Raw genomic sequence first — 144,179 nt, forward strand, 5'->3', positions numbered from 1 at the left:
CCAGCCGTGACGGGGTACACACCATGCATACACCACGGCTATATTGCTCTAAGCCATAATACCATCACTGCTTCTCGCTAGCAAAAATCATTGGCCATGCATCGCTACGTCAAAAAGTGATGTGCGACTGATGGCTGATCCAGCCTTATCATATGCTCTGTAAGTGAGCGCCAATCTAGCAGAATGGCGCTGCTTACCCAGGATATCAGGCTGTGTATAATGGCACTAACACAGTGGCTAAGAGCACACAGAAAGTGCTGGGTTCTCACATTGCGTTATTAACACAAACACAATGTGAGAACACACCCTGATACTCACCCCTTCCTGCACCTGTCTCTAGGGCTGTGCATCTTCCTCTGCACTGCAGCCTCTAGTGACCATCACGTGCACAACAGAGGAGGATGCTGAGCCAGGAGCAAGGAGGGATCTGTGTTAAGTCGCCTACAGTAAGCTGACATCTATATAGATCGTGATATTGTTATTTTTTTTTTTTTTTGGGGGGGGGGGCAGCCTCCAACAAAATTGTCGCCCGGGGCCTCCACCAACCTTAATCCGGCCCTGGGTATAGACATAGTCACCTCTGTATGATGGTGTATAAACACAGTCACCTCTGTATGATGGTGTATAGACACTGTCACCTCTGTATGATGGGGTATAGACATAGTCACCTCTGTATGATGATGTATAAACACAGTCACCTCTGTATGATGGTGTACAGACATGGTCACCTATGTATGATGGGGTATAGACATAGTCACCTCTGTATGATGGTGTATAGACACTGTCACCTCTGTATGATGGTGTATAAACACAGTCACCTCTGTATGATGGTGTACAGACATGGTCACCTATGTATGATGGGGTATAGACACTGTCACCTCTGTATGATGATGTATAAACACAGTCACCTCTGTATGATGGTGTACAGACATGGTCACCTATGTATGATGGGGTATAGACACTGTCACCTCTGTATGATGGTGTATAAACACAGTCAGGGCCGCCATCAGGAATTTCGGGGCCCCATACAACCAAAGTGTCTGGGCCCCCCACATTAATAAAAAAAAAAAAAAATTGTGTGTTCGACCCACGCCTTGCTGGGAGGTATAATTTGGTTCAGATCAATTCTAGAGAACTGGCTCATATACTCCATTTTCCCCAGTGGCTTAAAATGTAACCTCTGTTATACAGTTATAAAATTATAGAAATTAAATGTGAACAAGGTGCAATTCAAATAGACACTTACTTGTATAGCTGCCTCTTGTGCTCTGTATGCAGTGCATTATACTCACCCTTGCAACGTACAATTTATAGCGCGTCTACAAGCCCAGCGGGGCTCATTATGATGGAGACTAAAACTTATACAAGAGTGGGGTAGGGGTTCCCCTGTATTCAGAATGCTGGTGAGTACCAGGCAATGCCCCGTTTGGGGTTATTGAATTTCGAGGGTCTGGGGGGGCTGTGTGATTTGTATATGTTCACCAATATCCCCCCCGGTATGCTCACTAACATAGAATATGTTGATAAGGCTAATATAATGAGGCTGTTCCATGTTAGTGAGCATGTACAAATCATCCCCCCCCCCAGGCAGACTAGTTTAGCTCACCCAAGCCAGTGATAGCGAATACATGGCGGTGAGAACGCTTTCTAGGAGATCCTGTTTGTGCAGCAGAGGTGTCTTTATCCTGCTCTGCATAGACCCTCGAAATTCAATAATCCCAGATGGGGCATTGCCTAGCACTCAACAGCATTCTGAATACAGGGGAACCCCTACCCCACTCTTGTATAAGTTTTAGTCTCCATCATAATGAGCCCCGCTGGGCTTGTAGACACGCTATAAATTGTACGTTGCAAGGGTGAGTATAATGCACTGCATACAGAGCCCAAGAGACAGCTATACAAGTAAGTGTCTCTTTGAATTGCACCTTGTTCACATTTAGGTTCTACAATTCTATAACTGTATAACAGAGGTTACATTTTAAGCCACTGGGGAAAATGGGATATATGAGCCAGTTCTCTAGGATTGATCTCACACACAGACACCAGCACACATGTATACAGACACCAGCACACATGTATACAGACATACAGACACCAGCACACCAGGGCACGATGAAGTTTGAACTTCTGCAACCTGGAGAAATCACCTGATATCACCTGCAGTCCTATGTAACACCACATAACACAGTGGTATCTCTGAGTACAGATAATGTAGTAGATTTCACCTCCAGTCCTATGTAACAGCACAGATAACACAGTGATATCTCTGAGTATAGATCATGTAATGTAGTAGTCACCTGCAGTCCTATGTAACAGCACAGATAACACAGCGATATCTCTGAGTACAGATAATGTAGTAGTCACCTGAAGTCCTATGTAACACCACAGATAACACAGTGATATCTCTGAGTACAGATAATGTAGTAGCTGTCACCTCGGGGCGCCCCTACTAAATGATGTTCTACAAAATAAGAAAAGTGTCATACAGGGACTCACAGGTGACGTCTTCTTTGATCTGAGGCGTTACTTTCCCTTTTCCTCTCCATCCGGCCCAGACCTCCATGATGATTCCTTCCAGATATGTTTCATCCCCTTAGAACCTGCGAGACAAACAATTTAGGCTCCGCACATTTCTAGCAACTTCCTTTCCTTTCTCCCCCCTGTAGGCTCCCAAAGTAACTGCGCTGTGTGGGATGCCCCCTGTATGTAGGATTCCCAGCTGTGCCCCCATGAGCTAATAATGCCCCTAGAGGTGGCCCCCATGAACTAATAATGCCCCCAGAGGTACCCCCATGCACTAATAATGCCCCCAGAGATGCCCCCATGAGTTAATAATGCCCCCAGAGGTGCCCCCATGAACTAATAATGCCCCCAGAGGTGCTCCCATGAACTAATAATGCCCCCAGAGGTGCCCCCATATACTAATAATGCCCCCAGAGGTGCCCCCATACACTAATAATGCCCCCAGAGGTGCCCCCATGAACTAATAATGCCCCCAGAGGTGCCCCCATATACTAATAATGCCCCCAGAGGTGCCCCCATACACTAATAATGCCCCCAGAGGTGCCCCCATATACTAATAATGCCCCCAGAGGTGCCCCCATATACTAATAATGCCCCCAGAGGTGCCCCCATATACTAATAATGCCCCCAGAGGTGCCCCCATACACTAATAATGCCCCCAGAGGTGGCCCCATACACTAATAATGCCCCCAGAGGTGCCCCCATACACTAATAATGCCCCCAGAGGTGCCCCCATACACTAATAATGCCCCCAGAGGTGCCCCCATACACTAATTATGTCCCCAGAGGTGACCCCATAAGCTAATAATGCCCCCAGAGGTGCCCCCATACACTAATAATGCCCCCAGAGGTGCCCCCATACACTAATTATGTCCCCAGAGGTGGCCCCATACACTAATAATGCCCCCAGAGGTGCCCCCATAAGCTAATAATGCCCCCAGAGGTGGCCCCATACACTAATAATGCCCCCAGAGGTGCCCCCATACACTAATAATGCCCCCAGAGGTGCCCCATACACTAATAATGCCCCCAGAGGTGCCCCCATAAGCTAATAATGCCCCCAGAGGTGCCCCCATACACTAATAATGCCCCCAGAGGTGCCCCCATACACTAATAATGCCCCCAGAGGTGCCCCCATACACTAATAATGCCCCCAGAGGTGCCCCCATACACTAATAACGCCCCCAGAGGTGCCCCTAAAAAAAAAAAACATCCTACTCACCTAATCCGCGCTGTGCAGGCAGCAACTCTTCCTCCTCCTCTTCGGGCTCCATCTTGCGAGCCGCAGGGACGGGACTTCCGGCAGACGTGATGACGTCACACCATCACGCCTGCCGGAGGGGCACATGATCACGGCCCGGCCTCCCATAGGCTGCTGGTATGAAGTGCCGGCAGCCTATGGGAGGGAATACAGGAGGAGGACGCTGACAGGTCCTTCTCCTGTATTCTGATCGCTTTAATGTTCCGCCCGCTGTGCGGGCGGAACATTAAAGCGATCAGTGCATCCCGAGAAGCAGCGCGGCCGCAGCTTTTCGGGATGCTCAAAAACAGTTGGCAAGGGGGGCCGTGCGGGCCCCCCTAGCGTAGCGGTCGGGGGGCGGCGGCCGGCGGGCCCGCCGGGCCCCCCCCCGTGTCTCTTAGGGTCCGGGCCCCATACGGCAGTACCACTTGTACTGCCCTATCGGCGGCCCTGAACACAGTCACCTCTGTATGATGGTGTATAAACACAGTCACCTCTGTATGATGATGTATAAACACTGTCACCACTGTATGATGGTGTATAAACACAGTCACCTCTGTATGATGGTGTATAAACACAGTCACCTCTGTATGATGGTGTACAGACATGGTCACCTATGTATGATGGGGTATAGACATAGTCACCTCTGTATGATGGTGTACTAACACAGGGATCAATCACCTCTGTATGATGGTGTACTAACACAGGGATCAATCACCTCTGTATGATGGTGTATAAACACAGTCACCTCTGTATGATGGTGTATAAACACAGTCACCTCTGTATGATGGTGTATAAACACAGTCACCTCTGTATGATGATGTATAAACACAGTCACCTCTGTATGATGGTGTACAGACATGGTCACCTATGTATGATGGGGTATAGACATAGTCACCTCTGTATGATGGTGTACTAACACAGGGATCAATCACCTCTGTATGATGGTGTACTAACACAGGGATCAATCACCTCTGTATGATGGTGTACTAACACAGGGATCAATCACCTCTGTATGATGGTGTACTAACACAGGGATCAATCACCTCTGTATGATGGTGTACTAACACAGGGATCAATCACCTCTGTATGATGGTGTATAAACACAGTCACCTCTGTATGATGGTGTATAAACACAGTCACCTCTGTATGATGGTGTATAAACACTGTCACGTCTGTATGATGGTGTATAAACACTGTCACGTCTGTATGATGATGTATAAACACAGTCAACTCTGTATGATGGTGTATAAACACAGTCACCTCTGTATGATGGTGTATAAACAGTCACCTCTGTATGATGGTGTACAGACATAGTCACCTCTGTATGATGGTGTATAAACACAGTCACCTCTGTATGATGGTGTATGAACACTGTCACGTCTGTATGATGGTGTATAAACACAGTCACCTCTGTATGATGGTGTACAGACATAGTCACCTCTGTATGATGGTGTACAGACATGGTCACCTCTGTATGATGGTGTACAGACACAGTCACCTCTGTATGATGGTGTGCAGACATAGTCACCTCTGTATGATGGTGTACAGACATAGTCACCTCTGTATGATGGTGTACAGACACAGTCACCTCTGTATGATGGTGTACTAACACAGGGATCAATCACCTCTGTATGATGGTGTACAGACACTGTCACCTCTGTATGATGGTGTACAGACATAGTCACCTCTATATGATGGTGTATAAACACAGTCACCTCTGTATGATGGTGTGCAGACATAGTCACCTCTGTATGATGGTGTACAGACACTGTCACCTCTGTATGATGGTGTACAGACACAGTCACCTCTGTATGATGGTGTACTAACACAGGGATCAATCACCTCTGTATGATGGTGTACAGACACAGTCACCTCTGTATGATGGTGTACTAACACAGGGATCAATCACCTCTGTATGATGGTGTACAGACATAGTCACCTCTGTATGATGGTGTACTAACACAGGGATCAATCACCTCTGTATGATGGTGTATAGACACTGTCACCTCTGTATGATGATGTTTAGACACGGATCAGTCACCTCTGTATGATGGTGTATAAAGACAGTCACCTCTGTATGATGGTGTGCAGACATAGTCACCTCTGTATGATGGTGTACAGACACGGTCACCTCTGTATGATGGTGTACAGACATAGTCACCTCTGTATGATGGTGTACAGACACGGTCACCTCTGTATGATGGTGTACAGACACGGTCACCTCTGTATGATGGTGTACAGACACGGTCACCTCTGTATGATGGTGTACAGACACGGTCACCTCTGTATGATGGTGTACAGACACGGTCACCTCTGTATGATGGTGTGCAGACATAGTCACCTCTGTATGATGGTGTACAGAGTCTGTCACCTCTGTATGATGGTGTACAGACATAGTCATCTCTGTATGATGGTGTACAGACACAGTCACCTCTGGTCTTATGCTCAGGGTAGGTCTTATTTTTGGAAAAACAAAGTAGGTGCTATTTGTCTTAAACAACCTCCTCCACAGGGCACTGTCCACACAGGTGGTGAAGTGAATAGGCTCTAAGACCTGGTGCTTGTTCTGTTTTGATGGTGAGCTCATAGAGATATATCAGCTGCTCCCTAGGATGGAATGAAGGAGGTATTTCTTTGTGTCCTGGACCCCCAAATCCCAAGTAAAATTAAAGAAACCAAAATATAGACACAACACATTGTAATCTGGTGTGAAATGGTCATAATTATATTTTAAGTCTTATGACACTGAAGAAAACATCAGACCCACATATAGTTTCCCTCTAGCACTCAGGAGAGGGAAAACCCCCCTGTGGAGGAAACCTTGAGCGAGCCATGGCTGCAGAGTTGCCCCTCCTCTGAGTTTAGAGGATACTACTAATGGTGCATTTACACAGACAGACTTATCTAACAGATCTTTGAAGCCAAAATCAGGAATAGACTAAAAAACAAAGAACAGATCATAAAGAAAACACTAAGATTTCTCCTCTTTTCTAATTCATTCCTGGCTTTGGCTTCAAAAATCTGTCAGATAAATCTCTCTGTGTAAACGCACCATAAGGGTCCATTTACACAGAAAGATTATCTGCCAAAGATTTGAAGCCAATGCCAGAAACAGACTATAAACAGATCAGGTCATAAAGGAAAGCCTGAGATTTTTCCTCTTTTCAAATCCATTCCAGGCTTTGGCTTCAAATCTTTGGCAGATAATCTGTCAGATAATATTTACCAATAGAAATGTACAGATCATGACAAATTGTGACATTTCTTTGCACAAATAATTATTTTCCAGTTTTTCAGCATATTTTATGGAAAAATGAAATCGGTCTTTGCAAAGTATAATTGGTGTCACAAACAATAAGGGCTCATGTTGGTCTGTAGGTTAAAAAATGCAAGCGCTGTGGCCTTTTGAAAAAGGTCGAGAAAATGAAAACGCAAAAATGAAAATTGGCTCAGTCCTTAAGGGGTTAATAATTTTACCAGATTTACAGACAATAACATAACAAAAATATACTCTGTTGTCAGAGAGATCTGGCTGTCATATCTAACCCCTTATTAATGGCTGGGTGGGAATACTTTTTCTCCCTTACCGATCCAGGTCTACCTCTCAAGCAGGTGGAGACTTGGTTAAAGGGGTAGTCTAAAGCAGACAACTTCTTTTTCCTGCTAGAACCTCCAGATTAAATCAAGAGCTCTATTACACGGAACGATTATTGTCCCAATACGGCCGATTATCGCTCTGTGTAATAGACACAACCATTAGCCATTGACAGCGATCATCGGCTGATCGTTGATTTAGGTTTGGACCTATAATGGTCAGGCATCAACCTTGCAACGCTACGTGTAATTGCGATGCATGGGCGGTGGCTGACTATTTGCAAACTATACATTACCTATCCATGCTCCAGGGCTGCAGCTTCAGAGCGGCCTGTCTTAGCTGCCAATCACTGACCGAGACTACTGCAGCCAGTGATTTGGCGGAGCAGCCTGTCAGCTGAGACAGGCCGCTTTGAAGCTGCAGCGCGCAGGACCCGGGAAGAAGTAGACCGCAAGAGGAACCCCTGAGCTTGGACAGGTGATTTATACAGTTTAAAGAGGACCTGTCACCCCCCGTGCCGGGGTGACAGGCTCCCGACCCCCCGTTACAGCCCCCTATACTCACCTGATCCCGCCGGGTCCCGCTTCCTGATCCGGTCGGGTCACGGAGATATGAGCGCCTGAAGTCCGGCGCGCGCGCTCACAGGAGAGTCCGATGCCCATAGAAAATGACGGAGCATCAGACTCCCCATTCATTCTCTATGACTCTCCTGTGAGCGTGCGCGCCAGGCTTCGGGTGCTCATATCTCCGTGACCCGACCGGATCAGGAAGCGGGATCAGGTGAGTATAGGGGGCTGTAACGGGGGGTCGGGAGCCTGTCACCCCGGCATGGGGGGTGACAGGTCTCCTTTAAGCCAGGGCTGGAAGGCGGTAACGATGTCCGTGCAGCCCTTGTTAAACGATTATCGGGCTGTGTAATAGGCCCAGTAAACGAGGGCCGTTCTAGTAGATGGGCGCTTGTTTACAGTTATGATCGGTCCCGTGTAATAGTATCCTAAGGGCCCTATTACACCAAATGATTGTCGACTGTACTTGGCTGATTTACCAGCCATTCCAGACCATAATCGCTTGATACAATAGTAAAGGCCCTATTCCACGGAACGATTATCGTCCGTATTCAGCCGATATCATCCGTTACGGCCAATAATCATCCCGTGGAATAGAGGGCAATGATCAGCTGACGTAGTTCATGTCGGCTGATCGTTGCAGTTGTTTGTTTTTCAACATGTGGAAAAACAAACGACTGATGCAGCAACGATCTGCTGCCGTCGATCCGTGGAATAGGAGTGGCGGCAGCAGACCGCTGCTGTATGCTATGGGCTGCCTGGACGATCTAGAGATCACCCGGGCAGCTCCCCCCAGAGTCACCCGCTTGCTGCTGCAGTGTGGAATAGCGGCGGCAGTGAGCGGGGAACGAGGAGCAAACGAGCGCTGAGAGGGCTCGTATGCTTCTCAAGTCGATCTGTGGAATAGGGCCTTTAACGTTGAACAGAATGATTGTTCTTTGTAGTATATTGTTCTTTGCAGCTGCTCCAGAGATCTCCTCCTGAATAAAACGGCCAATAAGTAGTCCTCAGTATTCATGAGAAGCAGAAAACTCTGCTCACCAGCTTATGATTGGCAGTTATCTATTCATATAGCGCGTAGGCAGTCAACTGTCAATCAGCAGCTGGGGGGAGGGGTGCGACAAGAATCCTATTCTCCAGCATATTAGGAGAATGGCTGAACAGAATGATGTAAGTAATATATTGATCTGTTCAGCATTTCTATCACTAGTTTATGCTGTCCTTTCAATATAATGAGGAGGAGAAAGAGGGAGAGGAGGACAAGCAGCTTTCAAGTCTTATGTAGCTATAGAAAAGTTGTGCCGCGCCAAGTACTTTAAAACACAATCATGATAATCAATGCAACACACTAATATAAACAGCTCACCAAGTTCGTATGTGTTGGCTGGCTTGGATCTGTAGTCCTACACGTCCGTGATCCTACGTATCCACGTTTAAAGCTGTGATCCTACGCATCCACAATGTAGTTGTAGTTGCTGGAAGTGTGCTGTTAGAACCAATGAAGTTGGTAGCTAGGTTGTTGCAATTTTGATACAAAGAGTCCTTTCCAGTAGCCAGGTGCTTGGAGAATCCTGACCGAGAATCCTTCTGTGACGTCACAGATACTACGGGTCGCTGCGTGAGGCAAAAACTTCCTCGACGTGTTTCAAAGGATACGGCCTTCTTTCTCAAGAGGATCTTGCTCACATCCACGATTCCCCTATATAGGTACGTATTCTCTTCTCAGGATTAACCCTTTCCTCTCCAGGTGATTTTTACAAGAAGGCAAACTACTCAAATTCTGCATTTAGCCCTACCGGTTGCATGCTATTAAATAAGGAGATGCATCCGCTTTCTTTTTTAGACATTTTATGGATATAGTTGCCTTCTCGTCGATCTGCTTTTACTCGCTCCAATGCCCCAAAAGTGGAACTATCAATTTGGTCATTATGGTGCTCTTTAAAATGCTGTGACAGTGGATGACCATCAAACTGTCTTTTAATATTATATATATATATGTTCGGAAATTCTTCTATGCAGCATTCTTTTCATTCTGCCTATATATAATTTATTGCAAGGGCATTTTAAAAAATATTACTATTTTTTGAGTGGAGGCAGTAACCACTAGTTGTAGCTCGCAGCAGTACAGGCACTGGTGAACAAGCGCATTGTCACTAGTGTTTTATATCAGGAGCGCAATTGTTTTATCCTTTTTTTAAAAAGCTTTCAAGTCTTGATGAATCGGGAGAGCTCCCTTCTAATTTGGAAGCACCAGAGGAGGATGCCTCTAAGAAACTTATGCAATCTGAATATGTCAATACCATAGTGAAGGCTGTAAGACAAATTATGGCAATTGAAGATACCCCCCAGCCCAGGTCAATTCAGGACATTATGTTCGAAGGTCTGGCTCCTAAACAACGTCCTGTTTTTCCAATACATCAGAGCATTAAAAAATTAATATCTAACGAGTGGTCTCATCCGGATAAAAAGTTCTTTGTGCCTCGGGCTGTAAGTTTTACCATATTATTTCCAAATATTTAGATATAATCTCCTGATGGTATTTTTTGTATTTATCTTTTTCCATTTGTTTCAGTATGAGAGAAAATATCCATTCAGCTCTGAAGAATCAGTGTCCTGGGATACAACACCTGAGATCAACCCTCCTGTAGCAAAGCTTACCTGCATGGACGCTCTTCCTTTTGAAGATTCTGCATCCGTGAGGGATCCTATGGATAAGAGAGCAGAAGCATATTTAAAAAAGAATTTGGAGGCATCCACCTCTACATTTAAGCCTCTCATTGCTACAACCTCGTCGCATGGTCTCTGGGAATATGGATGTCACAGCTCAAATACCAGTTCAAGGAGGGAGCTAGTAAAGAAGATTTGCTAGCTAAGTTCCCAACTATGGAAAACTTAGTATGCAGATGCTCTGAAGCTGTCTGCCAGATCAGCAGCCTTTTTCCAGGAGAACCGTTTGGTGTAGAGACTGGAAGGGTGATGTTACATCCAAAGCCAAGCTCTGCGCAGTCCCGTGTGAGGGGAAGCTCCTGTTTGGTTGATAAAGTGTTAGAGAAAGCCTCTGATAAGAAAAAGGGATTTGCTCTCATTTCTGCCCAGCGTACAAGACTTTCCAGAGGCAGAGGGAAGAGAGCCAGAGGAGGTGCCCAAAGGGGAAAGAAGGATTGGAGACCCCCCAAGAGAGGTAGATGGTTCATGTTCTCGGGCAATGAGGCAGCAAAGAAGCCTTCACAATAACGCCAGGTTCCTGTGAGAGGGCGATTAGCTTTATTTTGTTCAGAGTGGTGTAAGATTTCGAACAGCTCTTTTGTCTGCAATACAATAAAGCATGGCCTAAAAATATCATTCTTGTCCTCCCCAGGAGAGAGATTTTTTGTCACTAACCTTACTTCTGATCCTGAAAAATATTCTGCAATGGTGGCAGAGGTTAAATCCCTTCTAGACAAAAGAGTGTTAGTTCCTGTACTACATGGTCAGGAGGGCAGAGGGTTCTATTCCACACTATTTCTGGTCAGGAAGCCAAATGGTTACTTCCGAACAATTATAACTCTCAAACCCCTTAATCGAGTTCTCACTTATGAGAAGTTTAGAATGGAGTTGATTTCTTCGGCCATTCTCAACTTGTCTCATAACTGTTTCATGGCTACCATAGATCTCTGGGATGCATACTACCATATCCCAGTACACCTAGATCATCAAAGGTTCCTCTGGGTAGCAATGAATATCGGGGAGTCGCTGCTTCATTGTTAGTACAGTGCCATGCCCTTTGGTATTTCCCAAGCAGCCAGAATATTTACCGAAGTGATGGCACATATTAGAGAGAAAGACATAGTCATCATCCCTTACCTCGATGATTTTCTCATGGTTGGAAATTCTATTGCTTCTGTAAAATCTAACATTTTGTTTGTGGAAGAGGTGTTTACAAAACTTGGCTGGGAGGTTAATGACAAAGTCAAACATCCCTCCCAGCAGTGCGAATTTTTGGGAATATGCCTTAATTCTGCTCCTCAAAGATCATTTTTGCCAGAGAATAAGATCTCCCAGGTCATCCTTAGAGTTCAGGAATAGAGATGAGCGAATACTATTCGATCGAACAGCTATTCAATCGAATAGTACGCTATTCGAGGTATTCAACCGCGGTTGAATATTTGTGCTAAGAAGCAGTAAAAATTCGAGTTGCCCTCCCACGTCCCCTGGCACTTTTTTCCAGCCAATAAACTTGCAGGGGGTAGGGACAGGCACTAGGAGTAGGCAGGACTTAAAAAAAAAAAAACCTCTAACTGGGATTGGCTGGCTAAACCTTGTGACCTCCTGAATAAAAGAATAGTGATTTGAGATTCGTGTCACTTGCTGGTTGGAACTAGGGAGGGACAGTCTGTAAAGCAGGGAGAGGAAGGTTTTAGGTGAAGTTAGGGAGGAAGAGACCCCCAAAAGCCCATGTTAGGGCTGAAACTATAAAAACAGACATTTACAAGCTGTTGTGACACAGGCAGTCTGTGTACACTGTATAAACTGTTGTGAGACAGGCAGTGTATACACACTGTATAAGCACTCGTGAGACAGGCAGTGTGTCTACACTTTATAAGCAGTTATGAGACAGGCAATGTGTCTACACTGTAGAAGCATTTGTGAGACAGGCAGTGTGTATACACTGTATAAGCTTTTGTGAGACAGGCAGTGTGTATACTGTAATTGTGGGATAATACCTTTTATCTTGCTATCACAAATTTGCGCAGTCTGCATCCAGTGAAGGCGTGACCAGCCCTTTATTTCGATTGTTGTAAAAACTATTTTATATCCGGTATACGGCTTACGGTATACTGTAATTGTGGGATAATACCTTTTATCTTGCTGACACAAATTTGCGCAGTCTGCGTCCAGTAAAGGGGCCGACCAGCCATTTATTTCTATTGTTGTAAAAACAATTCTATAACAAGTATACGGCTGTATACACTACCGTTCAAAAGTTTGGGGTCACCCAAACAATTTTGTGTTTTCCATGAAAAGCCACACTTATTCACCACCATACGTTGTGAAATAAATAGAAAATAAAGTCAAGACATTGACAAGGTTAGAAATAATGATTTGTATTTGAAATAACATTGTTTTTACATCAAACTTTGCTTTCGTCAAAGAATCCACCTTTTGCAGCAATTACAGCATTGCACACCTTTGGCATTCTAGCTATTAATCTGTTGAGGTAAGCTGGAGAAATTGCACCCCACGCTTCTAGAAGCAGCTCCCACAAGTTGGATTGGTTGGATGGGCACTTCTGGCGTACCATACGGTCAAGCTGCTCTCACAACAGCTCAATGGGGTTCAGATCTGGTGACTGCGCTGGCCACTCCATTACCGATAGAATACCAGCTGCTGCTTCTGCTGTAAATAGTTCTTGCACAATTTGGAGGTGTGTTTAGGGTCATTGTCCTGTTGTAGGATGAAATTGGCTCCAATCAAGCTCTGTCCACTGGGTATGGCATGGCGTTGCAAAATTGAGTGATAGCCTTCCTTATTCAGAATCCCTTTTACCCTGTACAAATCTCCCACCTTACCAGCACCAAAGCAACCCCAAACCATGACATTACCTCCACCATGCTTAACAGATGGCGTCAGGCATTCTTCCAGCATCTTTTCATTTCTTCTGCGTCTCACAAACGTTCTTCTTTGTGATCCAAACACCTCAAACTTGAATTCATCCGTCCACAACACTATTTTCCAGTCTTCCTCTGTCCAATGTCTGTGTTCTTTTGCCCATCTTAATATTTTTCTTTTATTGGCCAGTCTCAGATATGGCTTTTTCTTTGCCACTCTGCCCTGAAGCCCAAAATCCTGCAGCCGCCTCTTCACTGTAGATGTTGACATTGGTGTTTTGCGGGTACTATTTAATGAAGATGCCAGTTGGGGATCTGTGAGGCGTCTGTTTCTCAAACTAGAGACTCTAATGTGCTTATCTTCTTGCTTAGTTGTGCAACGCGGCCTCCCACTTTTTTTTCTACTCTGGTTAGAGCCTGTTTGTGCTGTCCTCTGAAGGGAGTAGTACACACCGTTGTAGGAAATCTTCAATTTCTTAGCAATTTCTCGCATGGAATAGCCTTCATTTCTAAGAACAAGAATAGACTGTCGAGTTTAAGATGAAAGTTCTTTTTCTGGCCATTTTGAGCATTTAATTGACCCTACAAATGTGATGCTCCAGAAACACAATCTGCTCAAAGGAAGGTCAGTTTTGTAGCTTCTGTAACGAGCTAGACTGTTTTCAGATGTGTGAACATGATTGCACAAGGCTTTTCTAATCATCAATTAGCCTTCTGAGCCAATGAGCAAACACATTGTACCATTAGAACACTGGAGTGATAGTTGCTGGAAATGGGCCCCTATACACCTATGTAGATATTGCAGCAAAAACCAGACATTTGCAGCTAGAATAGTCATTTACCACATTAGCAATGTATATAGTGCATTTGTTTAAAGTAAAGACTAGTTTAAAGTTATCTTCATTGAAAAGTACAGTGCTTTTCCTTCAAAAATAAGGACATTTCAATGTGACCCCAAACTTTTGAACGGTAGTGTACATTGTGTGGGATAATATAGCTGTTATCTCGACTTTAGAGATTTGCGCAGTCTGCGTCCAGGGAAGGCGCTGACCAGCCCTTTATTTCTATTGTAAAAACAATTCTATATCCAGTATACGGCTGTAAATGAAATAAGTTGTCCGAGTATTTTTTCCATTATACAAAGCGGTTATATTGTGTTTGGAGTCTATAGTTGATAGTCTGTGATAGTGGCGTAATAGTGAAAGTGGATATATATATATGCAATATATTCATGTGTGCAATTCACATCACTGGCTGGGCAATATATAACTCTGCAAACAATTGTATTTCACAAGTGTACTGAATAAACAAGAAACAAACATACGCTAATATTATGCACCACCTAATACGTAGGCAAGTACCGCTAGATGAAAAGGTACACTTGTACTTTACGTTCATGCACCCAGGCATGCTTCCCCTGCTGTCCCATATGCATTCCAGAGGGTTTGGCATCATTTCCTGAGGTTTCATTGGGCACTCGGTGACCTCCTAGTGGTCGAATCTTGATTTCCAAGTCACAAGGATTTTTCTCCCATAGACTATAATGGGATTCGATATACGATCAAATAGTCGAATATCGGGAGCTATTCGAATCGAATATTTCACTATTCGCTCATCTCTATTCAGGAACTGATTAATCATCCACAATCTTCTATAAGAGGAGCTATGTCTGTTTTGGGCCTTCTCACCTCTCGCATCCCTGCCGTACAGTGGGCCCAGTACCATTCTAGAACTTTACAGTCCCAAATCCCAGAGCTGTGGAATGGTTGTAGTGAGACTCTAGACAATGTTTTTGTTTTGTCTCCTCAGACTCTAAGGTCCTTCTCCTGATGGACAAGAAGGGACAATTTAGACAAAGGGCTTCCATGGAATATTCAGGATCCGGTGACAATTACAACAGATGCGATTCCTCAAGGCTGGGGTGCTCATTTCGACTCCCTAGTTCTGCAGGGAAATTGGAGCCCGGAACAGGCAAGAGATTCACAGAACATAAGAGAATTGAGAGCGATGCTCCTGGCGTTAGCAAAAGCTCTTCCCAAAGTCCAAGGGAGGAACGTCAGAGTACTCACGGACAATGCAACCGCAGTGGCCTACTTAAATCATCAGGGGGGCAGAAGATCAAAAGATCTCATGAGGATATCCCATTTTATATTCAAACTAGCAGAGCTCCACCTCCTCTCGCTGACGGCACTTCACCTCAGAGGAGTAGACAATTACAAGGCGGACTACCTAAGCCGACACCAACTCCATCAAGGAGAATGGGAGTTAAACGAAGAAGTGTTCCTCCAGATATGTCATCTTTGGGGCTTCCCGCAGATAGATCTCTTTGCCACTCGCCAAAACAGAAAAGTCAAGAAGTTCTATTCTCTGAGCCCGTCAGACAAACACCTTGCCATAGATGCACTAGCACAACCATGGCAGACAGGCCTCCTTTACGCTTTCCCACTGATCCGTCTACTTCCTTGTGTCATCAAGAAGGTCAGACAGGAGAAAGCACATATAATTCTGATTGTGCCATTCTGGCCAAGGAGGGTGTGGTTTGCCTGGCTTCGAAAGATGTCAGTAGCGGATGCGTTGGTGCTACCAGACAGAGTAGATCTCCTGAACGACAGAATTACCCTACCCTGATCCAGCCTTCTTACCCAAAGTAGTGTCAGATTTCCACAGATCCCAGGAGGTCAACCTGCCATCATTCTGTGTTAATCCATCCAATGATAGGGAAGCCTCTTTTCACTGTCAAGATGTCAGGAGAGCGATAATTCAGTACCTGGAAGTCACTAAGGAATGGAGGTTGTGTAATAATATTCTAGTTGCCTGTCAGGGAAAGAATAAGGCCGGGTTCACACTGAGCAAAACTAGCGGAATTCCACGGCGTAATTGTCCGCCGTGGAAAGCCCTTAGTTTCCCGCTCATAATGGTAGTCTATGGGAGGCGCGCGCTGCTGTTCTCACAGCATCTCTTCGCGCTGAAGAATGAACATGTTCATTCTTCAGCGTGGACAGAGCAGGAGCGCGCGCCTCCCATAGACTACCATTATGAGAGGGAGGCTAATTGCCACGAAATTCCGCTAGTTTTGCTCAGTGTGAACCTGGCCTAAAGGCAGAGCAGCCACCTCTCAGACGATATCAAGGTGGATAAAACAAGCTATTAGGGAATGCTACAGAGTTAGCGGTAAGGAGCTACCTAATTCTCTCACAGCACATTCAACCAGACCAGTGGTTACCTCATGGGCAGAAGGGCTTCTGTGTCCATGTGTCCATAGACAAAATATGTAGAGTGGCTACTTGGAGTACCCCACATACGTTTTTTAAACATTATAGGTTACAGCTTTCCCTTTCAGAAGACCTTAGATTTGGCCGTAGAGTCCTACAGGCAGTGCCCCCCCCCCCAGGTGGTTATCCCTAGTCTAATCTCCAAGGGTGCCGTCATAGGGTGGGAAAAGACAAAACAAAATTACTAACCGGCAATTTATTTTCTTTGAGCCTATGATTGCACCCTGTCTATAACCCCCCCCCCTTACCCCAAAAAAAGGGGTATATATGTGTGTGTGTGTGTGTGTATATATATATGTATATAGTTTACGTAATACATCCAAGATAAGTTGTAGAAAAAAGCTTATGATTCTGTTTTACGTTACTGCATTTTTTCTATATGTATGTTTTGTTTAGCCTTCGCTCCTAGGTTCTTGCTGACAGACTGGTGAAAATGGGGGTCTAGGGGTGCTGTCATAGCCTCAAAGTAAAGAAATTACCGGTTAGTAATTTTGTTTTTTCTTTAGGACATAAGCAATTGTCCTTACGGTTCATGGTTGCCATGGCTACTACAGGTAGTTCCACTGATCTGATGTATTAACCCATTAATGACTGGAGATAAGCTTTACTGCAGAGGTCACTAAACACACACCTTAAAGCCACCCTAGGGTCAAAGTGTCACTGTTGCTAAAACTTTCAAAATCTAAATCAGCAATAGATGTGATATAAAGCAAGTTTGCAATTTACATTCATTAATTTTTTTTTTTAGTTATCATGGTAAACATGGCACTTCCTGTTTTTCTCAAAAAACTTAAAACAGGAAGTCTGGTGTATGTCAGGCCATCTAAGCGCTCACAGAGAGAAGGCAGTCATGTGATTGATGGATATATTGAGCTGTGACTCTCTGTACTGGCCGGAATTCCTGTGTTAAGTCTGTTTTTTACAACCAGCACAAGTCAGAAAATCTGCCTTCAGGAGACTGGACCTGGATTTCTGGTAAGTTCAGCTTTGTTTTACAACAACAAAAAATAATGAATGTATATTACAAACTTGAACGACAGGGACACTTTAAGACTCTAAGGTCACCAAATAAAAAGCTGAGAGATTACGCAGGTAGTTGTAGATGTGATATGCCCGAGACTGCCTTGTAACCAGTACATACCTTCCACCATAAGGACCAGTCACCTATGGAAGGTGAGACTGGGTTCATACTGGCCACTATAAGTGTGTATAGACATAGGGATCTGTCACACTGGACTTCTTTATCACAGCAATATTATGTGTAATCAATACTTATTAAAATGTCATAGTAATAGGGAACACATTAGGACTAGAGATGAGCGAACCTGGAGCATGCTCGAGTCGATCCGAACCCAAACTTTCGGCATTTGATTAGCGGTGGCTGCTGAAGTTTGATAAAGCCCTAAGGCTATGTGGAAAACATGGATATAGTCATTGGCTGTATCCATGTTTTCCAGACAACCTTAGAGCTTTATCCAAGTTCAGCAGCCCCCGCTAATCAAATACCGAACGTTCGGATCGACTCGAACCCGAACCCGGTTCGCTCATCTCTAATTAGGACTAAGGGGCCTATTCCATGGGCCAATCAACTATGTAAACGAGCGCCGATCTGCTAGATCACTGCTCGTTTGCTGGGCCTATTCCATGGCCCGACAATCATTAGCGAGGGCTGCAGCGACATCGTTACCGATGTCCTTGCAACCCTTGCAGCATACATTACCTCTAGCAGGGCTTCTCCTCCGCTCCGTCTACCTCCGCAGGTCCCGCGGCACAGCATCAACTCCGGAGCAGCCTGACTGAGCTGTCAGACCGCTCATCCAATCACTGGCCGCGGCGGTCCCGGCCTGTTATTAGCTGAGCGGTCTGACAGCTCAATCAGGCCGCACCGAAGCTGATGCTGCGCCGCAGGACCCGGGGAGGAAGACGGAGCAGAGGAGAAGCCCTGCTAGAAGTAATGTATGCTGCTTCTCAAATCGTTGGTCGCCCACCACGCCCGCTATTCCACTCAGCGATGTGCGGTGGGTGACCGATGATTTTAGGTTGGGACTAAATAAATGATCAGCCGATGACACGATCATTGGCAGATCGTTTTCTCTATTTCACCGAGCGATAATCGGCCTGACTCGGCCGATTATCCCTCCGTGGAATAGGCCCCTAATCAGAGCTATTATCTACTGTCATATAACCCCAGCCAGTAGAATTGTGTTATATGTTTGACACAAAAACTGCAATAGGAACAGATTATTTCAGCATAGTGAAAGGAATATGAGTTGGAGGGTCTGCAATAGAATCTTTAACTCGTTCATGACCAAAGGTCATTGATGCTCTGATGTCCAGGTCACAATGAAGCAGCGATCTCCTTCTTCGGGTGGACGGCAGATTCTGGCAAATCCTGAATCTGTTGTGATTCCGTAGTGTGCACATACCCTTATCGTTGGTGGGATGGTTTACTCTATTTGCAAATGGTAACCAAGAGTCTCATTATTTTTATGAAGATTTTTTTAGCGGTTGGGGGGCTGCTTTTAGTGATTTTCATATCTGTATTGGGTCTGTATCTTGCCATTGCATTTCTCTGTGTTTTTGTGTGTTTGCAATTTCAGCCATAGCAATCTGCTCCTGCTTAGTGTGAATGGTGTTCTAGGAGAGCTGACCAAGTTTGTCTTTTTTTTTCTGTGCTACCGCAACTAGTTCCCTAGAATAGCCCCGACTGACAAATATATTAACCATTTCCTCCAATCCATCATCAACTCTATCCTCCATACTAACAATGTGCCGAACCCTCAACAATTGCCTCAATGGTAGAGAATCCACCATGAGTTGAGTATGGCAGCTTTGGTAGTGGAGGAGAGTGTTTTTGTCAGTACTTTTAACATAGAGGTCTGTTTGCAAATGCTGATTCTTCTTAATGACCATAGTATTCAGAAATTGTAGTTGTGTAGCTAAAGAAACAATAGTAAATTTGAGAGTCATATATACTGTTAATCATCAAGCTGACTTTGAGTGCCCTCCCATATTGCAAAGACATCCCTAGGGGATGGTAATGCCATATTGTAATTTGTCTGCATGACTCCTTCACTGCTTAAAGTGACTCTGTACCCACAATCTACCCACCCCAAACCGCTTGTACCTTCAGATAGCTGCTTTTAATCCAAGATCTGTCCTGGGGTTCGTTCGGCAGGTGATGCAGTTGTTGTCCTAAAAAACAACTTTTAAAATTGCTGCCCTGTGTCAAACTGGCGTGGCCTAGAGTGTCTGTGCATTAGGCTGGATCATTAGGAATGCTCCAGGCAGATTTTCTCCTATTCCTCACCTGTGTGAGCACGGCACATGGGCTGGATCATTAAGACACCTGTGTAGTGTTCACTGTAGAGGAATAGGAAAAATCCTGCCAGTGGCATTCTTAATGATGAAGAGGGTGGGGAGGAGGGACGGAGGGGTGGTGCAAAGTTAGGGCTCAGATACTCTAGGCCACGGCAGTTTGGCACAGAGCTGCAAGTGCAAGTTGTTTTTGGGACAATAACTGCATCACCTGCCGAACGGACCCTAGAACAGATCTTGAATTAAAATCAGCTATCCGAAGGTTTGGGGGGGGGGGCAGATTGTGGGTACAGAGTCGCATTAACAGAACTAGTATTGAACAGGCCGTGCGCAGCATTATATGTGTGCTCCTACAAACGGGTGCGTTTTTTTTTTCCAGTTTGCACACTGCCATCCACTCTTCACTTTGCTATTTGATTCGATCGATGAGGCTCCACGGTCTGGATCGAATTTGAGGTTTTTTTTTACTCTATGTGAAGATTGTTGATCCAACAGTATGGAGGTAAGTATCCCTCCTCCATCTGTCAGGGACAGCGATCAAAATCCCCACAGTTATTCTGGGGGGGTCAGATCAGTCAGTGACAGGTACTTGTCCTGTCACTTACTCCCTTAAACGCCATGATCTCTATAGATTGCTGCATTTGTGGTACTTGTCCAGCTATTGTGATGCTGTTTCTTCATGACGCCAGTACTGTGACAGTACATAGGTGTTATGTTGATACCTGTTTTGTGGCCGGTTTATGTCCCTAAATGGTCGGTAACCTTTGGGAGTGTTGCGGGTCACTTGTCACGGCAACCTGGAGTGGTAGTAGACCCACCCGGGATGTCGGTACCGCCACCCACAGAGAAGGGGAAAAATAACCCAAGGTAGACAGTGGTGTGTGGGTGCAGGAAGATATGACAGAGTCCTGTGTGTTTAGTATAAAAAATAGAACACTTTACTGAATAACGTTGCAGGTAAACAGTACACTCAATACAGGTAGTGCAAATCTTGATAAACATAGCTGCTGACAATAGAGTAAGGGCCCTATTCCACCGGACGATTATCGTTCAGATTATCGTTAAATCGTTCGAATCTAAACGATAATTGTTCGGTTGAAATGCAGTTAACGATTAACGACCGAAAGAGAAATCGTTGATCGCTTTATAAGACCTGGACCTATTTTTATTGTTGCTCGTTCGCAAAACGTTCGCATTGAATAAGACATCGTTTGGTCGTTCTCAATAGATACGAACGCAATAGCGAATAAATAGCGAAGAAAAAACTATCGCAATTACGATCATAAGTAACGATTATCGTTCCATGGAAATGAGTGAACGTTTTCAGATCTTTCGCAATAGCGCTCGTTTGAGATCGTTAACGATTATGCAAACGATAAACGTCCGGTGGAATAGGGCCCTAAGAACCAGTGCTTGTAGAAGTAAGTGCTTTTGTGTCATGGGCTCGCCGCCCGACCTGCTCCCTTACTTGTGGCAGGAGGTTTCCTGCGTCCCCTCGGGCTCCGGTCCCTCCTTCCTCCCTGGGCTCCCGGCGTCTGCTCAGTACTCCACAGGGTCTCTGTCCCCCTCCGCCGGCATACGCGCCAACTCTGCTATGTCTTAAAGGGACAGGACAGGGACACTATTAGTCTGGCCATTCCCTGCCCCTAATAAAATCTGCCCCTTCCTGTTCCTTGCTGCCCGATCTATAGTGCTCGTTGCCTATCAGAGAAAACGTTACTCAGCTACTGTGATTCCTAAGTGTATCAGTCCTTTTGCTCACATTCCCCAACTCTGTTTCTGTTTGCCTCCAGCCCTGACCACGTCTCTGCCTTACGACATTGTACTTCGCCTCTCCTTGCCACCAACACAAGCAAGTCACACCAGGGGTAGTGGCCTGGGGGTCGCCTGCCGCAGCAAGCCCATCCCGCCTCGCGGCGGGCACTGGTGACGATCAGTGGCCCCTTAGACTCCGCTCCCTGGTGTGGCTTAACCTCTTAAGGACGGAGCCACTTTTCGTTTTTGCGTTTTCGTTTTTTCCTCCTTGTGTTTAAAAGGCCATAGCACTTGAATTTTTCCATCTAGAAACCCACATGAGCCCTTATTTTTTGTGTCACTAATTGTACTTTGCAATGACAGGCTGCATTTTTGCATAAAGTACACTGCGAAACCAGAAAAAAATTCAAACTGTGGTAAAATTGAACAATAAAACGCATTTCTTTTTTTTTGGGGGGGGGGGGGGTATTTGTTTGTATGCCATTCGCCCTGGGGTAAAACTGACTTGTTATGCATGTTCCTCAAGTTGTTACGATTACAACGATATACAACATGTATAACTTTTCTTGTATCTGATGGCCTGTAAAAAATTCAAACCATTGTTAACAAATATAAGTTCCTTTAAAATCGCTCCATTCCCACACTTATAACGCTTTTATCCTATCTATGTGGCTGTGTCAGGTGTCATTTTTTGCGCCATGATGTGTTCTTTCTATCGGTACCTTGATTGCGCATATACGACTTTTTGATCGCTTTTTATTAAATTTTTTCTGGATTTGATGCGACCAAAAATACGCAATTTTGCACTTTGGGATTTTTTGGCGCTTACGCCGCTTACCGTGCGAGATCAGGAATGTGATAAATGAATAGTCCGGGCGATTACGCATGCAGTGATACCAAACATGTTTATTTATTTATTTACTTTTATTTAAAACATGGGGAAAGGGGGTGATTCAAACTTTTATTAGGGGAGGGGGCTTTTTATTGATAACAACACTTTTTTTTTGTTCTACACTTATACTAGAAGCTCCCCTGGGGGACTTCTAGTATAAGTGCACTGATCTCTCTTTGAGATCTTTGCTGTATACTTATACAGCAAAGATCAATGAGATCTGCACTCGGATGCTTTCGGCTGTCGGAGCCGAGCGCATCTGAGTGCCGAGCCGGGATCAGCGCCATTTTGGCGGAGACCCCGGCTGGAGCAGGATGTGTGGATCGCTCCTCCGGGACAACCAGGCACCAGGGACGGCTGCATACAGTGATCAAATGCAGCTGTCGACTTTGACAGCTGCATCTGATTACTTTATTAGCGGGCACGGCGATCAGACCGTGCCCACTAATAGCCGCGGTCCCAGGCTACACGTGGCACCTGGGATCGCGGCGGTTCAGAGCGGGGTCACTGCGCGTGCAGGTACGTCATGCGTCCATAAGAGGTTAATACCATTGCTTGTGTAGGTTACGCGGATCCACTACCTCCAGCCGTTACATTTTGTATAGAAGGAAGAGAAGAGGCATTGCCAGAGAAGCCCTGCCCAATGTAGAATCTGTAACCAAAGAAAACAAAAGCATATGCACAAGGAGGTAGCACATCACAAAACATCTTTATTATAATATTACCACAAATACAAAAATATGAACACTAAATCAATTATGCAGGAGTATAGCAATAAGGGAGACAAACCCCAAATACCACTCTACATTAAAAACAATTAAAATGTCCACATAAGTCCTGCCGGTGTGCCAGCAAGGACTATTTAACCACACCGACCCTGGACTGTATACACAATATAAGAGTATAACCAAGCTGCCTAGGCAGAATATCTGTAACCCATAACAACACTGCAATGGTTTATAAAAAAAAATGAAAGGATAGAGATGATAACCAGTCCTAAAAGGTATGGAAAATGGGTCAGGTGGGAAGGAGTTACCTTTTTTTTTTTTTTTTTTTAGCACATCACAAAAAATCTTTATTATAATATTAACACAACACCGCAATGGTATATAAAAAAATTAAAGGATAGAGATGATAACCATATTGCTATACTCCTGCATAATTAATTTAGTGTTCATTTTTTTGTATTTGTGGTAATATTATTATAATAAAGATTTTTTGTGATGTGCTACCTCCTTGTGCATATGCTTTTGTTTTCTTTGGTTATGGGTTATTTATATGCATTGGTTTAGCACTCCATTGACCATAGTGGTGCCCACTGGTTTTATATATATACAATGTAGAATCTGTACTCTGCCAGAACTGAAGTGAAGATAAGGAGAAGCAAGTGATACTCGTACTCACGTTTAGGGTATAAACCCACACACCGTATATGCAGCGTTTTTACTGCTGCGATACGCAGCAAACTCGCAGCAAACTCGCAGCAGATTAGATCTAAATAACAGAACACAGCATCAAATCTGTACCAACAAATCTGCCGCATATTTGTTGCGTATCTGCTGCGTATACGGTGTGTGGGTTTATACCCTTAGACTATAATCGGACTGCCTTCTGCCCCCTAGTTGCGTAGAACCCGTCCTAGGTGGGTCACATGTCAGTTATCGGTGTGTAGCAGACTTTCAAGTTAACCCGGTAACCTTTGGTAGGAGTCTGCCCTGCACATTTTAGACACGTTCCTGGCATGGGCTAGGGTGATACTAGGTGGCTACTCACTTCTATTTGTATAAAAGTCTCTTGTTGCATCTGTCTCTGGTCCCTGTCAGGGACTTCATGTCCCACTGGTTTAACCTGAGTGAAAGACTTACTAGGGTGCATATACATTACCTGTGATGGGATACCACACATTTAAGAGGTTAAAGAGTCACCAACATTTTTTTTTCTTTCAACTGGTGCCAGAGATTTGTAATTTACTTCTATTAAAAAATGTCAAGTCTTCTAGTACTTAAAAGCTGCTGTATGTCCTGCTATTCATTATAGAGAGCAGAAGAGGGTTTTCTATGGGGATTTGCTACTACACTAGGCAGTTCCTGACATGGAAAGAGGTGGCAGCAGAGAGCACTGTGTCAGACAGGAGGAAATACTCCACTTCCTGCAGCACATACAGCAGCTGATAAGTCTCAAAGACTCATGATTTTTTAATAGAGTAAATTACAAATCTCTGGCACTTTCTGGCAACAGTTGATCTAAAAGAAAACATTTTTTGGTAAACAACCCCTTTAATGGCAGACAGCTGCATAATGACTGCTGCCTGTCATATTGTGCACTGCCAATTGGCACAGGGCATCAGCAATAGAAACGTATATAGCCGTATGGCTGATGTGAAGGGGTTAAAAACCATTTATAAAGTACTGAATAAGCCATTTCCATAGGGACTGAGCAGAATGAGGGTATCGCTAGCAACAACAAATGTGGAAAATGATGAGCATGAATTAGAACATTATCATGATTAAAGCAAAGCATTCCACCTCCAAAAGTGTTGAGATTTCCACTTACTGCAGAAACACTTTACATCCATGCGGTTACTAAGTTGCCAAAGTGGAATAATACAGTATAAATAATACAAAGCACAGCAACCTGTAGGCCTCAATCGTTTAGTGCAGTTCTGTTACACTGTTCTGTGTGACCAATATATTTTTATTTGTTTGTATGAGGAAACCGTTGTTGGCTACACTTTTCTATGTAGAGCAGGAATGGGGAACCTTCGGCCCTCCAGCTGTTGCAAAATTACAATTCGCTTGGGCTGTCCAGGCATGATGGGAATTGTAGTTTTGCAACATCTGGAGGGCCAAAGGTTCCCCATCCCTGATGTAGAGGAACAAAGTAAAAATATAAGTACTGTGCAATATGCTCATTTGTAAACAGTGCCCTATGTTGGAAGCTTCTGCTAGAGTCTGGTGGGGAACCTTAGGCCCTCCAGCTATTGCAAAACTACAGTTCCCATCATGCCTGGACAACATGATGGCAGAAGGTTTCCCATCTCTGTTCTAGAGGTACAAATTGGGGAGTGGCTTTCTCTGCTGCACAAAAGACTGCCCCACATAGCTTTAGTGCCTTTCTTTTATATGAGTGGGTTCAGACTGAGGAATTCTCGTGGAAAATGTCTGCGGAATTTTGTCAGCTGTCCGCCTGCACGGGCACGCGCTTTTCCGCCGGCTCCATAGACACCATTCTATGGGCTGGCGTATTCCGCGATCCGCTGAAAGAAGTGACATGACACTTCTTTCAGCATATAGCGGAGTACGCCGGCCCATAGAATAGTTTCTATGGAGCCAGCGGAAAGGCGCCCAGATGTGCGGGCGGACAGCTGACGGAATTCCGCAGACATTTTCCGCAAGAATTCCTCAGACTGAACCCACCCTATCCCTGTATTAAAGGGAACCAAGCAAGCCAAAAAATGCCCAGGAAGTTATATTTACGGTACACCATATGTACGGTTACACCAAAGGTGTAACTGACACCTCTGAACATACTCCCCGAAAATAAAGTTTGTAAATGTCCAACCCCATATACCAATTACCCTCAACTAGTCATGTGGGTTTTCATGGAACTAGTCACGGATGGAGCGCTCGAGTTGGCTGTAATCCTGCCTCTCTTTGAGTGTTGATGCCCAAAGATGGCCCCTTTGAGCGTAGTTCTCAATAAAGTAGCCTACTGCACATCACAGAGAAGCCGTTCCTGAGCGCCTGACGCACCCAGAGAGGCAGGATTACAGCCAAATCAAGTGTGCCATCTGTGGTTTGGCGCTGAGGAACACCCACATGACTAGTTGAGGGTAATTTGCATACAGCGCTAGACATTTACAAACTTTGTGGGAGATTTATCAAGTAAAACTGGCTCAGTTGCCCCTAGCAACCAATCAGATTCCACCTTTTATTCCTCACAGACTCTTTGGAACATGAAAGGTGGAATCTGATTGGTTGCTAGGGGCAACTGAGCCAGTTTCACTTTACACCATGTTTGGTGTAAATCTCCCACTTTGTTCTCAGGGGATATGTGCAGAGCTCATTGGTGTGATTTACACATTTGGATTCAGTGCAGGGGGCTTCATTACACTATACATATAGTTTCCTGGGCATTTTTGGAGTGATTGGTTCCCTTTAAACAAATAGGCCCAGATTTCTGTCTGATTTCTGTCTTGTACAGATAGCAACCAATCACAGCTCAAGAAGCTGAGCTGTGATGAGTTGCCATAGGACTGCTGTCCCAGAAAACAGCCATGTTTTTGTCTCTGATGGATAAATCTGGGCCATCATGTCTATGCGGTACATAGCTTCTCAGCCTGTTACCTATGCACAAGAAGCAGGCCCCCAGATGCCATCCAGATTCCCAAACAGAGATGTCTGCAGCATGTCACAGGGTGCAATACTCACTGGCTTTATGTCTCTCCTGGAACACAGCTATAATCTAACACCATGTGGATGTAAACTTACCATGTTCCTTTCTGGAAATAAATGTAAAAAGTCTACTTCAGGCATGTGTGATGGATGGGTAAATTGCATTTCTAAGAATTCTTACACCATGGCTAAAGCAGACACCGCATACTGTCCATGCTAAAAAACAAAACAACAAACATTAACCCCTTAAGGTCCAAGCCAATTTTCGTTTTTGCGCTTTTGCTTTTTCCATTTTATGTTTAAAAGTCCATAGCGCTTGCATTTTTTCACCTAGAGACTTATATGAGTGCTTATTTTTTGCGAAACCAATTGTACTTTGCAATTACAGGCATAATTTTTCCATAAAATATGTTGTGAAACCGGAAAAAAATCATTTGCGCTGTCAAATTGAAAAAAAAACGAATTTGTTTTGATTTCGGGGAGTTTTGCATTTTCGCCGTTCGCCCTATGGTAAAACTGACTTGTTATGCATGTTCCTCAAGTCGTTACGATTACTATGATATATAACATGTATAACTTATATTGTATCGGATGGCCTGTAAAAAATTCAAACCATTGTTAACAAATATATGTCACTTAAAATCGCTCCATTCCCAGGCTTATAGCGCTTTTATCCTTTGGTCTATGGGGCTGTGTGAGGTGTCAGTTTTTGCGCCATGATGCGTTCTTTCTACCGGTACCTTGATTGCGCATATACGACTTTTTGATCGCTTTTTATTACATTTTTTCTGGATTTGATGCGACCAAAAATGCGCAATTTTGCACTTTGGAATTTTTTTGCGCTGACGCCGTTTACCGTGCGAGATCAGGAATGTGATTAATTAATAGTTCGGGCGATTACGCGCGCGGCGATAACAAACATGTTTATTTATTTATTTATTAATTTATATTTATAAAATGGGAAAAGGGGGGTGATTTGGACTTTTATTAGAGGAGGGGATTTTTTATTAATAAAAACACTTTTTTACTTTTTTTTTTACATGGACTAGAAGCCCCCCTGGGGGACTTGTATATACACAGCAATGATCTCTCATAGAGATCAATGCTGTGTATATACACAGCAAAGATCCATGAGATCGGTGATAGATTGCTATGGCCTGCTGCAGGCCATAGCAATCTACTGCCGAGCCGGGATCAGCATCATTCCGACGCTGAGGCCCGGCACGGCCAGAAGAACGGATCTCCCCCCCGCGATCGCATCGTGGGGGGGAGATCCGACCCACTAGACACCAGGGATAGTGTGCATAAAGCACTTCAATGCAGCTGTCAGGTTTGACAGCTGCATTGAAGTGCTTAATTAGCCGGCGCGGCAACGGGATCCGCGCCGGCTAACAGAGGCACTGCCCGGCTGCACGTGTCAGCCGGGATCAGCGCCGTTCAGAGCGGGGTCCCGGCGGGACCCCGCTCTGAACACCCCCCGCGGCGCCATGACGTATTAGATACGTCATGGGTCGCTAAGGGGTTAAAGGGGAACTCCAGTGGGGAAAAAAAAAATCTTATCATCTGGTCTCAAAAAGTTATAAAAATTTGTAATTTTCTTCTATTTAAAACATCTACAGTCTTCCAGTACTTATCATCTGCTTTATGTCTTGCAGGAAGTGGTGTATTCTTTCCAGTCTTTCCAGTGCTCTCTGCTGCCATCGCTGTCTATGACAGGAACTGTCCAGAGCAGTAGCAAATTTCCATAGAAAACCTCTTCTGTTCTGAGCAGTTCCTGACATGGACAGAGGTGGCAGACTGTGATCAGTGAGCACTGTGTCAGACTGGGAAAATACAACCCTTCCTGTAGGACAAACAGCAGCTGATAAGTACTGGAAGACTAGAGATTTTTTAAATAGAAGTAAATTACAAATTTAAATATTATTATTCAATAACATTTCACTAACATATGCAATAACACTATGATCTATGGAGGGGGGCCGACATTAGTGGGTACTGGATGGTTTATTCTCTTATGCTGTGTCCATTCTGAGCCTGTGCTGCAGATTCCATTACATCTGAAGAATAGCACTGCCTGCAAAACAACAGAAACCACAATGGAACTGGATGAAACTAATTCAGTCTGGTCTGTCTGGCGCTGGTGGTCAGATACTCATGCTACCCTAAGCACTAAGTCTGAATAGAGAGCCATTAAATGGTTATTTCCAAGTTGTATTTTTTTTAAATGCTTGCTAAGCCTGGGGGGAAACAAAAAGTAACATGTACTTACCTTCCTCTTTACTCGCACCGCCACTATTTTCTCGGATCCAGTCCTCTTGTCTTCAGGGTCAGCACATGCACTGCTCGCTCAGCCAATCAACAGCTAAGACTGGATGCCTCTGCGGCCACCGATTGTCTAGGTGGGCATTGCATGCACAAACCCCAAACACAGGATCTTGTGTGATGGGACTAGCTCCATTCAGAACTGACCATAATAAGTCAGAACACCGGAGTAGAGAAGGAGCCAGGACAGGTGAGCATTGTCAGGAGGGGGCAGAGTAATATGGGCTGTATTCCCCAACCTGTGGCTCTTCAGATTACGGAAATACAACCCCATCATGGGTGCTACTGGGGAGCGCAAGGCTCGCCCCCAGTCCAAAGAGCCGGGCTGGTGCATGGGAAATGAATGGAGCAAATGAGCGCAGCACAGGCAACTTAAAAAAGAAAAATGCTACCAGGATCCCCGCATTGGCACCAATCAGCTAATGTTAAAAAAAAAATAAAAAAGAGGCACCTAAGGATACATTCTGTTTAAAATACATGGTTCCAGTGGTCCCACTCACAGCGGCTGTAGAATCCTGAAAAACATGGACACAGCTATAGGCTATGGACTGTATCCATGTTATCCAGGACTCCTCAGGGCTGTATGCAACTTCTTCAGCGGTTTGGAGTCTAAGGGTAGATGAATCCTAGAGAACTAGATAATTTCCCCAGTGGCTAAAATGTAACTTATTTCAATTATTAAAATGTATCAATATGCAATAGTGTGAGTGTTTCCCTTATTTTGAATTCCATGTAGCATTACTTCATGCCACAATGTCATTTAGTATAAATTATCAGAGGGCTGTAATATACCTTGGTGTCCCAATAGGGATCGGAGCAGAGGAGACAGTGGGCAATATGCAATGTTGAAATTAACTACACAGCATCGGATAGGCACAAAACACCTCCGCTGTGTTGGTCCCTCTGCTGTTGATGTGTAATACAGAGCTATAGTATAGGGATGGGGTTGCTGTCTGGCTAAGGAACTGATTAGACTAACCTCATAAATGGAGCAATTTGGTATACGCTCACTAACCCCTCTAACTATTCGATCACATGCCTATATGTAATGCTAGTCTGTCTCAGTGATCATCAAAAAGATCCATGCCACACTGAGTTCTCTAGGATTGATCTAAGCAGATCTATACCTCCCGGAATTGGCAAGGGTTTAATATCCTGGGAGTCTAAGGGTATGCACCCTGCGGAATAGCGGCAAATAACCCGCCGCTCGCGACCGCGCTTATCTCTGCCCGTACCATAGATTTGATTCTATGCTCAGGCGGATTCCGCCATCCGCCCAAAGAATGAACAGGTACACTCTTGCACTTACCCTTAGGCTGAGCGTTCAGTTAGTCCTGACCAGTACAGAGAGTCACAGCTCAATGTGTCCATTAGTCATATGACTGCCTTCCCTGTGAGCGCAGATGACTGAGACTTTCTGTGTTTTGTCTTTTTTTTTTTTTTTCAACCAGCACAAAACTAAAAAGTTTCAGGAGAGTGGACCTGGATACAAGTAAGTAAGTAAAAAAAAAAATGTAAATTGCAAACTTGCCTTATTTTACATCCCCTGCTGATTTAGATTTTGTAAATTATTAATGGTAGTTCAGACATGGTAAAACAGCAGCCATTCTGTGACACAGCCGCTGTCTGAGATGTTCAACAGGCCGGTACTGCAACATCACTTCTTTTTAGGGTATATTCACACGGGCGGGCTCGCAGCGGGATTCTCGCTGCGAGTTTGGCAGGTCCTGGCAGTTCCCATACACTACATACTTGCTGCGGTCTAAACGACCGCAGCGAGTATGTAATTCTGCCGCCCTTAACCCCTTCTGCTCCCCCGCTGTAAGCATACATTACCTGTCCTCGCTGCACGGGTCCGGCGTCCTGCTCTCCTGTCCGGCCAATTAGTGTGTTGCCCAGCTGCAGCCACTGATTGGCCGGACGGGAGAGCAGGACGCCGGACCCGTGCAGCAAGGACAGGTAAAGTATGCTTACAGCGGGGGAGCCGGGCGGGAGCAGAAGGGGTTAAGGGCGGCAGAATTACATACTCGCTGCGGTCGTTTAGACCGCAGCAAGTATGTAGTGTATGGGAACTGCCAGGACCTGCCGGGCTCGCAGCGAGAATCTCGCTGCGAGCCCGCCCGTGTGAATATACCCTTAATTGGAATACGGGCACATTCGGGTGTGCGCGCACTCCAATTAGCCATAGTATATAATGTAAAGTTCAGCTGGAAGCCGTATTCTACATTGCCTGCACAGTCTATTTCGTGCGGATGCTGAGTTTTCTGTTTGGCCGCATTGGAATCCCGACCAGAGTGTATATAGTGTATACACTCCGGATGGGATTCCATAGGGGTTAATGCAATTGGCCGCTGTGATTAAACAATGGCCGCTGTTGCAAACTTGCACATTGTGTGAACGTGGCCTAAAGGAGAAGTCTGGCCAAACTAAAAAACTCTTTAAAAGGGAGAGGGGTTTGGAAACATAACAAAGAATGTATACTTACCTGTCCCTGTGCCCCCTGGCAGCACCGCACCTGGTATGTCATGACCCAGGAAGAAGGGCCCACTCAGCCAGTCACTGCAGAGGTGCCTGACCCCCCTACCTTCCTGCCTTCTGCAGATTTTTCAGTTGGGCAGGACTTGTCCCTTAAAGGGGAACTCCGGATAAGAAAAACTTGTTTTCTATTACAAGTACATTAAAAGTTATATGGATGTGTCTATACAATGTATTACCGTATCTGTACGGTTCTGCCACACTTGTAGCTGATAGAAATCCAGGAAGTGAAGAATAATGGCATCTGTGCAAATCCACATTGTCTCCTGCTCCCTCTGCTCTCCCACCTTAGGAGACAAATATTCCATGCCTCTGTCTCACATTGTGTCTGTCTGCTAGACACAGCCTGATGATGCAGAGAGGGGGCAGGGCGTGATTCACCATCTCAAACTGGCCAGAAGCAGGTGTTTCAGCTTCGCTGATTGTGCAAAATTCTACAGAGAAATTAGGGCTGTGTTCACACATGTTGGAGTGTCATTGCAGTACTGCAGCATCTGCATAAAAATGATGCAGTAACACAATTAGATAATGCTAAACAGCAGAGAGGATAAGAGCCAACACTGCCAATCCCACCTGCACAAAAACAAGGCATAAACAGTATATCCCATGTAAGATAATATTGGATAAAGTCCTTTTTGTGGGAATCAACTTCAAAGATAAAAGATGCGTGTTTATAATATGTGCGTGAAGATGAAAAGGAAAAAAAAAGAAAAATTTAATTTAAAAAGTTCTTTGCTTTATTCCAATATCAGCGTTACAGGTAGAGAAGAATACAGCGCGCTATGCTGGTGGGACCACAATGAAATTATAAAGTACTGCAAATAATTCAGTAACACAATGAAACTGCAGTGTGAACACAGCCTAGATGTTCTGCAACAGCTTTGGGCGGGGAATAGGCAGGGTGGGGGACTGTGATGGAACAGCTGAGGGAAAGCATTGCATTCTGGAACCTGTAGTACTGAGTACATCTGCTCAATCAGGAAATACAGAAACACAAAACAGAACAAAAACCCCCAAAACAAATGGATTTTTGGTAGTTTCAAAACTGGGATAGATAGGTAAGTATTGTTATATGCTTCTGCAGAAGTTTCATATTTTTTTTTACTTCTACCTGGAGTTCCCCTTTAACTTATCTAAGTGATTCTGTTTTTTGTAACACAATGACCTTTATGGAGAAATTTGTATTTTTTAAAGTCTGACATTCTCTGTTTTTAATACTCAGCCAGATCCTAAACATGTTTGCACAGTAAAGATCAAAGATATGATGGAGCTGGTCTGAACATTGTCACCGTTCCTATCGCTGTCACACTGACTACTAGTGCTGTGTAAACCATTGGTCTTCAACAAAATGGCTGCCGCACCCGACTACACAGCAGAGCGTATGTTTCCCCCTAGTGACCCCTGTGTGTACGGGCGCGCACACGGAAGACGCGGCATGGGCTGCTCCCGGCTCAGGTTGATACCGCAGCTTCCTCTTCCAGAGCGGCTTTCGCTTTCCTCTGGCTGGCGGGGAAAGGATGCAGGCCCCGGGAGAAGATGATGGAGAGCTGGCCGGTCAGAGGGCGGGAGCACCGGACGACCAGGACGTGCACTATGGGGAGACGGATGGAGCCGGGGATTATGACATGGACAGCGAGCTGATGTTTGACCGCTACATCCCGTACAGGTACTGTCCGCCCGACTGCTGCTGGGGACGACATGTACCTCTCTCTCGGCTCCTATACACAGTGATACAGACAAGGCCACTAGACTGCACTGCCATGTGTGCACTTAAAGGGGTACAGACACTTAAAGGGGATATTCAGGCAAAGTTATTTTTATTTGTTGCCCAGGGAAGGGGAAAAAAACACTCCTTTGGGCACTATATATAAAAAAAAAACCTTTCCTGGGTAACATGGTCTACCACTGCTACAAATGTTGGCGAACCATCCCTAAATGGGATCTACATACAGAAGATATGTGCTTAGGGAGGGGAAGAGTTTAACCATTTGTGGGGAGGGGGGCTTGACAGGCCGAGACATAAAAGTCTTCTGCCCCGACAGCCCCTTTAGGTTCTGTCACTAGGGTCTTCAAGTAGCTCTTAGTTGTTATTATCTGCTATATCCACAGAGAACGGAAAGAATGGGCAGACGTGACGCCAGTTCCTCAGGATGATGGACCAAACCCGGTGGTGCAGATCGTCTATAGTGATAAGTGTAAGTAGACGCTGGTGCTCCGCTCAGCCAGGTGCGCGATGGGTGGTATATAGCAGATGTGGTAAGGAGGCTCCCTATGGTGGGTATAGGTAATACCTATATCCAATACCTTTATAAGAAGAGATTGGCATGCTGGAGTCCGTCTGAACTTGGAAGTCATGGCATTTGAATACCTGGGCTGAAGGAGTTAGATGCAACCCCAGGGAGTCCAAGTGTGGATGGACTCCAGCATGCTGCTCTCCAGTAATAAGGTCAGATGTAGGATGATCCTCATATAGGAGTCTCTCTCTCTCTGTACTGAGTCCACTATTATATACAATGCAAAATGAAGATTGCTGGCCAATAAAACATAGTGCACTGCTTTACTTACCCTCTAAGATGCTTCAGAACCATTGACTCACAGAAAGGAAGACCCCCACCACAGTTACTGCCTCTACTGGAAGAAAGGATCCATAGGTTTCTATGTACTTTACACATGCTATAGCTTTATAGCCTTTAGGAAACGTAACCTCATTGTGCATTTCTGTTAGTTGTACAGTCTAAATAATACTTATAAAATATCTCCTACGTATAAATTTACATTATACTCTTTAGCCAAATATTGACAGACATAATGTACGTCATGGTGATGATCTCGGGGATGCTGTGCATACATCCAGGACATGGACTATAATAGCTCTGGGTGACCCATTGTAATGATGATCTGTTCCCTAAACCTATCGCTGGTTGTATTTCTATGAAATTAGGACCTGTCAGGGACCACTGTGGTGTGTGTGTGTATATATATATATATATATAAACAGCACTTCCCAGTTTCAACTCGACACACAGGAAATACATAAGGTAATACATGTAGTATTTAAAGTTCCTATGTATGAGTAAATATTTTTTTTAAAAAAAGGCCAGTGTGTCAGCACCTCTTGGCACTTGCCCGGGTGCAGGTGTTGGCCTGGGCTGCCATGCAGTGCATCTGGAATTCTGGACAGTTTCTGGATGTGAATCCAGAGCTGTCTTATCTCTGGATGTCCCCTTAGGCTACGTGCACACAGAGCAACAGTGTCGGTATTCTTCCCCGCGGAATGGCGCCAGCCTCCCTGTCATAATGACAGTCTATGGGAGGCTCGTGCGCCTTCTCTCTCCACGCTAAAGAATGTTCATTCTTCAGCGTGGAGAGAGGAGGCGCGCGACTCTCCCATGGACTGTCATTATGACAGGGAGGCTGACACCATTCTCCACCGCGGAATTCCGCACATAGCCTTAGGGTGCTATGGGGGGCACCCGTGATAGAATTCTGGACAAATATAGGACATATCCTGTATTTTCTGGAGCTTTTCCGGTACTGGCACCCTTCAGGAAAAATCCTGAAGGATATCCGTGGCCAATAGAAACCTATGGGTTTGGAAATTTATACTTAAATTTATACATTTGCTGGATATATGAATGGGGTCAGAAGGGGATTGAGTTCAGCAAAAAGACTGCGCGGAAATTCTCTATGTGATAGATCTCACTCCAGGGCTTGACTTAGGGCGCCTTTACACAGAGAGGTTTATCTGACAGATTTTTGAAGCCAAAGCCAGGTTCAGACTATAACCAGAGAACATGTTATAAAGGAAAGACTGAGACTTCTCCTCTTTTTAAATCCATTCCTGGCTTTGGCTTTAAAAATCTGTCAGATCTTTCTGTGTAAAGGCACCCTAACATCTTAGACTGTTCACTACTGCTCTATAATGCCATAGGAAAACAGGATCCTCGTCTGTGTGCAGTGTTTGGGAGACATCACTCAGACAACGCTTCACACTCTTGCTCAGGGGCCTCGAAGAGTAAGGCTGCATTCCCACGTTCCGTGATCCTGACTGATCACGGATGTGAAATGCATGTACCGGAGCCCCCCACGCCCGGACAGCATCTGTAATTAGATGCTGGGAGCGGGGGAGACTGTATTCATAAGCGCCGCGCTGTAATGAATCAGCCGCGCGGTGCTGTTACTACAGCGCGGCGCTTATGAATACAGTCTCCCCTGCTCCCAGCATCTAATTACAGATGCTGTCTGGCCACAGGGGGACTCCGGTACCGGCATTCCACGTCCGTGATCCGTCAGGATCACGGAACGTGGGAATGCAGCCTTACCCATGGATCATGCAGAACAGAAATCTGATGAAATATGCTATAGGTTATTTAATGGCCAGAAACTTTTATTGTCTATAGAATGGTTGGCTGTCATATATTTCAGCACAGGGATAATGATTTTTACCTTTATCTTTCTAGTCCGCGACGTATATGACTACTTTCGCGCTGTTCTTCAGCGAGATGAGCGGAGTGAAAGAGCTTTTAAGCTTACAGCTGATGCCATTGAACTAAATGCTGCAAACTATACGGTGTGGTGAGTAACACACTAATATTTGCCAGAGCCTTGTCTGACATTCTCCCACCAGGTTGTCCTACCTTTTTGTGTTATAGAAATAGACCATCGCTTGGTCCCTTAAGGCCGTATTAGATGTTCCGATCACTATAGTAAACAAGCGCCGATTATTGTACAGCAAGAGCTGTGTGTGTGTGTGTGTGTGTGTGTATATATATATATATATATATATATATATATATATATATATATATATATATATATATAGTTAGTGATGCCCGTGCAGCCCTTGCTTTAAAAGTCAAGTTCATACATTACCCTCTCCATACTCCCTGGGGTTCTCTTCGCTTCTCCCTGCAGCCCCGGTGCAACTTCAGAGACGGTCTCTGAAATGATAGGTTGATCTTGTCCCAGGCAAGTGATTGTCTGAGCAGCCTGTCACTTCAGTTGCACTGGGGCTGCGGGGAGAAGTTTAGAGAACTCCAGGGAGCATGGAGAGGTAATAAATAAACGCTATTATTTTCTTCACGGATTCATCAGCCATAGGCCGCACATCACTATTACAGATAGGGATGCACGGTCGATGGCCCATGAGGTCGTCATCTTTGATCGCTTGTTTTGCAAGCGTCCTCTGCAAATGTAGCTCTGCCCACTCTACCCCTAGGCAGGAATAGAGGAGGTGTTACCGCATGTGTATGTCTGTAGGGTAACATGGTGGCTCAGTGACTTGTAGTGCTTAAAATTAGACATAAATAAATCACAGACAGGGCAGTCATGTGACCCATCCTCAGAAACAAGAGCTGGAAATAAATATTTAAAATGATATAAAACATAAACCCACAGGAGTCTATCTAATGCACAGTTTGATATGAAAACACTGAGACATAAGGCCCTATGGTTATGCTAATGTGCAGTTTATTAGGGCAAAAAAGATATCTGCACATGTGATGCCGGTTCAAGAAATCTTTCTGGAAGGTTGTTAATAGCAGATAAACTAGCTTTCTAAGTATTTAAGGGACCTAGCTGGCTAACGCCTCAGAATGCAAATCTGCTATTCATTGTGAGTCCGGCTTCTCTAACCTCTAGCGATCAGTTGTCATTTTTCTGATCTAGAAACAAAATATAAGACAGCCCTCCATAGCGTAATTCAGACAGGGCTGAAGTGGTGAAAGTAAGCACATAGAACTCTCACCTGAGTAGGTTGTGCTGATGTAAGGCACAACTCTTACTGATAGCATGTGAATGAACCGCAGCCACTCCCAACTAATCCCCACAGGGATTAAAGACAGTCAGTATCCTCCTCCACTCCAAGGCGGGTAAAACAGGCGCAGGTCCAAGAGATAATAGTGATATAAAATATCATAATATGCCAGCGACACAACGCGTTTCGAGACCGGTCTGGTCTCTTTAATATTAGACACTTGATAAAGAGACCAGACCGGTCTCGAAATGCGTTGTCGCTGGTATAATTCTTTAAATAAATGTTATGATATTTTATATCACTATTACCTCTTGGACCTGCGCCTGTTTTACTCACCTTGGCGTGGAGGAGGATACTGACGATTTTTCTGATCTAGGCAGCTGATGCAGAAAAAATGCAGTACTGTGCCTTGCTAAAGCGTTCCCCTTGCTGTTTTTCCTGTTTTGCTGCATTACAACCTGGAATTAAAATAAATTTTGGGGTTTTCACCATTGAGTTATACAACAGGCTAACCACTTTAACCCATTCAGGACCATGGAGGCAAATGTACGTCCATTTTTGAGGTGTTGTTCCTGCTCATGGATGTACAGTTGCATATGTGGATGAAACAGGCGCAAGCTGTCGGTTATAGCCGGGCACCTGATACAACTGCCGGGACCTGAGCAGTGCCCTGAACCTGGCAATTAATCCTATAGGGAAAAAATTCTCCCTCTGTTAAACAGCAGAACTGAAGTGATCGCAGAGTCCCGATGGTTACTATGACACCTGGAGGCCTCCCAGTGTCATAGCTATGGAAGTAAATTTGGCACAATTCCACAGTGGAGAGCTCCCGCAGAATCCTGCCTGCCTCAGTGTCAAACGGCGTCTCGATGGGAAGGCTCGCGAGCCTGCGCTCAAAAAATTGACATCAATTCTTTGGGCATAAAGCGGAGGCGCATGAGCCTTCCCATAGAGTCTCTGTTTGACACTAAGGCAGGCAGGATTATGCCGCGGAATTACACCGAATTTACTGATTGTGAACTGGCCCTAAGGCAGAATTTGGTTAGCTATGCCTTTGACAGGCACAATACAATGCAATGGAGATCAGCACTGCAATGTGTTATGCCTGTCATCAGCAATCAGATAGGGAAGTCCCAAGGTGAGACTTTAAAATAAAATGTAAAAAAAAAAACACTATAAAGCGAAATAAACACAATCCTCATATCCCCCAATGCAAATAATGTAGAAAAAAAACGTTCACATATTTAGTATTGCTGTTTGTGTGATGACGCTGTCAATAATTTTATCACATAATTTAACCTGCATGGTGACCGCAGAAAATTAAAAGTTAGAAAAATGCTTGAAATTTTTTCCCGTGTATTTGGGAAGTCCACACATGTTGCACATGATGATCGGCGCACACAATTTTCATTTTTTTAAAGAAGAGGACAGCAGCCATTATTTTATAATGGAGTGTACAGCTTGTCCTGTGATCAGCTACTTAATCTCTACTGTGCATCTTTGGAGTGTTGTCATTGTGCTCCCACCCCAGTATTGTGTAGTAACCATTGTATTGATGTATGTTTTGTATCTCAGGCATTACAGAAGAATACTTTTGCAATCACTAAAGAAAGATTTGAGAGAGGAAATGAACTATATAACAGCAATAATAGAGGACCAGCCAAAAAACTATCAAGTCTGGTAAGAGGAAATTTTACTATATCAAGTTCTGTAGTGATTGTTTGTGTTCCGCCATGTTCTATTCAACATCTTTCATCTGTGCATGTACTAGTTATAGAAGATAAACTTGTTAGTATCATAACTACTGAGTTAGATTACTGTGGCAAGTATTGGATAAATCTGTTGGCAACAAAAGTACAATATCTGTGTTTATTATCGGTCGTAGAGACGTAATGACATCAAGAAGACCCAAGTTGTATAGGCTGGTGTTGATAAAAAAAAATGCTCCAAAGTAAGATGCCCATACCTCGCTCAAACAGCAGAGCAGCATGCTGTTACTTTATAAAACAAAATCCCAGAAACCCAACAGATCCCCATTACCACATGGCGACATGTGACATTTAGATGTGTCCCAGTGCTTTAGTAACTCTATGAAGTGAGCACAGAAGCTAAGCTCCTTCATAGACAGTAAGTATGGACTGCTATCAGCAGCTGGTACTCCCAATCAGTGGTGGACATCAGCGATCACACTGATCAGTCATTTAACCCCCTAACCCCTTGAAGAGATGTAAAAAATAAAATGTATTTCTACTTAAAAATCTCCAGTCTTCCAGTACTTATAAGCTGCTGTATATCCTACAGGAAGTGGTGTATTCTAACTGTTTGTTAGTAGAACCTGAGCATAGGGCATTTGATTAGTGGTAGCTGCTGAAATTAGATGCAGCCCTAAGGCTGCCTAACCTAAAAGCGTTGATACAGCCATAGTCATGTTTCAGGCAGCCTTATGCTATGTTTACACAGAGAGATTTATCTGACAGACTTTTTAAGCCAAAGCCAGGAACAAACTATAAACAGGGGACTGGTCATAATGGAAAGATTATGATTTCTCCTCTTAAATCCATTCCTCGCTTTGGCTTCCAAAATCTGTCAGATAAATCTGTCTGTGTAAACGCACCCTTAGGGTCCATTTACACAGAAAGATTATCTGCCAAAGATTTGAAGCCAAAGCCAGGAATGGATTTTAAAAGGGGAGAAATCTCAGGCTTTCCTTTATGACCTCATCTCTGTTTATAGTCTGTTTCTGGCTTTGGCTTCAAATCTTTGGCAAATAATCTGTCAGATAATTTTTCTGTGTAAATGGACCCTTAGGGCTTTATCCAACTTCAGCAGCTGCCGCTAATCAAATGCCGCATGCTCAGCTTTGGACAAACTCAAGCATGCTCGAAGTTCAATCAACTCAGTTCAGCTTTTCTCCATCCATGCCTGGTTATGGGCTTCCCTTGTCTCCTGGTGGCGGTATTCGGGTAAAAAAAAAACATATTACAGCAGCATGGTGTCAAAGGGGCAGAACCTAGAGCATGCATGTCCTAGCCCTGCCGAAGATGAAGATCCAGCCCAGAGACGTGCCGACAAAGAAAAAAGGAAGGGGGGTGAGGCGCTGCAGGCCTAAGGCACAAATGCTCTAGGCCCCACTTACTTGACACAGCGCCACCAGAATAAAATTTTATCTGACTACCATTACCAGGAGACAATGGAAAGCCCAGGACCATGCATGGATTGAGAAAACCTACTGGGCTGTACCTAAAGTTTGGGAGCAGTGTCCGGCAATGCAGATTCAAAAATGTTTGATTTTTTTGTAGCTGCATTGCCAATAACTGCGTTGTGGCAAGCATTTTTTACAATACATTTAAAATGAGAGAAAATAGAAAACTACACCATGTGTACCCAAACAGCGTAGGCCTATAGCGCTTTGTGCTGAATAATTACAGTAATACATTGTGTTTGTTACTTTTCTTTAAAGCCACTATTTCACCTTTTAGGCATCACAGAAGAGTTCTGGTCGAATTGCTGAAAGATCCCTCAGAAGAACTTGATTTTGTTGCAGATATCCTAAACCAGGACTCCAAGAATTATCACGCCTGGCAGCACAGGCAATGGGTCATTCAGGTATTGTACCTTTCAGAGCTGGAACATTGGCTATTTTAGTTTATTTTGTGAGGCTATTTTTTATTAGGTTATTCTCATCTCTAATAGCTATACTTGCAGGACTTGTCGTTACAAACTTTCTTTCTCCTAAATGTATTTGCAAAAAATCATTGTTGTAAGTGTTACTGTCATTATAAAAAAAAAAAAAAAAAACTTTTGACACGTCAAAAATTTTTATTGGTCCAGGTCTGAGTGTTCAGACTCTTACCTATCATGTCCGCTCCCTGGTCTATGTCAACGAAAAGAGTCTGGCTCATAGACCTTAAGTCCGACTCCTCAAATGACACAGCAGGGAGCAGACAGTGCAGCAGCATGATCTTCTCCCCACTCATTCTTACAATCAGTAAGGGCCTAAATCAAAATTTTGACATGTGTCTGACATGTCAAAAGTTTTTTTTAACAGTAACACTTGAAATGGAAATGATCAGCAGGTTAGACAACGCTAACCTGCTAATCTCCCCATAGTGCACAGGGTGCTGAGGAAGAAGGTAATCTCTTACCATCATCCTCTGTGTTGTTTCCCAGCAGTTTGCAGTTTAAGGCTATGTTCACACTACGTATAGAGACCGGACGTTCCGTGACCCGGCCGGATGATCTTTCGGCCGCAGGGTTCTGATGTGGGTGCATCAGCGCGCCCGCATCAGAACCTCCTATAGCACACAGTGAAGCAAGCGGCCGGAGCCGCTCGCTTCACTGTGTGAACTAACAGGTCTTTCTGTGGCCGGAATTCACTGAATTGCGGCCGCAGAAAACTGACATGTCAGTTGTTTGCGGCGGCGTATGGGATCCCGACCGGAGCGTGTACGATGTGTGTACGCTCCGGCTGGGATCCCATAGCTTAATAGGCTGTGTTCCGCTGCACTAAAACTACGGCCGTTGTTGCCATTGGCAACAACGGCCGTAGTTTTACGTAGTGTGAACATAGCCTAATTCAGCACATAGTAAGACCGTTTGAAGCACTGATCCGTCCTGCTCCACTGATAATCATTAGAGGCGGCGTGCCAGCCAGTGGGAGATCGGTGCTCTGGGGATGGTAGTCCCACCTCCAGTGCACCAAACAGCGTTACTAGCTTTGGGATTAAACTACAAACTGCACAGAAATGGCGCTGAGGATGAAGGTAAGAGAATAGGGAGCTATCAGCAGGTTAACTTCATCTAACCTGTTGATAGTTCCCTTTAACTTGATGAGTCGTGCAAGTTAAGCTATGTATGTTGAGATGAGACTACCTCTTTAATGTCTTGTGACTCTCTTTGGGGGGTTTCTGTCTACTAGACATGGTTAGTCTATAGTAATGACTCTTCAGAAAGTCTTATTTGTTTTGTTTTTTTAATGTTTTATAGGAGTTCAATTTATGGGACGGTGAATTGCAGTACGTTGACCTGTTATTGGCACGAGATCTTCGAAACAACTCTGCATGGAACCAAAGATACTTTATTATTTCTAATACGTCTGGGTATAGCAATCCCCAAATCCTAGAACGAGAGGTTCAGTGAGTGATATATGTATTCTTACTTAGTATGGTGTGTTTAGGCCTTCACTTCTAAGTTTGTTTTAAGACCATTTTATGTGTTCTTGCTCCTTCCAAGTGATCGGCCCATGTAGAAATGTTAGCCATAAGCTGATAAACAGGTGCTGTGCGGCCAGTAATGATGGGTTTAAATGATTGCATGATTGATCACTGAAGTTGACACTTGTTGTCTGCCGTGCACAGACTCTTGTAAAAGGGCCCTTACAGAACTGTGTTTATTGCCCTTCACCAATACATATCTGTTAGATCTTGTAGTTTCCATTCTGGTCACTAAAACTTAAGGCCCTATTACAAGGGCCGATGTTGAGGAGGAAATGAGCGCCGACCCGTCAGATCAGCATGTGCTTCCTCCTTGTTTCCTGCTCGCTATCTGTGCTATTACACAGGAACTTGGGGGAGGTGATGCCAGGACAATCTTAAGATCGTCCGGCTGGCCCATGGGAGAGAGCGGCAGCCTGCTGCCGCAGCTGCTCCTGTTACGTGGTGCAACGCATAGCAGACAGTTGCTGTGCTGGTTGTTTTGTTTCAGTATGTTAAAAGAGAACAGGCAGCCGAGATCATGCATGTCAGCTGATCGTGACCTTTCAACAAGCCCTATTACACCAAGCGATTATAGGCCGCAATGGTCGGTAATTGGCCAAGCTGAGATTTCATGCTCTGTAAGGGTACGTTCACACGTACCGGAGCTGCAGCTTATTTTCTGCTGCGGATCCGCAGCAGATTTCATCTAAATAACTGAACACAGCATCAAATCTGCACCATCAAATCTGCTGCGGATCCTGTAGATGTGAACACACCCTAAAGATCATTTCCTAGCAGTGTCCTCCTTGTCATAGACAGTAGTACAGTTACAGGTGACACCAGTATGTAGGTAACATGGAGAAGAGTACAGTGACGGGTGACACCAGTATATAGATAAAACAGACAGGAGTACAGTGACTGGTGACTTTGGTATATAGATAGCACAGGACAACTGTAATAGGTGACACCAGTATGTAGATGACACAGGAGTACAGTGACAGGGGACTCCAGTATATACATGAGGTACAATAGTTGTTGCTCACAGCTCAGCACCTCCTCCCTGCAGAATGACCTCTTTACAGGTAACTGAGCATGCCCAGAAGCCTTTCATTCCTCTATATGGGACAGGTCCTGTCTATTGTGCCCTATGGTCCATGGGGCTTGCTGTAAAGCATATCTCTAAGTGCTGTTAAAATAGCTTACGCATGATGGAAGCCCCCCATAATGATGTACAAAATTTTAATTAAAGAAAGAAACAGAAAAAAAAAACTCATTTCAGTGGATGGTTCTGATCTAAAAATGAAAATCTGGGTCATGATTTACCTTAAGGGTACAAACCCACTTGCCGGATCCGCAGCGAGTCCTCTCGCTGCGGATCCCGGCCCTATTCTTTCAATGGCAGCCAAAATTGCAGCAGGGATGTACATTCCTGCTGCGAGTTTGTCCCCAGCCCACCCCGTTAACCCCCCCGGCCGCCGGAGCATATACTTTACATGATCCCGGCTCCGGCTTGCTTCGGCGGTTCCCGGTGTCTTCAGCAAGCCGTGGCCGGGATCAGGTAAAGTATATGCTCGCTCCAGCCGCCCACCCACAGCCTCAGCCGCCCTTCCTCCTCCCACCCCCGCAGCCCCTGCAGACCCGGCCGCCCGATCGCCTGCAGCCCTGGTATTGCAGACATATTTATATAAAAGGTACCATGTGTCTCCTTGACCTGACGGCTATCTAACAGTGGCAGCAGTTTGGAAAGTGAATTACAGCTGACAGATTCCATTTAAGAAATAACATTGCTCTGGAGACGTTTATTTACTCAAATATATAGATAAGATTTATAGATTTTTTTATAGTTTTTAGTAACATCTGTTTAGTATAGTTTTATAGTATTGGTCTGTCAGACTAATTTATTTTTAACCATTGCTTTTCCTTATTCTACCAGGTATGCTTTAGCCATGATCAAGGTTGCTCCTCATAATGAGAGTGCTTGGAACTATTTGCGAGGGTAAGATCGGTACTGTTGTTGGAATTTTTATATGGGGTATGGTTATTACTTTTTGCTTATTTTTAAATTAAGTATTAATTAGTATTGCTGTTAGAGCCTCTTCCATGAATAACTGCAGTCTCCTTAACCCCTTCATGTCAGCCATACGGCTGTATACATTTCAGCTGCTGATTCCCTGTGCAGTTGGATGGGAGGGAGATAAATATTTTTTTCACCAAATACCTAAGGAAGGAGGTAAATGGTGATGGCTAGCATCACCACTGCTATAGCCACCGTTACTTTCAAGACAAGCTTGTCTTGGAAGTGACAGCTTACTCTGCCAATCACTGGCTGCGGCACCGTTCCATCTTAGGCAGTGATTGGTTGAGTGGGCTGTCACTTCCAAGACAAGCTCATCTCAGAAGTAACTACAGACAGTGGGGGACACTGACGACCAGATCAGGACACTGGGGAAGTAAGCATATAATGACAGAACTGCTAACACACAGTTTTGTGTCCTCAGCAGAAAGCTCAGAACTAGGGGAAGAAGACTGAAAAGATAACAACAAGGATGGAATGAATTGTTAGTCTCCAGTAGAAGGGATCATTTAACATGTATTTTACATGAGTGGAATACCCCTTTAACCTCTTAAGGGTTACTCCCCTCCCCCTACACTATGGCAAAGAAGGAAGATCAGATAGTCATCCTGGTCCCCGTAGGGGTTCCCAGTCAAGTACACTTGCATTCAGGCTTAGCTGAGAGACACAGGCTGGTCTCCTGGAATATAATCCTAACCTTGTGGCTTGCTGTCGGTCTGGGTTCCTTTTGTGGCATTCGGGGGGGTTATGTGGTCTGGCAGGCCTTGAATAGGACTCTGGGCTCCTTCTCCTGTTCTGTTGGGCCTAAATACCCCCAAAAGTGGAGCTCATTTTGCTCCCCAAGGTTTCAGACTCAATCCTAGCCCTAATTGTCTTTGAAGGTGGGTTATCCAGGATTAGAAATAGCATATCTTGCAAAAACAGCGCCACACCTGTCCCGAGGTTGTGTGTGGCATTACTATTCATCTCCATTTACTTTAATGGTGTACCACAATACTGTAATACCACACCCAGACTGGAGACAAGAGTTGGGCTGTTTCTGAAGGAAAGCAGCTATGTTTTTGTGAGCATGGATAATTGCAGCCTAACACTCTATACATAGCACTAGAGAGACAAGTCATTTTAATCTATTGTTATTATTCAAGCCTAATATGTAACCTAATATGTAATTTTTTTTAGAATACTGCAAGACCGAGGCATGTCAGATTACCCAAACCTGTTGGAGCAAATCCAGTCTTTGCAGCAAACACACAACTCTCCATTTCTTGTGGCCTTTCTAATAGATTTATATGATGACATGTTAGAGAAAAAATGTGACCGCACAGAGGAAATCTTGAAAGAAGCACTGGAGGTTTGTATAATTTTTTTATTGCTATTTTCTATACCAGCTGACTTGGGTATGATATGGTATACATACACCTCAGTTATTGCCTTGGTAAATGGGTAAAGAAATGGACATCATGAGACATAGAGCTAAACAACCTCCCTCCAACCAGGGTAAGTTAGGGATCCAAAAAAGGATGTAATAATGTTGTTTAAAATTTATTAATAATTAAAAAATTCATGGCGACACAACGCGTTTCCAAACCGAACTGGTTTCTTTCTCAAGTGTCATTTCTCAAGTTAACCCTTGACAAAGCCATGCGAAACGCACGTAGGGTGAGTAGGTGAGTGGGACTGGGTTCAATATATGCATCCTCCTTGGCTAATCTATTGGTAATACGTGTTGGTGATTTCACCTGTCTGTGGTATGTATTTTAGCACTCATTCGGCAATTCATTTGGCACTGCGCCTATTTACATTTTCTCTCTGCCACTTAGTCAAACTATTTGTAATACTTTTTTCTGCCATCTAGTGGAGGTTGCCTATATTGCAACACCTATTTATTTTCCTTCTAGCATTCTAGTTGTATGTGCAATATATGACTATGAAATACTTATGTATGTCTACTCACTAATTTCTTTTCTGTATGGTTCTGTTTCATGTCCCTCCTTGCTTTAATGAATTTTTATTAAAGTATTTGAATAAAGAATATAAATATATTTACTTTGGATTGTCCTGCATTTCTTTGATTCCTTTGTGGATCAGTTTGTTGTTTTGTTAAATCTTTGAGTGTGGAGTGTAGGTGAATAGCTGATATGAGCTATCTTCAGCATACCTTCCGACTCTAACCTCATAAAAATAATTTATTAACCAATTCTTACTATTTTAAGATAGGGTCCATTCTCTGCCCAACCTTAGGGAGACCTTCAACTCCTGTATACTGCACACCCACCGTGCTTATTCATTTTCTATGGAACCACTGAACATTTCTGAGTTCAGTGCTTGGAAACATTTGGCGGCCCCTAAGGAATGACTGTAGTGCAGGCTGTAGTGGATGCTCCATTTATTGCAGAATAATTGTGTCTTTCCAATCAAGTTATATAGATTTATTTACTTCAATTGCTATATGTCCTGCAGGAAGTTGTGTATTCTTTCCAGTCAAATACAGCGCTCTCTTCTGCCACCTCTGTCCATGTCACAAACTGTCCAGCAAGTGCCCACAGAAAACCTCTCCTGCTCTGGACAGTTCTTGACATGGACAGGTGGCAGCAGAGAGCACAGTGTCACTGTGTTCCTGCAGGACATACAGCAGCTGAAGATTTTAGATTTTTTTTTATTAGAAGTAATTTACAATGCTATGTAACTTTTACACCATTTGACTTGAAGAAGGAAAAAAAAAACACCAGACTTCCCCTTTTAACCCCTAGACGATCCTGGATGGACAGTTATGCACTGGAAGTCTGTCCTGGGTGTTCATAGCAGGTGGGGGCCAGCTGCAGTGAGTAGCTGGGTCCCTCACCATTAATGACAGGCTGCAGTCTGCCATTAACCCCTTAAATGCGGCGTGTAACTGACAGGGGCAATTGACAATTGTCATTGTGAACGCCAAACTGCATAAAGGAAAAGAGGGGAAAAAGTGCCATGATTTTTTTTTTTTTGTTACATTATATATAAAAAAAAAAATAAAAAGTGATCAAAATGTCTGAGCTACACAAATTTGGTATTAATATAAACTAGAGACCATGACACAAAAAATGCCACCCCATACAGCCCCATAGGTGAAAATTTAAAACCGTTATAAGAGTCACAATTGAACCATCTTATTAATAATTAATTTAAAAAAAAAAAGAATTCATAAAAAAAATATATAACATAAGAGAATCTGTGTAAACCTGCATGTGGTTGTGATCGGGACTGACCTATAGAATAATGGTATCCTGTCGCTTTTACCATATAGTGCATTACGTAGACACAGGAACACCCCAAAAGTTACCATATCACATTCTTTTTTACACCAATTTCTATTATTATAAATAATTTGGGGTTCCATCATACATGTTATGGTAGAATGAAAGGTGTCATTACAAAGTACAACTATTCCTGAAAAAAACTAACCCTTACATGGCCCTGTAGATAGAAAACTGAAAGTGCTGGAGCTCTTAGAAGGGGAGGAGGAAAAAACAAAAACCCAAGAATGAAAATTTGTACGGTTCACTGGGTCACTTTGGCCTTGGTCTTCAAAGGGTTAATATCCAGGTCTGTGTTCATTCATTAATTTTTTTTTGTACAGTATTACCACTGGAGAGGAGTTCAATTCCAGAATGCTGGAGTTAGATCATTCTGCATTTGATTACAGCTGTCTGGTGAGGTTGGATGTTATCCAAGGGAGTCTGGGAAAACATGGATACAGCCATAGGACTCCCTAGGTCTGCATCCAACTTCTTCAGTCACCGTTATTCATATCCTGAGGGATCGGAATTAGGTTTGCTCCGGTTTGCTGAACTACCTCTTTAATTTTTAAATTTATTTTACTTACATATTTTGTAGTATTATTTTTAATTTTTATTAGTACTATTGTGGGTTATAAGTAATTTTGTTTAAACATTTTTTTTAAATGTTTTTTTTTTTTTATAGCTCTGTGAGATTCAGGCGGCAGAGAAGGACACAATTAGAAAAGAATATTGGCGATACATCAGCCGGTCCCTACAGACAAGATACGACACAAATCTGACACGGAAAGAAGAGTGTAATTCTGTGGAAAATGACATGCAATGAAACGGATTGGGTTAATATTTACTTGTGTATTTAACATAGCTTCATATTTTTACAAATACATAAAACTAAAGTGTCAGCAGTAGAGATGAGCGAACCGGGTTCGAGTCGATCCGAACCCGAACGATCGGCATTTGAATAGCTGGGTCTGCTGAACTTGGATAAAGCTCTAAGGTTGTCTGGAAAACATGGATACAGCCAATGACTATATCCATGATTTCCACATAGCCTTAGGGCTTTATCCAACTTCAGCAGCCACCGCTAATCAAATGCCGAAAGTTGGGGTTCGGATCGACTCGAGCATGCTCCAGGTTCGCTCATCTCTAGTCAGCAGTTTATATTCCTAACTCTTACATGACTCCCTGTAACTTTATTTTTAAAGCTGACCAAGTTCTATTAACTATTTGGACTATGTGTAAGCAGCACACATTGCTCATTGTGACCATCAGCATTGCGTCGCACTGTGGCTTCAAGCTTCTATACAAGTGAACATTTTTCCTTTGAAAAGCTGCCACATAAAAGCCTATACTAGTATATAGTAGTATTAATGGTGAACAAGTGCATGTAAATAACAGGTATCTAATAAATAACTTACAAAGGGATAAATGCTTTTATGGTGTGTTCTCTAAATGTGATACTTTTGCTGCGGTTGCCTCTATAATAATTGTAAGTTATCCTCCCCCCTCCCCCCCAAATCGATGATGTTGTGAGCTGGTTATCGCTTTGATCATGACCTGGATCACATGATCGATGCTGCTTTTTCATGAACTTTGCAGCACATCAGTTTGCTTCTTATTCGAAGTAAATAGAGACAGCAATTTGTGCTGTAAACATACCATATTTGTCACTTTATAAGTTACACCAGACTATTAGATGCACCCCTATTTTAGACAACTTAAAACGGGAAAAAATAGTTCATGCTAATGAAACTTCCCTAATGGTCTAAGGCAGTGAAGGGGTCAAAGAAATTACTGGGCCACTCACCGTGACAGTACATTATACCCACACATACACAGCTCTGCTGCATGAATCATACACACCCAGCTCTGCTACATAGACACACAAACCTCTGCTACATCACCATACACACACACACCTGCTACATCACCATATACAATCAGCTATGTTACGTTGACGCACACACGTTTTTAACACAGATTGTCCCTACTTACAGTGAGCATGTTCCCAGTCATGTGACATCCATGAAAGGTCCTGCAGAAAAGCTCTGTTTTTGATAAGTTGAGAAGCCATGAGGCTTTTACATATAGGAATCTGGAGGTGATGCACACCACATCCAGATTCCTCTCCTGTCCCGCACTGATCTCACAGAGAAGGGAGAGGACTGTGATAGCTACACGGCTCATCCAGCAACCAGGCACAGTGCTGAATCAGGGATATTAGGGAAACAGTCAGGGCGGTCTGATGGTGTTGGGCCACTCTGTCTCCAAATTATAAGACGCAAGCACTTTTTAGATATTTTCTTGCTGAAAAAGTGCATCTTCTAAAACGAAATACTGTAACGCTGCAAGTTTCAGAGAATGAAAAAAAAAGCTAACTATATTAGATTGTAAACCAGAGAGGAAGCCACATAATATTACTTTTACTGGTATTGGCTCTTTAAATATACAGTAGTCGTTGGCACCGATACAAATAGCCGAGCACATGGTTGGCTATTTACATCATTGCTATAGACTTTGCATTGAGTAGCAGGACACATGCTTTACTCCAATCCATTTGAACTCCTGCTAGCCTTGGTTTTGTGGCTAGGTGGGATATGGTTTCTAGGGTTTTGATCCACATCATGACTGACAGCTGTGACTGTTGCCAAAAAGACCAGATGATTATTTCTCCTGACAGAAGAAAAATCACATTTCTAGATAACACCCAAAAAACTTGACTGGACTTTAATTTGTAAAAAAAATAATGTACTTGATTGTAGCCTTTTTTCTTTTCTTTTTCTTGGAATAAACTAAAAATGTGCACTGGTGTTCTAGTCCTATATGTATCCACACTGATGGGAGACCAAATTGGAGCAGATAAAGAACATTTTCCCTGATGGGAATAGAGGGAAGTTTCTCCCTCTATTCTACACTATAGGTGCTGCAATTGGCCTCATCGCAGCACCTATAGGGTTAACCGCCTAGTGCGGATCGCGGCGGGTGCCCGGCTCTCAATGACAGCCGGGACCTGCTCCGGCCATTTCATCCTAAGACGTTGCTGTATGTCCTTTAGCGGTAACTCGCCACAAAAAGGATGTACGGTTACATCTTGAAGGGCTTAAAGGGGTACTCCGCTGAGGAGAAACTACCTGACTCATCAATGGTTCTAATAATAAGCTGTAAGGCCCCCTTCACATGTCCGTGGTCATTGTTACAGTCAGGAAACACTGATTAGGAGGCTTCAGGAAACATCAGTGTTTCTTGACTGAAAAAAAAAAAACATATTCTTTCCCCTAGCTTCTCCTTCACTTTTCTGGTGCTGCGTGCGCACTTGCCTGGGTTGCCATGCTATGCATTCAAGACATGTTCTGGATTTGCATCTGGGGCAGTCTGAAATTCTAGATGCTTCCATAGAGGTTTTTTTGAGGCATCTGTGCCGGAATTCTAAACAAATATAGGACATGTCCTGTATTTTCAGGAAAAATCTTGATGGGTGTCCATGCGCAATAGAACCCAAGGGGTCCTTATAAGGAAATCTGGATAAATTACCTGGACATGTGAATGGGGCCTAAGATGTCGTCTTTAACATCCACCAATAACATCCCATTTGCTGAGTGATCTCCCAGCCCATGGGGGGTAGAAAAAAAGACACATCCTTTCCCCTATACTGCTCAAGTGCCGTATCAATATGAACAAGAGTGGACAGCAGCGTGATGTGGTGTATGATCTTGAAAATCAGCCACCATTTGGAAAACGTCAGAATGGATGAATGGAGTGGTGGAGAAACCCGGGAGAAGTATCAAAATGACCCCTTAAGTCAGCCAGAAGGGTGGCAGCGTGCTGTAGCTAGCAGTCCCCTAGTAAGCATGTTACCTTTTGGTAATTTATCTGTGCAGTGGATTGTGCACAATCCTACAGAATCAATGTTTTTTGTGCCACACTCTGGAATAGCTCACTGCTACTTCCTCCTCTTCATGAATAATCAATGCTGCACTTCCTCCTGCTCGCTCAGCTGTCATAAAGTGTCTCTGATTGCAGATCAGTCCCCTGTAGGCAGTTTATGTCTAAAAGAAACATCCCAGGTATAGTTTAATCTCTGAACCCAGATGTGTTGGGGCTATGGTCAAGAGGTAAGTCACTTTTCTACAAACCTGCCAGCGGTTCACTCTTGGGTTCAAATCCCCCAAAGGAAATGAAATATAGGTCATTGTTTATTTATGGTTTTCTCATTATTGTATCATTTTTAAGGCTATGTTCCCACACAGTATTTTGCAACCAAAACCAGGAGTGGATTGATAACACAGAAAGGCTTGAAATTGAGTGGATGGTCGTCATTTAATGGCAAATAACGGCCATTATTTCAAAACAACGACTGTTTTAAAATAACAGCCATCCACTCTATTTCAACAGGGATTTGAACCAAAGAATGACCTTCTGGCAGGTCTCTAGACAGGTGAGTTATCCATAGACTCCAGCACACAGCTCCAACACACTTTGGGTCCTATTCCACGGGCCGGGGAGGGCCCGATCAACGATGTAAGCAAGCGGCGATCTGCTAGATCGCCGCTTATTTACTGGGCCTATTCCACGGCCCGATGATCGTTGAGCGAGGGCTGCAAGGACATTGTTACCGATGTCCTTGCAGCATCATACATTACCTGTCCAGGCTTCTTCTCTGCGCTGTCTTCCTCCCCGGATCCCCCGCGCTCTATCTTCCGAATGGCCGGTCAACTGACAGGCCACACTCAGCCAATCACAGGCCGCGGCAGTCCCGGACTGTGATTGGCTGAGCGCTCCGTCAGCTGACCGGCCATTCTGAAGATAGAGCGCGCGGGACCCGGGGATGAAGACAGAGCGGAGATGTATGATGATGCTGCTGCTGGTCAAAACGTCGGTCGCCCGCCGCTCACCGCAACAAGATCATCGGCTGATCGTTCTCTCTATCTCACCGAACGATAATCGGCCGAATCGGGCCAAATGGGCCTGATCCGGCCGATTATCGTTACTGTGGAATAGGGCCCCTTGGGTCAGAGATTCAACTACATCTGAGTATTTCTTTAAGACATAACCTGCCTACATAGGATTGATCTGCAGTCAGAGACACTGGCTGACAGCAGAGAGAGCAGGAGGCTGGGCAGCATTGATTATTCATGAAGAGGAGGAAGGAGCTGTGAGGTGTGGCACAAACAACCCTTTGACACTTCATTACATTAGGATTGTGCATAATCCACTGCATGGGCTAATTACCAAAACTGCACAGTGTAATTAAAGATTAAGGCTGGATTTAAAGGGCTTGTCTGGCAATTTTTAATAGATTGCTACTGGTATATAGAAAACAGTAAACACTGCAGACAGCTGAGGATCAGTAGGGAAAAATAAAGTGCAATAGTGCGCAGTGAAATTAGATGTTTTGGGTGGCAGGAGTGCTGGGGGAGAGGAGTAGGCAGGGTGGGAGGACTCTGATGAGCAGAGAGAAAGCAGTGCATTCTGTGACTTTTATTACTGAGTAACTGCTTAACCAAAAAGTACAGCCACAAAATACAGAACTAAGATCTCCAAAACTAATAGATTTTGGTGGTTTCAGAAGTGGGGGAGACAAGTAATGATTTATGCTTCTGTGGTGTGCTTATTTCTTAACCTGATGTCAGAGTACCTCTTTACTATTATGTAACACTGCTGGTTCCTACATCAGGACAGGAATTTGCAGTTTTAGGGCCCTTGCATCCTGAGTAAAATAGGCAGAATTTACCGCTTGTCATTCTGCCTGTCCTGTTGCTTTAAAAGGATTTCTCATGCGCGTCTGCTCGCTGCACAAAAAAACATCTTTATTCTTTGATCGGAGAGCAGAGGCGCATGAGAAATCCTATTGAAGCAATAGGACAGGCAGAATGACAAGCTGAATCCGCTGCACGGACTCCACTCGTAAATTCTGCCTCTTTTATTCAGTGTGCAAGGGCCCTTATATACAATACTAGCCGAATTGGAACAATGAAACCGACCATCACACTGTTTGCAAACTCCTGAGCCCACGTACAGTACGTTACTAGCAGGTCACACAGAAACCAGCTTCATGCATGTTATGCCAGGCGACAAGATGGTCTAACCCAGTGCTTCTCAATTCCAGTCCTCAGGCCTCACCAACAGGTCATGTTTTGAGGATTTCCTTAGTATTTCACAGGTGATATAATTATTCTTAGTGCATCAGGTATTATCCCAGGTGTTCTTTGTATGGGATATTCTCAAAACATGACCTGTTGGTGAGGCCTGAGGACCGGAATTGAGAAGCATTGGTCTAACCCACAAAACAGACACAGCATGGAAGTGAGGTGCGGAACAACAACAGAAGGAAACGCTGATCTTGGACAGAAATTTTCTTGTGAGGCGTAACGGGTGGAGTTCAGCAAGGCTGTGGGTGGGAATGTGATGTGAGTTACTTCACTAAAAACAGCATATATATAACATCCTTGATCTGATTACATCATTAATGGCATCATCGCTGACATCATCGGCATCAACATTAATTGATCTGATTGTCATTGATCCGATTCCATTATCGATGACATTGATGACATCATCTATCTAATGACATAATGAATTCAATGACATCATTGATGATATCATCGCTGACATCATTGATCACATCATTAATCCAATTACATCATCGATCTGATGACATCATTGATACCATCGATTTGATGATATCATCGATGACATCTTATCCGATTACATCATCAATCCGATTATATCATCGATAAAATCATCCATGCGATAACATCATCAATGACATTATCAATCTGATGACATGTTCAATGACATTGTCAATCCAATGACATCAGTGATAACATCATTGGTCCGATGACATCAATTACATCATTGATCTGATGACATTATCAATTACATCACTGATTAAATCATCGAACTGATGACATCGTTGATTACATCATTGATCGGATGGTTTTTGGCATCAGGAAAATGCTGATGTATGGACAGAGGAGGCAGATCAGTGCTAGAAGGGATAGAGAAATAAATACACTGTTGCTTGGTGCTGGTGTTGGGAGTGGAATCACAGTTGGAGGCTGCAGTGATGGCAAAGTGAACATTTCAGACTATGTGAGGGCAACATGGAGTGACTGGTTGGGGTCCTGGTGCTACTGAGCTGAACATTACTGTATCCTTTTTCTAGTACCCTATGGGGGTCTCAGTAACCAATTTTACATTGACTTCCATTTTTAAAAAGAAGTATCAAAACGCATCAGTTTTTTTAACATACACAAAAATGTGGTTGACCACATTTCACACTATGTGCAGTTTTGATGAGATTTTTTTTTTCCAGAGAAATATTGCCCGTCCACATTTGCAGGGACCCACTGTTAGATAGGTGACACAGACACATAATGGCTTAATGATTTTTTTTGTGGCACGGATCATGTCCCCAAAACGGATCTGTAACACCTACAGATGTGCGTATGAACTGTATGTAAGGAATGATGTGCAAAAGGGGCCAAAATGTCACATGATTCATCCAAATATAACAAACTTTTAAGATCCAGCTTTCACCACATGATGGAATAATGTGCAAGTGTGGGTCTATGATACAGCGAGAAATCAGACACTTTATAGAGCAACATAAAGAGATTATTAATGCCAATTTAATTCCTAGGTCAGAACGAGGGACAGAGGGACTTGTCCCAGAAGTAGGGACTGTCCCTCAAAAAGAGGGACACTTGGTAGGTATGCAGCATTACAGCATTCACAGCCCCTACCCCAGCAGAACTTCGCATCACAGCCAGCCCCTGTCCCTGCAGAACATCACAGCCACAGGCCCTATCCTTGCAGAACCACAGCCAGCCCCTGTCCCTGCAGAACATCACAGCCACAGGCCCTATCCTTGCAGAACCACAGCCAGCCCCTGTCCCTGCAGAACATCACAGCCACAGGCCCTATCCTTGCAGAACCACAGCCAGCCCCTGTCCCTGCAGAACATCACAGCCACAGGCCCTATCCTTGCAGAACCACAGCCAGCCCCTGTCCCTGCAGAACATCACAGCCACAGGCCCTATGCTTGCAGAACCACAGCCAGCCCCTGTCCCTGCAGAACATCACAGCCACAGGCCCTATCCTTGTAGAACCACAGCCAGCCCCTGTCCCTGCAGAACATCACAGCCACAGGACCTATCCTTGCAGAACCACAGCCAGCCCCTGCAGAACATCACAGCCACAGGCCCTATCCTTGCAGAACCACAGCCAGCCCCTGTCCCTGCAGAACATCACAGCCACAGGACCTATCCTTGCAGAACCACAGCCAGCCCCTGTCCCTGCAGAACATCACAGCCACAGGACCTATCCTTGCAGAACCACAGCCAGCCCCTGTGCCTGCAGAACATCACAGCCACAGGACCTATCCTTGCAGAACCACAGCCAGCCCCTGTCCCTGCAGAACATCACAGCCACAGGACCTATCCTTGCAGAACCACAGCCAGCCCCTGTCCCTGCAGAACATCACAGCCACAGGACCTATCCTTGCAGAACCACAGCCAGCCCCTGTCCCTGCAGAACATCACAGCCACAGGACCTATCCTTGCAGAACCACAGCCAGCCCCTGTCCCTGCAGATCACAGCCACATGACCTATCCTTGCAGAACCACAGCCAGCCCCTGTCCCTGCAGAACATCACAGCCACAGGTCCTTTCCTTGCAGAACCACAGCCAGCCCCTGTCCCTGCAGAACATCACAGCCACAGGACCTATCCTTGCAGAACCACAGCCAGCCCCTGTCCCTGCAGAACATCACAGCCACAGGCCCTATCCTTGCAGAACCTGGCATCACAGCCAACCCCTGTCCCTGCAGAATATTGCATAAAAGTGCAGCCACAGACTCTGTGCAGAACATTACATTACAGGACACCCAGACAGTGGATCATGGTAAACTACACAGAATCCTTGGTAAGGGTACAAACACACACACCGTATATGCAGCGTATTTACTGCTGCGATACGCAGCAGATACGCAGCAGATTAGATCTAAATAACTGAACACAGCATCAAATCTGCACCATCAAATCTGCTGCAGATCTGCTGCGTATCTGCTGCATATACAGTGTGTGTGTTTGTACCCTAAGGGTACAAACACACACGGCTTATACGCTGCGTATTTACTGCTGCGATACGCAGCAGATACGCAGCAGATTAGATCTAAATAACTGAACACAGCATCAAATCTGCTGCGTATCTGCTGTGTGTGTTTGTACCCTTAGGGTACAAACACACACAGCAGATACGCAGCAGATAAGCAGCAGATACGCAGCAGATTTGAGGCTATGTTCAGTTATTTAGATCTAATCTGCTGCGTATCTGCTGCGTATCGCAGCAGTAAATACGCAGCGTATAAGCCATGTGTGTTTGTACCCTAAAAGAAATTCCCAGGAACAGAGCATAATGCTCCAACATCTAACCACAGTGACCGACTCCTCTGCTAGGATAGCCGGGGAACACAACTAGCAGTTGTGTAGCTCCGCCCACACAAGAGGCTGGTCACATGGGCATGACGTCATCGCAGGTCCTTTACACCTAGCTCTGGCAACTCCATTCCAGTCTCCACCCTTTCACCTGGTGCAGTAAGACTCGTTGATTATACGGAAGTGGAGGTACAGGAGCCCGCGAGGGTCAGCTCACAAGGACGTATGTGTGTACTGCGCTGTACACTGGCACCTATAAGCGTGTGTTCTCACTGCCCAGTACATTGTGCGATTCCGGGGACTGACCTGAAGTGAGTCCATCTGACAGCCCAGCTGCATGTGACGCCTGTGGCCGGGGTCACGTCTGTTATAGTGAGAGGTGTATTCCTTATTAACCAGGGCGCAGCCTGTCTGATGCTGGAGGAGTAGTAGTAGTAGTAGTAGTTACCTCTGTGTCTGATGATGATGATGGAGTAGTAGTTACCTCTGTGTCTGATGATGATGGAGTAGTAGCAGCCTCTGTGTCTGATTATGGAGTAGTAGTAGCCTCTGTGTCTGATGATGGAGTAGTAGTAGTTACCTCTGTGTCTGATGATGTAGTAGTAGTAGCCCCTGTGTCTGATGATGATGATGGAGTAGTAGTTACCTCTGTGTCTGATGATGATGGAGTAGTAGTAGCCTCTGTGTCTGATGATGGAGTAGTAGTAGTAGTAGCCTCTGTGTCTTATGATGATGATGGAGTAGTAGTAGCCCCTGTGTCTGATGATGATGGAGTAATAGTAGCCCCTGTGTCTGATGATGGAGTAGTAGTAGCCTCTGTGTCTGATGATGATGGAGTAGTAGTAGCAGCCTCTGTGTCTGATGATGTAGTAGTAGCCTCTGTGTCTGATGATGATGATGGAGTAGTAGTAGCCTCTGTGTCTGATGATGATGATGGAGTAGTAGTAGCCCCTGTGTCTGATGATGGAGTAGTAGTAGCCTCTGTGTCTGATGATGATGGAGTAGTAGCAGTAGCCTCTGTGTCTGATGATGATGGAGTAGTAGTAGCAGCCTCTGTGTCTGATGATGTAGTAGTAGCCTCTGTGTCTGATGATGATGATGGAGTAGTAGTAGCCTCTGTGTCTGATGATGATGGAGTAGTAGTAGCCTCTGTGTCTGATGATGTAGTAGTAGTAGTAGCCTCTGTGTCTGATGATGTAGTAGTAGCCTCTGTGTCTGATGATGGAGTAGTAGTAGTAGTAGCCTCTGTGTCTGATGATGGAGTAGTAGTAGTAGCCTCTGTGTCTGATGATGATGGAGTAGTAGTAGTAGTAGTAGCCTCTGTGTCTGATGATGGAGTAGTAGTAGTAGCCTCTGTGTCTGATGATGGAGTAGTAGTAGCAGCCTCTGTGTCTGATGATGTAGTAGTAGCCTCTGTGTCTGATGATGTAGTAGTAGCCTCTGTGTCTGATGATGTAGTAGTAGCCTCTGTGTCTGATGATGTAGTAGTAGCCTCTGTGTCTGATGATGTAGTAGTAGCCTCTGTGTCTGATGATGATGTAGTAGTAGTAGCCTCTGTGTCTGATGATGTAGTAGTAGTAGCCTCTGGCTCTGATCATGGAGTAGTAGTAGCAGCCTCTGGCTCTGATGATGGAGTAGTAGTAGCCTCTGGGTCTGATGCTGGAGGAGTAGTAGTAGCCTCTGGGTCTGATCATGGAGTAGTAGGAAGAGCAGCAATTTATAGAGTGCCATATACATTTCTCAGAATGAGCACTTCTTCTTCCATTGTGTTTTTAATTTTTTTTTTTTTTTCCCTCTTCCAGGATGTAAGAAGATCTTCTGTGGCCGAGTAGAATGGATAAAAGATTTCATGGTAGTAAAAAGAACAGCAATTGGAATTGTCTCCTGCTGCTGATAATCCTGCTCCTATTCACAGTAGTGTTCATCAATGTACTGCTCTATGTGTATCTGGAGCACATGTATGTGTCCACCAGTTACCCATATGCAGACCCTAGTAGTTGTCCTCAAGGATACTTCAAACTTGGGAAGATGAAGAACTGCTCTGCCTGGCTGACCTGTGAGGGCATAAAAAAGGAAGTCCGCCGACTAAAGCTTGTGGGAGAAGGAGCTGTGAAAAAGGTGATGGGCTTCACAATAAACTATGTTTTAGAGATTGATGTCTTGGTTTGAAAGGCGACAGAAAATGTTTTACATATATGGCTGGGGGCATGTTACACATAAAGGAGGTGTCGCACCCACCCGGCAAAAACTGTCTACTTAGCCAATCACAATGGTGACCTACCACAGGCTGAGCGGGCAGACCCTTCTAAGTGTATATGAGAGGCTTAACTGGAGGGCCTGTTGCACATCTTTCGTGAGCATCTTTTTTTAAGGGGTTATTAAAGGGTAATTTTTTTTTCTTTCAAACCAGCTGGTGTTAAAGTTATATAGTTTTGTAATTTATTTCCATTTAAAAATCTCCAGTCTTCCAGTACTTATCAGCTGCTGTATGTCCTGCATGAAGTTCTGCATTTTTTACGATCTGAGACAGTGCTCTCTGCTGCCAACTGTGTCCATGTTTTCTATGGGGATTTGCTACTGCTCTGGACAGTTTCTGTCACAGACAGAGACAACTGTGTCAGACTGGAAAGAATACACTCTACTAATAAACAGAATACACCACTTCCTGCAGGACATGCAGCAGCTGATAAGTACTGGAAGACTTGAGATGTTTAAATAAAAAAATATTACAAATCTATATAAAACTTGAAGAAAACAGTTGAAATCCAGGCACAGAAAGTCCAGAAGAGCAACATGCAAATGGAGTATGGCGGTGTTAGTGTGCAGACCTGGATTGACAGTCCATGCAGTGTATATAAAATGGACAAATCAATATTGAAGTGATTTATTTGCCCATGTAAAGAGGGGTATTTGCAGTTGCAGTGAAAATTTTGCATTAAAAATATAATTTTTACGCATTTTATTACCAGTGGCTGAAGAAGTTGGATGCAGCCCTAGGGAGTCCTGGAAAACATGGATGCAGTCATAGGACTATGGCTGTATCCATGTTTTCCAGGCAACCTTAGGACTACATCGATCTTCTTCAGCCACGTTTGGGTTCAGATGAACCAAAGCGTGCTCGAGGTTTGCTCATCTCCAGTTGACAGTTTTTGTTAACGGTCCTTTTTAGGATATATATATATATATGGCTTAGACGTTTATTAGAAAATTTTTCACGTCATGTACAGTAACAGTGGTGACAATCAGATACACTAGGAGGAGCAACAATCAGGTACAGCAAAAGGAGAGGGGCAACTATAGGTACAGAAATGAGGGATAATGGAGATGATCAAGTTCAGCAGAAGAGGACAGGGTTGACTCTTCGATACAGCAACAGTGAACAGGGAACAATCAGGGTAGGAAGGGGTTAATATGTGTTTGTGCTTATGTTAAGGGTCTTTTACACGGCCAGATTATTGGCCGGGATTGTTGCTAAAAACGCTTCTATGACTGTGTAAAAGTGACAGCGATCAGCTGGGGAGTGGGAAAACGTCCAATCCTCAGCTTATTGTTTAAAACATGCTTCAAAACTTATCGTTATCGGCCACACATCTCAGTGTGTAAACAGGGGAAGTGACGGCAAACTGGCAGCATGGATGAAATAATGATGGGGGGGCAACAGCCCTAAACAGTTGAATGTGCATGGATACCTGGCTCTGCTAGGTCTTATCTGGCTAGTCCAGTGTTTTGAGACTCGTAACTGTGGTTCCACAAACATTTTTGCATGCTACTAGATGACGTCACCCAGAATTAAAGTGTCACTGTTATAACTTTCAAAATCTAAATCAACAGTAGATTTGAAATAAAGCAAGTTTGCAATATACATTCATTATTTATTTATTTATTTTTTATATAATGCTGTAAAACAAAGTTGAACTTACCAAAAATCCAGGTCCAGTCTCCTGAAGGCAGATTTCCTGACTTGTGCTGGTTGTAAAAAACAGACTAAACAGGAATTCTGGCCAGTACAGAGAGTCACGGCTCACTGTGTCTGTTAATTACAAGACTGTCTTCTCTCTGTGAGCGCTCAAATGGCCTGGGATACACAGGACTTCCTGTTTCCTGTTTTTTGAGAAAGAGTCAAAACAGGAAGTGCCATGTTTTCCATGATAACTAAAAAAAAAAAAAAATGAATGTAAATTATAATCTTGCTTTATATCACATCTACTGCTGATTTAGATTTTGAAAGTGACACTTTAAACTGTTGCAGCACAATTCATTCATGTACATGGGGCTGTGCTAACAGGCAGCGAGCCCGGATGTAGTACAGTACGTGTACCCCTTGCGCCAAGGGGTAAATTAGCAGGTAAAGAAATGACTGCTGTATGATTACTGTAATAACAATATGAGGCTTTTATCTTAAGTAGTGCTGTTTTTTTTCCATTTTAGGTTTATTTGTCAGAGTGGAAAGAAAAGAAAGTGGCTCTGTCTCAGCTCACAACACCTGATCTCCGAGATGACTTTTTACATGGATTACGGATGTTGCAGTCCCTACAGAGCAGACACGTAGTTACTCTGGTGGGTTATTGTGAGGACAGTAACAGTATAGTAACAGAGTATCACCCTTTAGGGTCTTTGAAAAATTTGGATAACACCTTTAACCTTCCTCAATACATAAACTTTAACACTTGGCAAAATCGCCTAGGACTGGCCATAGACTATGTAAGTATTATTCGCTACCTGCATAATAGTCCCCTTGGAGTACTGGTTATGTGCGACTCCAATGATTTGGACAAAGTACTATCTCAATACCTGCTAACAAGTGATTTCCACTTGGTGGCCAATGATTTGGATGCCCTACCGCAGGTCGATAAAGAGAAAGGAGTTTTAGTGAAATGTGGCCCACGAGAAGTTAGTGGAGACTTTGTTGCTCCAGAACAGCTGTGGCCCTATGGGCCTGATAAGGAGTTCAGCAATGACCTTATGCCTCCATACGATGAGAAGACTGATATATGGAAGATCCCGGCAGTGACAGATTATCTCCTGGGTCACGTGGACGGCAGTGACATTGTTCGCTTTCACTTGTTTGATATCCATGCAGAGTGTAAGAAGAAGAAGCCAGCAGAGAGACCGTCAGCGCAGACCATCCTGGACACATACAGAAGAGTTATGACTTCACTGATAAAGGAGTTGTCTGCGGCAGATTCTAGAGAAATGTTATAGAGGGTTCGAATACCACTTTTTAACTTCAGTGTTGTTATATTGTCCTTAAAGTGGTTATCCAGTGCTACAAAAACATGGCCACTTTCTTCCAGAGACAGCACCACTCTTGTCTCCAGTTTGGGTGCAGGTTTTGCAACTCCTTTCTATTAAAGTGAATGCTTAATTTTAAACCATACCTGAACTGGAGACAAGAGTGGTGCTGTCTCTGGAAGAAAGTGGCCAAGGCTGGATAATCCTTTAAGGGTACGTTCACACGTACTGGATCCGCAGCGGATTTCTCGAATTAGCAGCGAGACCTGCTGCAGATCCTGTACTGTGAAGCTGAATGGGTCTGTTGTGTCTATGGTACCCGGCCCCGCAGCCCTGGCCTCGAGCATACATTACCTGCTCGGCGCCGTGGCTGTGTGCGATGCTTCACTCCCCATCAGCTAATCAGTGATTGCGGAGCCGGGAGCCTCGCACACAGCCGCGGGGTCAAAGGAGCCGGGGCTGCATGCGGCCGGCAATGGGGGGGTTAAAGGGGCCGGGTCCTACACAGCTTCACAGTACAGGATCCGCTGTGGGTCTCGCTGCGGATCCAGTACGTGTGAACGTACCCTCAGGGTACGTTCACACTTACTGGATCTGCAGCTGATTTTCTGCTGTGGATCCGCACAGATATGCAGCAGATTTTATTTAATTAACTAAACACAGCATCAAATCTGCTGCAGATCTGCTGTGGATCCTGTAGGTGTGAATGCACCCTTAAGGAGGGTTTGTTCCTTATTGTTCTACATGTTCTAGCCAGCAATCTGTTCTGTAGGGTTGTGGAAAAAAATTCAAATGTCTTGTCTACCAGGTGTGTATACTGTTCACAATAAATAGGACTGATGCAGTGTCCCAGAACAGAAGATTTGCTCTTGATTGTATGTTTCCTGACTGACTGTTCCTGTTCTGGAAAGATAGTGCCACTGCAAACTGGTTATGTTATGTCACCCCCTCAGTATTCAAGTCTGATATTTCATCTATTCTGGTCTATCTATTCATTTACCTGATGTTCAATGGTGTGATAATGTAATGGGCTTGGTGTCACGTGACTTTCCCCGGCTGCCATAGTAACCCCAATAGCCGTCGAGCTTTGGCTGGGGTTAGTTTGGTCACTTCCTGTCCACCTCAGTCCTCCCTCTACCTTCAAGAGGGAAGGGTGTGTTTTTCTGCTGCTCCTCAGAGACCTTCTCTCCACCTTCAGGGGAGAAGGACGTGTGCTCTGCTGCTCCTGAGTGAGAAGGCCGCAACTCCGCGGTACCCGCTCCAGTGCTGTTCAGAAGTACTCTGGTCCAGTCGGGACCTTCCTGATTCTCAAGATTCTCCTATTCAGTAAAGATCTGGGTGTCGTTCTTCAGTTACTACTCCTCTCATCCTCCTCCTCATGAACGGCAAGTATTCAGTTCAGTCCATTCCGCCCAGTATCATTCTCTGGCACTACTACTCCCATCATTCAGTTTCTCCTTGTTCAAAGTAACGCTATCACCACAGCCTACTGCAGCATCACCTATTTCTCAAGTTATATTCAAATCTGCCTCAATCCTGGTTGCACCCAGAGAGACTTTTGCTGTTGACTACCACCGTTATAATAAACGTACAACTACCGTTGTTTCTGAAACCTGGCATTGGTCTAGTTATTGGTGCCTTGACTAAGGACAACGAAGAATTGCTCAGGCCCCACATGGTCAGGTTCCCGTGGGTTAGTCAGCTCCCCTCGTGCCAATACCGTGACCTAACATCTAGCAACTGGCTACCCAGGTCCTACCCAGTACTACCACCTACTACCACCCTCAGCAGTAGGCCCCAGCGCACTGAAAACATAGGCTGGAGACATCACCTACTGCACTGTTTATCAGCGACATCAGCATTATTAAAACAAAACCTGCTCAGATGTTGATAGGGGAACTATCAGCAGGTTAGAGTGGCTGGCCCGCCACTCTCTAATTGTAATCAATGGAGCAAGCCGGATCGGCAATATGAGGGCAGGCAGTGCTCCTAATGGGTGCCCCAATGCTCTTAAAGGGGAACTCCAGGTAGAGGTTACAAAAATGAAACTTCTGCAGGAGCATATAGCATTACTTACCTATCTATTCCAGTTTTGAAACTACCAAAAATCTATTTGTTTTGTGGGGGGGGGGGTTTGCTCTGTATTGTGTTTCTGTCTTTCCTGGTTTAGCATTTGCCAGAATGCAATTCTTTCCCTCAGCTGACCATCACAGCCCCCACCCATCCCAATCAGTAAAATTAGTGCTGCACCTGCTTCTGGTCGGACAGAGATGGTGAATCACTCGGGGATTGGGTTATCCTGGGTCCTCCTGTGACATCATGCCCCACCATCTGTCTGTATCATCAGAAAACACACACAATGTGAGACAGAGGCATGGAAGATTTGTCTCCTAAGGTGGGAGAGCAGTGGGAGCAGGAGACTATGTGGATTGGCACAGAGGCCATTTTTTTTCACTTTCTGGATTTCTATCAGCTACCAGTGTGGCAGAACTGTACAGATACGGTAATACATTGTATAGACACATCTATATAACTTTTAATGTACTTTTATTAGAAAACAAAGTTTTTCTTATCCGGAGTTCCCCTTTAATGGTCTTATCGGACCATGGAGCAAACTACTAACTGCATCGGAATGGCGCAGAGGATTAGGAAAGAGACATACCTTCCTCCTCGGCATCTCCTGTGCAGTAGGTTAGATTCGGCTAACCTGCTGATAGTTCCTCTTCGAAGAGTCACTGTTTTGAATTTTATTTTAAGAAATCAACAGGGGTTGTGATCAGAAAGCAGTTTTGCAATATACTCAGTGTTATATACATTGCCACTAGATGACTCCCGTCACTGCGCATGTGTACAGCTCCTGGGCTTCCACATTTAGTAGCAGAGAATCCTGGGGATGCTCGCATTGTGTGGTCAGCTCTCCTGTCACACAGCACCAAAACATCTGTTAACACACAGTGACATTATACTGACTGAATTATTACATACAGAGCATTGTCTCCAGGTAAGCTGCAGGGCAGATAACATAATTAGCAAATGTTAATAATATAATTAGCCTAAGGTAATTTCCCACAGTTAATATACAACCTGCATGATAAACAGGTGTCTTTCCTTGTGTGAGTGAGCAAAGGACTGGGACTTCCTGTGTTTGGTCTCTTTGTTTGAACAGAGAAAAGACCAAATAATGGTATGGAGCAGTTTGACAGGAAGGGATACAGTTAGTGGTGAAACATAGAAGATTGCCGGCAGAAAAAGACCTCTTTGTCCATCTACTCTGCCCTTTTAGCATTTCCCTTCTTATTATCTTAGGATAGATATGTGTTTATCCCAGGCATGTTAAAATTATGTTATTGTAGACTTACCAACCACATCTGCTGGAAGTTTGTTCCAAGCATCTACTACACTTTCAGTAAAGTAATATCTTCTCACGTTGCTTCTGATCTTTCCCCCAACTAACCTCTCATTGTGTCTTCTTGTTTTTGAGTTAAGTTTTTTAACAAAGAAAATGAAAAAAATACTACTTGTGATCACAACCACTGGTGATTTCTAAAAAAATAAAAAAATAAAATTGTCTTCGGATAAACAGATTTACAAGCTTTAATCGCTCCGGGTCGAAGTGATCAGACCTGTACCGATCGCGAGAACGAGCGGGAAGAGGACCGCTTCCTGCTCTGTGTCAGTGAAAGAGTTGGGCTACACAGACCTACATTAGGAGCCAAACTTATTACGTGACATGGAGCGAATTATGACACTGTCACTTTAAGCATCTCTAGAAGCTGCTGCTGAGCAGCTTCTAGTGATGCACCGCTTGCTTTGATGATCTGCCCACTCACTGTAACACAGGATAAGCAGGCTAAACATTAAAGTGAACAGAATGGAGGGGCATGACTTGTCAGCATCTTGCTCCCCCATTCAATGTCATAGGCTGCAAGCACTTCCTGCTTCCTATGGGACCCTGGAACATTAACTTTCCAGCAGGTGCAGTGATATGACGTCATCCAGTATTATGAATCTTATGGACTATGGAGTGCTCAGCAGTTGTGGAGGACACAGCAGAGAAGAACATTATTTTTATTGAGGGCACAGCAGAGGGGGCATTATTACTATGAAGGACATGGTAGGGGCATTATTACTATGAGGGGCACAGCATGGGGGAGAATTATTACTATGAAGGGCACAGCAAAGGGGGGCATTATTACTATGGAGGACACAGCAGAGAAGGACATTATTTTTATGGAGGGCACAGCATTATTACTATGAAGGGGCACATCATGGGAACATTATTACTATATTGAGGGCACAGCAGTGGCCATTATCACTATATGGGGCACAGGAGGGAACATTTTTACTATAGTGAGGGCACAGCAGTGGGCATTATTACTACATGGGGGTACAGTAGGGAACATTATTACCATTGTTTGGCAGTCTATAGGAGGGAGAAAGGGAAGGAAGTTGCTGGAAAAGTGCAGAGCCTAAGATGTTTGGCAGGTTCTGAAGAGAAGAAAAGGGAAAGTGACACTTCAAATCAAAGAAGACGTCACCTGTGGTAGGGGTGCACCGTGGTAAATTTTTTTCCCAAAGGGTAGGCAGAGGTGGAAAAGGTTTGGAAACTCTGCTCTAAAGGCTTTTTCAAACATGAAAAGGCCCGGTTATAGGTTCAACTGGTGGTATTTACAAGGAGTGGCATACAGAAACAAAATTGTAAAACAGAATTGTAAAGTGCTGCGGAATCTGTTGGCGCTATATAAATAAAAATTATTATTATTAATATTATTATGGTGAGAATGGAAAATCAGCCCTCAAGACAGATTGCCATGGCACAGCAGCTGGCTAATATAACAGAAGAGCAGAGCTTTACTGGAGCTGTGGGATATGAACATGTTCACTAGTAGCGGCATCATAAGTGCCTCAATACTGAGCAGGAGCTCCACCTCTGGGCCAAATATTGATGGTAGTCCTAATGGGAAAACCAATGTAACAGCAATATGCCAAGCTTATTTATGGACTGAGTGAAGACTCACTCTACAGCGTCTTGCCCTGTAGTTGCCCCTCTGTCACCCACTTTTGCCGGGCGAGCGATAACTCAGTGAGCAGCAGATTGCTTTCCATGTTGTCGATGGATCTCAGTGACGCAAGCCGCTCATGTAGATCCGTAATCTGGTCTTCCAAAAGGGCAACGTGCACAAATCTTGCACAACAAACAGGCACCCTCAAAAGACTTCAAGGATGGCATACATTGAGCAAGATGTACATTGGACACCATTGTCAAACATGGAGCACATTTTTACCAATGGGGATATCAGGGATACTAAACACAACAAACAGGAGCAGACAGACAGTAAATAACTGCAATTGACTAAACTCACTGAATCTAAGGTCCCTAAATCTTAAGATAAACACTTTAGATATAAGAAAAAAAAACATTGCTTTCTTTGCTTTGCTGCTGGTGACTCTTCTGCAAGTCACATGCATAGGGAAAGCACCAGCTGCTTTACTGGTAGGAGCCAATCCACACTATATAGGACTTCTCCTCCCCTATTGCTATATAGAGGACTGGTTGGTACAAGTCACCTGTCCACTTCTTCAGCAAATTGGTTAAATAGACTTACGTGATTGGTTCTTGGCAAACATAATAATGACACAGACTTCTCCACCTTTAGGGGAGGAGCAGCTGTGTAGTAGGCGGTCACTTGGTCTTCACTGATTGGTTGGCTCGGTCACCCTCCCATGGTGTCAGGCTTGTGATTGGCTGCTGTGCGTTCCCCGGCTGCCGCAGCGCTGGGTAGATCCTGAGAATTTTAAGGAGGAGCTGGGATGACAGTCGTGGGGCAGGGGAGGGATGTGCCCATAGCTGCGGCATACACAGCCCGGCCCTGTGTGCTGATGTCAGGCGGGGTGGTCGGGGCTGAGGACCGGCTGTGTGTATGATACACGGGGCTGGGGTGGAGGTGCTCTCACCGGGAAAACTCTGGAACAGAGGGAGGAAGTAAGAAAACGGAGGGGGAGGTGGAAGAAGAGGTGGAAGAAGCGCAACAGCGAGGAAAGCTGCGGGGACAGCGGGAGGAGGATGGAGCTGCCCATCTGTGCCCCTGCCCGCTGCCTGTGCCTGGTGTCCGCACTCAGCCTCATCCTGCTGGTCACCTCCACCAGCTGCAGCAGCCAGGGGGCAGACAGTAAGTGCTGAGCCCATAGACCAGACTAGCTGCTGTATATCAGAGATAGGGCCATCATACACTGACCCCATAGACCAGACTAGCTGCTGTATATCAGAGATAGGGCCATCATACACTGATCCCATAGACTAGCTGCTGTATATCAGAGATAGGGCCATCATACACTGACCCCATAGACTAGCTGCTGTATATCAGAGATAGGGCCATCATACACTGATCCCATAGACTAGCTGCTGTATATCAGAGATAGGGCCATCATACACTGACCCCATAGACCAGACTAGCTGCTGTATATCAGAGATAGGGCCATCATACACTGATCCCATAGACCAGACTAGCTGCTGTATATCAGAGATAGGGCCATCATACACTGATCCCATAGACCAGACTAGCTGCTGTATATCAGAGATAGGGCCATCATACACTGATCCCATAGACTAGCTGCTGTATATCAGAGATAGGGCCATCATACACTGACCCCATAGACTAGCTGCTGTATATCAGAGATAGGGCCATCATACACTGATCCCATAGACTAGCTGCTGTATATCAGAGATAGGGCCATCATACACTGATCCCATAGACTAGCTGCTGTATATCAGAGATAGGGCCATCATACACTGATCCCATAGACTAGACTAGCTGCTGTATATTAGAGATAGGGCCATCATACACTGATCCCATAGACCAGACTAGCTGCTGTATATCAGAGATAGGGCCATCATACACTGAGCCCATAGACCAGACTAGCTGCTGTATATCAGAGATAGGGCCATCATACACTGAGCCCATAGACTAGCTGCTGTATATCAGAGATAGGGCCATCATACACTGAGCCCATAGACTAGCTGCTGTATATCAGAGATAGGGCCATCATACACTGAGCCCATAGACTAGCTGCTGTATATCAGAGATAGGGCCATCATACACTGATACCATAGACCAGACTAGCTGCTGTATATCAGAGATAGGGCCATCATACACTGATCCCATAGACTAGACTAGCTGCTGTATATCAGAGATAGGGCCATCATACACTGATCCCATAGACTAGCTGCTGTATATCAGAGATAGGGCCATCATACACTGATCCCATAGACTAGACTAGCTGCTGTATATCAGAGATAGGGCCATCATACACTGATCTCATAGACTAGCTGCTGTATATCAGAGATAGGGCCATCATACACTGATCCCATAGACTAGCTGCTGTATATCAGAGATAGGGCCATCATACACTGATCCCATAGACCAGACTAGCTGCTGTATATCAGAGATAGGGCCATCATACACTGATCCCATAGACCAGACTAGATGCTGTATATCAGAGATAGGGCCATCATACACTGATCCCATAGACCAGACTAGCTGCTGTATATCAGAGATAGGGCCATCATACACTGATCCCATAGACCAGACTAGCTGCTGTATATCAGAGATAGGGCCATCATACACTGATCCCATAGACCAGACTAGCTGCTGTATATCAGAGATAGGGCCATCATACACTGATCCCATAGACCAGATTAGCTGCTGTATATCAGAGATAGGGCCATCATACACTGATACCATAGACCAGACTAGCTGCTGTATATCAGAGATAGGGCCATCATACACTGATACCATAGACTAGCTGCTGTATATCAGAGATAGGGCCATCATACACTGATCCCATAGACTAGACTAGCTGCTGTATATCAGAGATAGGGCCATCATACACTGATCCCATAGACTAGCTGCTGTATATCAGAGATAGGGCCATCATACACTAATCCCATAGACTAGCTGCTGTATATCAGAGATAGGGCCATCATACACTGATCCCATAGACCAGATTAGCTGCTGTATATCAGAGATAGGGCCATCATACACTGATCCCATAGACCAGACTAGCTGCTGTATATCAGAGATAGGGCCATCATACACTGATACCATAGACCAGACTAGCTGCTGTATATCAGAGATAGGGCCATCATACACTGATACCATAGACCAGACTAGCTGCTGTATATCAGAGATAGGGCCATCATACACTGATACCATAGACCAGACTAGCTGCTGTATATCAGAGATAGGGCCATCATACACTGATACCATAGACCAGACTAGCTGCTGTATATCAGAGATAGGGCCATCATACACTGATACCATAGACCAGACTAGCTGCTGTATATCAGAGATAGGGCCATCATACACTGATACCATAGACCAGACTAGCTGCTGTATATCAGAGATAGGGCCATCATACACTGATACCATAGACCAGACTAGCTGCTGTATATCAGAGATAGGGCCATCATACACTGATACCATAGACCAGACTAGCTGCTGTATATCAGAGATAGGGCCATCATACACTGATACCATAGACCAGACTAGCTGCTGTATATCAGAGATAGGGCCATCATACACTGATACCATAGACCAGACTAGCTGCTGTATATCAGAGATAGGGCCATCATACACTGATACCATAGACCAGACTAGCTGCTGTATATTAGAGATAGGGCCATCATACACTGATCCCATAGACTAGCTGCTGTATATCAGAGATAGGGCCATCATACACTGATCCCATAGACCAGACTAGCTGCTGTATATCAGATATAGGGCCATCATAGACTGGTCCCATAGACTAGCTGCTATAGGGCCATCATAGACTGATCCCATAGACTACACATAGCTGCTATATACCGGAGATAGGGCCATCATACACTGATCCCATAGACTACACATAGCTGCTATATACCGGAGATAGGGCCGTTTTACACTGATCCCATAGACTAGCTGCTATATACCGGAGATAGGGCCATCATAGACTAGACTAGATGCTATATACCGGAGATAGGGCTGTCATAGACTAGGCATCACTGGTATATAGTGGAGATAGGGCCATCATAGACTGATCCCATAGACTACGCATCACTGGTATATAGTGGAGATAGGGCCATCATAGACTGATCCCATAGACTAGTCATCGCTGGTATATAGTGGAGATAGGGCCATCACACTGACTTAAGCTTATTGTGAGTAATAGTCCAGGTGTGACACTACCTATTATATATAGATTAATATTGGTCATCAAGACCAGGATTAGCACTACCCACTTTACATAGACTGACATTTGGCATCTAGACCAGGATTGGCACTACCCACTATACATAGACTGATATTGGAGGGCTAGTCCAGGATTGGCACTACCCACTATAAATAGACTGATATTGGAGGGCTAATCCAGGATTGGCACTACCCACTATACATAGACTGATATTGGGCGTCTAGTCCAGGTTTGGTACTATCCACTATACATAGACTGGTATTGGAGGGCTAATCCAGGATTGGAACTACCCACTATACATAGACTGATATTGGGTGTCTAGTCCAGGTTTGGCACTACCCACTATACATAGACTGGTATTGGAGGGCTAGTCCAGGATTGGCACTACTCACTATACATAGACAGATACTGGGCGTCTAGTCCAGGTTTGGCACTACCCAGTATACATAGACTGGTATTGGAGGGCTAGTCCAGGATTGGCACTACTCACTATACATGGACTGATACTGGGCATATAGTCCAGACTTAGTACACGCTGTCTCTGCTTTGGTAACAGTTTGTTGTCCCACAGAAGCATAAGCATTGTATCAGTGGTTACATGTCTATGTACAGGACATTGTGATATTCCCATTGTCATGGTGCTTGAACCTGGAACGTGACCATTAGAAGGTGTTTTCTTAGAAGGTGTAATTCATTACTTCCCTGTACAAATATTGTGTTCCCCATTCTGATAAATACTTTCTGTTCTGTAGCAAAACAAGTTGTTGAACAGATCAAGAAGTTTCAATACAGGGTCCACTTGCCCTTATTCACATCCATCAGAGGTCCAGTGCCCCTTTATCAGTGGAGGCTGTGGTATTACATGTGAGCAGAGCCACCCTCGCCTTTAGCTGTCCATAGACATAAGAATACTATGACCTCTCCGTTAGCTGCTTGTTCAGTTTTCTAACAGACACATTTTGGCGTGGCCTAAAAGTAAACCAAAGTCCCCCCCTCAATGAATACATTTTTATTTACATTAAATGTTGTTTTTGCATATTAAACCATTAAAGTACTGTCACCCCCCCTTACTCTCGCTTCATTTTATCGGTGGGCAATGTCACCTAGGCAGGGCTTTATGTCAGTTAGGCCCCCATCTCCCGGCTGTGAAGCCCCACCTAGGTGACACTGTCCACTGATTAAATTATGCAATTTTAGAACAAAAAAAGACAGTAAGAGGGTGACAGTATTACAACTCAGCTCCATTCACTTTAATGGAGCAAGGCTGCAAAACCCACACCCAAACTTGTTTCTGCAAGAAAGTAGGCAAGTTTTTCTAAAACCTAGATAATCCCTTTAAGGCCACATTCCTGCATTGTGATTCCCGAAAGTAGAAGTCCGAAACCATGACCCTATGCAGTTATCAAAAGCTGCACAATGTTGAAACGGAGATGTGAGTTCTATTTTTTGTTTAGTTTTAAAAGGGAATCTGATAGATGCAGTTTGCATTTCAAACTGCTGACACTGTTAGATAGCTGTTGGGTCAAGGAGACACATGGTACCTTTCATATTTCCAGCTGTGCTTCCAGAACATAGAGAAATGCTTTTATTCTCTGGTACAAAGAGGCAGAGAGGTTTTCCCAGGCTCCTGATCTGTGAGGGCTGTAACACCTCCTCCCCTCCCATCTCTGACCCTGATTGGAGCTCAGTTTGCAGCTGATTGTCAGTCCAGCAGGGTAAAGTATGGGAGGCAGGAGGTGTTACAGCCCTCAGCAAATCAGGAGCTTGGGAAAACCTCTCTGTACCAGAGAATAAAAGCATTTCTCTACATTCTGAAAACACAGCTGGATATATGAAAGGTACCATGTGTCTCCTTGGCCCAACAGCTGCTGTATCTAACAGTGTCAGCAGTTTGGAACCTGAATTGCAGCTGACAGATTCCCCTTAATTGTCAAAGACCTTGTATGTGTACAGACACACGAGTTATAATAAAACCACTATGAATAACATTGATTATCTGGTGACCATGGTGTCACGAGGAATGATATATTAGCAACTGGTGATAAGTCAGTTCTTGAAGATGATGCGTTGGAAGCAGGAAAAATGTACAGAAAAATGTAAAGATCTGGACGGCATTGGCATCGGCTGAATTGTGATTGGAAGACAAATGGGTCAGAACATTTTCAGAACAGCAGGTGTTTGTTAATATCTTTATATTGTCACGATTTAGTCATTTTTGTATGTGTTTCTGATTGTAGACTTTTCTAAAAGACCGGCTAATCTAAAAATGGACCAGGCGTTTCTGCTGATAACCAATGGGTTACCCAGTGAGAAGATTGTTGTTTACTGGCGTTCTGACCAGTGTTACCAGGTATGGCCAGTCTTTGACCTCTGTGAGTAGTATTAAAGACTAAGGGCCCTTTTACGCTGCATGACCCGAGAAGAGAATGAGCTTTAAATGCTGGACCGTTCATTTGCCCCATTAGGGTGGGTTCATACTGAGGAATTCTCGCGGATAAAGTCTGCGGAATTCCACAGTATGTCCGCGCGCGGCCGACATATCACTTCTTTCGCCGGATAGCGGAATACGCCGGCCCATAGTATGGTGTCTATGGAGCCAGCGGAATGGCGCGAGGCCGTGCGCGTGGACATACTGTGGAATTCCGCAAACATTATCCGCGGGAATTCCTCAGTGTGAACCCACCCTTAAAGAAGTACTCCGTTGAATTTTTTTTCTCCTTAAATTATATGGTGTCAGAAAGTTATATAGATTTGTAATTAACTTATTTTTAAAAGTCTGGCGTTTTTTAAAAAACTTCAGCCTGTAGGGGAGGGGGGAAATTTATTTCAAGTAACAACTTCTCCCTATGCCCACAGGGAGCGGTGGGAGCGGAGTGGCCACAGGACCGCTGCCAAGCTCCGGGATCTCTGAGGTGTCCATGTCATGACTCCGCTGATGGACTGGCCACTTGTAGCGCAACAAAAAGTCACAGTGTATGCCCAGTCTTAAAGTGACTCTGTACCCACAATCTGTCCCCCCAAAACCACTTGTACCTTCGCATAGCTGCTCTTAATCCAAGATCTGTCCTGGGGTCCGTTCGGCAGGTGATGCAGTTATTGTCCTAAAAAACAACTTTTAAACTTACAGCCCCGTGCCCAACGGGAGTATCTGTGCCCTATTTTTGCACCACCCCTCCGTCCCTCCCAGTGGCGGATTATAATGTGGGCGGTTTGGGCGGCCGCCCGGGGCCCGAGGCTCCGGGGGGGGCCCATGCCGCGCTGCCCACATTATAATGCACTCTTGTGACCGCAAGCATTGTTTCGCTTGCGGTCACAAGAGTCTCCGGCTGCCTCCGGCTGATGCGCTGCCCTTTATAGATGGTCCCCCCCCAGTCAGTAAATAACACAAAAATAACAAAATATAACTCACCTACCCTGCGTTCCCCCGTCGATCCTCTCTCCTTCTGCAGTCTCCGGCTGAGCGCGGCTGCAGGGGGTGTCCCGTCCTCTCCCCGGCAGCGCGCGCATCACACAGCTCCTAGTGCCGCCTGGGGCCCTGACTTCCGGTACTGGGAGCGCACGTACCGGAAGTCAGGTCCCAGGCGGCACTAGGAGTTGTGTGATGCGCGCGCTGCCGGGGAGAGGACGGGACACCCCCGGCAGCCGCGCTCAGCCGGAGACTGCAGAAGGAGAGAGGATCGACGGGGGAACGCAGGGTAGGTGAGTTGTATTTTGTTATTTTTGTGTTATTTACTGACTGGGGGGAGGGACCATCTATAAAGGGGGGAAAGAGGGGGACCATCTATAAAGGGAGGGGGGAGAGGGGGATCATCTATAAGGGAGGGGGAGAGGGGGACCATTTATAAAGGGAGGGGGGGAGAGGGGGACCATCTATAAGGGAGAGGGGGACCATCTATAAAGGCAGGGGGGAGAGGGGGACCATCTATAAAGGCAGGGGGAGAGGGGGACCATCTATAAGGGGGGGGGGCAGAGGGGGACCATCTATAAGGGGGGGGCAGAGGGGGACCATCTATAAGGGGGGGGGCAGAGGGGGACCATCTATAAGGAAGGGGGGAGAGGGGGACCATCTATAAAGGGGGGAAAGAGGGGGACCATCTATAAGGGAGGGGGGAGAGGGGGACCATCTATAAGGGGGGAAAGAGGGGGACCATCTATAGAGGGGGACCATCTATAGAGGGGGAAAGAGGGGGACAATCTATAGAGGGGGAAAGAGGGAGACCATCTATAAAGGGGGACCATCTCCTATAGGATTTGCACCCTCCTCTCCTGACATCCTCTGTGCTGCTGGGACCTTCCCTATAGATCAGCACCCTCCTCTCCTGACATCCTCTGTGCTGCTGGGCGCTACGACCTCCCCTATAAGACCAGCACCCTCCTCTCCTGACACTCCTCTGTGCTGCTCGGACCTCTCCTGTAGATTAGCACCCTCCTCTCCTGACATCCTCTGTGCTGCTGTGACCTCCCCTATAGATCAGCACCCTCTTCTCCTGACATCCTCTGTGCTGCTCGGACCTCTCCTATAAGATCAGCACCCTCCTCTCCTGACATCCTCTGTGCTGCTGTGACCTTGGGGCAACATCAGGGGACCAGGTGAGGTGGCAATATGTTTATTGGGGGCAGTGGAGGTGGGGTGGGCAATGCTTACTGGGGGTAGCAGCAAGGGACCAAACATTATGTTTATTGGGGCCAGCGGGGAGGCAGGCAGTGTTTATTCGGGACAGTGGGGGGGGGGGGGCGCAGTAGCAGATTATAATGTGGGCGAATTGACTGGGGGGGCAGGTTGGGTGGACAGCCCGGGGCCCAGGGTACATTTAATCCGCCACTGGTCCCTCCTCCCCACCCTCTTCATCATTAGGAATGCCACTGGAACATTTTCTCCTGTCTGAACATTGCACAGGTGCCCTAACGATCCAGCCCATGTGCTGGGCTGACACAGCTGATGAATAGGAGACAATCTGCCTGGAGCATTCCTAATGATGAGGAGTGTGGGGAGGAGGGACAGAGAGGTTGTTCCAGCCTAATGCATACACAATCTAGGCCACGGCTGTTTGGCACAGGGCTGCAAGTTTAAAAGTTGTTTTTTAGGACAATAACTGTATCACCTGCCGAACGGACCCCAGGACAGATCTTGGATTAAAAGCAGCTATCAGAAGGTACAAGTGGTTTGGGGGGGGGGTGTCAGATTGTGGGTACAGAGTCGCTTTAAAGGGGTTGTCTGACTTTATAACATTAATATTCTACCCACAGGAGAGGCCAACACATATGCAGCAAACGGTGCTGGAAGCTCAGCGCTGTGTGTTGTTTGGGTTACTGCAGCTTGGGCACCTTAAAGTTGGGTCTGTTTGCCTCAGTCACCTATTCCAGTATTCTATTAAGAATATGAACTATGGTCTGTTAGTTAAGTGTGTGTGTGTGTGTGTGTGTGTGTGTGTGTGTTAACATTAAGTTTTCCAGTTGTTTAATTTAATGTTTATAATATTGGAAAGCTAAATATTTTAAACTATTAAAAAAAATGGACTGTGATTGTTTTGTTTTGTCGAAATATTAGAAGTATTCAGCATTATGATGTTTCTAATATGTGCTTCCCTCCTTCTGACAGTGCCTGTATCAAACTCTAGCTATATCAGATCCACGGATAGAACATGCTAGTGATGTAGCTGTAGTAGATACTCGACACCCAATCACTCTGCAGATTAATACAACCTCAGGGAACACAGAGCTCTGTCGGTAAGTTTTTGATACCTTATTTCCCTCATTACTATTTTGTTGTATATAATTCCTTTTTTATCTTATGAAATTTTTTGTATTAAAATTTTTGATCTGTGACTGGACCTAGTGATTTTTAGGTCCTCCAAAGTCTCTGTAGGATCTGCCCTGTCAGACAGTCATTGGCTGTAGTGGTGTTCTGCGTCAGTCAATGATTGGGCATTTCCTGCTGAGACTGCGCATATTGAAAGCAGGAATACACTGGGGACTGAAAACTGCTGGGGGGAAAGGGGTTGGTGATTATCATTTATTTTTAGCCTGTTAACCCAAACAACCTTTAAAGGGAACCTGTCACCCCCCGTGCCAGGGTGAAAGCCAACCGACCCCCTGCTAGAGCCCCGGATACTTACCCCATCTCACCAAGTCCCGCTCCTGGAGCCGGTCCCGGGACGGAGATATCCTTGTCGGAAGCCCGGCGCACGCTGCATAGATGACTGCAATTAAATTCCACAGTGTGAACAACAAAGCGGAAATCCCATTGAACACAATGAGATATTGCCCTGTACATATTTTACAGGCAGAATTTCAAGCGGAATCTGCATCAAATTCCTGTTTGAACGTACCCTAACTTCGAGGTGATACAACAATGAAAACTGAAAGGATTGACTTTTTAAATAAAGGGTGACTAAAGCTCTCTTGATGTCTCCCTATACCCAAATGGAGAGAAAAAACTATTAATAAAGATTGATAGATCGGGGAGAAGACTTTAGGCACCACCCTGACCACTCATGGTTCGAGTAGCAGAAAAATGACCACAGGTTCCTTTTAAAGGGCTTAGCCCAAAATTACAAGTTAGCCTCTACCCCAGTGTCCAACCTCCACCAATTCAAAGAACGGCAGTCAGTTGTCTGCTGAATTAATACATTGTATTAAAGGGGTACTCCAACATGTAACAACCTGGGTTTAGAAAGTTATTCAGATTTTGTAAATTAATTGTATTTAAATATCTCCAGTCCTACAGTACTTATCAGCTGCTGTATGCCCCGCAGGAAGTGATGTTTTCTTTCCAGCCTGACACAGTGCTCTTTGCTGCCACCTCTGTCCATGACAGAAACTGTCCAGAGCAGGAGAGGTTTTCTATGGACATTTGCTACTGCTTTGGACAGTTCCTGACATCGACAGAGGGGGCAGCAGACTGGAAAGAATACACCGCTTCCTGGAGGGCATACAGCAGCTGATAAGTACTGGAAGACTGGAGATTTTTAAATTCATGTTAATTACAAATCTCTATAACTTTCTGACAGTAGTAGATTTGAAAGAAAATATTTTTTGCTGGAGTTTCCCTTTCATTTCAGGAACTGGGGCCCTATAAGCACAGATTGAAATAGGCTTCCTCATTCCAGTGCTTTGTTTCGCCACCTAGTACAGAAGGGATATACATGCTTGTTTCCCTCTCAGCGTTTGACAGTCATACAAAGGATGTAATCGATGCATTTACTCTGGAGAGGGGAGTAAGGTTTCACCACCTAGTAGTAACAACAATGTAATCCCATGGTCCACCTCTATTACATGTATACTGTTGAGTATCAGTCTCAACCCACGAATGTCTGAAAATAAAGCTTGAAGGGGTTTTCCAGACTGGAGGGCTTTTTTCAATATGTCAGAAGGGGGGTTGGATGAAAGCAACCACATTCCCTTACCTCACTGGTTCCAGCCATGGGTCCCGCATCGTGCTGCTCTGGTCTCCCGTCCCCGGCCACTTCCTGGTCTATGATGACAGTTTGAGACGCAAAGTTTCAAGCCCGCTTAGTCATTTAGCACCTATAGCGGGGTCCCACCTCTGCTGCTGAATAGAACAGAGGGCTTGAAACGTCGCATCATTGACCAGGAAGTGGTTGAGGGCCGGAGACCAGAGCAGCAGGATGCAGGACCCACCACTGGGACCAAGAAGATAAGTGTATGTTGTTGCTTTCATCCACCCCTTCCCCAGCAATAGTGAAAAAAGCCCTCCCACCCAGAGTACCCCTTTAATGCATACCTGATTAAACAGCAGTCAAATTGCATTGTATGCTATTATATCACCTGCAGAGACTGTAACCTCATTGCTTGTATGGCATGTAATTAGTCTTTTATTACTTTTATTAGCGATTGTGACCTCTATCTGAACTCGGAATCATGTCTGTAAAATATTCTTGGTCACAGTTGTCATGTTTCTTTCTTCTCTTCAGCATTCACTACAGGTTTAGAGAATTTGGAAACTACTCTTTGTGGGTAAAGACCAACCATTCTGCCACCAAAGACGTAACATGTGACATAATAATTAATCAGAACCCGGCTTACACTAACCTCCGTAAGTTCTTTTCAAAGGGGAGCTCTGGTGATTTTTTTTTTTTTTTTTTTATTTCAAATCAACTGAAGTCAGAAAAGATATACAGATTTGTAAATTACTTTTATTAAAAAATCTCAAGTCTTCCAGTAGTCATCAGCTGCTTTATGTCCTGCAGGAAGTTGTGTATCCTTTCCAGTCTGACACAGTGCTCTCTGCTGACATCTCTGATCGTGACAGGAACTGTCCAGAGCAGGAGAAGTTTTCTATGGGGATTTGCTTCTGCTCAGGACCGTTCCTGACATGGACAGAGGTGGCAGCAGAGAGCACTGTGTCAGACTGGGAAGGATACACCACTTCCTGCAGGACATACAGCAGCTGATAAGTACTGTGACATTTGATTTAAGATTTGAATTCCCCTTTAAGTCTCTAATGCACATATGTGTTTTATTAGTTCTAATAATCTCTGTTATTTTCCCTTTTTCTCTGCAGCCATCATCATCGCCTTCTTTATATATGTTGCCATCTTTATATGTCTGTCCTTGGGGTCGTTCTTGTTACGGTAAGCGGATATCGGAAAATTACTCTGGAAGATGATTACTATTTTTAGCTTGTATAATCTTTCTGTTATGTACTTGTTGGGTCTTGATGCTTTATAAAATCTGCCTTAAATTATTATATTCTCTCTGCTTTCAAATGTGTCAGCTGTAAGCATGGCTTTCTTCTCAAGGAGATTCCCCCCCTTCCTCCGACCAATGGATTTTAGTCACTGGAATAGCCCTTTAAGCATCTTACATCTAGAGGCAGACTTCAGAGCATGACTTGTTGTTATCATCATGAAAACAATACAGCATTGGATACATCACATTAGATTAACAGAACTTGCAATAAAACAGGAACTTGTTATAATAATGTCAGCATTTATTCTTCCTTTTTTATGCAGCTGGACCAACCATCATCATCATCATCATCATCATTATTATTATATTTGTTATGCAAAACCAACTTGTTAAATCACATTGTCTTTGAACTGTATTTGGTTTTTAATACATCTTACATAAATGTATTCATTTATGCTGTGGCTGGGATGTATACAGCCTGCACATGTTGGTCTCCCCTTTCCGCTGGCTTTTGTAATGGGCCTTTCCTGTTTCAGCGTATTAACTGGGTCCTTCCTGGTGTGATGAAATACTGTAGCCTGGATGTGTTCAATGCTACTGCTTCTCATATCACTGATGCTATGGGTGGAGAGTTGGAGCTACATTCCCCTCCTAACTGCTTGGTATTAAAGCGTACCTGTCGTAAAAAAAAAAAAAAATTAAGAAACAAACAGGAATTATGATTGCAAGCAGTTTTGCAATATACTTTTTTTTTTTTAACAAAGTTTTCTAGATTTAAATAAATGGTATACATATGATCAAATTGTGCTCCATGCCTCCTCTATGCTGATATTTCGTCTTCTTTGTGTTAAAAAAAAAAAAAAAAAACGAACACAGGAAGTCCCAGTCCTTTGTGCACTCTTACAAGGAAAGACACCTGTTTATAATGCAGGTTGTATATCAACTTGGGCCAATTGCCGTAGGCTAATTATATTATTAACTTTTATTAATTATATTATCAGTTAGGTAGCTTATCAAGAGACAATGCTCTTTGTTATGTAACAATTCATTCAGTATAATTTCACGTTTACAGAGGTTTTGGTGCTGAGTGAGAGGAGAATTGACCATACAATGCGAGCACTCCCAGGATTCTCTGCTACTGAATGTGGACACGCAGCAGCTGTACACATGCATAGTGAATAGAGACACCTAGCGGCCAGATGTATAATGTTGATTGAAACTTAAAAAAAAGAAAGAAAGTATATTGCAAAACTGTTTGCGGAAAAAAAATGTGTCTGTACCTCTTAAACTGATTTATCCTTGAAAGCTTATTGGTGAAAGAGAAGGTTTCTGAACATGTATAGAGAGCCTGCAGAAGAAAATATAAGCTGCCGGTGATGCTAGTTTCCCCTTAATAACATATATTGCAAGGTTTGGGTATGTACATGCAGAAATAAGTTCTACATAGAGGTACCCCGCCAGTTGTGTATGCACATCTTTTCACAGCAAGGGATCACTCTGCAGTTATAAAAAAAAAAAACATAAAGGAAAAAACAGCACTAAAGTAGCACCGAGGCCCCTTCATTCTCTGGAGGTGAGAGTCCCAGGGTTTGCACTTACACCAATTATAGAGTGATGGCAAAGAGAACTTTTTTAATATATATAACATTTAAATTCTCTCTGCTCTGGTGCAATATAACTCTGTGATAAATTTCCTTTAATTTCCACATCCCTGCGCTGCTCTGTGCACTTGGCTGTGGATGTCTGGATTCAAAATACTACTTGTACATCAATAGCTTTGTATGTATAGATTCTATACTTATTCTGATATTCTGATTAGTATTATGCCTATAAAGGTAGTCATGCAGTTTGTGACCTGGAATTACACGTATAAGAATATTATAGAATTTTTCAGGACAAAGTGCGTGTCCAGTGAAGACTGAGCCTTACAATATACCACTTTAGTTGTTGTTGCTATTCCGATGGTTTGTAAACAGCAATTTATGCAATTGATTGTATGTTTGCTGATCTTTATAGTCAGTAGGTGGTATAGCTATTAGAAGTGTTTTGCTTAATTTATTTGTCCAATTTATTAATCCTATTTAACGCAATCCTTTTTTTTGGCAATTTTTTTTCAGCTTGAACACCATACAGAACTGGTTATGCAAGCGGATTAACCCTGTTGAAACTGATCGACTCATTAATTCTGTGAGTATATACAACTCCTGGCAAAATATATGGAATCATTGGTCTCCCAACTTTTACTCCATAGGAATTATATAAAACAGTGTTTTTCTAAAGGAGAACTCTGGGCAGGACCACTTTTTTTTTAATGCCTGGAGACGGAATGGGTGAAAAAAAAAAAAAATAACATCTACTTACCTCCCTGGCTCCAGTGGAGGTGCCCGCATTCTGCTGCTCTTGTCTCCGGCTGCTTCCTGGTCTAGAGAGGGGACTTAGGACATGACATTGCAGGCTCATTCTGCTAGTCAGCAGCAGAGGCGGTACACCTCTACAGCCACTGGCGGGATGAGTAGACCTGCAAAGTCCTGTCTCTAGACCAGGAAGTGGCTGTGGACTGGAGCGGTGGATTGTGGGCACCAGCAATCAATTTATTGCTTATAATAGGCCCCTGGGCGGGGAATAATAAAGTGTTAGGAAGAAGGGTTTTACAAATACCTAAAGGAAAAAAAATCCCCCCCCCATTAAAAAAAATCCCCCCAAATGTTACAAAAAAAAGCAAAAAGTCAATTTTGTTATCAGATTGTCATCACCATACAGGATTGCCTAAACAAATAAATGATAAAATTTCTAATCTTGCATGGTTGCCAGCATCAATGCAAAAAAAAGCAAAGATTTGGTAAATAATTAATTATTTTTTTTTGGTCACATCACAAAAAAATTATATAAAAGGTAAACAAAAACCTCAGATCATGGGGCAAGAAAATGTGAACTTGCACAGCTCCATGGGTGGAACAAATATAAAATAGGTTATAGGGCTCAGAACATGGCGATTCACGATACAAGGGTTGGGGTATTTTTTTTAATTATAAAGCTGAGTGAAAAGTGAAACCTAGTTGGGGCATTTAGAACATTTCAGAACCAATTAATATTTGTAGTTTGAAGGACCGCTGTAAATATTTGCAATAAATATTTATACAAGTTTAAATTGTTATTTACATTAAAAACCATAACAAAAAAATCTAGAAAGAAACAATGGTGCTATTCCTAGTGTGTGTGTGTGTGTGTGCGCGTGTATTTTCTTTGTCATTTTGTTTTCTTAACATCAACCCCATTATTGTGTGAAATTGACATGGTGGCACCGACTGATCTTTCATGTATTGACAGCAGGGTTTTTCTTTGTGTTTTTGCATAAAGGAGCTTGGTTCACCTAATAGAGCTGATTTGTCCAGCCAGGATGCACATTACGCCACCTGGAATACTGTTCCTCAAAGACTCAGGTCACTTGACACCTTTAGAGGGTAATTACTTGCTTTGCCTTTTTGTTTTTTGTTTTTATTATACTGGGAATGTAAATTTACTAGAGTGCTTCATTAATGTGGAACTGTACAGATCTGTGTTTTATAGTTGTATGTATATACTTATGTGTGCTTTTTCTGGTTCTAGGCTTTCTCTTATAATCATGGTGTTTGTGAATTATGGAGGAGGAGGCTACTGGTTCTTCAAGCACCAGAGCTGGAATGGTCAGTTCACTCAATAAAGAATGTAATTTTAGAAGAAGAAAATAAACATCTCCCTTGGTTGGAGGAGAGGTCATATAGTTACATTTTTTAAATTTTGTTGCTGTATTGTATAAATATAAAAAAATAAATCACAAAGTGGTTACATGAAGTATATTGATATAAACATACACACCCAATGCTCCAATACAATTCATTGTGTTGGTCTAGCGTTACCATATGTGCAGGTTTGTATATAAACATCCTTACAGTAAAATGTTGTGCAGTATGAAATACAAACATAAAAATGATGCGCTTACTTAACTTTATATGAACTTATATATATATATTACCTTTTATTTAATTATAGGTCTCACAATAGCAGATCTGGTTTTTCCATGGTAAGCACTTTTTATAGATCTACATTATAATGTAGGTGGTTGTGTACTCCTACACCGAGGGTCATATATCTGGATTGTATCGTGTGTTGTGTGCTTTATTGCAAAGACTCAAAAACCTTCTTTGTATACATATATACCCTTCATCTTAGGAATCGTACTTCCAGCCATAGTGTCCTATCACACTTGAAAGCTGCAGTGTGTTTTACTTTTAAAGGGGTTGTGCGGATAAATATTAAAAGAGCTGAGGGTGTGAGGTGAAAAAGTCCTTACTCACCTGCCACCGATGCCTTGCTGGAGCCATTCTGATGGTGGCTGTCCTGCCGCACAGCACTTCCAGCTCTCCCTCCTGACATAGGGAATTACACTTACCCAATTACTGGCTGAGATTGGTCACCATTGGGGGGATGGGCAGTAAGCATTCCTAAGCAGAAAACGGCACAGCAAAGATAATAATAGTCCATTGTAGTTTGTTCAAACTGGTCAAAAACCACCAAGCTTTTACAATGAAACTAAATTAACATATATCACATATGTTATATATAACATATAGTGCACACACATAAATTACAGTTATCAAAATAGGATCAAATTCTGCTCTCTTCTCATTCCTGAAAAGGAAACTACATGCACAGTTTTCCCAGAAACGCCTTCCGCTAGAGCTCAGATTTTTCTGGTGCTTGGTACATGACTATGGATAGTATATGCATGCATGTGGACTATAAGATGTAACAGCAGCCCTCAACACAGACTTTATTTTAGCAAAAAGAGAGGAAAAAGGCCATGTATAGTAGCGTGTGTGTGTATATATAATATATATATAATTTGTAAAGATCTTAATTGCTTTCACTTTGATATCTGCTTGGTATTTATTTAATGCTAGGTTTGTCTTCATCATGGGAACCTCCATCCATTTGTCCTTGATCTCCATGTTGCGTAAAGGAAACTCCAGATGTAAACTGTTTTTGAAAGTTCTTTGGCGGAGCATTCAGCTTTTCCTCATCGGATTGTTTGTGATAAATCAAAATTACTGCCGTGGACCATGTAAGTGTTTTTTGTTTTTTAATTATGTACTTTGGTGTCTTCTCCATGAACATGGCTTATATTGTTGCCCTACCATGGGTCTGAGGTCAGGAATAGGAGTGTTTATAGAATTTGTCCCTTACACAATGAAGTTTAAACTGCATCTGTAGTGAAACTTTGCTACCATGTTTAACCCCTTAGCGACCCATGACGTATCTGATACGTCATGGCGCCGCAGGGGGTGTTCAGAGCGGGGTCCCGCCGGGACCCCGCTCTGAACGGCGCTGATCCCGGCTGACACGTGCAGCCGGGCAGTGCCTCTGTTAGCCGGCGCGGGTCCCGTTGCCACGCCGGCTAATTAAGCACTTCAATGCAGCTGTCAAACCTGACAGCTGCATTGAAGTGCTTTATGCACACTATCCCTGGTGTCTAGTGGCACGGATTTCCCCCCCGCGATGCGATCGCGGGGGGGAGATCCGTTCTTCTGCCCGTGCCGGGCCTCAGCGTCGGAATGACTCTGATCCCGGCTCGGCAATAGATTGCTATGGCCTGCAGCAGGCCATAGTAATCTATGACCGATCTGATGGATCTTTGCTGTGTATATACACAGCATTGATCTCTATGAGAGATCAGTGCTATGTATATACAAGCCCCCCAGGGGGGCTTCTAGTCCATGTAAAAAAAAAAGTAAAAAAGTGTTTTTATTATTAAAAAATCCCCTCCCCTAATAAAAGTCCAAATCACCCCCCTTTTCCCATTTTATAAATATAAATTAATAAATAAATAAACATATTTAGTATCGCCGCGCGCGTAATCGCCCGAACTATTAATTAATCACATTCCTGATCTCGCACGGTAAACTGTGTCAGCGCAAAAAAAATTCCAAAGTGCAAAATTGCGCATTTTTGGTCGCATCAAATCCAGAAAAAATGTAATAAAAAACGATCAAAAAGTCGTATATGCGCAATCAAGGTACCGATAGAAAGAACACATCATGGCGCAAAAACTGACACCTCACACAGCCCCATAGACCTAAGGATAAAAGCGTTATAAGCCTGGGAATGGAGCGATTTTAAGGAACGTATATTTGTTAACAATGGTTTGAATTTTTTACAGGCCATCCGATACAATATAAGTTATACATGTTATATATCATAGTAATCGTAACGACTTGAGGAACATGCATAACAAGTCAGTTTTACCATAGGACGGACGGCGTAAATGCAAAACTCACCGAAATCAAAACAAATTCGTTTTCTTTTCAATTTGACAGCGCAAATGATTTTTTTCCGGTTTCGCAGCATATGTTATGGAAAAATAATGCCTGTCATTGCAAAGTACAATTGGTTTCGCAAAAAATAAGCGCTCGTATACGTCTCTAGGTGAAAAAATGCAAGCGCTATGGACTTTTAAACTTAAAATGGAATAAGCAAAAGCGCAAAAACAAAAATAGGCTTTGACCTTAAGGGGTTAAGGCAGACAGGCCTGTTTTCCTATTAGCCAAAATATGATCTAATTTAACTAAAAGTAGTTGTCAGAAAATACAGCAAAAAATATAGATGGGAAATTATTAAATGGCTACTGTCATAACCAATAAATATATACCTAGAAAATTTCCCACTAGGTGTCTCACTTACTGGAAAACTGCAGTGGAGGCTTCGTCACTAAGGACTTTTAGTCTTTAGTAACAGCAAAAAAAAAAAAAGAGACCAAATGCAGGAAGTAATGTCAGTTGTCTCATTGAAGATGAATAGTGATTGGCCAGCAGCCGTACACTCCCCTGTATACTGCTGCAGATGAGTAAACTAACTGATAAAAAGGCTCCACCCACCAGCTGAGAGTGACATACAGAAGCATGAGGAGCACAATGGGGACCTAAACAGGCCGCTGGAGCAACACAATTAAAATCAAAATGGACAGCATCCATAATGAAAGCATTATCTATGTATTTGGTGGGGATTTTATATTTTGAATATTGTGTGTTATTCTTTACAGTGTCCTGGAGTGATATCCGAATTATGGGAGTACTGCAGAGGCTCAGCATTACTTACCTTGTGGTCTCCATTCTGGAATTACTGTTCACAAAGCCTTTACCAGATCCCATGCCCCAGGTGATAAACTTATAATAAATACTAATAAAACTTATTTTTTATTAAACTGTTATCAGAAAGTTATACAGAGTCGTAATTTACATTTACTTTAACAAGTCTTCCAGTACTTATCAGATGCTGTATGTCCTGCAAGAAGTGGTGTATTCTTTTCAGTCTGACACAGTGCTCTCTGCTGCCACCCCTGTCCATGTCAGGAATAGTCCTGAGCAGTAGCAAATCCTCATGGCATACCTATCCTGCTTTGGACAGTTCCTGACATGGACAGAGGTGGCAGCACAGTGCACTGTTTAAGACTGGAAAGAATACACCACTGCATACAGGACATACAGCAGCTGATGAGTACTGGTAGACTGGAGATTTTTTAAAATAGAAGTAATTTACAAATCTATATAACTTTCTGACACCAGCTGATTTTATTATTTCTTTTGTTTTTCCCTCCAGAGGAACCCCAACAGAGTTCTACAAAGCCACTTTTGGCTTTAAAGCGGCACTATCAGCAGGTTCGGGCCAGTGAACCTGCTGATATCAGCCAGCTGCTTTTTACCTTAGGATTGCAGTGCTGTTTTTCTTATTTCTATACTGTTCCGGTATAGTGGAGGTTTTTGATAATTGCCCATATGCTAATCCACAGGTTCGGAGCATTCTGGGGGTTCCCTGCCTGCCCAGAGCACCCCCTCAGCCCTCCTAGGCCGCCCCTCCTGGAATGGTTAGGCTGCTTGTTACCACGCATGTGCAGGAAGCAGCGCGTAACAAGCAGCCTAACTATGCATATATGAATATGCATAGTGGGAAAGGCGGGCCGAGCGAGTGCTCCGGGCGGACGCGGAACGCCAAAAATGGTCCGAACCCGCGGATTAGCATATGGGCAATTATCAAAAAGCGCCACTATACTGGAACGGACAGAAATAAGAACAGCACTGCAATCCTAATGTAAAGAGCAGCTGGCTGATATCAGCAGCTTCACTGGCCCAAACCTGCTGATAGTGCCGCTACAGGGTGCGTTCACACCTACAGGATCTGCAGCAGATTTGATGCTGTGTTCAGTTATTTAAATGAAATCTGCTGCAGAAAATCAGCTGCAGATCCTGTAGGTGTGAACGCACCATTAAGGACTATTTAATCTGACCGGTCTCATTTTATGTGCAAATACCTTTGCGAAACTTAAACCTATCCTAGTGATTATTTTCTTGTGACAAAATAGATTTCATGCTAGCAGTAAATTATGGTTGATACATTAACCCTCTTTTTATAGAACAAAGCTCTTAACATGTCATAAAAAAATTTAACAAATTTGCAATTTTACAAAGTTAAAATTAACTGCTTGTAATAAACATGACCATGTAAAGGAGTTATCCAGCGCTACAAAAACACGGCCACTTTCTTCCAGAGACAGCCCCACTCTTGTCTCCAGCTTGGGCGGGGTTTTGCTGCTTAGTTCCATTGAAGTGAATGGAGCTTCATTGCAAACCGCACCTGAACTAGAGACAAGAGTCGTGCTGTCTTTAAAAGAAAGTGGTCATGTTTGAGAGAATAATTCACATTTACAATCTAGTCAATGTTGACATTTATTGGTAAAGAGACTATCTTTGATATTTTTTCATCTTGTGTTGCTGGTGGATTTTTAGCAAAACTGCTGTTCACATATATAGCATATAAATTGGCAATTTTCCCTTCTAACTAAATAAATAAACATGGCATAAAATATGCAATGTATACACAGTGTAAACAATATCCTAAAGGTAACATCTGATCACAAAAAAGTTGAAGTCAATACAAGGCAGCAATGCAGTTTATGAATACTAGAATGCAAAATGTTGTTGTTTGTTTCCGTTTCCTACAAGCTTATTGGTTATTGTCCTATAGTATATACTGTATCCATGTTATCCTATGTAATCTCCATTGATGCTTACAATGCTATTTTGACATTCCAGACGCGCACATGTTTCCTATTGCAAGATGTGGTCCCTTTTTGGCCTCAGTGGCTGATAATATTAGTCTTAGAAACAGGTTGGCTGTGCCTGACTTACTTGCTTCCTGTGCCCGGATGCCCCGTGTGAGTTTGTTATTTATGCATTTTTTATATTGTACCTATACTAAATGTATGCTTGCCGAGCGCTGAGTTGCACGCACTTTATATAGAGAATTTTGTTACTAGAACTACAGTGGTAATCGGTAATTGGTTGTGGAAGGCTGTTTCAGAACTGAACAGTTCGAGAACCGAACTGTAAGTTCCCATAGGAAACAATGTAAATCTCATTAATTGTTTTTGATACTCCATTGGTCAGGTGCAGAGCGCTCGGCCCACAGAGCATAAAATTAGCAGTAAGTAGTGGTGCATCAAGTCTTCCAGTCTTCCTAAGTCTTCCAGTACTTATCAGATGCTGTATGTCCTGCAGAAAGTGGTGTATTCTTTCCAGTCTGACACGGTGCTCTCTGCTGCCTCCTCTGTCCGTGACAGGAACTGTCCAAAACTGTAGAGGTTTTCTATGGGAATTTGCTACTGCTCTGTGCTCTATACAGTTCCTGTCTCAGACAGAGGTGGAAGCAGGGAGCACTGTGTCAGACTGAAAAAGATACACCACTTCCTGCAGGACATACAGCAGCTGATAAGGACTGTAAGACGGGAGATTTTAAGAACTACTGGATTTTAAAAAGTAAATTACAAATCTATGTAACTTTCTGACACCAGTTAAAGAAAACATTTTTCACTTGCATTCCCCTATAAGACCTGTATATGAAATGCCAGATTTAGTAAATAAATTTCCTTGTATTCATAATCCAGTATTCCTTATTATGCAGGGGTTATCTCGGACCTGGAGGTATTGGTGATTTTGGAAAATATACGAATTGTACAGGAGGGGCAGCTGGTTACATTGATCGCGTAGTTCTTGGGGAAGACCATATGTATCAACATCCAACTTCTAATGTAAGTTAAGTGTAACTTTACTGGGGTCAGGTTGTTATTTTGCTGTAGTAAATGTCATTAAAGGAGAAGTCCGGCGAAAATTTTTATTAAAGTATTGTAATGCCCCCCAAAAGTTATACAAATCTCCAATATACACTTATTACGGGAAATGCACATAAAGTGCTTTTTTTTCCCTGCACTTACTACTGCATCAAGGCTTCACTTCCTGGATAACATGGTGATGTCACGACCCGACTCCCAGAGCTGTGCGGTCTGTGGCTGCTGGAGAGGATGATGGCAGAGGGATGCTCAGTGTCCCTCCAGACCATGTTATCCAGGAAGTGACATCACCATGTTATCCAGGAAGTGAAGCCTTGATGCAGTAGTAAGTGCAGGGAAAAAAGCACTTTATATGCATTTCCCTAATAAGTTTATATTGGGGATTTGTATAACTTTTGGGGGGCATTACAATACTTTAATAAAAATTTTCACCAAACTTCTCATTTAAGTTTCTTTTTGGTAGCAGATGCTCATTGTATATACATAAACATTACCAGTGAGTTCTAGGTTAAATTGTTTCATCTTTCCCCTGGATTTGGCTGTGTTGAAAGGTTCAACCTTCTATTATAAGATATAAAGGTCTGGAGAATTTCCCATCTTAGGCTATGTTCACACTACGTAAAACTACGGCCGTAGTTTTCGCTGCAGAACTACGGCCGTAGTTTCGAGGAGTTGAGCATAGCCTTATTTGCAATGGGATCCCAGCCGGAGCGTCCACACACCGTATGCGCTCCGGCCGGGATCCCATGCCGCGCCGGAAAAAACTTAATTGTCAGTTTTCTGCGGCCAGAATTCAGTGAATTCTATGGGCTATGGGAAGCTCTGATGCGGGCGCGCTCTGATGCGCCCGCATCAGAGCTCTGCGGCCGGAGAGATCACCTGGCCGGTACTTAAGTACCGGCCGGGATGATCCGGGCTGAGACCGGCCGTTCCGTGACCCGGCCAGGATCACGGAACGGCCGGTCTCACACGCCGTGTGAACATAGCCTTAAACGTTACATGTGTCAGAAGACTGCAGTGTATCACACTCTGTAGGTATATTGTGGCATACCTTGCTTGTATGCACCAGGTAAATGAAAACCTATGGAACATATGGAGACCTTCCTTGCGCATATGCTAAATGTTTTTCACAAATGGCCTGAACTAGAAAATGCTGGCACATAGTGATGTTGCCTAATGCTCCTTTTTCTTATCTAGTCTATTATTGAGACTAATCTCCACTAACTTTATAGTGTTCCTGAGGTTTCAGAAAATGTCTGACCTGTCATAGTGGTCATGCTCTCCTCAGTGCTGTATAGACTCATATGCTGTCTATGAGAATAAGGCCACGGATACAGCAGCCACCAATATGATTGACGATGGCCTGCCCTGTGTACATGAATGTATTATAAGTTCCAGAATGCTCCGCAGCCGGTTTATTAACATACGCAGTTTTCTGCAGGTTGTCTATAAAACAACAGTGCCTTATGATCCTGAAGGAATATTAGGAACTATCAACTCAGTGGTGATGGCATTTCTTGGACTCCAGGTAATGTAAAGGATTCTCTTAAGCTATTTATAAAGATCCAATGTCTCTATTGTATTCTTTGTATTCGCATGTATCTTGTGATGTGTGACCAAATGTCTGAGCCATTTATGTTTTTATGCCACTGTTGTGCCATTGTTAATGTGGTTGCATTGTGAAATGCGCATTGCTATTGTCATGTCGTACAACGCTTGCCTAACTTTCCAGAGAACAGGTGCAGCGCAGGGAAAGTCGTACAAAAGAGAATCTCATTGATGAATATGTTGCATTTTAATTTGCATTGTTTGTTCTTCTTCTTTTTGTTATTCTCCTCTGCCATGTCTACCTTTCCCTTTCATCTTCTACCATTTATATAGTGTTTTAGGGGACTGTTGGTCATTGGCTAATATAGATCTATGAATTACCCTGTATTTCTTTCCATTGTGTTACAGGCTGGTAAAATTCTTGTGTTGTACAAGAATCAACACAAGCAAGTGCTGGTGAGGTTCTTTACATGGAGTGTATTCATGGTATGTAATGCAATTTCTGAGTGTCATTACCGTCTACCAGGGAGTTCATGTTTTAATTATTTCATAGAATGATATTAAAGGGGAACTGCAGCATTTTTTTTTCTTTCAAATAAAGTGGTTTCAGAAAGTTATATAGATTTGTAAGTTACTTCTGTTAAAAAAAAAAGTCTACCAATACTTATCAGCTGCTGTATGTCCTACAGGAAGTGGTGTATTCTTTCCAGGCTGACGCAGTGCTCTCTGCTGCCACTACTGTCCATGTTAGGAACTGTTTAGAGCAGGAAACATTTTCAATAAGGATTTTGCTACTGCTCTGGACATAGTTCCTGCCACGGACAGAAGTGGAAGCAGAGAGCACTGTCAGAGTGGAAAGAATACACCAGTTTCTGCAGGACATACAGCAGGTGATAAGTACTGGAAGACTAGAGATTTTTAAATAAATGGTAAATTACCGATCTGTATACTTTTTTGACACCAGTTGATTTAAAAGTAAAAAAATGTTGCTGGAGTACCCCTTTAAAGGAAAATCAGCACGTTCGTCGAATATAAGGCTGTGTTCACATCACGTTTTCAGCAGATGGACAGAACGTAGTCACATAATGACTCTGTCCTGCCCATTCAAGTCAATGGGACCGTCGGCTGCATGCTGGGCTGCACGTCGGCATCCTTTTTTTATTGATTCCCGATGTGTAGCCTGACGCGGGGCTGAAAACATGATGCAAACATAGCCTAACCTGCTGATAGACCCTTATAGCATCCAAAACGCTGAGGAGTAAGGTATGTGTGTTACCTTGCTCCTCTGCGCTAGTGCCACGCTGTTAAGTGGAGTAAGCTCCACATGTGCACTGTTAGGAGCACTGCCACGTCATCCAGCTCCCCTGCTGTATTGATTATCATTAGAAGGAGCAGGCCAATGAAGCAGCAGTGCTCCTAACAGTGCACAGGAACACAGATTACTCCGACTAACAGCGCTGCACCAGCGCCGAGGAGGAAGGTAACGCACATACCTGCCTCCTCAGTGTCCCAGGCGCTATAAGGGGCTATCAGCAGGTTAGATTCGTCAAACCTGCTGATTGTTCCCCTTCAATGATTAACACCTAGGCTTTCATTCCTCACAGACTCTTTGGAAAATGAAAGGTGTTTCATTGATTTTGATTGGTTGCTAGGGGCAACTGAGCCAGTTTCACTTTACACCATGTCTGATAAATCTCCCCCATATTGCGCTATTACTTACTACCTCTGTGTGGTCCTAGCGGGGGGGTCGGGCGACCTTCACCCTGGCCCGGGGGGGGGGGGGGGTGACAGGTTACCTTTAAAATCAGAACATACTCCACTATATATCTGAGAGGCCTTCATTATTCCTGAAGTAAAGATTGGCCAAGTGTGAATAAATATTCAAAAAATACACAGATAATGGGGTTAAAATACATCTATTACAATATCATCTTTTACACTTCATGTTTTTTTTCTCTCTCTTGTTCCTAGGGTGTTATTTCTGCAATTTTGACTAAATGCTCAACAAATGAAGGTTTTATACCAGTGAATAAAAACCTATGGTAAGAAACTGTTGTTATTATAGCGACTGTACATCTACAAATGCTTTATCTTCGGTCTCCTGGCGGACTGGAACACTGAGAGCAACATCACCATCAGTACCCACTGTTGATTCGCCTGTGTGTAAGGCTGGGTTCACATTACTTTTTCATTTGTGTGCATCTGTTGTGTGATCCGTTTTTCCCTTGGTTTCCATTGTAAAAAAAAAATGGATCAAAACTAGAGATGAGCGAACCTTGAGCATGCTCGAGTCCATCCGAAGCCGAACGTTCGGCATTTGATTGGCGGTGGCTGCTGAAGTTGGTTAAAGCCCTAAGGCTATGTGGAAAACATGGATATAGTCATTGGCTGTATCCATGTTTCCAGACAACCTTAGAGCTTTATCCAACTTCAGCAGCCACCACCAATCAAATGCCGAACGTTCGGGTTCAGATGGACTTGAGCATGCTTGAGGTTCGCTCCTCTCTAATCAAAACGCATCCATTTTTTTTAACATACACAAAAATGTGGTTCAATCTTGTTTTTGTGTATGTTAAAAAAAGGATGTATTTTGATCAGAGTCAGATTTTTAATTTACTTTTATTTAAAAATCTCAAGTGTTCCAGTACTTATCAGCTGCTGTATGTTCTGCAGGAAGTGGTGTATTTTTTCCACTCTGACACAGTGCTCTCTGCTGCCACCTCTGTCCATGTCAGGAACTGTACAGAGCAGGAAAGGTTTTCTATGGGGGTTTCCTACTGCTCTGGACAGTTCCTGACATGGATAGAGGTGGCAGCAGAGAGCACTGGGTAAGACTGGAAAGAGTAAACCACTTCCTGTAGGACATACAGCAGCTGATAAGTACTGGCAGACTGGCAATTACTAAATAGAGGTAAATTAAAAAGCTGTATAACTTTCTGATACCAGTTGATTTGAAAGAAAAGGATTTGGAATATTATTATTTATTGCAGTAAGTTCTCTGAAGTCTCATGCACACATTGCCTTGAAGTACAGTGTATAACAAAGATGACAATTAATTTGCTTTTATATGCTCATTCTTACTTTTAACTTGTATAGGTCCATCTCCTATGTGACAACCCTAAGTTGTTTTGCTTTCTTCCTGCTGATGCTGATTTATTTTCTGGTGGATGTCATGAGGGTTTGGATGGGAGGCCCATTCTTCTATCCAGGTAAGTGAACTGCATAGAATGGGCCAATAGTAAGGATACAATTAGCTAAGGATTTTTCCTAAACCGCAACAGGACGACTTTCCATTACAGTATTAGTGGTACTGTTCCGTGTTTTATTCTTAAGACATCAGTGCTGCAGGTGATGTACTAGAACTGTGACTAAGCCATACAGCAAAAGGATGGGAGCATCCTTTTGAGATATGGGAAACTTGTCTTCAGGCTGTATTACAGTAGTGGGGAACCATTGGCCCTCTACTTGTTGCGCTGTGGAATCTGTTGGCTCTATACAAATATTAATAATAATAATAGTTGTTGTTGTTGTTGTTATTACTGCTAAAGTACAATTCTCATCATGTCTAGCCAAAACTTTCACTGACCAGGCATGATGGGAATTGTAGTTGCCAACACCTGGAGGGGCTGCAGGTTCCCCACTACTGCTGTAATACATCTGCATGCAAGAAGCCTTAGCATCAAACATGGCCCAACTGTAAATGGCCTCAAACACTGCAGTTCCTTTAAAGCCTCGTGCTTCACTATTACACACAGTTGATAGCACTGCAGCACTGTTTCAGAAAGGCAACATTTTTATAATCCTGTTTTGCTAAATATACAAGATTTCAAGATTAAAGGGGTATTCTGATCAGGTAAAATACATGTTGAATCAACCCCCCCCCCCAGAAGACAATTCACTCCATACTTGATATTACCTTTTCAGTCTCCTTCCCCCTGTTCCGAGCCTGTCTCTTTCTGCTGAAGACACAGAAAACTGTGTGTGAGCATTTCTCTCCATCACCCCCTCCTCCCCCTCCCTTCCAGTATCTCTGTCCAGCTGTCTTTGCACTCTGTGATGCCAGGAGGGATAATCAAAATGAGGTAATCAACAACTTGACCCCAGATTAACCCTCCCGGAATTACAGAGTGCAAAGACAGCCGAATAGGGACACTGTTTACATAAGCTGTCTTGGTGGGGAGGAGGGGGAGATGGAGAGATAAGCTCACACACAGTTTCCTGTGTCTTCAGCAGAAGGTAGCAAGCTCAGAACTGGGGGAAGGAGACTGAAAAATAGTAACAAGCAGGGAAAGAATTGTTAGTCTCCAGGATGGGGCCGATTCAACATGGATAACACCTTTAAACCCAAAAGGTGCTTAGAGGCAAAGTTTACACAATGGTAATCGATTTTTCCCTATAAAGCATATTCGGCACACAGTGTGTCCGATCTGTAAAAAGGCTCAAGATTTGTTTGTTAAACATTTAACATTGAATAAAATCCTATTCTCTTCCACAGGAATGAACTCTATCCTTGTTTATGTCGGCCATGAAGTTTTTGTAAATTATTTCCCATTCAGATGGAAAATGCAGGACATTCATTCACATGCACAGTACCTTACCCAGAATCTTGTAGCCACATCTATTTGGGTGCTGATTGCCTATATCCTGTACAGGAAGAGAATATTCTGGAAGATTTAACCTCCAGTCTAAAGGAAGTGCCATTCCCTAACAGTAATAGACTGTAACATGGAGAACTGAACCACCCAGTGATTGTCTACCTGGAGTCAGTTTGTGGATTTGTTTTTAATGTTTTCTGCCTAATTGCATAAACCATTTTAAGGAGGAAGCAAGGAAAACGGACCATTTTTTATTATTTTATTTTTTTATACATGTGTATGAATAATAATGTGTGACACTAATCCACATGTTCATGTTTTTTTCCGATTTCACCTCTTCAGTCTCTTATCACGATATTTACCACTGTCAGCGATCCAGATTACAGATCATGTCTGTATAAGCTAAGATGTCTACTTTTCCAATAATGTAAAATTTTATTTTTTATTCCATTTTAAAATATTCTGTGAATGTTTATTAAATGTATAGCTTTAAAAGGAGATTTGTTCCGGCTATGGAGTGTGGGATATGTTATTTTTTTTATGTTTGCAAAATATAATTGGATATAAAAACTAGTAGTGGCAGACTACCAAATAATAACTAAAAGCCAGGTCCGTAGAAAATAAGGAGCACACTCCTATATGGAGAATTATAAATATTTGCTGTAGAGACGAAAGTTCGCTCATCTCTTATTTGCAGTAATTCAACTAAACTGGATGAAGTGCTTCGAATAGTTAAAAGGGGTTATCCATTCAAGTAAAATACATGTTGTCTCCTTCCCTCAGTTCTGAGCTGCTGCTCTCTGTTGAAAACACTGAAAACTATGTGTGAGCTGTTCTCTCCATCTCCGCTCTGATCTCTTTTTTTCCCCCTCCCTTCTGAGATGGCTCATGTAAACAGCATCCCTGACCATCTGTCTCTGCACTTTGCAATGCTGGGAGGGTTAATCTGAGGTCAAGTTGCTGGTAACTTCACTGTGATTAACCCTCCTGGCATTACAAAGAGCAGAGACAGCCGGCCAGGAACACTGTTAACATGAGCCGTCTTAAAAGTAAGGTTCGAGGAGGGGGAGACAAAGAACAGCTCACACACGGTTTTCTGTGTCTTCAGCAGAAAGCAACAGGACCAGAACTGGGGGATAGAGGCTGAAAACATGATAAATTTGAAAGGAATTGTTAGGCTCTAGGAGGGGGGATGATTCAACATTTTACTCGTGCGGAATACCCCTTTAAGAGTCTCTCTATACAGACGTGTGCTGGTTGAACTTAATAATATTCTACAGACCTTATTAGTCTCCTCAGAAGATAGTGTTGCATTGTTAGTAAGAAATAAGGCCCATGTCCATGATAAAGAGAAGAGTTATGGGTGGGTAAAGAGGGGATGTAATTTTATACTTCTACATACTGAATAATGTTTTGCTCTAAGAACTTGTCTGAGCTTGTTTTGAACCCCTTCAGCTGTTTCTTGTTGTGCTGTCACTTACATACTGGCAGCAGGATGTCAATCCTGCTGCGACTATGTCTTTATTGAAAATGACCGGCATGGGACGTGTAAAATCCGCTGCAGATCCAGTGTGTGCGTTTGTACTCTATTGGCAAATTATTGCCTCTGCGGATTAAACTTAGCAAAACTGCAATAGAAAAAAAATAGATGCTTAGCATACCATTAGAATAAATAGTGTGTACCATCCCACCATGGTAAGGGGACCTAAGACATGGGATGGTCCCCACACTGTACATTGGCTTCTCGTTGGGCTAATATTAGGCCTATAACCTGGGCATGCAGGATTCTACTTAAATCACCCATGAGGGGTGGGGATGTGTGGAGAGCACAAGCCAAATGGAGGCAGCCACTTCTCCCATATGTAACACGGACCAAAAAAGAAAAAGTCTGGCACTTGCTTCATTAGGATTACACCCCAGCGACATTACATAGGGGGTGGGGCATGGATTATAGCATCGGGGAAAGTGGGCGGACTCAATGGCCGGGAGCCCTGCCGCGTTGACAAATGTTCACGAATGATGATTGAAAACCTTTTTACTCATGAAAGAAGCCACAGAGATCCAGTCGGGTTTTTACAGTATGGTGGGGAGGCACTGCAATCTGTTATATACTGCACGTTATTCCCAGGCCTAATAGCACATGTGGCACTGCCCCCCCCCCCAAACTGCAAAACATAATTAAAAGGCACTTTTTTTTTACGTATTTTACGTAGCAGAGCAGTGGGGTCCAGCCGCTGGGACCCTATGGTTCTGTGTATAATCAAAATGTGTCAAAAAGCTGCTCTGGGGCATGGAAATATGTCTATTTACAGGGAACACCACATCATAAACTGTGACATCATGATGTATTACAATGAACGATATCTGTTACATTTATCAGCCTATAAGTCACATAGGATAATTGTTGTGGTGTAGTCATTGTCTCATAAACAAAACGCCTAGGTCAAATAAATGCTTTACCCTATTTAGCATCGGTGAGTTTGGTTTCTTCTTGCCAAGGTTTTGGTGACCCTCAAAGATGTGCAAGTCTTTTGCATATGCCAGTGATTAATAATGGGAACACCAGGTACTTCATGAAAAATTAAAATGCAGAGAAAGCATATTGAGCACTCGCTGATCTGCCATCAATTGTTTAACACCTTTCCCACTTGTCTACACAGCTCCTAGTCCCAGATTCAAACTTTTACAAATGATCCCAGTTTTAGATCATGGCACCCTGCTGGGAAACTACATCTCCCAGCATGCATTGCACCTTAGAGCCAACTGCTGGGTATCCACCCCTGTCTTGCGGTATCTCTGTCACCAGTTGATTTGAAATTTTTTTTTTTTTTTTTTTTTTGCTGAACTACTCCTCTAAGCACAGCAGATTCCGCAGCTCGCCTCCGCTTGTGGCTTTGAACATCTCCGCCTGTGCCATAGACTCCATTCTATGCACAGGCAGATTATGCTGTCCGCCCAAACAATGAACCGGCAGCGGATTGCGGAACCTGCCTGACCATAGAATGGAGTCTATAGCATGGGCAGAGATGCGCAGGGAAGGGCTGTGGAATCTGCGGTGGGTGATCCTCCAGGATTCCGTAGTGTGCACATTCCCTAAGTTGGCAAACGCAGCACAGAAGAGAAGATTGATGGAAGGCGTGAGTCAGGTACACATTTCTGGCGATGGGCGCCAATTTGTTTGTGTTCTGACAACTGTCTCAGGTGAGGAAGGGGGGGATAGTTGCAGACAGACAGGTGGGCGTACAGGTGCAGCATTCAGCCAAATTAGACAGACAGTGCCATCAGAGCACAGCAAGTCATGCTTGCTGGTGTAGCGAGAGATTAATGCTTGTTGTTTGGAGTGGGGGTTCACATTTCTCTCCAAACTGCACTTTTAGGAGAGCTCTCCAAACCCTCCTCACGGCCCCCTGGCGCCCCTGTGAGGCACAGGTAACCTATTCCCAATGGTCCTCACTTACTGTTTTGCTCTGCTGCTGGTTTTTAATCAGCAAAAATTTTAGTCAGGCCTCTCTGTGCACCTCTGGAGGCAGGGCCGGACTGCACATCTGGCAAGTCGGGCAAATGCCAGATGGGCCAGTGTGCTAAGTGGGCCGATGCAAGAACGGCTTGACTGCTTGTTTTCCCCACCCAGCACCCTCCCTGCATTTCACAACCTAGGAAGACATTGGTTATAGAAACTGTATATTTCAGACACTACCGTGCAGGAGAGGAGCCAGCTGTCAGACTGGAGTATCCAGCCAGCCCCATATCCTTCATCTACTAGTTCCCAGCAGGTCCAACCTCCTCATGGTTGCTGCACCTCTGACCTTAGAGGAAAAGGAGACTCGTTATCAGTACTGGACAAGAAAGGGGTGACAATCAGAAGAGAAAAACCAAAAGGATTTATTCAAAGGTTGGGCTTAACAAAAGAACGAGGCTTAGCAGGAATGCAGACAGAGCTTAGTGGTGGACAGGAATCGTAGGTGCAGGGTCCTGCCATCTCCTGCTTGCCTATTACAAGGTTCATTAATCAACAACAACAAAAGCAGGTGAGAATAGCAATGTGTGTGGTGTGTCCTGCTGACCGATCATTTGTAGTGAGAAAGCTAGATGTATTGTCAATAGTAAATGTCCATTGTATTTTTTAGTTTTAGGATACCAGCCCTTTCTTCTGGGTGCCTTGCTTAGTCTGGCCTCTCCCCAGCCCCCTAACGCGAACCCTCCATGTGCCCTTCCCAGCCCAGGCCCGTCCAAGCCCCTTATTGCGGCCCTCCCGGCACCCTTCCCAGCCAAGGCCCGCCCCAGCACCCTAACGCAGACCCTCTTGGCGCCCTTCCCAGCCCAAGCCCACCCCAGCCCCCTAACGCGGACCCTCCCTTCCCAGCCCAGGACTGCCCCAGTGCTGTACAGCGACATGATCAGTGTATAAACTATATAACTGACGCCCACCACTGCTCATGCCAACATCCAGGAGCCATCATACCACTCCTCCTGTGGATGATGCTTCATTTTTAGTGCTGGTTACTGAGTAGGAAAGAATAGACTGAATATAATACAGGAAAGTTATAAAACCGCCTTTGTTGTCCATAGCAATCAATTACTGCGGCTTTCACTTTTTAAGAGCTCAGTACAAAAGCTGTGCTGGGATTGGTTGCTGCTGGCAACAAGGAGAGTTTGCACAAAATAAACTGTTACCTAACATGGCGGCTATTATATAACACAGCTCTCCGCCAATCCTCTGCTGCTGGGTGTGCCATCTTCTAGTGGATATACACTGACACCATGTCCTTACATATTATGGGCACTGTTGCTACTGTTCTAATGTTCTAATATCCAGTCTGCAGACAACCCCATATTATTCTATGGGCCAGATTATAGAGCTATGTATGATCTGAATGGCGGCCATATATAACACTACAGGTTACTGGCTGCTGTGTCTTGGAGTCTTTTCTTACAGATGTCCATTGCCGCCATCACTAATGTCCTCTATGTCCTGTACAGATCAATCTTATAAATGTCAGCTAGTTACGTTGCCCCCTAACATGACCAGTCTCCCCCCAATCTGTCCCCCTCCGCTGTCCTGTGTGCGGTGTGTATCAGTAATACTTACCAGTAGACGCCCTGGGATGTACCAGGAGCTGTGCCGTCTATCACGCATCTCTTTTAAAAAAAAAAAATATGAGGGGGGAAATTGTCCCGCAGACGCCACAGGACTTGTTTACAGCTCCAATCATGGTCGCCAGCCTCACCAGCCACATCATATCATTCCGTGATTGCATAATGACTTTTTTTTTTTTTTAACTGAAGTAACTTTATTAACAATCAGTTGTTTTTAAAGGGAATGTCCTGGGCTGAAGCACTGGAGGTGGGCCGAGCCAGCCCCAGTGGGAGGAAACCCCTGCCCCTCTATGATAGTGCTCTATTAGAATCAATGGAGCTTTAGCCAGGGGCGTAACTACCACTACAGCAGCCATAGCGGTTGCTATGGGGCCTGCCGCATTAGGGGGCCCCATGGCCTGCTCCTGCAATACACTGGGCCCCCTGAGCCGTCATCATTTGCAGCACCGGGTGGCCTGCTGGTCTCCTGGGTTTTGCAAATGTCCCTTTAACTGCAAGCACTCCTGACCAGAGCTAGCAGTTATGTAGTTATGACTTCACTTGACCATTTAGTGGTCAGTCGGGGGGGGGGCCCAATCAAAAGTTTGCTATGGGGCCAACCATTTCTAGTTACGCCCCTGGCTGTATCATAGCGGGGTGGGAATTTCCTCCTACTGGGGGTAGGTCAGACCGCCTCCAGTGCTTAAGCCCAGGCCTGATGGTACATTGCCTTTAACATTTTGTTTTTCTGAAGTAACTTTATTAACAATCAGTTGTTTTTAACACACAAACAATATACTGTGCAGCAGCTCCAGCAAAATTATAACACATCCCATACATAGCACAGCAATATAACACAGGGATCTCTACACTATCATACCACATGTTATATAGTTACCGAGATTTGGGGTGTGGATTATTGTGGGTGGGACTTGTGTGTGTGAGAGATCTATGTCACCGTGAGTCCCCCCTCAACTTAGCCGTCATGCCTATAACAGTAATAAATAGGCAATGCTTACCCACCTGCGATTCCCCCAGAGCACTCCCGCTCAAGGCTCAGCCAAACAGTGGGCTGTGCGGGAACCCAGAGACTCGAGCAGGAGCATTGGCTGTATATTATTTTTACCGACACGGCAGCTAAATAGTTAAACATTGCTGTTTGCAGTGAAAATGCACTGCAAAAATGGAGGGCGTGAAATCCGCTGCAAACACGCTAAGTGTCAAAGCACCCCAAAGGGGTTTTCCAATTTAGACTTATTTGTCCTCTATCCACAGGATGAAGGGACTAGTATGAGATCATGAGGGGTCCGACCTCCGTGCTCTCCAGGTTTTTCTAGATCAGTGCCCTTACTCCTTTGTTATGATTGGAGCTGCGGGTCAGATCATGACTTGCAGCTCTATTCATTCTCTATGAAGCCAGCAGAAACAGCCAAGCACCAGGAGCGGATTAACTTTACCATAGGCCCCAGGCTGTTCACCAAGCCTGGGCCCCCCACCCCACTGTAACTATGGCCGCACTAGCATTGTGTTTATAGTACAGGATAGATGATACCGTGATGTCTTGATTTGTGCAAAATTGCTGTAAAAAAGAACGATTGTTTGCAAATCATGGCAGAACTGTAGCCTGAAGACAATACACTACTGAATGTATAAATCTTTTGGGTGGCCATGGGCCAAGCTCAACACTCAACTCTTTCCGGTGGCTTTATAGAGAATGAGTAGAGGTGCAGGTTACACACCAACTCACGTCTCCATTCATAACAAGGGAGCCGGGGCTCTGATCTAGAGATTCATATATGACAAAGGAGCCTGTGAATAGGGGACAAGAAAGGTTAAATCTGAAAATCTTTTAAACATATTAAACATAAATCAGACAGCACGTGGGCTCTATGCTCTCCAAAGCCAGGGCTGAATTTTATTCCCTGTCCGGAACGGCTACGTTACAGTATATGATATGGTTATTATTCACTGTGCTCCAGCAATGCATTAAAAAATTTTTTTTATTCTTTCACATACTTTTTTTTAAATGATGTTCAGCCCATGTGTGGTAATGTGTGGTGGTGTTGTGTCGGAGGATCGGCTGGTCACCTGCTAGATGGTAGTGTGTGACGCCACTCCGGTGGGGGTTGGCCGAGATACAGCCGGACCTTATGATGTTATCTCGTCACGCCAGTGCCAGTGGGGCACACAGATGTAGTGGCACACCTGCTTTTATTTTGGAAAGCTGGTTGTACCCTTTTCCCCTGACGACAGTGTCCTGCCGAGCTGCTACGGGGTCCCTTGGGTTAGTGTAGTCAGAGTGGTGTAGTGACCCTCCCCGACTATCGGAACTGCCACCCACAGAAAGGGGAAATGTCCCAAGGTTGCGATGTGTACTGTGTCGGTGTGGGATGAAGAATCACGAAGGCTCTTTATCATAAATAAGCTTGGTTTTACTTGAAAGGTACTTGTGTGCAGCAAGACATACAGCTGTGCATTGACAAGATAAGTTACACTTGACAGTTCCCTTGATAAAGCACTAGATAAGACATTTGATAATACGATAAACAGATCTGCGACAGGAATAGAGTGAGGAGTACAGTCGTGCTGACTGAGTAGCGTGTTAAAGAATATAAAGAAGCAGGGTAGCAGAGAGAAGGATGTTGTGAGAGTCTCAACCCAAGTAGTACTGTACCCTGCCGGGATATTGGAGGATGAGGTAGACGAATACTTAGGAGAAGAAGAATACTTGTGCCCATGTATTGACCTTTGGATCTTCACACCACCTTATGCCCACTAGATTTGGCTGAACTATCCTAGAGGGTGACACAAGGCCCAGACCTTGTTACTTGGGATGAGTGGAATGCTGAGGGTTCCCTGCTAACAACCGCGCTGCGAGATAGAGTTCCTAGGTTTATCACAACTTTTCTCTATCCGGATCAGTTCCTAGCTTACTGCTGTCTGTGGATACTTTCCTGCACTGTGACTCTCCTAGTCCACGGTGTGGGTTGAGGTTGTCTCTGACTTGTCCTCTCTTGAAAGAAAACTGTTAGCTGTGTCTTGTCTTGCTTCCTACCCATACGGGGTTCTGACTAAGACTGAACAACTCTTCCTGTCTCCCACGTGACTTCCTTTCTCAGCAAGTCTAAAGTGCGCTGTGAGTGGGTGAGGAGTGCAAATAGAAGAAGTAAAGAGAGAGATGATAGGAGAAAAGAAGAACAGATTTCTATAGGTCTGCAGATCCATGTGAAGCACAAATAAACAATAACCCTTCACATACTTCAGCTGTGCAGCATCTCTATCACTACTTTCATCACCACTTCTATACAATAAGTACAGACTTTTCTGAAGGGTGTAACCAATAGTAACACCTGTGGTAGGACACCACACATGTAAAGCAGCCTTTACACACCTACTTGTTTAAAAATGATGTTGTGTAGCCTTTTCACTTTTATCGGTCAAATCGGCCGATTATCGCTCCATGTAATAAATACAACGATTAGCCGATGACAACGATCATCGGCTGATCGTTGATATAGGTTCTGACCTATTTTCGTCGGGCGCCGACCGCGCACCGCTACGTGTAATAGCGGTGCGCGGCCGGCGACTGACGATATACATTACCTATCCACATTCCAGGGCTGCTCCTGCGGTCTTCTCCCTGGGTCCCGCTCGTTCTAGCTTCAGAGCGGCCTGTCATCTGACAGGCCGCCCGGCCAATCACAGGCCGCGGCGGTCCTGGCCTGTGATTGGCTGAGCGTCCTGTCAGCTGACAGGCCACTCTGAAGCTAGAGTGCGCGGGACCTGTGGAAAAGCGGACCGCAGAAGCAGCCCTGGAGCATGGATAGGTAATGTATGTAGTTTAAACAAGGGCTTTCAGTGCGGCTCAGTCTGCCTTTCAGAGGATTAAAGATTAAAGCTTGGTCAGTGCGGCTTCGTAACTTCTGTCATTTGTGAACAACAATTCTTCCTGACTGGTAATGTACTTGGTTTGGTAACTAAAACCTTGTGCAGCTACTGTAGTCAAAGCAACACTAACAAACAGACTGCATCCAATGGAATGCTTTCAAGACGTCTCATAGACTAGACACACACTCTCCTGTCTCTACACATCACTCACACTGTGTGTGTGGAAGGGTGACAGGTCACACAACAGGCAAAGCCTCCTTTGTAGCCTACAGATATATTATTTTTATTTGCATTTCAGTGAGACTATTAAGATTTTATTTACTCTCGAATACAGCTTCAATAACTTTTATTTACTCTTGGATTTTCCTGTTTTTTTTTTTTTTGACAACTTAGTGATTATTAGATTTTGAGCAGTTTTTGTGCAATTTTTTTAGGCGTCATTATCACTTTTAGAATTTTTTAATTATTATTATTATTCAATGAGATTAACGGATTTGTCTTGGTTTGCAAATTACTCACTGCTATTCTGAAAAGAATGCCCATATCTTCAGGTGCAGAAGGACATGTTGGAGCCGGTGTGGACAGATCCATAAAATGGATTCCAGACGGAGGAGAAGGTTATCAGGCAGAACGGATAAGCAACTCATATCTTCAGAGGTAAGAAGGACCTAGAAATTCTAAACCTAAGTAGAAAATATACACTTATATCCTGAGGCTAGGTTTCCACACAGTATTTTTGATCAGTATTTTGGTCAGTGGCATATTTTTTTTTTTTACATGCATTTGCATTTTTTGGGCTTTCTGGTGGTTTTGACTTTATGTGAGAATAATCTTTTTTGTGGTTTAGGCGTTTTTTTTGTGTGTACCAAGATGGCTGAACATCCTTTTCCTTTGCCATCACATGACATAGCTGCTCGACCAAAAGGATACGCTAGAAATAAAACGTCATACACAGCAATGGAATTTTTTAAATAACCAGAACATTTTCATTGAAGTCTATGGGAGAAAAAAAACGCCACAGTTTGCAAAAAAAAGCCACACCCTCAGCATGCTGCATTTTAAGAAATCTGCCACAGAGCCTCAAAAATGACAAAATGGAGAGACAAATGCCACCCCCCAAAAAACGCCATGTGTAAAAGGCAGCTAATAAACTTCCATTGACTTACAGCTAACATCTGGCGTTTTTATTGGCATTTTTTCCCCAAAATTTTAAGGCAGTGTGAAGCCAGCCTTAACAGGATGCAAGAATGCAGTGTGAAAAGGGTCTTAGGTAACAGTAAATTTAGAAGTAGGTCAGGGTTGGTGGCAGACAGAATAATCATAGGATAAGCCAGATCAAAACCTTTAAGGGCTATTCCCATCTTATGATCTGTAGACAGAATATAACCAGTAGATCGGTTGGGGGTCTGACAGCAAGGTCCCCTGTGATTCCTGAGAGCAGTGAGAAAATTGTCTCTGGAGTGAACTGGGCCATCGAAGTTCAACACTTGGAAATGTTCAGCAGTCCTATAAAGAATGAATGTTGACCTCACACCCGATGTATGCACCTTTATTCCTGGGGCACTTTTGTCCATGTTCTCAGGATTGGTGGTGGTCCCAGTGGTCAGACCCCAACCTATCTGCTTGTTATAACACTATGAGATGGGAATACCCCTTTAAATCACAATGAAACAATGCCTTTACTGACTATGGTACAAAAGTATAATGCTAGGGCATTAAATAGCCAAATTGCAAAGGATAGTGTGGTCCACTGTATAGTAGAGCTGGAGAAGTCCTTTACTGACTATCCAGAGGCGATCAGTGATTGTGAATATCTGATCTTAGTTTACCCTTATTTTGCCATCTAAGCCCACATCGTGAATATGCTCTATGCACAGAAGATGTGGAAAGAATGAAATTCATGGATCTCCAGGCATCATGTATCATTATGATACCAGTAGCGCCATTTGCGGTACTGTACTGAAACAGCCAAAGATGTAAACACTTGAGCCGGTCCGGGCATCATGTATCCGTGATCAAGTCCGTTGCATATGTTCAGTGCAGAGACCATATTCACATAACATGTGAATGCAGCACGTTGGGAACTCGCACATCAGATAGATGGCCTATTCTGCTGATGTTAGCAGGGTCTGGAGACCATATGTCACCATATGGTAGCATATACTGTATGAATTTGTGGATTGATACAGAAACATATTTTCTATTTCACCCATATTGGTCATACATGGATCTTATTCATCTATTATTTTTTTTACAGATATCTAAATCAGCACAAGGGGGAAGATAAACTAAAAGAAGAAATTAAAGTAAGCTTAAACTGGTAAACTGGAGTGTAAAATATAATGTATGTTTATTTTTAAAGAGGACCTATTATCAGGCCTATCATGAGGGTATGTTTCTGCTCTTCTGTTCTGCTCTGGCAGAATAGGAGCTGAATTTGAGCAGAAATCGAGTGGAATTCAAGCAGAATTTTAAGCAGAATTCAAGCCCCATTGACTTCTATAGGATTCCTCTAGCGGAAGACGGGGAATTGAAGAGGAATCTGCTCTTAAATTTTGTTTGAAATTCCTCCCGTAAAATATGAACAGAGCAATGTCCTATTGTGTTTAATGGGATTTTCTCTCTGTTGTTCACACTGCAGAATTTTCAAGAAGAATTTTCTGCCGCAGTGTGCATGGCCCCTTAGGGTATGTCCACGCTACGGAATCCCGGTGGATCACCCGCCGCGGATTCTGCAGCCCGCCTTCGCTTATGGCCATGCACATCTCCGCTGGTCCCATAGGTTTCATTATATGGCTTGGAAGATTCTGCTGTCCACCTAAAGAATGAGTTCATTCTTTGGGCAGACGGCAGAATCTGTCAAACCATAGAAAGAAGCCTATGAGACCAGCACAGATGTGCGCAGCCGCCAGTGGCCACGAGTGGGGGTGCGCTGCGGAACCCGCGGCTGCTGATCTGCCAGGATTCTGTAGTATGGACATACCCTCACAGGGAAACAACGTTTTACCTTCTGGCGAGTCTCTTCTTCTTTGGTAGGTACCAACTATGAAAGGCAAACGGATTTTGTAAGTGGTAGACTAGGACATAGCAGCTTTAAAGGGTATTTGTCCTGGGCCCTGGTGCGAGAGGTCAACTTGGCCCCCCCCCCCCCCCTTTCACAACCAAGTGATGCTATTGGTATTATTTATATATATATATATATATATATATATATATATATATATATATATATACACACACACACCAAGACAGATATTACCAATAACACCAAGACCAATATTACCAGTATATAGGAAGGAAATGTTACCGCCACACCAAAACCACTACCATCACCACCATATTGTTACTGACCAAATCCAGTATACTAAGACCAATAAAACACAGTACCAGATCACAAGTAACAAACATCACCACATACTAACACTACCACATACTGACTGATACCACCACCGCTGCTACTGCATAAGATCTACTGTACACAGATCACTATCACCTCATCCAGGCAAATAGAGGCAGACCCAGCTCTACACCGGTTGTATACACCATATACATTACAGTGCAGTTACATCAGGTGACTCACAGGGGACGTCTTCTCTGATCGGAGTTCTTCCCTTTTCATCTTCTCCATCTGTCCTAGGCCGTTATGAGAACTTCTCCGAGCCACGAATCTGCCAGACAGACATATTAGGCTTCTCACTCTGGCACCATCCTCATCTCTATACACACTGCACATCTGTACTGGGCCCTTTACACCCTTATTTAGTGGGTAGGCTGACTGTATGTGACCCCCCTTATAGTATATGCCCCCCTCTGTGTAGCCTCCTTATAGATGGTCCCCCTCTGTGTATCCCATATAGTATATGCCCCCTGTGTATTCCCTCTTATAGATGGTCCCCCTGTGTTGTCCCCCTCATAGAAGCCCCCCCACATTGTCCCCCTTATAAATGGCCACCTATGTTGTCCCCCTTATAAATGGCCACCTATGTTGTCCCCCTTATAAATGGCCACCTATGTTGTCCCCCTTATAGATCCCCACATGTTGTCCCCCCTTATAGATGGCCCCCTCTCCCCCTATAGATGCCCCCCTCTCCCCCCTATAGATGGCCCCCTCTCTCCTTCCCCTTATAGATAGCCCCCTCTCCCCTTCATAGATGGCCCCTTTCCCCCTTACAGATAGCCCCCTCTCCTCTCTATAGATAGTCTCCTCTCCCCTCATAGCCCCCTCTCTATAGATGCAGACAGATTAAAAAAAACAAAAAAACAACACATACAACTCACCTTACAACCCGCTCCCCGGTCGCTCCTCGCTCCTCCTGTAGCCTCCGTCTTCCCCCCGGCTGATGCGCGGCTGCTGGGGGTGTCCGGTCCTATCCCTGGTAGCGCGCGCATCTGCACTCCCTGTACGCTGGGGCTGGGACTTCCGGCACAGGAAGCGAGACGCTCTCTGTACCGGAAGTCAGGGCCCCAGGTGGCACAGGGAGTTCAGATGCGTGCGCTACCAGGGATAGGACCGGACACCCCCAGCAGCCGCGCATCAGCCGGGGGGAAGACGAAGTCAGCCTCTTGTGACCGCAAGAAAAACAATGCTTGCGGTCACAAGAAGGATTGACTGGGGGGGGGGGGCCTCGGGGGCCCTGCAGGCCCCGCTGGCCCCCCCCTCGTGGCGGACCGGGTCGCAGCGGCGACCGATGCGACCCCGGTAGTTACGCCACTGCACTGGACCCCCTTCTGTCAGCTCCAACCAGAACCTCAGCAAATCTTGCTGCTGCCACCATATATATATTAGTGAAATACAGTTCTGAAAATAAAAGGGAGAAAAAAGCTTTACACGTACCGAGTCGGCTAGGTCCTGGCAGATCACTTTCACTACATACACACAGCGGTCTGAACGACCGCTGCGTGTATGTAATTCTGCCGGCCGCTTGACCCCTTCAGCTCCCGCTCCCACTCCGCTGTATTCATTACCTGTCCTCGCTGCACGGGTCACGGCGTACTGCTCTCCCGCCCGGCCAATCAGTGGCTGCGGCAGGGCAACAAACTAATTGGCCGGGCGGGAGAGCAGTACGCCAGGACCCCGTGCAGCGAGGACAGCTAATGTATACAGAGCAGGAGCGGAGCGGGAGCCGGGCGGCAACAGAAGGGGTTAAGCGGCCGGCAGAATTGCATACACGCAGCGGTCGTTCAGACAGCTGCATGTATGTAGTGAAAGTTATCTGCCAGGACCTAGCCGACTCGCAGCATTATTAACACTGCAAGTCGGTACGTGTCAAGCTACCCTAATACGTTATGCAACGTTTTAGTCCAGTTGCCTAGGGAAGCAGAATATAGGCCAGTCCATCCAACAAAGGACCCCAAAGAGTGACCATTGTCTATCAGCCATTTCTGTCTAAAAGGGCTCCTTTCTCTGATGTCAGAGGAGGCCAGGGAATATGGTAATGGACTTTTACAACCCTGAGTTTATGATACCCATGGTATTATACCAGTAGCCTCAAGATGTTCATATGCCAAAATCTCTACAGGTGTTTATCATAGCAACGCCTCAGCCATGCCATTCCCTCTGTCATCACCTCCCGCAAGCGTACATACCAAACATGGCGACGGTCGGCGCAATACAGTGGGAGTTACCCAAATGCTTCCTGTTCCCATGGGACGATAAGGCCACATTTGATACTGTAGGTTTGTATTAGTGTCCTGTGTACCTCTGCAAAGGCATACCTCTAGTCTACATTATGTATGAATTCCATATTTCTGGAGGGGTCAGATGCCAAAATGGTGTTCTATGGGTGACCCTTACCTAACCTCTCTGGGTCTCTGGTTTGTCACAGACTAGAATGTGTATTGTCTCTGTAAACAAGTTTTATGGGTCCTGGTGTTTATGACCCACTTAGTTCCTGGTCTCAGGTCTGGACACTAGATAATAATCACATTAGGAATCAGGAATGCTAGAAGGGCTGGGTGAGTGACCTGTGTTCATAAAGTTGAGCTCGCAGGGGATATTGATCACCACAGGGTTAAGTCTGTCTCACGCACAACCAGTCTGCAACAGGCACAGCACACTGAAGAGAAAGACCACGCTGTAGATAAAACATTTACCCCTTTAAGGATCCTTCTAAACTATGGAATTAGCACTTGTTTGCAGTGCCTTTCCATGGCATGACGGAACGGGCGGCCAGGCAGCACAAACGATCATTCGTGCAGCCGTGAAAACTGACAGCACAGATACTGCATATAAAATATATATATAAATATATATATATATATGTGTATCTGTGCCTGTGTCATCCTGCATTGTAAAATAGCGTTGATGCAGCCTTGGGCATAGGCTGCAGCTACGTTCATTTACAGTGCAGCAGCGGGGGGGGGGGGGGGGGGGGCTAAAAGAGAAGTCTGGCAAGAAATTTTATTGAAGTATTGTATTGCCCCCCAAACGTTATACAAATCCCCAATATACACTTATTATGGAAATGTACATAAAGTGCTTTTTTCCCTGCACTTTTTTCCCGCTGCATCAAGGCTTCACTTCCTGGATAAAATGGTGATGTCACACCACGACTCCCAGAGCTGTGCGGGCTGTGGCTGCTGGAGAGGATGATGGCAGGGGGACACTGAGGGACACAGGGCACTGGAGGGACACTGAGCATCCCTCTGCCATCATCCTCTCCAGCAGCCACAGCCCGCACAGCTCTGGGAGGTGGGTCGTGACATCACCATGTTATCCAGGAAGTGAAGCCTTGATGCAGTAGGAATGCAGCAGGAAGTAGCTAATGTCTCCTGGGCCCGAGAGGTCAACTCGGGCCCCCCTTCACGACCAAGTGATGCCACTGGTGTGTATATATATATATATGTATATATATATATATATATACCCCAAGACAGATATTAGCATATAAGCGGAGAAAATATTATCACCATACATATTACCGTCATACTGTTAGTGACCAAATCCTGTATACTGAGACCAATATTACCAATAATACCAGTATAAAAAAAGGAAATATTACTACCACAACCACTCCCATCACCACCATATTGTTACTGACCAAATCCAGTATACTAAGACCAATAAAACACAGTACCAGATAGTACTGTTTAGTGGGTAGGCTGACTCTATGTGATCTTCCTTATAGTATATACCCCCCTCTATGTAGCCTCCTTATAGATGTCACCCTCTGTGTATCCCATATAGTATATGCCCCCCTTCTATGTTACCACCTTATATATGGCCCCTTGTTCATATAGATGGCCTCATGTGCATCTACTTGAGAGCCCCCCCTTGTTGTCCCCCTTATAGATGGCCACTTATGTTGTCCCCCTATACATGCCCCCTATGTTGTCCCCCTTATAGATGGCCCCCTATGTTGTCCACCTTATAGATGGCTCCTCCTGTGTTGTCCCCCTTATAGATGGTCCCCTATGTTGTTCCCCTCATAGAAGCCCCCTCTCCCCCCATGTTGCCCCCCCTTATAGATGGCCCCCTCTCCCCCTATGTTGTCCCCCCTTATAGATGGCCCCTTCTCCCCCTTATAGATGGCCCCTTCCCCCCGCCATATGGATGGCCCCTCCCTCCATAGATGCCCCCCCTTATAGATGGCCCCCACTGCATGTTGCCCTCTCCCCCTTATAAATGGCACCCACTGCATGTTGCCCTTCCCCCCTTATAGATGGCCCCGACTGCATGTTACAATTCCCGTCACCCTCCTTAAAGATGACCCCCCCTTATAGATGGCCCCCACTGCATGTTACAATTCCCCCACCCTCCTTATAGATGCCCCCTTATAAATGGCCCCCACTGCATGTTACAATCCCCCCCACCCTCCTTATAGATGCCCCCCCTTATAGATGGCCCTTACTGCATGTTACAATCCCCCCCACCCTTCTTATAGATGCTACCCTTATAGATGGCCCCCACTGCATGTTACAATCCCCCCCACCCTCCTTATAGATGCCCCCCCTTATAGATGGCCCCCTTTGCATGTTGCCTCCCCCTTATAGGTGGCCCCCTCTTCCCTCCATGCAAGGCAGATTAAAAAAAAAACTCACCTGACAACCTGCTCCCCCGTCGATCCTCTCTTCTCCTGGCCTGGTCCCTGGCTGATGCGCGGCCGCTGGGGGTGTCCCGTCCTATCCCCGGCAGCGCGAGCATCAGTGAACTCCTTGTGAGCCGGGGCTGGGACTTCTGGCACAGGGAGCGTCTCTAACGTGCACTCCCTGTGCCGGAAGTCAAGCACAGGTTGTTCACTGATGCAAGCAGACTCTCAGCAGCATGGTGGCTTAGTGGTTAGCACTGCAGGGTTATGGGTTCAAGTCTCAGCAAGGGCAGCATCTGCAAGGAGCTTGTATTTTCATTCAGTGTGCATACGGCTTGATAATGGTGCCATTAAGTGGACTAAAATGTTGCTGATGTTTAAGACATGAATCAAAGAAATTTTTTTGTACAAATTTCAGACTACTGCAACAAACAGAGAGGAGGTTGGTAACCTCGACAATAAGCTGTCGACAATGGGAGGAAAGGATCGGACAAATCAGGAGAAGGTAAGTTTGTTAAAAACAAACAAACCTTTCTTTTAAAAATAAAAAAAGCCAAGTCATTTCAATAGAAAGCAAAGATATGATGTGAACCTAGACTACCTGCCACTTCTAAACTCTTCCTTCTTTGATACCCAGTACTATCTTAGGACCATTTGCCATGTGTCATGAAACCTTTCAGCGCATATGGCAAACATATCCATAGGTCCAGGCTCAGACTGGATCACTGGGGAATCCCAGGTGAACCCTAAGGCTTTGTTCACACAAAGTAAAATTGGCAAAATTCTGCAGCAGAATTCTCCGCCACAAAATCCCACCAGCCTTCGTGCCATACTGGGAGTCCATAGGAGGCTCGCATGCCTCCTCTCTCTGCACTGAAGAATTGACATGTCCATTCTTGAGTGCGGAGAGAGGAGGCACACAAGCCTCCCATAGACTTCCCAGTATGACATGGTGGCTGGTGGGATTCTTCGCTGGCGGAATTCTGCCGCGTGAATGGAGCTTGAGTGGTCAGAGTCAGCACCCCACAAGTGTCAGACCTCCTGCTCCTGGTCCTTTAACTGTATGCACTTCTGATATGCTAACTATCAGGGGATAACAGAGAGGCCTAACTACTATATGGCTTACTACTATATGAGGGCACAGAAGGGTCTAACTACTATATGAGACAGAACTACTTAACTACTATATGGATGCACAGAGGGGGCTTTATTACCAAATGAATCAACAGAGAAAGCCTAACTGCCATATGAAGGCACAGAGGGGCCTGACTACTATGCAGGACATTAAGGGGGAGGGGGGCTTATATACTATATAAGGGTATAGATGGGGGCCTTTCTACTATGTGAGCGCATAGAGGGGGTCTGTGTACCATCTGAGGGGCCAAAATACTACATGGGACAAAAAGTGGGCACTGCTACAGTGTGGAGCAATACAGATGGAGAGTTTGTATAGATGTGAGAATGGTGCTGGAGCGAAGAGCCAAAAATCTTTATTTGGCAGATACTGCAGAGAGGAGTTGTAGGCAGGAGAAGTCTTCATCATGGCTTGGGCGGAGAAGAAATGTGTGCTTCTCAAATCAGAGAAGATTCCCCCTGTGAATCACTGGATGCAACTGCACTATAATCACAAGTGTATGGGGGGCATACTGGCCTTCATATAATGGATTTTATTTACTATTGGCTGCTGATATTAGTAACTATGTGTTTGTAATGGCAGTGGTCAAGGGTGTCACCATAATATTATCACCTATTAGTGCTGTTCTGGGGATACTTCCACACACTGATCCTCCATTAAATTATGTATTCTGATGTCCCACAAAGCATCCAGTGTACAATGTACTTATGACACTTCAACTGAAGACCCTCATGCATTGTGAATTCTGGAAGTTGCAGCTGTAAACACTACTAATCCCAGCATTTACTGACAGTACAGGCCTTGTGATATGTTGGGGGCTGTGGTACAGATGAATAGATAATCCTCTGATAACTGCTGGTGCTATACAGGGGCGGTCTTGGCATTTCTGGGGCCCCAAGCGAAGTTATGTCTGGGGCCCCCCCCCTCGACATGCGTTCCAAAACAATAGACTGCTGTGTGTTGCCCCCAGTAGTATATACCCCTTGTGCGCTACCGCCAGTAATATATACTTCTTGTGTGCTGCCCTCAATAGTATATACCCCTTGTGTCCTGCCCCCAGTAGTATATACCCCTTGTTTGCTTCCCCCAGTAGTATATAGACCCCTGTGTTTTCCCCAGTTATATATAGCCCCCTTTGTGCTCCCCCAGAAGTATATAGACCTCCTGTGTGTTGCCCCAGTTGTATATAGACCAACTGTGTGCTGCCCCCAGTTGTATATACCTCCTGTGTGCTCCCCCACTAGTATATAGGCCCCCTGTGTCTCCCTCAGGGGTATTTAGCCTCCCTGTGTGCTCCCCCACTTGGATATAGACCCCTGTGTGCTCCTCCAGTAGTATATAAACCCCCTGTGTGGTTCCCCCAGTAGTATATAGACCCCCTGTGTGCCCCACCAGTATTATATAGACCCCTTGTGTGCTGCCCCAGTTGTATACAGACCCATGTGTGCTCCCCCAGTTATATATAGACCACCTGTGTGCCTCACAAGTAGTATATAGACCCCCTGTATGTTCCCCCAGTAGTATATAGACCCCCTGTGTGCTCCCCCAGTAGTATATAGCCCCCTGTGTTCTCTCCCACTTGGATATAGACCTCCTGTGTGCTCTCCAAGTTGTATATAGACCCCATTCTGCTGCCCCAAGTAGTATATAGACCCCCTGTGTGCTGCCCCAGTAGTATATAGACCCCTCTGTGAAGCCCCAGTAGTCTATAGCCCCCATGTGTGCTCCCCCTATTATATAGCCCCCCGCTGTGCGCTCTCCCAGTTAAACAGACCCCTGTGTGCTCCCCCTCCCATATAGTATATAACACAATAAAACAAACACTTATACTCACCTGGGTCCGGGCGTCTCCTCTTCTCTTCACTCTTGTGGCCGCACTCCCCTTGTCCTGGCGCCAAAGCTCCAGTGATGTCAATGGAGCGCCGACACCACAAGGACAGAGCGACCACTTGTGACCGCAGGGAAAACACTTCCTGCGGCCACAAGAGTGACTGACAGGAAGGTAGCCAATGTCTCCAGCCCTGTCAGTGCTGCTGCATGTAACTATGAGCGCTCATTATGAGTGCTCATAGTTACAGTTCAGATGGCAGCAGCAAGTGGGGCAGCGACCCTGTCCAGCGGTCTTGAGCATAAGAGCGGGCGTGGGGGCCCCCCTGGATGTTGGGGGCCCCAAGCGATCGCTTGGTGTGCTTGGTGCCAAAGACCGCCACTGGTGCGGTTTTTTTGATGGTCTTTCAGGGCTGATGGTTGTGACCATCATATATTAATGGGTATTAGTGCATTCTGACAGTTGTAGTAAAAGCTTGTGTCAGTGTCTCAATACTGCGCAGCTATAGACATTTCAAAGAAAGTCCGGCAGCAGTCAGAGAGGTGGTGATGTGGTGCAACTGAGGTACGGGAAGAACTGACCCTAGTGTGTAGATTAAATAGTACATAACATAGTTGTGTGTATTACTCCTGATTTCTTAAGTTTATGGTGCATTTTCACAAACAGATTTATCTGACAGATCTTTGAAGCCAAAACCAGGAGCAGACTATAAACAGGGATCAGGTCATAAAGGAAAGACTGGGATCTATCCTCTTTTTAAATCCATTCCTGGCTTTGGCTTTCAAAATCTGTCAGATAAATCTTTCTGTGTAAACGCACTCTTAGAGAAGTTAATTTTGCTATTTAAAAGTACCATAGTAAGTTCTAGATAGATTATCTGGTTGTACTATATTGAGATGTCAATTTAAAGGGGTACTCCAGCGGAAATATTTTTCTTTTAAATCAACTGGTTTCAAAAAGTTATAAAGATTTGTAATTTACTTCTACTTAAAAATCTCAAGTCTTCACATATGTATCAGCTGCTGTATGTCCTGCAGGAAATGGTGTTTTCTTTTTAGTCTGACACAGCGCTCTCTGCTGACACCTCTGTCCGAGATAAGAACTGCTCAGGGCAGTAGCAAAACTCCATAGAAAACCTCTTCTACTCTGGACAGTCCCTGTCAGGGACATAAGTGGCAGCAGAGAGCACTGTGCCAGACTGAAAAGAAAACAACATTTCCTGCAAGACATACTGCAGCTGATAAGTACGGGAAGACTTGATATTTTTTAAATAGAAATTACAAATCTATATAACTTTCTCAAACCTGTTGATTGGAAAGAAAAAGATTTTCACTGGACAACCCCTTTAATATTTTATTTTGTTTTCTATTAAACTAAAAAATACACTTCTTTTTTACCATTACGTTTTATTTTTTCAAGATGTCTCCAGGCCGTCAGGGAATACATAACACACAGAACAGAGTGAAAACAAAAGAAGACTCAGATACATGTAAGTATTTGTTCAAGATAGAACAACATCTTCAAGTGCTTTAGTACCTTACTAGCTTGTATTTTACTTTGTTCTGAGAGAGATAATTTCCCCCCCTGCTGAGACCTCTGTGAGGCCTCATTTTATGCAAGATGAGGTTTAGCGGTACCATTTTGGGGTACTTGTGACATTTTTATCACTTTAAGGCTAAGTTCACACTACGTGAACAACCGGCCATTCCGTGACCATGGCCGGGTCACTGAACGGCCGGTCTTAGCCTGGATCTTCCCGGTGATCTTTCCATCCGCGGAGCACTGATGCAGGCGCATCAGCATGCGCCCGCATCAGAGCTTACCATAGCACACAGTGAAGCGAGCGGCCGGAGCCGCTCGCTTCACTGTGTAAACTGACAGGTCCTTCTGCGGTCGGAATTCACTGAATTCCGGCTGCAGAAAACTGACCTGTCATTTTTTTCTGGCGCCGCATAGATCCCGGCCGGAGCGTATACGATGTGTGTTCGCTCCGGCCGGGATCCCATTGAAAGTAAGGTTATGTTCCACCCCGCAAAACTATGGCCGTAGTTCTGTGGCGATGGACAGGTCAGAGATGGTGACATCACTCAGGGGTCGGACTAGAGCTCAAAGAAAAGATCCAGCCACGCCTTCTGTGACATCAGAAGATGATGCGTTGTCACAGGAGACAGGGAGAGAGACCCGAGAGCAGCACTAAGAGGCACAGGAACTGGTAAGTATACTTTCTTATTTTCTTCCCACACCCCCTTGCCTGTCTGCCATTAGGCTTTCCTTTAGGGAATCCGTCAGCTGTAATTCATGTTTCAAACTGCTGACACTGTTAGATGCTGTTACGTCAACAAGACACCTGGTACCTTAAATATATTTGTCTGTTTTTCTATAGCATAGAAAATGTTTTTGTTCTTTGGTCCAAAGAGTCAAAGAGGCTTCTCCCTGCTGAAATGACACTTGGACGTTGAGTCCCCAGCAGGTTTATGTATGGGAGGGGGAAGGGGTTTTACAAATTAGTGAACATAACGTGTACTTACAAATATGCACAATATATACACACATCATACACAGATATAAAGAAATGCACATTACCTTTATGCATACATAGTACACACACACACACACACACACACACACACATACATATGCACGATATGTATATAAAATCCTAATTTCCTTGCAACATATATATGATGTATATTTATGGGGGTGTCCATGTTGCTATGATTGTTGTGACCTTTTGACAAACCTTGCAGATGTAGGTATGAACCTTGCGATGCGTGTTTTTTCTTCAAGATTTGAGTGCCCCATTAATCCAGAAATATGTACATGCAGGAGTTCTATTATCCACTGCTCCATCCTACTTGTGCACATTGTGCAGGTGATAGATCTGTGTAGCCGGCAGATGTCCAGCTTTATGACTCTGTAATATGTAATGGACCCCCAACTCCCAAGCATAATAAGTTAAACCAACGAACACAAAATAAAGACACAACACATTGTTATCAGGTGTCAAATTGTCCCAATTTTATTTATTATTACATGACACTGAAAATGGCAGACCCCCGACTCACGAAGAGTCACCCTCCAGCAATCAGGCGAGGGAAAACCCCCTGTGGGGGAAACCTCGAGGGAGCCATGGCTGGAGAGTTGCCCCTCCCCTGGGCTTAGAGGGTAATACCATACTATAAATATAATAAACTGGATGGGAGAGAAATCTGGCTGCAATATCTGTCACCTTATTGATGGCTAGGCGGATGTATCTCTTCTCCCTCATAGATCCCGGTCCACTACTCAAGAAGGTGAAGACTTGATGAAGGGGTAGTCTAAAGCAGACCACCCCTTTTCCCCTGCTAGAACCTCCAAATTACATCAAGGGTAGGGGGCAGTAAAGTAATCAAGCTCAAGGTCCTCTGGGGCATCCAAGATGGCACTGATCAGGGTGCGGTGCATTGCTTTATGGAACCTTCTTTATGACATAAGCGCTTGTCATCACAGTGCACGGTTGCCATGGTTACTGCAGGCAAACACACCTGAAGCATTAACCCATTAATGACTGGCGATGCATTTTACTGCAGAGGTCACTAAACACACTTGTGACCAAGCAAACAGCTTATGGTTAGGCCTCACTAAGAACACTAAATAATATGGTTGGATGTGGCCCATAGCAACCAATCACAGCTCAGCTTTCCTTTCTCAAAATACTCTGGTAAAATAAAAGCTGAACTGTAATTTGTTGCTATGTGCAACTTAGGAAGCTTAACTTGCCCATAGCAACCAATCACAGCTCAGCTTTAATTTTATAAGAGCGTTTAAGATATGAAAGGTGAGCTGTGATTGGTTTCTATAGGCGAATCAAACTGTGTTTTGTCTCTGGCAGGTTGATAAAGCTGCTTCATTGCTGTAAAGTTTATGATGATGATGATGACTGAAAACACATGACATCAAGCTTCCCCATAATGCTTTGCAGTCAGCCCTTCCTCCATACCTCTCACCTTTTGGAGTGACACTTGTGGTTCACAGACATTTCTAAACACTACAATTCCCAGCATTTCTGGTCACTCTAGAATCCACTGGTATACGGTTATATATGGCGGATTTGTAAACATTCCAATAAAAGAACCGCCAAGTGCCAATCCTTCATCTGGTATAAACACAGGAGTCTGTCCTGTTCATAGTCCAATAATCAGCACATAACAGAAAAATCCTTTCATAATTGCAATTTTACTTCACAGAGAATGATACAAATAATTCCACATATTCACCCTTGAGTGCACAATTCAGACTATTTACCTGCAAATTACCGATGTGGCACAGTCTCTTTAGCTCAGCTGAGCTTCACATGGGACATTCCACCGAAGGTGTTTAGCATCAGGACAACGCTGCTAGAGACTAGCTGGGATGCCCTGACACTGAACGCCTTTGGTGGGTCATTGACTGGCTGAGCAGGCAATCCATCAGCTGAGTAGTGACATTGCAGCTAAAGGAGCTGGGGCCGTGACATAAACAGAACCTGGTCGAAAATGGCTGAAAATGACGTCTAGCGGCTGTGGGAGAGAGAACGGCGCAGGAGCTCGGGGACTGGTGAGTATAGTTCCTTTATTATCTTCCCGCACCCCCCTGCCTGCCGGTTATTTGTTAGTTTCACAAGACTTCTCCTTTAAAAGGAATCTGTCAGCTGTAATTCATGTTCCCAACTGCTGACACTGCTAGATGCTGTTACGTCAAGAAGTCACATGGTACCTTAAATATATTTGTCTGTGCTTCTACAGCATAGAAATTTTTTTATTCTCTGGTCCAAAGAGGCTTCTCCAAGCTTCTAAATAACTACAAGCTAAAAAGGCTCCTCTTTCCTCCCTGCTTAATTGACACCTGGAAGCTAAGTCCCCAGCAGGTTTAGGTGTGGGAGGGGGAGTTACAAGTGAGTGCACACAACATGTACATACATATTATATACATATATGCACAATACATACACTGATTTAAAGAAATGCACATTACCTATTTGCATACGTAGTATACACACATGCAGAATACACACATCTACACATCTAAACAAATGAATATTACATATACGCATAGATAATACACACACACATGCACCATACACACAGACTCACACAATATACATACTTCATATCCACACACATATTTATCTCTGGTACAGGAAAGCACCAGGTAAAGGTCACATGCTGTTAGATTTTCAGCCCCAGGGCCACACTGTACAGGCTGCAGCCCCTCTCCCTCCTGTGTCCCGACTGCCAACAGCACATAGAGCAGATAGAGGCAGCCTGAGAGAAGGTGGCTGAGGGTCCCAGGGGAGAGGAGAGGGGCTGCGCTAAATGTGCACACTACATGCTGCTGCTTGTCACCACAGTCACTCGCTGCCTCTATATAATATGATGAAACCTCAGGTTACTAGAGGCATCAACTAATAATACATCATCATCATAATAATAATAATAATAATAATAATATTTATTTGTATAGCGCCAACAGATGGAAGGCATGTGCAGCAGTGTTGGGGATTATATGTCATCCTGGAGCTGCTAAACAGGGAGGCCCACCAAAGAGTAGGGCCGACCGGGGGATTCCCCTGCTCCCCTGTGGGCCAGTCCAAGCCTGGGGGACAATACACATTTTGTAGTGTTTATAATATTGCCTGTCAGTGGAGAAGCACAGAAAAAGCCAGTACTATTAGTGATAACACTATATTAGTAAGTTATATCTCTTGAGGTGATGGTGATAGTTTTATTTAAATACAATTTTCTGAGAGCGCATAACCCCTTTAAAGGGAATGTATTGCTTCGATTTTTTTCCACTGAAAATTACCTTAATTCTCACTGTCCCGTGTGCTTCAAAAACATAACATCAGGTTAGAGTCTTTTAACATGCTGTTAGTTTACCTTTAAGTAATTTCAAGCAGGACTTAGGTATGGTGTATAAAATGTGTTAAAATATGCAAAAACCTTTAACCGTAGATCTCACAGAGCAAAGAAGAAATAAAGCAAGCACAGTCCCAGACAGAACAATCAAGGAAACAAACTCCACAATGTATACTCAAGAGAACCTTAGAAAGACTGGGAAAGAAGAGTCAAAAACAGAAGCCAACAACTCACACACAACTTCTACACATCAATCGGGAAAGCAAACCACGGCCTCCACAAATGGTCCGGCTAAAAAGTCAAAAGTATGTGTCATCTTGTAACACGTGGATTCTTACATTGGCTGCTGTACAAAGGTGCAGTCTATGAACTGTTATAAATAATATATATAATAAAGATCTATTTTCCTATTATTTAACAAAGATACTTAATGTAATGTATAAAGTTCAATATTAAATATAACATATATATATATATATATATATATATATATATAAACTGGTATGTAACATCCGAATTGTGTTTGTACCACTATGTTATGTATTGCACTGATCTCTGAATGTTTAATTTTGTATATATTTGTTATAGGAAGAAGATGTTCATTACTTAATCTTAGTGTGCAGAGTCATTCATTTCAAAACACTATTTGTGTGTGTGTGTGTTTTTTTTTATCATTTTGCATGCTAGGTAGGGATGGTCTGAACCTGGTTGGGTTCGGGTTCGTACGAACTCGAACTCTTGACAATGATTCCCGCTGTCTGCCTGCTCCGTGGAGAGGGTGGATACAGCGGGAGGACCGCCTGGAAAACTGGGATACAGCCATAGCCATAGGTGGTATCCCAGTTTTCCAGGCGGTTCTCCCGCTGTACCCACCCGCTGCATGGAGCGGGCAGACAGCAGGAATCTTGGCAGGTTCGGACCATCCCTAATGCTAGGTGCTGACAACAAGCTCCAGTGCACTGACACTGATTACGTTACCCCCTCTCGCGGCTGCACTGTAAATTAACGTCACTGCGGCCTATGCCTGAGGCTGCAGCGACGTTAATTTACGATACAGGAAGATACAACCGTGGCGGCTGCCAGCTGTCAGTGATAGCCGAGGACCCGCCACAACTCTATACTGTTAACCCTATAGATACTGTGGTTAGTATGACCTCCGCATCTATAGGGCTTCAGACAGAGAATTCTCCCTCTATAAAGGGAGAACTCTCCATCTGGTAAGTATCGGAGCTCTGCAATGTGATCGCAGAACCCCAATGGTAGCCATGGAAACCGGAATCCTCAGGCTTCCGGTTTCCTGGCTGTGGAGGCTAGGGAGGTAAGGCCAGCATGCGGCCACAAGCTCTGCCCCCTCCCCTCTCAGAGGCAGGGGCAGTGCACGTCCCGCATCCTAAACCTGTGCAGGTGCCATATAGCTGATAAGAACAGCACACGTGCAATACATTTCCAGACTGAGGGAATTGGCTTCAGCCACTAACCACATTCGATGCACTTCTCGGATACAGTACCTGTACATGTTGAGGATGCGTAAGCCCTTTATATTGGCCATGCATGCGCAATTTTTTTAAAACTACACATGCTCTGGGGGCTGAGCTAGGGTTATTATTCAAATAGAAGAAGGGACCAGGGAGTGGGAGCCAGAGCACGGCAGGGTCACAGAGCCACAACTCTTCTTTGACACTTATTTGAGGATTGCACAGTTTCTTTTTTACAGACAGCTAAACCAGAGCCACCATGTCCACTAGGGCCGAGTCCGAGTGTTGACAGATTCCCTTTAAGTATATTAGAGCAAATGTCTGTTTAAGGCTGAACAGGCTGACTCAATAATAGAATTGTGGGGTTGGAGGGATACATCAGCACTTCAGGCAAAACTGATGGTTTAATTTTAAATGTCACATACCTTTAATATGATGGTAGACTAATACATTATAAAACAACCATACAATTAAATCTGTCAAGGTTTTCAATATCCAGGCATAGAGAAGAAACAGCAGTCCACATAGGTGCATGTTCTGAATGTCTGTGCTCCCATTACACAATGCAGTTTCTATATAAACACAATTATATTGCCTCACAACCAAATAGTTTTGGGTCACGCCCTGTACCCTTTGCAGGATGAGTCAGCCTGAAGGGAGTGTAGCTCCTCATGGCTGCTGCTTGCTCTCTGCAAAACAAAGAAGAGATGGTAAAGTAGGTACCACATCTACAACTACCATGTGTATTATGCAGGGGGGACATTCAAATCAGGTTTCAAGGCGTGCATATAACTTGCATTGTGTGCAGTGAATCATGGGAAATTATTTGTACTAAAAAAGTCAAATATACCAACTGCCTAACGTTAACGCCAGGGTGGCGTCAGGGGAGCTCAGATTTGGACTCCGCCCTGTACGGCGCCGCTTCCTGCTACTATCTGCAGCTGGGGAGCGCCTCTATTAGCCGGTGTGTTCCTGTATTTAGCGCTCTCATATAGATGCATTGGAGAGCGTGACTTCCATCCTTCAACCAAGATAGAGAAGAGGGTCACAATAGCGATGACGTCACCACGCGCAGGATTCAAACCGCAGCTGCAGGACCGGAACGAAGCCACACCACGTGACATTGATCATTGCTGGTCAGTATATGCGCCAGTGGGAAGTGTGTGTGTGTGTGTGGGGGGGGGGGCAAATATTTTCTTTTGTGGACTGCTACTTTAAAATATAACAATATTGTTAGGATTGCTGATTTTTTAAATTATTATTATTATTATATATTAATTATATATTAGATTTTTTTTTTAAATAAAAAGCGATCAAAATTTTCATTTACACCAATAACATCACCAATAAAAACTATAGATTATTGCTCCAAAAGTGATGCCCCAACAAGCCCTGTAGGTGAAAAAAATAAAAGCGTTATGATGAGAAGGAGAGCACTGCTTCATTGTGATCTGCATAGACGAGCATCAATGACCTTTGGTCAGGAAGGGGTTAACCCCTTGCCGCAAAATGACGTTTGGGAAACGTCATGTAATGCAGGTAGTTCCTGCAACATGACGTTTCCCAAACGTCATGGTTTCCCTGCCTCCCCCTCTGTCCCTATCGAAGATCGGGCAGCAGGAGGAGGCTGTGTCACACAGCATCCTCCTGCTGCCTCTGCCCGGAGGGAAGCCGCGCTCCCACCGGGCAGTTAACCACATAGACACCGCAGCGTCTCTGGGATATTTATGGCTCGGGCGGCGGGAGGGGGCTGTGGCATGTTGCCTCTTCCCGCCGCCACTGCTGATCCTCCCCCTGGCCGTTCCTCACCCCCCCTCCGGTACCGGCGATTGCCGCTATTACCATTATAGCGGCGATCCGCCGGTACCGGCCATTACCGCAGCCGCCGATGCATTTCAAATAAGTGTTAATCAGACCCCAGATCAGCCCCCCTAGTGGCCGATCACTAACCCCCCTCCCCGGACGGCCATCACATCCAAGATGGCCGCCACCATCGCTGTGAACAGACTATGTCTGTTCACAGCGATGGAAATAAAAAAATTATCAAAGCTCCATTCTCTCCGCCACCGGAGGTAGCGGAGAGCATGGGGCAGTGATCGGTGACCCCCCTTTGGGGTCCCAGAACAGGCGATCGGCGTTATATACTATATACCGCTGATCGCCTGTTCCCAGTGCAGGGAAGCACTTTTTTTTTAATCATTTATGGTGACAGGAGATAAAAAGTCTCAGTTGTCTCTAACCACCGCACGTTGCCTCTGACCACAGCACGTTGCCCATAACCACCGCACGTTGCCTCTGACCACCGCACATTGCCTCTGACATTCGCACGCTGCCTCTAACCACCGCACGTTGCCTCTAACCACCGTACGTTGTCTCTAACCACCGCACGTTGCCTCTGACCACAGCACGTTGCCCATAACCACCGCACGCTGCCTCTGCTGCCTCTGACCACCGCACGTTGCCTCTGACCACCGCACGTTGCCTCTGACCACCGCACGCTGCCTCTGACCACCGCACGTTGCCTCTGACCACCGCACGTTGCCCCTGACCACCCTACGTTGCCCCTGACTACCGCACGTTGCCTCTGACTACCGCACGTTGCCTCTGACCACCGCACGTTGCCTCTGACCACCGCACGTTGCCTCCGACCACCGCACGTTGCCTCTAACCATCGCACGTTGCCCGTATCCATCGCACGTTTCCCGTAACCACCCCAAATTGCCAGTGACCATCTCCAGATTGACAGTAACCACGCCAGATTGCTGTAACCACCCCAAATTACATGTACCCATCCCAGATTACCTATAAGCACTTCAGTTTATCCATAACCACCCCACGTTGCCTGTTACCACCCCACGTTGCCCGTTACCACCCCACGTTGCCCGTAACCTCCCCACGTTGTCCATAACCACCCCAGATTGTCTGTAAGCACCCCAGGTTGCCCGTAAATACCACAGGTTGCCCGTAACCACCGCATGTTGCCCGTAACCATCGCAGGTTGCCCATAACCACCGCAGGTTGCCCGTATCCACCTCCAGATTACCCGAAATCTAATTTTTTATTGTATTTTAGTAACTGTGCTATTCTAATAACTACAGTATTACTAGCTGTGGTTTTGCTCCAGCAAATTGGCGCTCCTTCCCTTCTGAGCCCCGCTGTGTGCCCATACAGTGGTTTATGCCCACATATGGGGTACCGTTTTACTCAGAAGCTGCGTTACAGATTTTGTGGTACTTTTTTTCTCTCCTTGTGAAGTAGAGAAATTTTAAACTAAGCGAACATATTATTGGAAAAATTCGAGTTTTTCATTTTTACTGTCTTATTTTGAATACTTTCCTCTAATACCTGTGGGGTTAAAATGGTCACCAGACCCCAAGATTCATTCTTTAAGGGGTGTACTTTCCATAATGGGGTGACTTTTCGGGGGTTCTCTTCTGCGGATACTACAGGGGCTCTGCAAACGCACCTGGCGCTCAGAGACTTCTTCGGAAAAATCTGCACTGCAAAAGCTAATTGGCGCTCCTTCCCTTCTGAGCCCTCCTGTGTGCCCATGCAGTGGTTTATGCCCACATATGGGGTACCATTGTACTCAGGAGAACATGTGTTACAAATTTTGGGGTGCGGATTCTCTCATGTTCCTCGTGAAATTGAGAAATTTCAAACTAAACGAACATATTATTGGAAAAATTCGAGTTTTTCATTTTTACTGTCTAATTTTAAATACTTTCCTCTAATACCTGTGGGGTCAAAATGGTCACCACACCGCAAGATGAATTCTTTGAGGGGTGTACTTTCCAAAATGGGGTGACTTTTGGGGGTTTCTCTTCTGCGGACACTACAGGGGCTCTGCAAACGCACCTGGTGCTCAGAAACTTCTTCAGCAAAATCTGCATTAAAAAAGCTTATTGGCGCTCCTTCCCTTCTGAGCCCTGCTGTGTGCCCATGCAGTGGTTTATGCCCACATATGGGGTACCGTTCTACTCAGGAGAACCTGTGTTACAAATTTTGGGGTGCTTTTTTTTCTCATGTTCCTTTTGAGAATGAGAAACTTTAATCTAAACGTATATATTATTGGAAAATTAAAATTTTCATTTTTTTTTTTACGGCCTAAGGCTATGTTCACACTACGTATATGTCCGGCCGCGAAAATATACATATACGTGTTAAACTCCGGCCGGGGATTTACGCTAGTTGCGGTTGACTACGTACGGAGCGCAAACTTACGCCCGCAGTCTACTTACACTTCCCGAGCGCCCTACGTAGCGATCTGACAGCGGTCTTTTACTTGGAAATCTTCGCCTAGCCCTGGACACCCCACAGAACCTTTTGGATCGGCACAAAAAGATGGAAAAATGAAGAAATCACCACTCCGTACGGGACCGCATGTTATGCTACGGGCGTAAGTTACGGCATTTTCGTCCTCAAACAATGGTCTGGTTCATTTTTTACGGCGCCACGTACGATCCGGGCGTAAGTTAGTACGTAGTGTGAACTGTGCCGCCGTACATCGTATACTTTCCATTGTACGCAAACTACGTAAATCTCAGGCCGCTTATTCACGGAACGCACTACGTCCGGAGACTTACGTAGTGTGAACATAGCCTAATGGTGAATACTTTCCTCCAGCCCCTGTAGGGTCAAAATGCTCATTATACCCCAAGATTAATTCTTTAAGGTGTCTAGGGTCACTTTTGGGGGTTTCCAGTATACAAGCCTTCTAAATCCATTTAAAAAAAGAACTGGTCCCTAAAAAAAATCAGTTTTGGAAACTTTCACGAAAATGTGATAATTTGCTTATAAATTTCTAAGCCCCATAACACCCTAAAAAAGTAAAACATGTTTACCAAATTATGCCAGAATAAAGAGGACATATTGGTAATGTAACTAATTTATGTGTTATGACTTCCTTTTTTAGAAGCAGAGAATTTCAGAAGTTCATAAAATGCAAAATGTTAAAATTTTTCATGGATATTTTGATGTTTTTCACAAAAAACACACAAAGTAGTGACCAAATTTGGCCACTAATAAAAAAGTACCATATGTGACGAAAAAACTGTCTCAGAATCGCTAGCATACGTTAAAGCATCACTGAGCTATAAGCGCATAAAGTGAGACAGGTCAGAATTAGAAAAATTAGCCTGGTCATTAAGGCCAAAACAGGCTTTAGAGGCAAGGGGTTAAGTTAAAGGGGTTGTTCACCAAAAAATGTTTTTCTTTTAACCCCTAGACGACCCTGGACGTAGGGTTACGTCATGGAAGTCTGTCCCCAGACAGAGGTTACGTCATGGGTGTTATTCCCGCTATGAAGCGCGCTCCGGAGCGGAGCGCGCTTCATAGGAGGTGGGGGCCGGCTGCAGTGAGCAGCCGGGACCTCACCGGTAATGACACGCTGCAGCGATCGCGCTGCCGCGTGTCATTAACCCCTTAAACGCCGCGACCGCATCGTTTAAGTGTAAGTGACAGGGGGAGTCCCCTGTCACTTACCGATCGGGACCCCCGCAGTGTGACTGCGGGGGTCCCGATCGTTGAAACGGACTGCTGGAGGTCTCTTACCTGCCTCCATGCGGTCCGATCGGCGATCTGCTACACTGAGCCTGCACAGGCAGGCTCAATGAGCAGAGCGCCGATAACACCGATCAATGCTATGCCTATGGCATAGCATTCATCAGTGTATAAATCAAAATAATGTATGTACAAGTCCCCCAAAGGGACTTCAAAAGTGTAAAAAAAAAAAAGTTCAAAACACTAACACACTACCCCAAAACCCCTCCCCCAATAAAAGTCTAAATCACCCCCCTTTCCCATTATATAAATAAAACATATAAAAATGAATAAATAGATAAACATATAATATACCATAGCGTGCGTAATTGTCCGATCTATTAAAATATAACAAGCGTCATTGCGACCGGTAAACGGCGTACACGAAAAGAGGGGAAAAAGTGCGCAGATTACCGATTTTATGTTACATTATATATTAAAAAAATCAATAAAAAGTGATCAAAACGTCCGATCTTCACAAATATGGTATTAATAAAAACTAGAGATCATGGCGGAAAAAATTACACCCCATACAGCCCCATAGGTGAAAAAATAAAACCGTTATAAGCGTCACAATAGGCCCATTTTAGTAATATTTAATTGCCAAAAAAAAGGATTTCATAAAAAAAAATATATATAACATTAGAGAATCTGTGTAACCTGCATATGGTTGTGTTCGGGCTGACCTATAGAGTAATAGTATCATGTCGCTGTTACCATATAGTTCATTACGTAGACACAGGAACCCCCCAAACGTTACCATATTGCATTCTTATTTACGATTTCACCTATTTATATCTTCATAAATAATATATTTGGAATTCCATCATACATGTTATGGTAAAATGAATGACGCCATTACACAGTACAACTATTCCTGTAAAAAACAAGCACTTACACGGCTTGTAGATAGAAAACTGAGAGTGCTAGAGCTCTTAGAAGGGGAGGAGGGAAAAACGAAAGCACTAAGATCAAAATTTGCGCGGTCCACTGGGTCATTTTGGGCCTGGTCCTCAAAGGGTTAAATCAACTGGTTCCAGAGGTTTGTTATTTACTATAAAAAAATTCTCATGTCCTCCAGTACTTATGAGCTGCTGTATGTTCTGCAGAAAGTGGTAGATTCTTTGGAATTTGGAAAGGTGTGTGTGTGTGTGGGGGGGGGGAGGGGTGTTGAACTATCCCTTTAAATCACATGACCTGGAATGAGATAAACAGAAGTGACAAATGTACTAAAATGCAAGGATTATTGCAGTAAACAAACACAAAACAGCCTCATGAGGTATCTGCGCCATGTATGAATGATGCCCATTAAAATATAAGGTTACGCAGCTCAGAGATATAAGAGTAATATAGTATACATATAATATCACAGAGCAGCGGGAAGCCGCCAGGGGTCGCTGTGCACCGTGTATATCCGCACAGTCTATACTGACTTCTGCTGGCGCCACCGCGCGGCCGCCTGAGGGAGCTGCTCTTCCCGACTCAATGATGGCGCGTTCTCTCTGGAGGAGGACACCAACTTCCGGTACCCTAAATCCCGGAAGTACGTCACTGTTCTACTAGACGCGGGCTAGACAAGTCTCCTATAGTGGTGCGGTACAGGAGCAGCAGGCTCCCAGCTACACACACCTGCGTTACTTAGTGAGAAGCCTCCATGACACAGCTCTCCCTACACGTGTGCCTGTCATGTGGATGTGAGCAGTGGGCGATGATCGGAGCCTTATAGAGGGACATCACATTATTATTGTGCCAGAATGGAGGATCAGAAGGAGAACAGGCCTCTCCATAACCTGGGATACGAGGAGGACGAAGATGATGATGATGATGAGGAGCTGTGCTGGACGCTGAAGACGGTGGAGCTGACTGGCGGGGTGAATGGAGGCTCTGGGACTCATAGGGTGTGCTGGGAGTCTAATGGGGAGGGGGCTGTACCTCTGTCATATGGGGGGTGCTGGGGGTCTAATGGGGAGGGGGCTGTACCTCTGTCATATGGGGGGTGCTGGGGGTCTAATGGGGAGGGGGCTGTACCTCTGTCATATGGGGGGTGCTGGGGGTCTAATGGGGAGGGGGGCTGTACCTCTGTCATATGGGGGGTGCTGGGAGTCTAATGGGGAGGGGGCTGTACCTCTGTCATATGGGGGGTGCTGGGCGTCTAATGGGGAGGGGGCTGTACCTGTGTCATATGGGGGGTGCTGGGGGTCTAATGGGGAGGGGGCTGTACCTCTGTCATATGGGGGGTGCTGGGGGTCTAATGGGGAGGGGGCTGTACCTCTGTCATATGGGGGGTGCTGGGGGTCTAATGGGGAGGGGGCTGTACCTCTGTCATATGGGGGGTGCTGGGGGTCTAATGGGGAGGGGGGCTGTACCTCTGTCATATGGGGGGTGCTGGGAGTCTAATGGGGAGGGGGCTGTACCTCTGTCATATGGGGGGGGGGGTGCTGGGAGTCTAATGGGGAGGGGGCTGTACCTCTGTCATATGGGGGGTGCTGGGCGTCTAATGTGGAGGGGGCTGTACCTGTGTCATATGGGGGGTGCTGGGCGTCTAATGGGGAGGGGGCTGTACCTGTGTCATATGGGGGGTGCTGGGGGTCTAATGGGGAGGGGGCTGTACCTCTGTCATATGGGGGGTGCTGGGGGTCTAATGGGGAGGGGGGGCTATACATCTAATGTCACGGGTGTGTGCTGGGGGTCTAATGGGGAGGGGGCTGTACCTGTGTCATATGGGGGGTGCTGGGAGTCTAATGGGGAGGGGGCTGTACCTCTGTCATATGGGGGGTGCTGGGGGTCTAATGGGGAGGGGGCTGTACCTCTGTCATATGGGGGGTGCTGGGGGTCTAATGGGGAGGGGGCTGTACCTCTGTCATATGGGGGGTGCTGGGAGTCTAATGGGGAGGGGGCTGTACCTCTGTCATATGGGGGGTGCTGGGGGTCTAATGGGGAGGGGGCTGTACCTCTGTCATATGGGGGGTGGTGCTGGGGGTCTAATGGGGAGGGGGCTGTACCTGTGTCATATGGGGGGTGCTGGGGGTCTAATGGGGAGGGGGCTGTACCTCTGTCATATGGGGGGTGCTGGGGGTCTAATGGGGAGGGGGCTGTACCTCTGTCATATGGGGGGTGGTGCTGGGGGTCTAATGGGGAGGGGGGCTGTACATCTAATGTCACATGAGGGGGGGGGGGGTGTGCTGGGGGTTTAATGGGGAGGGGGCTGTACCTGTGTCATATGGGGGGTGCTGGGGGTCTAATGGGGAGGGGGCTGTACCTCTGTCATATGGGGGGTGCTGGGGGTCTAATGGGGAGGGGGCTGTACCTCTGTCATATGGGGGGTGCTGGGGGTCTAATGGGGAGGGGGCTGTACCTCTGTCATATGGGGGGTGCTGGGAGTCTAATGGGGAGGGGGCTGTACCTCTGTCATATGGGGGGTGCTGGGGGTCTAATGGGGAGGGGGCTGTACCTCTGTCATATGGGGGGGTGCTGGGGGTCTAATGGGGAGGGGGCTGTACCTCTGTCATATGGGGGGTGCTGGGGGTCTAATGGGGAGGGGGCTGTACCTGTGTCATATGGGGGGTGCTGGGGGTCTAATGGGGAGGGGGCTGTACCTCTGTCATATGGGGGGTGCTGGGGGTCTAATGGGGAGGGGGCTGTACCTCTGTCATATGGGGGGTGCTGGGGGTCTAATGGGGAGGGGGCTGTACCTGTGTCATATGGGGGGTGCTGGGAGTCTAATGGGGAGGGGGCTGTACCTCTGTCATATGGGGGGTGCTGGGGGTCTAATGGGGAGGGGGCTGTACCTGTGTCATATGGGGGGTGCTGGGGGTCTAATGGGGAGGGGGCTGTACCTGTGTCATATGGGGGGTGCTGGGGGTCTAATGGGGAGGGGGGCTGTACATCTAATGTCACATGAGGGGAGCTATACATCTAATGTCACATGGGGAATGCTGGGGGTTTAATGGGGAGGGGGTCTGTACATCTAATGTCACGGGTGTGTGCTGGGGGTCTAATGGGGAGGGGGGCTGTACACATGGGGGTTGCTGGGGGTCTAATGGGGATGGGGGCTATACATCTAATGTCACATGGGGGGTGCTGGAGGGCTAATGGGGAGGGGTCTGTACATCTAATGTCACAGTGGGTTGCTGGGGGTATAATGGGGAGGGGGGGCTGTACATCTAATGTCACGGGGGGGTGTTGGGGCTCTAATGGGTAGGGGGCTTTACATCTAAAGTCACAAGGGTGGCTGTACATCTGTCACTTGGGGGTGCTGGGGGTCTAATGGGGAGGGGGGGCTATACGTCTAATGTCACATGGAGGGTGCTGGGGGTCTAAGGTGGAGGGGGGTTGTACATTTAATGTCACGGGGGTGTGCTGGGAGTCTAAGGTTTGGGGGGCTGTACATCTAATGTCACATGGGGGGCTGGGGTCTAATGGAGAGGGGGGCTGTACATCTAATGTTACGTTTGGGGGGGGGTCGCTGGGGGTCTAATGGGGAGGGGAGCTGTATATCTAATGTAACAGGGGGGTGCTGGGGGTCTAATGGGGAGGAGGGCTGTACATCTAATGTCATATGGGGGATGCTGGGGGTCTAAGGTTAGGGGGATGTACATCTAATGTCACGGGTGTGTGCTGGGGATCTAAGGTTATGGGGGCTGTACATCTAATGTCACATAGAGGGGTGCTGGGGCTGTAAGGGGGAGGGGGGCTGTACCTCTAATGTCACATGGGGTTTGCTGGGGGTCTAAGGGGGGAGGCTGTAAATCTAACGTCACATGGCGGGTCCTGTGGATAGGTCATCAGCAATTTTTTCCTGAAAAACACTAACATTCCCACTCAAGTGAGAAAAGAAGTTTTTTTTGTGTGCCATTCTGGACAATCTTTCCCACATTTAAGGTTCTCCACTTTGTCACTGGAGTCCATTTCCAGCATCCTACATGTGGACTGGTATTATAGTCCTTTCACAATTAAGGGTTCATGAGTGATTGTCTTTTATTGGTTATATATTGTCTACAAAACATTAAACACCACTAACTCTTATGAAATATGAACTTTCCATCAGGTCAGAGAGAGAAGTGGGTCTGAAGATCGTGAAGACCAGGCCATTCAAAAAACTAAAACAGAGGCCAATGACTTCAGTGATCCAGTCTACAAAGAAATCGCATTCGCCAATGGATGTGTGAATAGGATGAGTAAAGATGAGCTGAAAGCAAAACTTACAGAATTAAAGTTGGACACCAGGTAAAACCTACTGAACGAAAACAGTGGTCTGAATTTATCAAAACTATGCACAACTTCTTGGCACATTTGCAATATTAAAGGGGTATTCTGGAAAATTGTTTTTTTATATATTTCTTTTATGAAGTTATATAACTTTATTAAAGAACACTGGAGATGAGCGAACCAGGTTCGAGTCCATCCGAACCCGAATGATCGGCATTTGGTTAGCGGTGGCTGCTGACCTTGAATAAAGCCCTAAGGCTATGTGGAAAACATGGATATAGTCATTGGCTGTATCCATGTTTTCCAGACAACCTTACAGCTTTATCCAAGTGCAGCAGCCCCAGCTAATCAAATGCCGAACGTTCGGGTTTGGATCGACCCGAACCCGGTTCGCTCATCTCTAAAAAACACACATTTGCATTGGAGACCCTGGTGAATGCCTGGGCTGCAGGTTCTGCCCAAAATTCAACCAAGTATGCTACAATGTTTTGCATGTGTAAGTCCGGCTGGGAAAAAGGGGCGGGGCTTTATTTTAGACTGGTGTATAAGTAAGCCAGACCTGATGAATGGGCCCTGAAATGTCTGCTCAGAGGCTGATGAAAAAGCAAAGAGTTGATCTGCCACATGGAATATGGGGGGGGGGGGTATTCTCATTTCAGTGTAAGTGACTATAAGGGTCCATTTACACGTAAAGGATCTGCAGCAGATTTGATGCCGGTTCCATTATTTAGTATCATTGAAATCTGCAGATCTGCTGTAGATCATCTACCTGTGAATGGACCCTAAGTGTTTTTAACATGTGATTCCAGGATTTCTATCATAGACCTGGGATAGTAAAGCCAATATGAATGACGTGCTGCTATTTAAAAAAAAAAAAAAAAAATCCCATCTGGCTACAGCTGTCTTTTTTTTTTTTGTTTTAACCAAAAAGCCATGTTCCAATTTTGCCGTTTTTAGTGGCCAATTTTCAGAAAACCATTTAGTTTTTTGAACCACAATTTAGTACTTGAAACCTTCTGGATCACTATATTCAAAAATATTATTAGTGGTAATCCGTTTCTTTTCTTCCTGAAAAAAGGGGAGTGAAGGACGTGCTGAGAAAGCGGCTGAAGAATTACTACAAGAAGCAGAAACTAAAGGAACCCAGCGGCCCTGACAACTATTATGACTACATTTGTGTTATTGACTTTGAAGCGACCTGTGAGGAAGGCAATGCACTGGATTACATCCATGAGATCATAGAATTCCCCATTGTATTAGTCAACACAAGGACTTTGGAAATTGTAAGTTTAGTTATTACTAGAGATGAGCCCAGCTAGAGCATGCTCAGGTCCATCTAAGCGTTCGGCATTTGAATACGGGTTTGTCTCTAGTTATTACACGTGGTCGAATGTTTACACAGGTTGGAAAATATGAAAGAAACACATAGGCGTGTGCATGCTTGTTAACCCTTCGAGGACCAGGCCCAAAATGACCGAGTGGGCCGCGCCAATTTTAATTTTTGTGCTTTTGTTTTTTCCTCCTCCCCTTCTAAGAGATCTAGCACTTTAATTTTTCTATCTACAGGGCCATATAAGGGCTTGTTTTTTTCAGGAGTAGTTGTACTTTGTAATGGCGTCTTTCATTGTACCATAACATGTATGATGGAACCCCAAATATATTATTTATGAAAATATAAATGGGTGAAATTGAAAATTGGTTCCTATGTCTACGTAATGCACTATACGGTATAAGTGACATGATACCATTATTCTATAGGTCAGTCCGAACATAACCATATGCAGGTTTATACAATTTTTTTTTTTTTTAATATGAAATCCTTTTTTTTTTTTTTTTGCAATTAATTATTAATAACATGGCTCTTGTGACTTTTCTAACAGTTTTAGAACTATAGAAGATTGTCGGCAGGCAAAGACCACCTGGTCCATCTAATCTTCCCTTTTAGCATTTCCATTCTTATTATCTTAGGATAGATATATGTTTATCCCAGGCATGTTTAAATTCTGTTATTGTAGACTTACAAACCACATCTGCTGGAAGTTTGTTCCAAGTATCTACTACTTTCAGTAAAGTAATTGTTTCTCACGTTGCTTCTGATCTTTCCCCCAACTAACCTCTCACTTTGTCCTCTTGTTCGTGAGTTCAGTTTCAGTTTTTTTAATAAAAACACTAAAACAATAAAAACAAAATTATTCACAGAATAACACATATTACAAAGTTATACAACTTTGTAATGTATGTTATGTCTGTGAATCGCCCCCTTACCCTGTCCCACCACCCCCGCCCGTGTACCTGGAAGTGTGTGGTGCATTATACATTACCTGATCCGTGTCGAGGGCCATCCGCCATTTTGTGCCAAACGTCATCTTCGAACGGATGGCTTAATCCCTGCTGCCGTCCCCCCTCCGCCGCGTCACAACTGTGCTCAGCCGCGATTGGCTGAGCACAGTTATGCTCAGCCAATCGCGGCTGATGGCGCTTATAATGATAAGTTCAGTCTTGTATGCAAAAAGAGCCTGATGCTGTAGAAGAAATCAACGATATTCATTAAGAGGGGGGGGGGGGGGGGGGTGCTGGCTGGCGGCTGGCCCTGCCCACCTGCTAGTGACTGACAGGTTTCTCTCTATTAGTGTACATGGGGGGGGGGGGAACCTGGCAATCGGCATTGTAATTGCAACTTCCTCTAGTAGATGCTAGCGTTTGAGGGAGCACCCAGTCACCAGACCAGGGAACTCTCTGCATACCTGGTGGTTAAGAGCGAGGAACAGCACTAAATATGCGTGTCTAACTTAAAACTTACTGACATGGACATAGTAAAGCTATTGGATAGAAACAGTAGGTGGTGTCATACTAAGATTATTCCTAAAATATTTGATTAAATACACTTTTTGCAAGTGTTAAGGGGCATTACATTACTTTTTAATTTAAATGGACCGCCTCTATTAACTGCTCTTATGTGTATATATATTTCTTTCCTCGAATATAGGAGGATACTTTTCAGTGTTATGTGAAGCCAGAAATCAAGCCAAAGCTTTCTGAATTCTGCATTAATCTTACTGGAATAACACAGGTAAGTAATTGTTGGTTAATAAAGTAAAATAGTCGTATAATGCAAATATCACTAGAAACTAACTCCTTACTGACTGCCCACTGGCTTCTGACGGCCCGGTGAGCAGACACTTGGCTATGGAATTATGTTGAATAAATGGAATAATGTTGTGTAATTTGCTAAATTACACAACATACAATTTTGGATAGAAACACACTGAGCAGCTTGTACAAATCTAGTTCATCACTCTTATTTTATCTTTATTTTATTAATTTTTTTACAGGATGTTGTTGACAAGGCTGACACATTTACAGTGGTTCTCCAAAGTGCAGTGCAGTGGATGAGACAAAAGGAACTGGGTACCAAGTTCAAGTATGCAATCTTGACTGATGGGTAAGGGTTTCAGCTTTCTTCTTGTTTACACTGTTTTATATTAAAGGGGTTTTCTGAGACTTACGGAATTGATAGCCTGTCCTTAGGCTAGATCATCAATGTTAGATTGGCGGGTCTCCGTCCCCCCTCAGGGATCTCTAGATCAGCTCCCTGAATCCTTTGTAATGAATGGAGCCGCAGGTTGGCGAGTGACCCGCAGCTCCATAGCTCCATTTGTTCTCTTTGGAGCCGGGTGCTGTAATCGAGCTTCAGACCCATGGCTCCATTAACAACAAAGGAGCTTGGGGGCTGATCAGGAGATCCCCTTGGGGGCACATAGGTCAGAGCCCACGCTATCTATTACTTGTTCCCTATCAGAAAATCCTGTGTCCCATTAATTAAAAATCAATTGTAATGTGTAAAGCAGGGGTCTCCAAACTGCGGCACTCCAGCTGTTGCAAAACTACATTTCCCGTCATGCCTGGACAGCCAAATCCAAAGCTCTAGCATGATGGGAGTTGTTTCACAACAGCTGGAGGGACGCAGTTTGGAGACCCATGGTCTAAAGTTTTGATCAGTCATGGTTCTGAGTGTTAAAACCCCAAACAAACCCTAAAATGAACTGGGAGAAACACACACATGCATTTACCATGCACTTTTTATTTACAAGACTATTATTGGCCGAATAAGTGTTCATGAAGGGGCAACTGATTAATGATGAGTTTAAATGGGTGAACAAGCAATTGATCCTGCACTTTGATTATTAATCAAGCTTTAGAGGGGTTATCCAGCGCTACAAAAACATGGCCACTTTTCCCCCTCTCTTGTCTCCCGGTCAGGTGTGGTTTGCAATTAAGCTTAATTTACTTCAATGGAACTGAGTTTGAAACCCCACCCAATCTGGAGATGAGAGGGGGAAAAGTGGCCATGTTTTTGTAGCGCTGGATAGCTCCTTTAACTGCTCTGTACGAGCATTGATCACATGGATTGTTTCTAGTTATTATGAGCCTGTCTAAAAAGACCCTAACACATAAATTGCACAAATCTTAGGTTGTTCTGACAGTGAACTGTTCAGTGGCTCATACTGCAAACATGGCATCCCAACTGTCTAAAATAAATGTTTTTTGTATCATCTGATTGGTATTCATGTGCATAGCCAGCTACCACTATGTTTCAATCTGCCTTTGCAGGTCATGGGATATGAGCAAGTTTCTAAATATGCAGTGCCGTGTAAGTCGCATAAAATACCCACAGTTTGCAAGGAAATGGATTAATATCCGCAAGTCTTATGGAAATTTTTACAAGGTTGGTACAGTTTTGTATCTTACCTCCTGTTTCCAGTTTCAACCATTCATACCAGAGGACTATATCTTTGTCCAACTGTACTGTCATTCTGCATGATGCTGCATACTAAATATATATATCCCTTTTTGATGTTTTGTTTTACAAACAGGTTCCAAGAAATCAGACAAAGCTGACAATGATGCTTGAGAAACTGGGCATGAGATATGATGGCCGCCTTCACTGTGGTTTAGATGACTCGAAAAACATTGCAAGAATAGCTATTCGCATGCTGCAAGATGGATGTGAGCTTCGCGTCAATGAGAAAATGCATACAGGACAGCTAATGAATGTATCCGGCTCCTCGCAATTTGAAGGGGCCGCCATTCCTCACGGTCCACAGTACAGAAGCTAGCACCTTACTTTTTATTATTTTTAGAGCACTTTAAAGTATATTTTAAAGAAAGGAATATTGTATCCTATTTAACGTCCACTGTACATGTGTGGCAGTGGTGTGGATAATAACTATTGCTTTGTGGATTCATTGATTTCAGTAATAAAGTTTCCAATAGTGCTCGGGTGCTTTCATCATTTATAACTTCAAATTGTACAGAAAAATCCCTGTATAATGTTTGCCCATGTAGTCTAGGAGTTTAATTAATTGTGACCTTTGATCTATATGTACTCAACAAACCTGTTAAAGGAGAAGTGCCGCAAAATTCAAAAAGGGAGGAAGCAGGGGGGTGTGTGCAGGAAAATAATAACGTAAATTTACCTGTGCCTCCGTAGCGATGCTCTTGCAGACAGCCACCGGCCTCCTTCAGCTCTTTATTACTTTGATGTAATACAGAGTTTAGGAGACAAATGAAGGGTAGAATGAGCAATAGTTTTTTATTTTTGCAAGGAGAATGCGAGAATATTGTACTATAGACTTGTAAAAATTAACTACTTAGCTCCTGAAATAATGCTTAGCTGTCTGTGTTCCACCAATGCGCTTCTGTATGCTCTGGGTCCCTGCTCAATGACGGCTTGCTCGGCCAGTCACCGTCTGCAGCTCAGCAGTCAAGTATAAACCCCTGAAAACGTTTAGCTGTCTTTAGTGTGGTTTGTTTAAGCTTCAGTTCGGATGAACCCAAAGTTTTCTTCAAAGTTCGGCGAACTTTCCAAACTGAACTTTTAAAAGTTCTGTCATCTTTTGTTGGAACAACCTAATGACTTTGTCGTGCACCTTGAACCACTTCATGATGCTGTAATCTTTGTTAAAGAGCTCGTTATCTTTGTGAAAAAAATGAAATTGCATCCTGGGTGAGAGGCAAGATTATATTCATCATAAGGCCCTATTCCACCAACAGATCTGACGACAGATTATCTGCCAAAGATTTGAAGTTAAACCCAGGAGTGGATTTGAAAAGAGGAGAAATGTAGTCTTTCCTTTATGACCTGTTCTCTGATTATAAAGACTACATTTCTCCTCTTTTCAAATCCACTCCTGTGTTTGGCTTCAAATCTTTGGCAGATAATCTGTCGTCAGATCTGTTGGTGGAATAGGGCCTTTAGCTTAATGTTTTTTGTTGTTATTGGAGTAACGACAGATATCCTGACACTTTTATATCACTGAATAATAACTTAAATACCATATAGTAGCAGCTGTACCTATATTTATTTATTTATTTTTTTTCCCTAGCCCTGCATGGTGCAGCTGTTGTGAACATTCGAGCTCTGCTTTGTTTTATGTTGCTGACACTGATACAAGATGGTGCAGTAGCTATGGCACAGCTGTAGCAGTGAATGGCACACTAAGCATGCCCAGATGACATGCCAGCACAACTGCTATGTGGTCATTGCTTAAGTCAATAGTGTAACTGAATATAAGAAACGTAAAATGTTATTAGAGAAAATTCACTCCTTATGTACAAGACAGACAAGTAGCCCACTGAGACAACAGATTAAATGCTGCCCATATAAATCAATGGAGAATGGAGGGGTAAGAAGTGAGAGGAAGGGAGTCTTAAAGAGTATGCAAGTTAATTATACTTTTCACACCTCTCCCCTGATATTGAATCACAGCTTAGACTGTTCAGTGCTTCTCTATATTATTCTTATTGCTGCTTCTTCTTAGGGTGTATTATCAATACACTATACAGCAGGATTCTTCTTTATGTGTGCAGTTTGTAATAGACATCATAGAAGCTAGTCTCCAATTAGAGATGGAGCCCTCAGAGCAGAATTTTAGTGAAAAATGCCATATACAAGTTATATACTGGCTTGAAATAGTGCACACATAGGGCAGGTTATCCCGAAGAATTATCTCAAACAACAGGTACACTTTAAGGCTATGTCCACACTACGTAAAATTACGTCCGTTGTTGCCATCTGCAACAACGGGCGTACTTAATGCAGCGTGGAACATTGCCTATTCCTCTACGGGATCCCGGCCGGAGCGTATACACATCGTAAACACTCCGGCCAGGATCCCTTGCCAGGCCGCAAAGAACTGACTTATCAGTTATCTGCGGCCGCAATTCAGTGAATTGCGGCCGCAAAGAACTGACATGTCAGTTATCTGCGGCCGCAATTCAGTGAATTGCGGCCGTAGGAAACCCTGTCAGTTCACACAATGAAGCGAGCGGCTCCGGCTGCTTGCTTCATTGTGTCCTATGGGGAGTTCTGATGCGGGCGCATACTGATGCTGAAGGCAGTAATGTCCCTTTTTCTATCCCTATACCTGCTTCATTTTCAGCTAGAAACAAAACCCCAAGCAGGGATAGGAGGGGGAGCAAGGAGACCTTACAGGAACTTGGGAAAGCCTCTAAGACACTTTGCATAGGAGAATGAAAGCATTTTCTATTATGTTGGAACCATGGAGTACCATAAGTCTCTATGGCCTAACAGCTCACCTGACAAGATTACCTTTTGATCTCTGAAATTTTTGTTTTGAAGAATATATCTATGTGGTAAAATGTATTTAGGTATCCTTATTAAACAATATCATGACTGTATCCATCTGGCAAGGTGTGCGTGCGTCTACCCTTCTGGTAAGGTGTGTGGGTGCTCATCCTTATTACATAATAATATAAATGCTTGCACAGCACAGAAGCTGTTACATTCATCTCTCCAGGCTCTACAAGAAATAGGTCAATTGGAAACCCTGCCAATACAGCAGCTATAATATGTTACCAGTAGAACCTCTAGATGGCAGTAGTGTGTAGCAGTACAATAGCAGACTGACCCATCATGCCTATAGATAAGGTTGGGGTTGTATTTTTCTTTTCTGATGAGAGAACAAGTTTACTTTGCATCAGTTTTTCCTGACAGGTGATGAGATGGGGTCAGGTGAAGACCTAAACCGACCCTCTAGAGTCTGAGGTTTTTTTTTTCTTAGATTAATAAATCTGGGTCAGTTTCTTTGTACACGTTATTCAATTTTGTTTCTGTAAAATATCTGTTTTGTTGGTTATTGTATTATGATCTGCTTCTTTTTTAATTCTGTATTTGGTCCTTTTTATTAAGGGGTTAATCTTTTTTGTCTCTTTATGTAATCTTGCAGGTATATACCTCATTTAAATTTTTTATTTAAAGGGGAACTATCAGCCGGTTAGAGGAATCTAACTGGGGCAGTGCTCCTGGCAGAAGATTACGCCGTCCAACAGCGCAGGACCGATGCCGAGGAGGAAGGTAAGAGACATACCTTCCTCCTCAGTGTCCCGGGCGCTATAGAGGGCGATCAGCAGGTTAGATTAGTTGTTCCCCTTTAACCCCTAGATGACCAAGGATGTACCGGTATGCCCTGGAAGTCTCTGCCCAGACGACCCTGGGCATACCAGTACGTCCTTTCCTATGAAGCGTGTTCCAGAGCGGAGCGCTCTTCATAGGAGGTGGGGGCCAGCTGCAGTGAGCAGCCGGCACCTCACCGTTAATGACAGGCTGAAGCGACCGTGCTGCAGCGTGTCATTAACCCCTTAAACGCTGCGATTGCGGGGCGACCGCAGCGTTTAAATGTAAGTGACAGGGGGAGTCTCCTGTCACTTAAAGGGGTAGTGCGGCGCTAAGAAATTATTCACAAAATAACACACATTACAAAGTTATACAACTTTGTAATGTATGTTATGTATGTGAATCGCCCCCTTCCCCGTATTCCCCCACCCCCGCACGTGGACCCGGAAGTGTAGTGTACCATACATACCTGAAGCGCGTTGTCCCCCATCTTCTGTTAATGACGTAATCTTCGGGAGGCTGGCTGAATCGCTGCAGCCGTCCCTGATGCCGGCCCCCCCTCT

At 44.5% G+C, this 144,179-nt stretch overlaps 4 protein-coding genes across 5 annotated transcripts; all 4 read left to right on the forward strand.

Moving 5' to 3' along the window:
• Positions 1 to 33,422: 33,422 nt before the first annotated feature.
• Positions 33,423 to 51,104, forward strand: FNTA (farnesyltransferase, CAAX box, subunit alpha). Its single transcript, XM_069978115.1, has 9 exons — positions 33,423 to 33,669; positions 34,113 to 34,198; positions 36,464 to 36,578; positions 39,334 to 39,438; positions 41,238 to 41,364; positions 42,745 to 42,893; positions 44,887 to 44,949; positions 46,207 to 46,378; positions 48,985 to 51,104. Exons 1-9 carry the CDS (start codon positions 33,521 to 33,523, stop codon positions 49,123 to 49,125), a joined length of 1,107 nt encoding a protein of 368 aa, XP_069834216.1. The 5' UTR covers positions 33,423 to 33,520; the 3' UTR covers positions 49,126 to 51,104.
• A 6,727-nt stretch (positions 51,105 to 57,831) lies between these two features.
• Positions 57,832 to 64,583, forward strand: POMK (protein O-mannose kinase). 2 transcript variants are annotated; one of them, XM_069976708.1, is made up of 3 exons: positions 57,832 to 58,046; positions 59,538 to 59,853; positions 62,164 to 64,583. In XM_069976708.1, exons 2-3 carry the CDS (start codon positions 59,569 to 59,571, stop codon positions 62,935 to 62,937), a joined length of 1,059 nt encoding a protein of 352 aa, XP_069832809.1. In that variant the 5' UTR covers positions 57,832 to 58,046; positions 59,538 to 59,568; the 3' UTR covers positions 62,938 to 64,583. The 2 variants fall into 2 exon arrangements, with proteins under 2 accessions (XP_069832809.1, XP_069832810.1); XM_069976709.1 differs by having other exon boundaries at positions 57,856 to 57,924.
• Positions 64,584 to 68,788: 4,205 nt separating this feature from the next.
• On the forward strand, positions 68,789 to 97,646 carry HGSNAT (heparan-alpha-glucosaminide N-acetyltransferase). Its single transcript, XM_069978116.1, has 18 exons — positions 68,789 to 69,137; positions 74,433 to 74,545; positions 77,795 to 77,922; positions 80,130 to 80,251; positions 80,720 to 80,789; positions 82,965 to 83,034; positions 84,205 to 84,308; positions 84,454 to 84,530; positions 84,877 to 84,907; positions 85,788 to 85,948; positions 87,923 to 88,038; positions 89,970 to 90,091; positions 90,838 to 90,964; positions 92,445 to 92,531; positions 92,960 to 93,037; positions 94,523 to 94,593; positions 95,648 to 95,760; positions 97,047 to 97,646. Exons 1-18 carry the CDS (start codon positions 69,032 to 69,034, stop codon positions 97,226 to 97,228), a joined length of 1,878 nt encoding a protein of 625 aa, XP_069834217.1. The 5' UTR covers positions 68,789 to 69,031; the 3' UTR covers positions 97,229 to 97,646.
• A 33,859-nt stretch (positions 97,647 to 131,505) lies between these two features.
• On the forward strand, positions 131,506 to 140,476 carry ERI1 (exoribonuclease 1). Its single transcript, XM_069976710.1, has 7 exons — positions 131,506 to 131,863; positions 135,040 to 135,218; positions 136,279 to 136,483; positions 138,187 to 138,270; positions 138,533 to 138,642; positions 139,812 to 139,926; positions 140,075 to 140,476. Exons 1-7 carry the CDS (start codon positions 131,747 to 131,749, stop codon positions 140,315 to 140,317), a joined length of 1,053 nt encoding a protein of 350 aa, XP_069832811.1. The 5' UTR covers positions 131,506 to 131,746; the 3' UTR covers positions 140,318 to 140,476.
• Positions 140,477 to 144,179: the final 3,703 nt, after the last annotated feature.

The sequence above is a fragment of the Dendropsophus ebraccatus genome, chromosome 7 (genome assembly GCF_027789765.1).
Source record: "Dendropsophus ebraccatus isolate aDenEbr1 chromosome 7, aDenEbr1.pat, whole genome shotgun sequence".
Lineage (NCBI taxonomy): Eukaryota > Metazoa > Chordata > Amphibia > Anura > Hylidae > Dendropsophus > Dendropsophus ebraccatus.

Excerpts from the sequence above, each read along its gene's own strand:
- POMK (XM_069976708.1), top strand. The coding sequence starts at position 59,569 with ATGGATAAAAGATTTCATGGTAGTAAAAAGAACAGCAATTGGAATTGT. Across the intron at positions 59,854-62,163 it reads GAGAAGGAGCTGTGAAAAAG|GTTTATTTGTCAGAGTGGAA; the intron begins GTGATGGGCTTC and ends TTTCCATTTTAG.
- FNTA (XM_069978115.1), top strand. The coding sequence starts at position 33,521 with ATGCAGGCCCCGGGAGAAGATGATGGAGAGCTGGCCGGTCAGAGGGCG. Across the intron at positions 33,670-34,112 it reads GACCGCTACATCCCGTACAG|AGAACGGAAAGAATGGGCAG; the intron begins GTACTGTCCGCC and ends CTATATCCACAG. Across the intron at positions 42,894-44,886 it reads ATCCTAGAACGAGAGGTTCA|GTATGCTTTAGCCATGATCA; the intron begins GTGAGTGATATA and ends TTATTCTACCAG.
- ERI1 (XM_069976710.1), top strand. The coding sequence starts at position 131,747 with ATGGAGGATCAGAAGGAGAACAGGCCTCTCCATAACCTGGGATACGAG. Across the intron at positions 135,219-136,278 it reads GAATTAAAGTTGGACACCAG|GGGAGTGAAGGACGTGCTGA; the intron begins GTAAAACCTACT and ends TCCTGAAAAAAG. Across the intron at positions 139,927-140,074 it reads CTTATGGAAATTTTTACAAG|GTTCCAAGAAATCAGACAAA; the intron begins GTTGGTACAGTT and ends TTTTACAAACAG.
- HGSNAT (XM_069978116.1), top strand. The coding sequence starts at position 69,032 with ATGGAGCTGCCCATCTGTGCCCCTGCCCGCTGCCTGTGCCTGGTGTCC. Across the intron at positions 77,923-80,129 it reads GGGAACACAGAGCTCTGTCG|CATTCACTACAGGTTTAGAG; the intron begins GTAAGTTTTTGA and ends TCTTCTCTTCAG. Across the intron at positions 85,949-87,922 it reads AAATTACTGCCGTGGACCAT|TGTCCTGGAGTGATATCCGA; the intron begins GTAAGTGTTTTT and ends TATTCTTTACAG.